A 111,356-nucleotide genomic window follows, 5' to 3' on the forward strand; every position below is an offset into this window, starting at 1 on the left:
TTAGTTCACACTTTGACTGGGCTTTGCATCACAGTAAGCATATTTAACATGTTATGACAGATAAGGTCATAACACCTAAAAAAGGCACTTCTAAGGATCTTGTTGGCTTTCATTGATTCAATTCCTAATGATACAACATCATAAGTAGAGGTAGATTATCCCTTTCAAAGGGGAAATTTCCAAAATAGAGCACATGAAAGAAGGACAGAACTAATCTGTAACCTTACCCTAAAACTCTTTTATTCGAAGAAAAGGCTGTCTATGAAATGATTCCTGCTTCTGATGCACTGAAAACTATATGTTAAAAAAAATACTTGGGAAGTATGCATCCAACTCTGTTGCCAGTGTGGTACTTAACCTGGTAACAGAAAAAAGAATCAAACATAAATAAACCCCTGGTAAATTCTACTACATTTTGGCAAACTACATGTAATAACGATGTGTTGTTTGATATCATGTATGACATACCGAAGAATTCATTGCATGAAAAAAATGTAGGCTTCAGCAAATATAAACTTTCATTGTGATATGTATATTTTATGCCTCCACCACGAAGTGTTGCCAGAGGCATTACATTTTCTTTTTTCTGAAATGAGAAACCCTAAGGTTATGAAAGGCTACATACATGTATGCTTGTAACACATCTGAATAGGCGAAGTCCAGGGTTCACACAGTATCAAATTGCTCTTTGTACATAGAGTTCACTGTCATTGTGTTTGAATATTGTGAACTCTATATCTTACCTGTTCTGTTTACAATGATTTTATTTTGAGACATTCGACACATTAAAAACAAACAGAGACAAACAAAATAAATGAAAACATGAAACTTTGCACCCCTTTTAAATGCAGTTCAGGGAAACATCTACTAGTATTCTATTATCCATCTGAAGATACAGAACATACACATTAGTGATTTTCAGCCTATGAATCCCCAACCAGCCCCTGGAAACGTACCTGGATACATGACGGTGACAGAGAATGAGACAAAGCTTTATACAAATATTTAGAAAATAAGAGGGAAACACAGAATATAAGGTACTGGCAGAGAACAATATATTGAAAAATGAAGAAACAGCAAAAGCTTGCTAACATTTGGAAATGTGTTTGTCCATTTGTCTGCTGTCCATTGACATTCTTTCCAGCAAATATTCAATGGTAAAATTCTCCAATTCTTCTTAATTTGACCACAGCCACATCTTATGGTCGTCTTAAGAAGACTGCAATAGTCCCAAACAGTTTCATATTGTTTTGTGACTATTTACCATATTTCACTCTTTGCTACAGCTTCAAGAAAACTCCACTTTGATCTTTTCTCTCAGTTTCTATGAGAAACGTGGTAGTCACACAGGGACCTGGAGGCGGTGAGAATACACTACAGATTGAATGCTTCTCTTCCACCTCAATGAATGGCAACTTTCTCCATCCATCCTCCAATTCTTACTGATTCTTTATCATCCCACACAAACTTAATAGAAAGAAAAAAAAAATACAGATCTTTTCCTTTAAGTCTTCTTCCAGATAAAATGCCCAATGGTATGCTAAAGTTCTAAAATCGATATGTTTTTCATACATGGGTGTATGCTTGGAGCAGGGAGGTCTTTCTTCCACCTCCCTGCTTGGAGAGAGCACAGGACAATAGACTCACTCATGGTGAAGTTTAATGACATCCAATTAAATGTGCTGAAAAAGAGAAAAGAACAATGATGTCATCTTTAAAGTACTGACTAACAAGACAAACTCTTACAACAACACAATTCTACTGATCAAAGGCCACTGATGGTAATTTTGGTCCATTTTAATGGAACTGTCAGAGTCTTTCAAAAGGCAAAACTTTCCTTGTTTCCGTGTGTGTGTGTGTGTATGTGTGTGCCTTCATCTGAAAGAATCATGAAGGTACTGCACTACCTACTTCATGTGTAATTGCAGCTACAAGTATCTTGCCCAAAATGTCTCTCAACAGAACCTACTGTGAACCTACACTGTTTTTCACTATACTAAATCTCCAGAAGATATGATGTAAACAAAAGTTGTCATAGTCTTGACAATGTCTATTAGACAGCACCAACTCTATCGACATCTCATTTGAATGTAAAGCTGTATATTAGTTTGTTTTTGTTTTTTGTTTTTTACATAATACTCCTTTTTCCAATGAGTGGGTATGATTCAAAATAATCAGGCTTCCAACTGCTACAACCATGAAACATCTTTGATTTGTCAAATGTTCTCATAGCTGTGAGAGTGAGCAGAGTGTAAGTGCAGACTATTGCAATTTGATATGTTTCTTTTCTTTGCTGGGGTGATGGTGGAGGTCATTTCATCTTAGAAAAGCTATAACTAAAAGTTCATATACTCCTTCAAGAAAATTGAATTGACACTTAAAACATTGGGTCAGTCTCAAACTGAAATCCACTTTTCTAGCATTATGAAAGAGCACTTGACTAACCTCTTTCAGAAAACAGGGGGAATAATTGCTACCCTTAACATATGTCAGTATCAAGTTGATGGAATGTGTAATTTTCATGAAAAATAAATTTTTGTGGAATTTTCTCTATACACATGTATTTTCTTTATATTGTTGCCCACACATAGTCATAACCTCTAGTAGTCTCCTCATCCAGCGGTTCCAACACCAAAACTTTAAAAATTCATAATTTTTGCATCGACTGTCCAATTTTCCTCAAACTTTCACTGATGTGTTCTACTAATGTTGCTGCTTTCATTCAATCCACATTGCCCTTGAATGTATACAGATTAGATTTGATACATTACTAAGTAAGGGTTCTCCTAAGAAGGTCTACTGCCCTCAAACTCATTTCAATTCATAGACTATGGTTGTCAACTTTATCAGGGGAAATCTCTGATTATCACAGTTTATCAATATATTCACAAAAAACCCTACCATATCTTGTTCTGACATTTATTACATCAATGGAGTTAATGTAGGACCTCTAACAGTATTCTATGATGTCTTCCATACAGTGGAAGAAAAGATAGCAAATATGTACATGTATTTCACTTAATGAGGGTCAGTAGGTCATCTAAGTTGCTGCTTGCATACATTACACTTTGTATAGCAGCATGTGAAACATGATAAAAATGATCCCCAAAACTGTCACATCAAGATTACCTTCAATATTACCCTTGTTTGGCAAATATTCTTCAATCATAGATAAAGTGACTCGATTTCTACCTCTTGTTAACACTTCCTTCCTCTAATGAAGAAGTAAATCTTGACACCTTTTACACATCAACACCTCCAAACTTTAACTACTTTTCATCCATTGCCTACCACCCTTTGTTTGGATTACAGCTTAGTATCTAGTATCACATGATCACTTCATATATATGGAAACGGGCCTGGAGTGTATGCGTCATTTGATGCAATAATACCACTGTCGATGACAAAACAGGTAAACACAATGCAAAGTTAGTATGTTCATTTGTACATTTGCGTAAATAGAAACCTTCTGTAGGAGAGACATGTATCCTATAATAGACTGATAACAACAGGATCTATCTTTCCCAAAGCATAACTTGACTAGTAGGCCACGAGGCATGGCACACAGCCTGGCTGTCAGGCACGGGACAACCCAAGGCTATGTCAGCCATTCTGGACTAATTGGTGGCAGAGAATAAAAGCTTGTTTATCAAGCCGCTCTCGGAGACAGGAAGCGACGACTCTTGGTGATGAACACTTGAGGAGAGAAGGCAAGTATTTCTGAAGGAAATTGGATGGATTCTACACCTGGTTGTTGTGGGGAATATGGGGCACAGACTGTAATAACCTCACATTTTTTTTCTTACTTTGGTTTCCATGTTTACATAGTGATCACACCGAAGTATAAATCATCCACTCTTTCCTTTTCTTTGTGTCCAAACAAATGCATAAATCAAGTGAGGTAAGACGTGGGCAGATTCCATATTTTGAATGTGTGAAAGAAAGGAGCCAAAGAAAGTTACAATCGTTTCCTGGAAACGAAAAAAAAAAAGTCTCCTTTACATCAAACCAATTACATAATTCCATCTCCGTAAGACGATTGGTGTAAAATGTTTTGTTTCACTAACGAAAGAGAACCTAGATGAGATTTTGGGATATATTATGCCAGAATCCTCTCAAGAGGATAAACTTACAAACTAACCATCAAATGTTATCGTAGACCTGGTTATATTCTTATAAAAAAGAATTAATTCTAGCAAATATTTAATATTATGATATCAATGTATATAAATCGACAGGTGATAAGTTTACTGTACAACTTCACATCAGTCCTACCTAGGGGTTTGGTTATCTCTGAAGAAATGAAATGACATGCTTCAAGAAACAATTTCTAAGTGGAATCCTCACAAGGCATCATGCTGAACCATCCCACTTCCAAGATGCTAGCCACACTTGGTGATAGAGCATTTTCATCTGCTGCTCTCAAACTGTGGAATATACTACCCCAAACTACACACAATCAGCAATCCTTCATCACCTTAAAAAAAAACATCTAAAAACTTACTTGTTTCATAGATAATTCCCTTGTAAAGCATATTTGACCACGTATATTGAAAATGTGCATTATTGGCACAAAAATTATTATTATTATTATTATTATTATTATTATTATTATTATTATTATTATTATCATTGCCATTATTATCCTGTGAAAGACAATCTGTGATATGATTGATAGAGATAATAGTAAAGATAGAGGGAGAGATGTAGAGATTATACTGAGAGAAAAAATAATGATAATGCTATGTTACCATCTACCTAAGATCAGAATACACTTTGTTTTTCACCTTCACTGCTCACTATTCACGGTTAAAGGATTTTTATCAAACTGAAGCAAGGGAAGTGTTATCTATCAAATGAAAACTCTGAATTGCATGCCAGATAAAATGACTTTACAGATTCTTATGTAACGTATAACATCCCAGGCATTTTAGGTTTTTTCATATATTGGGAAGATTTGATTCATGAGTAATACTGCAAGTTTGTAGAAAGTTTAGTATCCTAAGTATCATTGTATATCCACGTACTTCCTTTCATGCAACATAGAGTGTGAAAATGATTTATATTTTGAAAAATATAAAGTCTAGCAAAGTAACTAATAATAGTGCTCTTTGAATATAAAGACAAATAATGTATACAGTAAAAAGTGATTGAGATTCCACACACCAAACCAGGGAAAGAGTCTTTACAGGGCAGTAAAGAAAGTGGTATAAGGACAAATTTTATCCATTTGCATATCACATTATAAAAGCAATTTGACTTCAAATCAGGAAGAGAGAAAAAAAAAGCTTCATTTGAAGACCAAGACACACATACACACAAACATACACATCCACATAACACACGTAGACACCAGTACAGCATCCCAGACTGCCTCAATATAAACCACAGTGATAATGTACGGGATACACAGAAAAAAAAAAATCTTGTGTGTATGTCTCTCTCTTGCATTCATCCCGACCGAAGCATAAGGATCTATCACCGAGGTTCGCTGTCTAAATTATGTGATGGGCCTGATCTGCACAGCGGAAATAAGATGGGGCTATAAATAAAACCAGCCCCATGCAGCACGTCTGCTCCGCTTCCTCGTTTTATTTCATCGCTGACGAAGGTCTTGCTTGCACGGCTGCCTCAGGCATTGGTGGAGACGCACGAACGCATTATGCACGCTTCAACGACACAGCGCATTACAGCTGTCATGCACACTGGCTCTTTTTGTGCTTTCACATCTTTTATTTCTATTTTATTTTCTACCCATACAGGTATATTTCATCACACAAGACATGCACAGAGTAAAAGACTCATCAAAATATATGCCAGCCATTAAATGATGCTTTTCAATCATTACCACAGATGACCTGCTTCACATTTCATAACTCTACTCATCATCTACTCCTTGTTCAAAAAGCTTCTTACTGAAACAATCTTCATTTTTCTATTTTTGTATGCAGAAATTTATAGAGATAAACAAAAATGTACAGCAAATTGTCATCATTTGCATTTGTCATTCTTGGTAAAGCATTTTCTTGTTGGTTTTTTTCACAGAGAATGGATTTTTTTTTACACTGAATTGCTTTGTTATAAGACATTTATCTATCATAAGACTGCTATGATTATTGAACTGAAAAAATACTTTCCAAATTCTGTGGAATGTAATACATTTATGAAATGTCGTACATGTATGTAATGCCATCAACATCATGCAATGAAAATCAGCTTAGTTTCTTATATCTTGATGACTTAGAGTTGTACATACTGATGAGTGAATAACAATTGTTTCCTCTTTTCCAAGAAATTGAATTCCGTTAGGTCTTTATGCAAGAATAATGGAAATATATTAATTCCTAGTTCTTGACATCACTGCAGGAAAAAGATAGAAAGAAAATATGAAGAGAATTCAACATATTTTAATTTTCCTGGGATAATGACAAAGCACTTGACTTACCATTCACAGAAAGCAGTAGGAATGAAACTATCCAACACATGCCAGTAAAAATTTGAGGGAATGTGTAAGTTTCATCCAAAATTAAAATTTATGGAATTCTCCTTATATCTTTTTTTTTTCGGTCGTTGTCCTGTACTAATGTAATGAGCTGCTGTAGTCTTCTCATTTACAATAGCAGCAAAAAGACTTTAAAATGTTTAAAATTTTGAATAAACTGTCTCATTTTCCTCAAACTTCACTGGTGAGCTCTACTTGTATTCCCGCATTTATTCACTTCATGTATACTCTCGGCTATAATTCCCCTGTAAAGTGAAAAAGTGTTGTATATACGGTGAGGACAATTACATGTTCCTTTCTTTGTGTCTTGCCACATTGCCGTACAGCATGTGTTCACACCAATTGCCACATTTTCCTTATAGATAATGTGCTTTCACAGGTAATTAAACTCGCATATCCACAGTACAAATGGCAATGGCATGATTCTAATTCAATACCTCACCGTTGCATTATCAAAGCAATTGATATGCGTACGAATATTACTTCACCTATACATTTTTACAATATTAACTCTTTATGTGCCATGGTGGAAAACCCCCGTGTACCACATTATTCTGAGACACCAACGTCGTCATGCGTTGAGGAAACATTCTGTTTTTTCAAATCTATATAACTTTTATAGGATTAAAATTAATTGTAGACGAAGTGAGCAAAGTTGTTGAGAAAATATCAAGCTTTGCATTGATATAAATTCTATGACAAATCCATAATTGCTTTTCTTTCAAATGCCCAGCAGTAGCTACGTACTGTAAATGTATGACTTTTGCACACAAACCAGTGACAGAAACTTAGAATTTGCATGCAACTCCAGCATGAAACACTGCTTGTTAGTCAATCACCACATAAAATGCAAGGTATTGATGAGAGGAATGGAATCGCGAGAAACGCTTTCATTATACTGTAGCTTTTGGCGATTAATATATTGGTTTGGGTGGCTATGTGCGTTTGAGCAGAATAGACGAAGTTGGCACGCCGTCAACTGAGTCGGACGTGCGAACGTGGCACATAAAGAGTTAAGAGATTTTATGTATTAGTCAATTTTACTTCTATTCTTATGTCCAAATGCAAATGATGTGTGTAGACATATTGCTGCATCTTCTGTGGAAATGAATGATATTTTTTGTTGTTGTTGTATGCATTACATCATGTTTCATTATGCATAAACTGTTTGAAACACAAAAGCATCCAATTTCCAATGCAGATGTGTATATACACATTGCTGTACTTAACAAGTCCATATGTAAATGAGAAGCTCATGTATTTAGACCTGTTTTCAGGTGAGATGTGAACAATACCATTATGCTCAGTTTACAGATGCATAAAACCCATTGCTACTATCTTCATGAAAATTATGTCTTCACCATGTGTCTGTATGTTACAAGATGATGTGTTCATTCACATCTTTCCTCATGGCGGTGTTTACATTGTCTGTTCAGATAATTTGTTTATGTATATGTTACACACACACACACTTACACACACACACACACAGAAATGCCCACACAGTTCATTTCAGGCACTCCTGTAGGCCAGAAAGGCTGGAAAACAAGAGTCTGTGAATACATGCCATATCTTATCATTAGGACAGGGAAATTCACCTGTTTTAACATCCACGGCTGTATGAAACACAATGAGCACTTAACCCAACCCAACTGATAGGTGCTACAAGGTTTCCAGCTTGAGGACTGTATGTAAAGTGGTAATGATAGAATACTTGTTTTTATAACATGGTTCATCATATAACTCCATAAAGAATTGAGAGGACAGACAGACATTACTGAATCCAAATAACAAAACAATACAATAAGTACTGAAAATGCTCACCCCCCTCCATCTATTGAAATAAAAGGCATTAAATCTCAGAAATTGAGTCATAAACACAGATACTCTTGTAGAATGCATTCTTGAAATATATCAAGATGATATTTCTAATGCAGTGTTGTAAAAGTAAATACTTTTAATGCAGAATAATCATGGTACTGTTTAGAAAAACACATTCCTGCTTGATAGTGCTTGTTGGTGTGCATTCATTACACTTGTTTGAAACAAAAACGTTTAAATCACCAGAGCTACAGGATCAACTATTTACAAAGTGGATATAGTAAAGCATTTACTTTAATCAATGGCCCTTCAATTGCATCATATCCAAGGAATTCATATTCACGTATAATGTACTGTGTAGACAGTTTCAATAGATATCAACTGCTTATAAACGTGGTGGTGGGGGGGGGGGGTGGTGCGCTAACCTGCTGACTGGTTATTTTGTGAAATTAATCAATTGAATTGTCACAAAGCTCAGTCAATATCAAATTGACTCATTATCACAGAACAAGGCACCCCTCTCCTCGTAACTTGAGCTGTATATTGTAAAAGTGGTTAAACTGTAAAAGTAATTTTTCACACTCAGCTGGGTGATATGAATTTCGCATGTTTTTAATTCTGCAGAATCAAGACATTTATTAGTGGAACATACATGTATGACGTGCAAAAATATTAGTGTATTATTTATTTTTCTTTGCACAAAGATTTCCACTTAAAAAGTCATCCAGAGTGTCTGAGTGCCATCATAATCAATTATTAGCAACACTTCAGAGTGTTTTTCCTCACATGTATCATTGAATCAATGCATAGACTAAACCAGATATATTGCATTAACCCTTTATGAGTTTCATGCTATACTTCATCAGGATACACTTTGCTGTCTAAGTTAATATTCCTTTAACCCATTGAGGACAGGCTGATTTTGCTATAACACACATTTCCCATAGACACCTGTCCGAGTATACTCAGGACTTGTCCTCAACGGGTTAACAATTACACAACAGCAGGCCTACCTGAAGCGAAATGGCAATCTCATCAGAATGCTACCTTAAACTATCAGTTTGTATGTTGTAATCAGTTTGTATCTGGTCGATTTAAAACAAGTTGGCTGAGCCATTTCTGGAATTTCTCTCCCCCCTCCCCCTTTCTTTTTGCCGTAGCTCGCTCTGTGGCTGCCGAGAAAAACTATAATACTAATCAATGTCTTGGCAAATGTGAATACTTCCCTATGGCAGAGTTACCAAATACATTCACACACAAACAAACACATTTATACACATACACACACACACACACACACACACACACACACATATATGCACCTATTACATATTTCATTGGGCACTTCATTTTCAATGAAAGTTCAAACAACTTCATTTAGTCTTGAAATACTAGAGTATATCTATATTTGTGATTGTGTTTGAATCCTTCAAGACTATTTTTACAGTCAAATTACAAGTACATGGTTATCTCTTGTTTGTCACGTTTTTTGAGTGTGATTAAGAGTAGGCCTTGTATGTTTGTATTTTTTGGGGGTTGTTTTTTATACAGGAAGAGTGCATCCTGAGTACTGACACTTTTTTTCTTTTCTTTTTCTGGTAGAGGTCATTCACTCTCACTCACTTCCATTAGACAGTGGACATTACACTTTCATTCCTTTATTGTTATCATTATGCTTCCTCCTGTACACACACAGTTTGTGATAGGGTCCGGGGAGGGTCAATGTATGTCCAGTTGTAAGACCTTCTGCTGATAACAAAAAAAAAAAAAAGAGTTCTCCCCCAAAAGTCTGGTGATATAAACCATGTTGTCCCCTGATCTACATTGAGCAGACCAGCCAATCACAGGTAGGAGAAGTAGTTCATGACAAGACCAAGAAATACCGAGTCCCTCAGCTAAAGGAGCGAGTGAAAGCTGATTGTAGCAAATCTCTCCCCAAGAGAAAAGCCAAAAATGTGGGGCAAGACATGATGCTCAAGATTTGATCTCGACCCTCCCTGCAGCTGTGCGCAGACCTTGAGCAGCATGTCCCATGAACAAAGGCATGACCTTCACTGCTTCTATGGTCAAGGAAGCTGTAATAGCCTTATCGCCAGGCTGAGATCTCAGACACAAACTTTATCGGTAGCAAGCGAGTAGCACACATACAAGGCACTGAAAGGACATCCACTGAGAAAGCAGACTTATAGGCCAACATTTTCGATTCAATGTAAACTATCATTACTGACCAGAAAATTCTGTTTAGCTACATTTCATCCTAATGAAAGTTTACTTTTTCATACTGTTTGCTTTTGTGTATTTCTTACACATGTCCCATATTTGTCAGTGGATATAAACAAATGGAAACATAGTTTTATTGGCAATTATGTTGCTGCAACATAATCTCAAACATACAAATACCTACAATATAGAAGTAACATATAACAAATACTGTATCCCCTGAGTCTCAGTTATGGTAGTCCATTTCTATGAGATAGAATACCAAAAGTCTTTGGATAAGACTAAGTAAGCAACACTTTAACCACAGTAACCACCGCGTAAATATTCTAAAGGGAAAGGAAAACGCCACTAAACACAAAACAACAACAACACAGTGAAGTTCTTCTCAAAATGCTTATAATGGCTAGAAAGTTGAGTAACTTTCCTTGTATTTCATTCCTGACGAACAGGAGGGATGTGTGTGGCCTCAGTTTATATCCAGCAGTTTGTGAGGCCTTGATGTTATATCTGGGCACAAGGAAGTTGTTCCAAGGTAGAGGAGGAAGAAAGGAAGGAAGTGAAACAAACATTTGTCATGATCTACATTGATGATCCTCCGCAAACTGTATCTCTTCATGCAGAAGTATTTCAAGTATAAGGTTACATAAAAAGCAATCTTATTTCGTTTAGACAAATTGATAAGTGATGGACATCATGAGCTGCAAGCTTCTCTGTGAATCAAGGTGATGAAGATAACTTTGATTTTAAAGAAAAGTTAACATACATAAGTCACTCAGAGAGAATCACCTCCTTGCAATCTTTTATGTAAGACAAGATTAAGCAGGAAAGTATCTGATGTCACATGATGATCAATTGAATGTCTTTTGGGATTATGACATGGAAGCACAAACAATGACTTACTGATTAAAGATGCAAATGATCAAAACAAAACAAAAAAAAATCACAATTAAAGGACTAAATGTAACAGCTAGATTGGTAATAGGTTTTATGAAAAAACAACAAACCAAGTTTGAATAAAATACAGATCTTATAACACCCAGTCAACCACACGAAGCTCAGCACATTATGTTTGCATGACTATAGTGTCAAATCTAATTATTGAATCAGCAATGTCACTTAAGATATCATATTCTTATACAAATCCATGGAGCTGAAAGAAAAAGAATACAACTCTTGTAATTTCAAAATTGTAGGCAGGGATCTCAGTCCTGTGGTTGAGACTACAATCACAGTAACATCAATAGGGATGTCGATAAGGGTGAATAGACCAGTTGATGGAGATATTTAATCTAATTTGATTTAATTTCATTTATTTTCTCTTTCATTTCCAACAAAAAGAAATTATACAAAACTAGAAAAGCTCTCTGAGAGCACAGACCTCTGCCAAGCAGGTTTTTCCACCACTGATCTTCTTCTTCCATAGAAATCAGTGATTTCCACCCACGATTTCCAAATATCGAAGCCTTTTGTTATGTCATCACTTTCCAGCTGCACAGTGCACCTCGCCTTAGCAGTTTTAACTAGAAATTGCTCTTTAGCGTGCGTATGGAAACCTCAAAAATGCGCAGCTTGAACTCCGAAGTTCATTGACCCTACCTGCCAAAATATTGAAAATCCTTCATAAAATTCACACACACACACACACACACACACACACACACACACACACACAAATTGCTGGATCACTACCAAAACTTAATTATCTGTTACTTGTGTCATTCTCAACCTTTCCTTTAAGTTTCATCCAAATCCATTCATAACTTTTTGAGTTATTCTGCACACAGCAAATAAACCAACCAACAAACAAATGCCGAAGAAAACATAACCCCCTCCCTTGGCGGAGGTAATGATAAACACATGATTGTGAAAAATCAAACTATTCAAAATACTTGTTTGATGAGGTAGCAAGATTAAAGTTAAGTCATACAGACTTAATTAATGTTGTACATTTATTACACAATGGGCAATCGTTCATAGATACTATACTATAAAGGGCTTTCATGGCTCATCCTAATACTTGCACCACATTGTACTATATCTTACCTATATCATATGCAAGCTACTCCATCATTTCTATAGTTGTCTGAGTAGCGTCATTACATCTAGGGCAGTCCAATTTGAAAGGAACAGAAGCTTTGGAGCTTGATGACTGAAGATGGAGTATCTATCAAGAAAGCTTCTTATGGGAATCCATGAAAAAGAGTGATATCCGGCATTTCCTGTTGATTTTATCCCAGCCTCACTAGAGAGCTCAACAGTCTCAGCTCTTTCAGCTTACAGGCATTATCCCCCATCTGAGATGAACATATCAATCACCTGAGCTTTCAAAAAGCAATTAGATAAGGGAGGTGGATTCAGCACCTACATGAGCATGAAATGCATTTGTGATATACACCTAAACCTCATCAGGGTTTCTCTTAATGCCAACAGTACGTCCAGTGATATCGCTGAGTTACATCCTCTTCACAAGAGAGGGAGAGACAGAGAGAGAGAGAGAGAAAGAGGAAGCATTTTACACTAATAAGTTACATCCTATAATAAACAAAACATAACATTCATGGGACTAGGGCGTTATTGACTCGTGTGCTAGTGTATTTAAGATATCCTGCTCCATTGATTAATGTGGGGTCACTTGAGAGAGTCAAAACTGTCTACAGTATGGCAAATATGGGACATAATTAGAAATAATCTAGGAAATTCATTTTTTTTTAAAAACTTGAGTCATTTTACTTGGAAGAGTTTAATGATTCCATGACATAACAAAGAAGATCCTATTAATTTCATCTCATAAATTGATTAAATCACGCATGTAGATAGTTCAAAGAACGAGAAATCATTCAGAATCTGCACAAGATATTCCATGCAATTCTCATCTGATAGATTTTTTTGTTATGTCTACATCTTTCTATTGTTACCACTATAATGAAAGAACTGCATAAATAACAACAGGCACTTCTGAGTCTCACCTATAAATCTTTAATCTTCCCTTAGAAATCAATACAACAAAGAAATCACTTGTAAGGTATTGCATTTTTTTATTTACATACAGCAGAAAAGAATATCATTCTGCACTGTTATGTACTGCCATAGAAAAGTATATGTCAGGCTTAAAAGATTTGACTTTATGGAGGTGGAATTAGACACATGCTGTTTTCCCAGCCTAGTCATCCTACCCCTACCTTTTGCTCTTCCATGCATTCATTTTTGATGCCCTTTTTTTCTCTCACCAATTTTCAGTGATGAGCTTTGCTGGTTAACAAAGCATGATGATTAATATATGCTGACAAGTTCCTTCCGGCATCGCCGTAGCGACAGCGGATGCCAGGTTAGCAACCGTCTCCCGGGATTCACATGCATCACTAATTAAAGCCGCTCGCTCTGCCGCTACCATGGTTCTTTTTTTTTTTTTTTATATATCTCTCATTATTATTAATGCTGAACTGCCATGGGGTCTAGTTTGTCAATTTACAAAACAGGCATTTCTCTGCATGTCCTGTAGGGTTGTGTGCATAGCTGACAGTAAATGGGGCTTCCCCTTACATCACCCTAACCACAAGCTATGAAAGAAATACACATTTGAGAGAGTTTATACTGTTTTGATGGTACACAAGAGGATGAGAAAATCCCTGAAATGGAAGCGTATGTCATTCTCATGAATTTCAAGTTTGCAATGAAAACAAATGGTGCGGTAATCCACTTTATGCATCATTAAAGGTAATCACATGAAATAATGTATCTCTTTCCTCCATCCATCTGTCAAATCTAACTCAATATTCAAACCTGTGGGTGAATTCATTTCATCTCCTTTCTTAGAATACTCCTCTTCCTTTTTCATTTTCATTTTGGTGGACTCATTTGAGGAACATGATTTCCATCTATGAACATCTAGAAACTGACAGTACTAGTACAACGGACATGGACCTATCCTTGATAACTTACCTTGTTCTACTCTGCAAATTCCTGCTACATGCAGGTGAAAGCCAGGTCTGAGCATAGCGAGAAGCTCTCTTCACTAATTGGACACTCATGGACATGGATGAGGGAGTCACATGACTTGTTAACCCGTTGGCTTAATGGCCTCCGCCTTTGGCCATCAAACCTACTCGTCACATGACCTACTTGCTCATAAGCTCCCCATCCATGAAAGTCAGTTTTCTGCCCTTAAGTAAGGATACCAAGGATGACCATCTCGATTCGCTAACTCCCATTCCTCTACCCCCTCCTCCCTCACAGTCGGTTACCATGGAGACTGTGACTGCATCAGCAGACCAGGTGGAGAAGGAGGAAGAGAGATTTATAGAGAAATGAATAAGACTGATATTTTCTGCATTGAATAATATGCTCCTGGTGGAAGGCATGTTATTCTCTCTTCTCTTAAGAGAATGCACAATAGAAACTAGGAACACATGCAACAACTGAATGAAAAGCATACATGATCATAGCTTTGAAAGAAAATTGCCTTTCATAATCTATATAAATCCTGGATTCAAGATCAACAGATATGAATGTGGATAGATATCAGTGTTATACCAGTTACGCATGAATATGGAATGATGAAGGTAACCTACAATATCATGGACTGATAGTTACATGTATATTAAATGTCAGAAAGAATATCTGGGGTGGATTAGGGTTTTAATTTATCATATAATATTTCCATACCTTTTCTGCAACTCTAGTGAAATAAATCATGTCTCTTTATTAGAAATTTATATTTCTGAGTTTGATGCAAAAGGGTTCACCTTTACAGCTTCATTTAAAAAAAAAAATCAAATCAGTGATGTCAATAGCCATGTATATTCTTGACTAAATGGGTTTTGACTAGATGATATTTCACTACATCCCATTCTTTGAGGAACAGATTTGAATTCCAATAAAATGCTGGCCCATTACTAACTGAACTATTACTGTTGATTTTCATTGGCCTTCACTAATTCTAATCTTTTTCTCATTCAATGATATTTTACCACAGCTAGCTCCAGTGCATTTTTCTTATCTTGACTGAGCTGTGACATACATCATTCTCCAGCTGACCAACTTCTCAGTGATTTCAGAATGTAATGGTGTAACGATCACACAGGTTTCTTGGGCTTCCTTGTAGATGAATGAGTTATGTTAAAGCTGTTGTCTTTTTTCCCCTTTGATGTCAATGGCCCTTAACACTCTCTTCATAGTCCCAACCCACGTGCCACATACAGGAAGAGATCTCCCAGCTTTGTGACGTGTGTCCACAAGGTCAACAAGATGCTGTGAATGGAAGACCAGAGGAAATAAGAAAACAACAGGAGCTAACCTTCATCTAGTCTTGTGGCCTCCATGCGCTTGTTTCTTTATAGTCCCATTCATTCAGCTTGCTGCTGTGACATCCGCTTCAAAGTGTCTAATCTTTACGTCAGCATGCATGCATTTCCACCATCCGAGTGCCCTTCTCCAAATCAGCCCACCGCTGCAGTCTGTCCTTCGGTCCTGATTGACAAATGCACAACAAAGAGAGAGAGGGAGAGAGAGAGGGAGAGAGGGAGAGAGGGCAGCGGGTTATCTCCAAACGTGAGGATGCTGTCACGGAGCTACCACCTACAACCTGTACCATTTGGGTATCAGGCACATGGAGTGGTGAAATGGTGAGGGAGAACACAACTCAAATTGATGTGTGAGAAAATAAACATGGCTCCTGTATCTTTTATAACTGTGAATTCATAGTTTTAAGTTGGGCAAAAGTCTAAAAATGAACAGTTATAAATATGTCTAGCAACATAAATGTTACCCTGTAACAACCGTATCATTATTAATATTGATATATGGACAGTGAAATGCAACATTCTCCACATTTTTTTTTTTTTTTCTTGCATGGGGTTGTGGGGAAGGGGAGCAGGTAAATCTCATTTGATGCTGTATTAAACAATTCTGAGAAATCATGTATAATAGCCTAGTCATACTTGTTTAAAGTGATGGTATTGGTGGAGATGAGGATTGGGCTTTTAACTTTTTTTTTGCGAGATATCAAGAAACCACTTATGAAAAAGTACAGAGCATACCACTTTTAAAAAAAGAGAAATTCAGAGTTCATTTGATGAAGATCAGTTTTGGAATGGCCAAGACATCAAAAACAGAGTAAAACAAAGCAATCGTAATAAAAGATGGGTTCCACTTTTTATTTGGATTGCTCTGCTTTGGATATCTCAGCCATTTTGAAACCAATTTTCATCAAACAAATGTTGAATTCCTTTTAGAATTACGTACACTCTTTCATATTTCATTAGACGCTTCTCATTATCTCAACAAAAAATGTTAGAAACCTGAAGTTAGATCTCAGCCAAAACTATATGAGCCCTTTAATCTACACAAAATTGTTAAATATTTCACATATAATATCAGCATAACTTTTACAAATTCAAGCAAAGGATCAGAAGATCTCTCTTACCCTCAAACAAAATTTATGTATAGTGGATTTAAAAGTCAATAACACATTCATAATGACATAAATAACACACATATTCACACCAACAACTTACACTTTTGCTTGGTGTTGCAAATTTTGTTACCTTTCAGGCTGACTAATGTGTTGATGATCAATGCTTCTACTTATGAATAATCACAATGTAAACTACCGTACTATCATTACTGCTATTACACAAGTGTTGCTGTGCTTGCACCATTACAACTTATCTGATAATATTTATATGTACAAACTGTAGGCCCTACTACAAATGAGGTTTTACTTCTACAACATACCATTACACCTATGGGTACTGCAGCTGCAACCACTAAACTCAAGCTTTTGCATCATGTAACATAATCACAACTACATGTATAATCATTGAGTAACTCAGAATTTGTTTTATTACTTTTGTCATGAAAAGTGACACAATTGGACTGATAAATAGTACAAAAGTCAATGTTTTCATCATGTTACTGCTGATTGTTATTTGTTGCAATCAACATTATTGTTACTGGTATACTCGCTGTGATCAGTGTCATTCTCACTGCTGCAAAAATTTTCAACTGTCACTGTGAAGTTGAGTTGGAAGTTAGAGATTTACACAGATGCACATTGTACTGACTGCCATAAGCTCGGGTGGTGAGTAGCTAAACATGCATGCTTGACCATGTTTGAGGCTACGTCATTGAGGTTTATGGAGGGGCTTTAGCACACCAAGTCACATGCCCGACAGCAGTACTCACATCCAGCACAATGGGCACTTAAGGAGAGAGAGGAGTGGCTATGATCAGGGCAAAGTGACATGCCTTAGGAATGAGATCACTGCTGTAATGATCAGTGGATGAAGGCTAATGTGATGCTAGAATTAAAGCAGCGGATGCCTGACATCATAGCTGTCTAGGTTACACATAAATCCCTCATTATCATCATTTTCTTAGTATCACAGTCAATGCAACTACTGCCTGAAAATAGCTCATTCACAATAAGCTTCAGCACATTATATCATCATCCATTTATCTCTGACATACATAAGTCCGGGTAAATATTATAATAAGCTTTTCATTTCCCACCTATTCTTGTTATCATTTCTACAGCTCAATATCTGTTTTACATACTGTATTCAGTGGTGGATCCAGAGGGGGCACATCAGGCGCACCACCTTTATTTTTTGTTAAAACAGAAAATAAGAACAAGAAAAAGAAAAAAATGAAATGAAACCCAGAAGCAGCACCAGAAATATTGTTTGCGCCCCCTCTTTATGGAATTCCTGGATCAACCCCTGATATTTGCTTGATATTGTCCAGAGTAAAAAGAATGAAAGAAAAAATCTGCAATTGCCATGGATACCACTTTATGAGCATGAATTAGCAAGTGTGCAGAAATTGTGAATGCATTACTATACTGGTTTATTTATCATGTTAGCTTTCACATATCCTCAACTAAATTCACTTCTTATTAAAATTTTATGTCTATTTCCATCAGCACAGGTTTTTAATGAGGACCCAAGTAATACCTCTGGTTTTGCAATGTTTTGCATGATCTAGCAATTTACTAGAATAAATGCATGCCAGAATTTCACCTGTAGAAATGGAATGACAAAAAGGACGTGACATCAGCAGCCTTTAACCAGGCAATTGAAGTGGAGATATCCATGGATGTTAGCATCATTGTGGGACTGGCTTATTCTGTGAGCTTAAAGGTCAAAATTTCTCCTAGCTCAACACACTCACACAACAGGAAATATGTTGAACTTTTTTTTTTTTTCATTTTTGCTTGGGATAGAATTCAGGATCCAAGTGACAATGGTATGACATCACTATCAAACTGCTGACAGCTGAAGCTGTAGATGGCACAAAAAAACATGCCAATGCTGCAATCGTGATGGAGTCGCTGTGATAAATGTCAGCGGATGTTTTTCTCCAAACCCTCTCAGCCAGCATGGAAGGATCTGAACAAAGACCAATAAGAGTCATTTCCTCTCCAGGGTTTGACAAGAAAAAAAGGACAAGGTCAAAGAATTTGCTGAAGCTATCATTTCAACCAAAACCTACATATTTTATAGTGTAGCTGATCTGACTTTAATAGATTTAGATTTTCTTTTTGACAAAAATCAATACATATTATGATCAGACAGAGAAATGATGGCAGTAGCATAACATGAAAAAAAAAAGAGGGATTACCGCATTTCCTTTTACAGTGTTGGCTAAGATGTCTTCATATGCTGGACTTTATTCAATGAGTTGGCTTTGTTTGCACCAAATTTGAAATAGAGAGAGAGAGAGAGAGAGAGAGAAGGGGGGGGGGGGGCTAGGGAGGGAAAATATTCATAAATGCCATTCCTGAAAAAGACTAATTTGTTGAGTCACCACCATTTAAGCACAATTTCATCAAGTTTTACATCAGTGGAAAAATGAGCAAAGAAAATGGGATTCCATCAGGATTAGAACCCGAGAAACCTCCAGATTGCTAGCGCGGTGCTCTACCGACTGAGCTATAGGAAGCCCTGGTACAGTGTTCGACCCAGAAACCCCTAATTCTCAATGCTCATACTTATAATCTTTAGGTGTAAAAGAGTCATCATTGCAAGGATATTGCAACAAGACAGGGAATGGATGTGAAAGATACAAGTTTGTCTATCTGCTTTCATGTCGAAGAGAACTTCGAGTGAAAGTTTGTGTACATGTCAATGGAATATGATGAGGCTGTATATATTATCACCTTATCTTATTGCACATTTTGGGTTTAATCATCCATTTCAAGACAACACATGAAGCTCTACAATTCAATAACTTTGATCATTTTGATGAAAGTTCTGCTATCAACAACTGTGTAAACTGACTTTATATTTCAATGCCACGTTGAGCATGGTGTTGAAATGCTCTATAACGTAGACCCTAATCACATCAGACCTGCAATTCACATCCTGGGTACAAATCTGTAATGAACATTTCTTTTTTTTTTAATGTCTGCCAAAAAGGAATGCTCTCTGTATCTCATTCTCGAGAACAAAACTAAGAATCTAGAATACTGTTCATCTTTATTTATTTCTCTTTTGCCTTAAAGGTCTTTTCTCCTGTCAAGGTAGCATGATGTTTATTATATTTCTTTTCGTTTCCATGTCAAGTCATCACCATTATCTGCAGCGAGCTCATTCCTGTTAGAAAACAAAAGAAGTTTTGAAGTACACTGCGCAAGTTTTAAATAACAATCAATACTGTTATGGAAGACGCACACGCACAAAAAAAAAAAAAAAAAAAATCAGTCACTGCCGTATGCTACTTCTAGTCCTATTAATGCATGTGATGTGATAAGACTGATACTAACAATATGAACAATATGTACATAAAGATATGATTATTATGTAATTACTGTATGTTGGATATTCACAGAGACTAAATTCTCTCAGGGTAGTTGCATTTCAAGCACAGCTGCAGTGTTAGCCTCTCAACTATAAAAAAAAAATGTATTTGAATTTTCAAAATACAATGTGTATTGTTGAATTGTTCATTAAATTGTTCATCAAAAAGACTAACTGTCTGTGTTATGTGCCATTTCACAAATTAGTCATCTAATTTTCTTTGTGAAGTTATATGAAAATGCTACAGAAACTACCAATTTAAAAGAAGCAAAGTGAGGGGACAATGCTTGCTGGAGTTACACAGGAGCTGTGATGCTTATGAGAATTGCTATCACACAGTAGCAAATTGCACAACATCACAGCACAAAACTATCAATGTGCAGCAAAAGCAATTACTCATACTGTAATGGTATAGTTTTTTTTTATGTTATTTTCCTATTGCTGTTTCATGCAATTTGTATTTGTTTGCACTGCTATGAGTGTTCTCTACCTCACATCCTTGTTGAAGAGCTGTTCCTACCTGACTGCAACTAATTTTACCATAATTAGGTATCAAAAGTCAGCCCAAATATCTATTTCTATCAACTGCTTCAGTCTAGACTTAAAGGCATAGTTTACCATGTGCAGATAAAACATAACCCAGCATTAGTGCTTTAAAATAGTTCAAAAATACGAGCTAGGGATAGAAACAACCAATGTAAAAATTTGAATCAGTAAAAGCTATGTAAAGTATTGCTAATTATACAAAATGTGAAAAAGTTATTATAAAAATGGAACAACAGTTATAATAAAAATGTTTCCAGACTAAAATGTCTATAGTTACAGTTTATTGAGAAATATACTGATATCTCCTTATATTTTAGGCTTTCTTGCAAAATTTTTATATGGTGGGATGTTTTGTGGTACAAACAACCAATGTATTTTATGCATCAAATGTGATAAGTTGAACATTTTTTAAATTACTGTTCACAAAGGTAAACAGGACCTTTAAGAACACTGGAAGTAATAGTATTGTCAACATTTTAATTCAGTATGACAGGGTCCATGAAGGAGAGCTCACTCAGACACATGTACATGAATTCACACAGCCTCTTCTCACAAGTTCTATCATAGCACATTATTCACTACTTTACTTGCCGAGGAACCAAAATGAATTCCACCCACAAATGGCTTTAAACAGCTGCATTATTTGGCTATGTAGGTTGGAGATAACATAGATTTCAACCACAGATAATTCGGATAAGCCATCGAACCAGAACTACAAACCTATCTTTAATAACGCTTTTTCAAGAAAGTTCCTACATTGTAAGCAGCATGTCACTGACAACCTGTTTCAAAATGTAATAGAATTACAACCATTTTAATGCCAGTATTATATTTTATATGATATTCTATGACCATTGGGTGGTAGAAGGCTTAACGGTGCACCACATATTCTTTCTAGGGTATGTGTGTGGCCCCGCAAAGGGCCTACCCACATATACATACCCAAGAACCCAAGAAAGAATATGTGGACACCATAAGCCTTCTACCACCCAACATTCTACCACCACAGAAGCCTTGAAACATTTCATTTTATGACCATCTGAAAGAGCCATTTATTATGTTTGTGCACACACTTACTATTAATTATCCATAATCATACTTATAATAATTATAATAGTAATTAACAAACATAAAATGTGACCAAGTCCTATGCATAGTTTTCCTTACTTACTTTCTACAGAGAAACAGAAAATGTGATTATATCGACATTCTTGAACAAAGAATACACTTATCAGATTGTTTTTTTTTTAATGCAGAATACACTGTTTTATAGCCAAAATTAATAAATAAGCAGTACTTCACAAGTGAAGTATAAGAAGGTCTGTTATGCTATTAGACTGCCTATCTTCACAATGATTGGTACGTATTCCTTCTGCCTTCTTGTTTGTCCAACTATATTTAATTTATTGGCATTCATAAAAATAACTGTCTCTTTTGACTGACACATGCCTGACTGTAAATCATGACTAGCAGTTGCTATTAGAGCAACTGCTAGTCTGCAGCATGTGGTTACATGTTCTCATAAACTCTCATACACATTAAATTATGTAAGAAGAATATTCTGTACCCCCAAGTATTAATAGTCATTCTCTTTTGTTTATCCTTTAGTTTGGTCTTTAGATGTACCCGTGCTCCTCATCCTGTTCTCCACACTAGGCTTCTGTTGGGACCTACACTCAACAAGCTTTGCTTTTTAGTAGGTTCCATCGTATTTCTCTTTGCATTCTTTGATTGAAAATGACACATCGACCGCTATGTGCTATGTTTGTATTTCTATTTCTTTTTGTATATATCCAAGCTGGACAATCTGTATTATTATATTTTGTTATATTTTATGTATTTTCCATTGAGAAATACAAAAATAAAATTGAAAATTGAAATTGAAAATCATTATATTTTTGAAAAGATGATAATAATGTAGAAATGAATGAATGAAATAATGATGCATCAGGGCCCCTACTTGGGGAAATATCCGAAAACTACTGTGTGCCTATTCCATAAAGCATTGTAAAAGGACAACACGGCCAGTGCAGGAGCTAATGCGTAATCACATCTGTATGGCATTTTAACACATGCCATAGCAACACACTCTTGGGCTCAGTGATATGTATCACGTAGCACGATGATACACCCTTTACGTGTGTGCACACACACACACACACACACACACACACACACACACACACACTCACACACACATACACTCACATAACCTAATACACTGCATGTTTGTACATCAGTTGGGCATAGATATAACCTCATTTTAATTAGACACTACACCTCTCGGATATACTCATGCACTACATACTATTGTGCACTTTAGATACACAATCACAAACACACAATACAACCATTTCTAACGAATGACAAATTTAATGTCGCTTGACATTACTGCAAGCATGCTGTAATACTTGTAACAGCTCTTGTCTGATTTGTATCAGTTAGCTGGGAATTCATGACCATTCAATACAATGCATTGGGCTCTCTTGCTATGGCATCGTTAACCATGCCGGCAGCAGTAATGGCAGAGAGCAGCTTTAACACGGCTCTCTTTGCTCCAATGCCTGAAGTCTGGACATGACAACTTTCATCCGGTGCTCCTCATTATGCCAGATTAGAGATTCATCCGGTTTCGGGGAAAAGCGGTGGAAGGCAATCAGGGAACACCGCGCCAGAGGAGAACCCTTCGAAGTGCTGCGTTGAAGTGAAGCAGTCTCCTTCTCTCTCTCTCTCTCTCTTCTCCAAGCCTTCAGGGCTGAAGTGGATAGTTCCTCATCTCAGAAAAATCACAACATTGCATGCTATTCACAGCAGCCTTCTTATCTATTGCAACAACTCACACTTCTATTTCTTTCTATTCTTGACAACACTCATCCCAAGCTTTCTCATTTCACTCTTGCTCTTTTCCTGAGGAGGAAATGTGCCCTTTTTGCCGGATGTCTTTCTGTGATAACACCTCTGTCTCAGCCACCTTTGTGCTCCTGTGGATATTTTGTTTCCCATGTGAAGGTGATTAATTCTGTTTTCAATAAAATTGTCACGTTTATAATGCATTGATCTGACATGCAAAGTACCTTTTTGAAGTCAATTCAGTATTCCATAATTAGCACCATGTTCTAGAAAAAAAAAAAAAGCCAAGCATTATATTCTCATATCTGAGATTGTCATTTTCCTCTTTTAATGTTTTATATTTTATGATATGTTAAAGTGTGCACAATCTTATCTCTTTCACATAAAGCAGGTAATATCTACAGAAAACATTGTTCCTGTGATCTAAAATTAGGTAGTCTGATCCGAGGGGTGGGGGGGGGGGAACCTAATGCAATCAAAAGCAAATATGTCGAGGTGCAAAACAGAAAAGAAAAAAATGTCTTAGATATTTCTTATCTAAAATTAAGTAAATTTGCATTTATTCATTTTTATAAGGAAAACTTTTCAAGAATTTCACCTTCCCATTTCAATGCTTAAACACGGCAGAATATCAAAACTATACTCACAGAAACTTTGGAAATCATCTGCTTCAATATTTGGCAGGGTAAAGTGAAACACCAAAGAATACTTTCCTCAGTGTACCAAATATCTTCAAGTGATTGTATGAAACCACAATAGATAGTGCATAATGTTGTAGGATGTCCCCAACTAATGATTCATCTACATGAGTCATCATTCAAGGCTAAAATGAGAAACATGTATCTAAATAGTTAAACTCACTTAGGCACAAGCCATTAAGATACCTGCAGGGGTATTGAGCTTGCCTAATGACAGATTTTGTTTGTTTTAAACTTGGAAAGGAAACAAGAATGCCACATTTAAAGTCATTAATTCCTAATTGCTTATTTGTAATTGTTTGAAGATATCTACTTTATTACTCATAAGCATACAGGAATGAGGATTACATTATCCTTAAAAATGATATAAACTTTACATACATGCAAATGGAGTGATTTTGCCTTGATCAGCAGTGTACTGGTAATATGAAAATTTACTGGAGCTGAAAATCCTCAAAGAAGTAAATAACAGAAAAGGTTAAACAAAATAATATTGATGTTCAAATTTATGAAGTTCTTGCGTCGAGATGTTTTCATTGCAACTGATTTACGTCGATGTAGGGCAATTTGTCAATCAGTTGCAATATTGATGTTGTTGAACATGGGGGAGTACATCTTTTCATCAAATAGAATAAAAGTTCTGAAGATTACCACAGAGTTTAACCCAATCCCCTCAAAAAAAGATTTCACTTTGATGTGTTCACATCTAAAGTAGCAAGCTCAGCACACAGAAAAAAAAAAACACACATAACATTTCTAAGTCAAAGTGCAATAACATAATGGAAATTGAAACATCAAGCAAAATATGATATCTCAGCTCATGGAAGAAAAAAAAATAAACACACAGTAAGGAAACAGACACATATGAATATTTTAATGCATTACATACATCATGCAGATATCTACTTACTTCAAATGTACATGATGGCAAAGCAGATTTTTGCTTTCAATCAATTTCCATAATTTGGTACCATTTATTGTCACAGCTATCAGAAACTTTACTATGATTTTGTTCTTGAGGGGGATATGACTTCCTGGAATAAATGGATGCCTTCGCTTTTAAGAAATCAAAACTGACGACGTGAGTGGGTTGCTTCACTCGAATGGCGGAACTCCTCTTGCTGCGTTTGCTGTCAAAATGCGCGCTGGCCACAGCAAGACAAGGAAGTCTCCAATTAGGTTTCAATGGCAGCACCAGCAATTTTGGCGTTCCCCACATGTGCTTGATAAAATTTGATGAGGAAAACGTGTGACGGATGCGGCAAGCATCACTTTCTTGAAGCATCTCCTCATAAGTCAGGGATGTAGAAACCATCAGACTTCTAATCAGTTTGAATGGCATACGCATACCCTTCAGCGACGTCCCCCCCCCCCCCCACCCCACCCACTAGCATCCGACCCAGTCAGTGTCAGCCAGCCACGGACAACATCTTCTGATAATGCCATCACAACTTGTTTCCGGCGCACTTATTGAATCAAGTAATCTTTCCTCCTTATCATCTCATTTCCGGTTTCCTTGAAAATATTTTCCCATGGCGTCCTCATATATGAAATGGGCCATCATTTCATAGTCAATTTTCTAGGAAAATTCAAGGTGAAGAGGAGTTGAAGAAGGGCAAATAAGGGCTGAAGACTCCCGAGGTATGACTTTTTTTTTTGCATTGCCCAGATTTGATCCACCTATTTATATTTTGCATAATTTGTAATTATAATAGACATCTCGGCCTAATATGTGTTAGATGCATAAATCGGAAAAGTTTTCTATAACTTGAGTCATACATCCTGTCTATAGACTTAGAACCTAAGGTTAAAAGAAACTCTCAAGGTGGTATGTTACATTGATTGAATGAAGATGTTTCAAAGGCTTGAAATGAACTTCAGAAATTAGATTCAAGAGATCATTAATATCTTGACAATCCTGGGTTTTATACTTTTAGAGGGCTAAATTTTTTTAGGCTTCTAACTTCAGCACAGCCACATATAGTCTACCCCCCACTAAAACAAAACAAAACAAAACAAAACAAAAACAAAAACAAAAACAAACCCAAAACAGAATCTAATGACGTAACGTTAAGTGATATGTATAATTTGATAATAAATTTACTTAGGGGCCTAGCATAGATGGCTTTATAATGTTAGGGTTTAATAGGGTTAGGGTTAGAATTAGGTCAGGGGCTGTGCTAATTTAGCCCCTTAAAACCTAGGATAGCCCATTTTCTTCTAAAATTAGATCATCATGTTGTACCAATGACCAACGTCGACGAGTTAACGCATCTTATCATTCCTCTCAACTCTTCAAACTGCAGACAAGTTGACGGGTGAGATCACAGAGCTCATGGGAAGTTTTAGCAATCCATCATAAAAATTCTCACCAAACTGCCACATGAACAGAAATACATTGCTATAACGTTAGAATGCATAGAGCCTAATTTAATGCTCGTTGGATACAGTGGACTCCCGGAGTCCCGTTGTAACGAAGTCCTCGGGATCGGCAGTTTTCTTTCATTAGAACCTATCGAAATTGCGTTATAACCGAACAAATAAACAAGATACATAAGAGTGGATAATGTTGCGGCCTGAATTTTTACTTTGTTGTAACTGGAATTTCGTTATAACTGTGTTCGTTATAGAGGGAGTGAAGAAGCACTGTACCATATCCATACATTGCAAAATGACCCGACATGTCGATGTCATCATCATGTCACTGTCAGGCCTACGGGGTGTACGAGGATTAGGCCTGCGTTATAGTTCATAGAGTTTGATGTTAGAACTTAGACTAGAAGAGTTGACCACCACGTTACGATGAAAATTTTGCCCTTTATTTAGTTTAAATATCTAACATGTTACTTTTCTTTTTCTTCAATACATTGCTTCAAATGCATCGGTTCTGCTTACCAATATCTTGTTGAATTTGAGTTGTTGAACACCTGAAAGATCTCACCACTACACCCCGTGAATTTTTCCTCTTCGTCGACTTGAAAGATGTAGACAGACAGTTACATGTGCAATAATTGCTGCTACACGTATATTGTACATTTTCATAAAAAAGAGGGCGCTAATCAGTAAATCATTGATGCCAGTCGCATACTAGTATAGTATGTAATTTGCATGAGATATGGGCTGATGCTATTCAAACTTACATTGGTATGATCAAAACATCTTTTACCAGAAAAGTACTCGTTTACAATATTAGTTAGGCACCTACATGCATTTAACCCTGAAACAAATCCATGTGGCCTATTTATATTTGCATTGAGGTTTTCAATCTGAGCAAGTGGGCCTGTAGAGCCCACATAATGTCAAAATTGAATGTAACTAATGTAAAAATTACCAAAAACATGTCATAAAAAAAAAAAAAATAGGATGAAACTTGGGGGGTAGATGAATGTTGATCCCAGAATTACCCGCAAATGTCATAACGCGTCAACCGCAACAATGTCAAAACTCATTGATTGCATTATGATAATGAACATGTACATTGTACACATATTATATTATGTGATTACACCAACATTTTCTGAGTTCGTTCGTCTCATCAAATAGGCATGTAGCTACTACTGACTTAATAACTTTTTTGGTAGCTCTTCTTTTTGTTTTGTCTCTTGGTTGACGTGTTGTTTTTGTGGTAATTTTGACATTAGTGGCCGATTTTGACATTTGTGGGCTCTACAAGCCCTATCTTGTGCAAAACAACAGAAATATATTCCATAGTGTCTAGTCAAATTCATATATATACAAAAGTAATACATGTCCTATAGGCCTACTATAAGCCTACAAAGGCGGTGTCACGGAGTGCATGATTGGTAAAGTTATATCTTAAAACCTGTAACTACCACAATAGTGCAGGGACCTCCACGCTATAATCTAAATTTGATAGATGCATTATAATAAAGGCTGCCACATGTAACCTACAGTTGCGTATATAATTGTCATCGTACTGTTCTTTTGTTTTCATTAAATCTGACTAAAAGTTGACATAGTAGGGGTGAGAGGCTTTTAATTATGCAATGACACATCTGCACTGTATCAAATATTACAACTCTAAGGGGCGAACAGTCGAGATAAAATTCACGATATATTTTACAGAAGGCCGAATACATTGAATCTCAGATGGTTCGTACAATATCTTAAAACCATAAACCATAATATCTTAAAAGCATAAAACCATTTTCATTGTGACACAATAGTGCAGTAGTCTCAATGTATTGAACAGAATTTGTATCATGCATTCTCGTGTACTTGTGTGTGTGTGTGTGTGTGTGTGTGTGTGTGTGTGTGTACAAGCTTCTGTGTGTAGTACCAACAGTCCTTGTTTTGTCATATCTCGTGTGAATATCATACGCCCCCCCCCAAAAAAAAAAAAGAAAAAAGAAAAAAGGGGGATTTACACAACACACACACACACACACACACACACACACACACACGTACGCAAACACTCACATAGGCCCAAAGAGGTTCTATAGAACCTCTTTGCATAGGCCTTGTTATTATACCAGCTCATACTTTTATCAATTTATACGTAGCCGAATCCTCAAACGGATATGGTTCGGATCACTGATGTACAGAAAAACAGACCTATAATATCCCATGCTTCGAGACCAAAGCCCATGATTAGATAGTGTTGCAGTATATCTGTGTTTGTGTTTGTGTGTGTGTGCGTGCACACGTGTGTGTGTGTGTGTGTGTGTGTGTGTGTGTGTGTGTATGTGCGTGCGTGTGCGTGTGTGTGTGTGTGTGTGTGTGAATGTGCAAAGGCAAGCATTCTCAGTATTTTTACCATCATGCAGTATATAGGTGCATATTGATTATGAACTATCACGATTAAATTAGAGTGAAATAGGACTATAGATCGGCGAAGATATGAATCAACGAGTTCATAGAGTGACGTATTAAACAATCGATGTGTTGCAAAAACCCGAGATGTCACTCAAAGAAAGATTGTAACAATATAACATCTGAACTATATCTGGTATTTAGAAATACTGTGTCTCATGTAATCGACTGGTTTTTGTAAGCTGATCAGCTAAGATCTCCGCCCTTCTCTCTCCCCCCCCCCCCCCCCCCTCTCTCTCTCTCTCTCTCTCTGCTTGCAATCTGTTTGTCTCTCCCTTTCATTCTTTTTTCTCTAGAACCTTACAATTCCATGTTTAGGTGAGTGTTCCACAGGTTTGCTGCCTGTAGTTATGGTAAGAAAGTTTAAGTTAAATAATAGTATTCATGATTATCATATTTGAAACTCCCGTCATTATCACCTTCCTTTTGGCCGAACAAAAATGTTCACATTATAAACGCTATTTTTTTTTTTTTTTGTAAAGGTCCAATGGTTTGAAATAGTTTACTGCTCGTTCTTTAAAATATCCCATTCCTTAATGGTTTCAAACGTGCATATGAAGATCATCCTATGAGTTTGTATTCTTGCCGCCACTGATTTGTTTGAATGTTACTTTTGTAACGTTATCTACTTTCTATGATTGTACAGTTGTGTGTGTGTGTTTTGTGTCCTTCTTAATATAATATTTTTTACTTCCGGGGTTAAAGGTAGGGAATCCCATTTGCATGCCTTAAATGAAGAGTTGTATAAATACAGTGGTATATTGAAGAGAGTATCATTTAGAAACTCCCATAAAGTATTGAAAGTGTTAGGTAACATTCAGTACATTTTTATTGACCATTAGATTTTTAATTCAATTTTGGTGTGGCTCACCGTAAATTCCAGTTCATTACTAGGCTACCTTTGCAGACCCATGCACTGCATGTGTGTCCATCATGTACATATTTTTTGTGAAGAAAGTTCATCAAAACTTACAAACATTTCTATATATATTCTTGCCACACAAAATGTTATTACATCAGCTCTTATACTTTTAGATTTGTGTTTATAGATAAAAAAATACAGAAGACTGCAACAAAAAGGCTTAAGTATGGCTGACACACAGAACTTCTGAGTAGTTAAGAGTTTTGTGCATTATTCAAATTGTAGATAACTGTTGACTTTCAAATTTCTAAGCAGTGGCCTGAACAAGTCCCCTGAGGTTCATATTTAATGTTTTGCTACATTTTGGGAGGTCTGTAAAAGGTATCCCCTACCTTTAACGTATCATAAGACTTTAAAGTTCTTTTTGTTGGTCCCCATTCACATAAAATATGTTCTTTAAGTTTGTAGTTGTATGTGTCTTTGTATTTTCATGTATTTTATGATGAATGAAAATAAACTGAACTGAACTGAACTGAACAATTCCCTTCATAATTTTTTTTTTCTCAGGAAGCTGGTAACCATTGTCGTGCCAGGGACTTTAGACAATGTGTACAATGTGGGGTTGTTGAGCCAATCGGCACTCAAAGCACACAAAAGGTGAAAGGTAAACTTAATGATGAGCATGATAATAAAAAAAACAACAACAAACAAACCACCAACGAATTTCACATAAACACCGAACACCAGAACATGGCATATAGCGCCCTCATTGTCAAGGCAATTCATGCAGCTTACAGCATGCAGCACCGAGGTAGGGCGAAATTTTATGTAACTTAGGTTCCGTCAGGTTCGATTCTATTTATATATTTGTTTATTCTTATCCAGGCACAGTATCAAATATACACAATATACGCAAATAAAGTAAAGATAAAAACAAACATAATATAGGGCCTAAATACGTGCAAGCTGGGACGTAGAGCTACTATTGATGTGGAATTACTTTGCCAATCGATACGTGAATGTACACTGTGACAACGTTATGTATCATGAAAAACCCTTGGATAGAAATGAAACTCTAAGGAAGACATTTGGGGATCATAACAGATGTAATGTAAGCATCAATTACAAAATACAAACAAAACCTTCACAAATTTTTATTGACTCCCCATTTTAAGCATAAGAATACATGTGAGAATCAGGCAACAGGAGTACCAACAAGACAGCATAAGAATAAACATATTTCAATAACTTGATCAGCTGCTGCTAAAGATATTAGTCGAGGAATGCACTAAAAATTCCATAACAAAAGAATGAAATTATAACCTTACCAATTAGTTGATGTTTTCAAGCAAGGGCGCCGGAAGCGGGGGGGCAGGGGTGGCACTTGCCCCCCCAAACAAAATGTTGGGGGGGCAAAACGAGTTTTTGCCCCCCCAAAGTGCCCCCTGTAACAAATAATTAATCACTGATTTAAAGACCAAAATGAACAATAAAGGCATATTTCTTGTCTAAATGTTGTAATTTCGTAACTGAAAATGTAAAAATTTTCGCCCCTAACGGAGCGAAAATTATAATACACTAACAACAAACATTATTGTATCTATACACTAATAGTAACTTATAAGTAAATTTAGTGTATAGCCTCGTGTCCTCGAGTGTGCCCGCTGAAACATACCTTTAGTACATTTTTCATTTTCTTCTTTGCTTTCTAGCAGTATAAGAATATTTTTTTTATTGTTCGAACGATGCGATCATGTTTAAGCTTTTAATGAGTACATTTCAGATAAATTGCAAAGTGAAAGTAGCTCGCTCGTTCTGCCCGTACTTATAGTAAAATGAAAAGTCTTCATAAGTTATTATCATAGTCCTTCGCAGTGATTTCTTTTACTGGGTTTAATGCCTCAGAAATTTAATTTAAAATGCTGTATAAAAGCGACTTTTATACTCTGTTTTTACAAAAAGTCCCTACCGTGGGAGGGGGTACACCCTCCCCCGCTCGGTCGCTTCGCTCCCTCGACGAGGATCTCACACCATCACATAATATACCCCCGTATTTTAAGATCATAGTCCTTCCAACTGTTTTTTTTTTTCAATATGTTAATTCCCTAGAAATTTGCTTTTAAATGTTCTATAAACGCGACTTTTATACTCTGTTTTTACAAAAAGTCCCTACCGTGGGAGGGGGTGTCCCCCCTCCCACACCCTCCCCCCGGGCCGCTCGGTCGCTTCGCTCCCTCGACGAGGATCTCGCACCATCACAGTATTAATGTACTCCCGTATGTTATGATCGTAGTCCTTCCAACTGATTTTTTCAATATGTTAATTCCCTAGAAATTTGCTTTAAATTCTCTGTAAACGCGACTTTTATGCTCTGTTTTTACAAAAAGTCCTTACCGTGGGATCCCCCCTCCCACACACTCCCCGCGCTCGGTCGCTTCGCTCCCTCGCCGAGGATCTCACACCATCACATTATTATGTACTCCCGTACGTAATAATCATAGCCCTTCGCACTGATTATTTTTCACTATGTTTAATTCCTTAGAAATTTGCTTTTAAATGGTCTATAAACGCGACTTTTATACCCTGTTTTACAAAACCTCCCTACAAGGGGGGGGGGGGGGGGGGAGGTATCCCCCTTTCCACCCCCCCCCCCCCCCCCCGCTCGCTTCGCTCCCGCGCCGAGGATCTCACATCGTCACATAATGTGCCCCCGTTGAGATTTTGCCCCCCCAAAACCAGAAGTGTTCCGGCGCGCTTGTTTTCAAGCAATCTTTGCACCAAATATTTTTACCTAAGAGGGGCCCACATTCTACAAGCTCTGTCTTATTAGTTGGTCCCTCCGTTGTTGTGTTTTTTTTTTCACACGATTCATATTGACAATTATTTCATTTTCGTTACATTATCAACCATTGTAATGCATCCTTACTGTAAGTTTTTAATTATTGTTTTCTTTGTATGAATTTACATGCATCATTTTTGTCACTGAAGAAAGTGAGATTTGCGCTTATATACTATTTCACTGGGGAAAAACAAAATAAATTTGAACTGAACTGAACTGAACTGAATTTTGCTATGCTGTGATTTTGATGTTGATGTTGATTGTGATGTTGATTTAAATTTACATAAGAATGAAAGCATCTGTTATGAGTCTCGAAGGATCTGATTGAGATTCTAAATAAAGGAAAATGAAATTACATGGCCAGCACTGAAAGTAAACATGAATACTCACGCGTGGTGTGGTTATTTTCAAGGGAATTTGGTGAAACCATTCAGCGCACAGCTAGCCGTGATGGCGCTATAGCACTCATATCAAGGTCTACGATTGGGTAGTCATCATGACACTGCCCTGCTGTCGCGTATAGCCGAGCTTGATGTATATCATGACATGTATTTTATTATTATATTTTTTTACATTCACCTAGCTGGAGAAAGACTCCTGTTTACTTTCATTTCATTTCTTCTTTATTCATCCCATAAAAAGAAACAATATACATGCTAAAACGATTCAAAAGCACAATTTCATTTCTAAAAATGTGCACAATATAACGAAAAAATTGTAGAAGCATAGATATAAATATAAAAAGTAAATATATCTATAACCATATAAAAATCCGAATGCTGTAAGTATGAAAATTACACGCTCTCAAAGGGCGTTTCTAGAGCACGGAGACACCATGGCCCCTGCAGACACCCACACGCTCCTCAACTCACGATCCCACCGGACACGAGAAGTGTCCTGTGATACTCTAAGTTATTTACGCAGGCAGCTGGCTTTCAAAATTTCGAGAATATTGCTACAACATTTGCCATTTTTGCGTTCTACTAGTATTTAATCATTTACATATCATTTTGCATGCGGCAAGACAATGAAATACAATTTCTTTTTTCTTTTACATACATTATGTGTGTTCCATTTTCAATAGAAAAATGTAGATACAAATTTTACAGGAAATCACTGCATTTATAAGATTACAATGAACAATAAACAAAATATATCAGTTATTAATTAGTTTGAATTTGAAAATGCTGGAAAATTGGGAGGAATGTAAAGAAAGCAAGACTTGTTGGGTTCATTCCACGAAAACCTGGGAGCATAAATTACAAAATTCAATACAACAGTGTGATATAGCATAACCTATTGTTTAGTAACATTCTTGGTAGAGTTTTGACGTATTCTAACCATCTCCATCGGAAGGTATGAACGATTGGTTCTTTAAACAAAAGCATCAAAATTAAGATATTTGGTATTTGAAACTCTATAATGTCTGTCTATATTTATACTTCCATACTAACATCATACATCTATACTAACATCTGTCTCACCATAAACAGAACGGGCAGGAGAATACGTGAACGCAACATATCAGTTATCTCAAGCCCTATGGTTTTCTAACGTCACATTGCATATCTATAGAAGCTTTGTATTTGTAATTCAAAAATGTGTTTCGGTTTATGTTCTTAATGCAAACTGAAACAAATGCCCATCTATGATGATAGGATATCCGATTGGTCATCACAAAGGCTTTTTTTTTTTTTTTTTTTTAATTGGCATCTATCCGGGTTGATTAGCTCGAGGGAATGATCAATTGTTAAAGTGGCGCCTCTTCATAAGGACCGATGTCATACGTGGGGTTCACAGTCGCACCCGAGTAAAGCTCTCCGCCAAGGTCGTGGGTTTGTGAAACCAGGGAAGTTGAGGTGATCTTTGAAGTGGTGGTAGCATCTTTGATCCATCCATCGTCACAGCAGGTGAGGCCCCAAAGTCTTCGGACACGAGCAACTCGCAAACAATAAAGAAGGAAAATGAAGAGACCTTGAAGAGAATTCACGATGATGAAGATGACTTCTACCACCTGCCGGGAATAAACGACAAAACCCAGCACTCGTCATGAGTCTGAATAATCTGTAATGGCATTTAATGACGAAAAATGAATCATTTCATATCTCATTTATTTCATTTCCAACAAAAATGCACCTGCAATAAATCATTAAGTTTATTGGACATGATTACACAAAATCAGTACAATTATTATAACTAAGGAAAATGCTGAACTGTAGTATGATAGATGATGTAACTTGATATGACAATACCAAATCAATACTTTTGGAAATGGAGGGGACTGCTAAAGAGCAAGGCGTATTGTCCACTTATAAAATGTCATACATGAGCAGGAGAATGACTCGTGCCGCTTATTATTAAAGATGAACAATTTAGTGAGCTCCATGTTGTGTTGATAAAAATATCTAAAAAAGTACAAAAGTGTAAGGCTACACGGTAGGCTCAGGTATACCAAAAATAACATATATAGAGGTCTGGGAGTGAAGAAGTTAAGTCTTAGAAAAAAAAATCTTGGTGAATTCAAAAGGGTTATGAACATTAAACAATTCAGCTAAGATAACGATCACAATCACCATAAATCTCAAAACTAAACATTTTATTACTATTAATATTATTATTATCATTATTATTACTATCATCATTATTACTATTATTATTAGGATTAGGATTAGCATTATTATTATTACGGCGACAGAAGTCTCCGCCACACTAATGTCCCTTCATTCAGAACAGGTGAGCTGCTTATTTCATCGCTGACAGGATCATCACGGCAAATAGAGAGTACGGTTCATCAAGAATGAAGGAACTCATCGTTCTAGGTGCACTCTTCCTGTTGCAGTGTTTGAAAGATCTATGAATGACAGTTTAGAAACACCGTTAATAGTGCATATGTACTTCTGCAGTGCTACAACCATGGAGCTACCAAGTAGCTCCATGCTACAACCTTCGTACGTTGTGCAGAATTGAACGTAAAATATACTAACATCTCCTCCTCTCTGCCTCAAAAGGAAGAATTTCAAGCTAAAAGTGACGAACCTGTCTGAGTCCATCAATCAGGAGAAGGTAGCCAGTTACCCAAGTTAGCCCAAGGAGAACCGAAACACAGATGGCGTTTTGCAGTCGAGAGATGGCGTCCTGCCTCTGCTTTCTGTAGCTCACTTTATTCTCAACGAAAGCCTTGGCGGAGGTGTGGAGTCGCCACATCACCATCAGGAAGATGACGATGTTGATGGTGAGGATGACAGCCATAGGTATGAGGAGGCCTCCAACTCGGGCCCAGTAACCAAGAAAACAGCTGTGTAGTGTCAACGAAAAACCATCACCACAGAGAAAAACTTAACATCACGTAGCAGAGATATCAATCATCCGAAGGAGACTTAGATCCTTCCGACCACATGATGGTTTGTAAACATATTCCAGATGACAGCTAGTGGTCACATGAAATCAGTCAAAGTCCATACCCATACAAGATTATCTTAGCAATCTCATCGTTACAAAAGTTCTGCTTTTAAGTGAAACTTTTATAATCATGCAAATTTAATATACGCACATACTATTTTATTTCTACAGTCATTCAGGGCCTGATATTACGAGACTATTGCAAACGGTGTCTTTTTTTTTTCAAAGGAAATATATTTCAAAGTAACATTTAGTAACGACATTACCACATGAAAACAAATGAGACTGACAATCTGTGGACTGTTACGCAACTTACACGTCACGAGTGGCGTAGTATTCCCGAGCGATGGCCCCAGTAACAATCACTATGACGGCGGGTAACCCTGTTTGCAATGGTTCCACGGTGCAGGAATGAGAGAAAGTTGAAAACTTCCATTTATAAAAAGCAATACATTTTATAAGTGAAAGCTATTTACGAAATTTGTACTTGTATTAATTTGTATATCACAGCAAAAACTAATGGGTGGTTAAAGTAATACAAAACAGGCACCTGTATTTGTGGTGAAATATACCAGGTACACGTGATATATATTTACAAAAATGCCTAATACGCGTGTGTACACCCACACGTTTAAACACACACACACACACACACACACACACATACACACAGTATATTTACGCACCCCACGCGACGAAAGCTGCTTTTATCATGAAGCCAGGAATGTAGGTTTGGAAGACTCGGACGATACCGAGATAGATGTTAAATCCTTCCACGCCCATCCACGTGATCGAGGACAAGATGAAGTAGTGGACGACCGCCGCCATCACTGCACACGGACCTATCGTGATCTCAGCTCGACCTGTGACTGTATCCAGAGACACCATGATGATGAATGATACATAGAGACACAGCAGCGTAGTGCACAGACAGATGAGGATTTTCTGGGTCTGGGTCTTTCTCAGCTCCCTGAAATAAAAACACACTGGCTTTTTAGAAACCTCTTCGGTTTTTAAAGACTGCAACTTATGTCAGCCATAAAGGGGGGGGGGGGAGGGTAGGCTTCCAAAATGAAAAGAAAAGATGATGTCATGAGTTATGCAATGAGTCAGGCGCATTGGTATAAGAATGCATAAATCAATTATTGTGAGACATATTGAAGCTCCCCCCCCCCTTTCATGGCATGGAGTAAACATTAGCATTTAAAAAAAAACCAGAAACAAAACCGAAAAGGTGTAAGACACAAAGGAGTAAGTGTACAAATATAAAATAATTGCCTGCGACGGCAGGTAGACAATGTTTTTCACTAGCGTAAACATTTTTTGTAGAGGCTTGAACAGGTGGAATACTTTTTAGGACGCCAAAGATTGATGTTTCACTCATCACCCGTGCATATCTGTTTTATAACAGTCACTTCCGTATAGGCCTACATAGAGAGCATGCAGATTTCTAATAAAAATATCAACCTTCATAGACGTCCTAGAAATGATGCAATAGATTGAGTACCACGATGTGTGTATATCTCTCCAGGCTGTTCATAATGCAGACCCGCGTCCATTGAATGAGTGTTTAACCCGAGACTAGAAAATTAGTGATTGCTAAAAACGGAGGTAAACATATTGGGCACATATAGCATTACTTTAGAGATGTAGAAAAGTTTGACTTACTTATTCCACAGGTATGTACACAACGTGATGAGAAGAGCTAGTACGGATATTCCACAACCAATATAGCTGAGGACTCTATACACCGGGTCCGTGCCACCACTGGTATCCTGCAAGAAGAAGCATGACAATTCGCTCATTTGTTATTAGAATGGACAGACAGACAGACAGACACACACACACACACACACACACTGACACACAAACACGACTGAACAAGTAACAAAGTAAATGACAAAAGTGATTAATTGGCTTTTACCATGTTGACCACTATCTTTAAAGTAACTTGTTCTAACTTTCCAGTGTGGATATACAATCTCCACTGCAAAACTAGTCCCCTTTACAGCCTTACTCGATACAGGTATGTAAAGTTACGATTTAATAGACACATAATCCTGACAGTCCAGAATCAAGATTTTAAGTAACAAGTACACAGTTAGACGATAGAAGGAAAAGTGTGTTACAGATACTCTACAGAGAAACAAAGAGAAAGGAAGAGAACTAAGAGAATTCTTACCATGAGCACGGCGAAGTGCGTCAAATGATCACATTCACACATGATCGTCTCCACGCCAGAGATTCCATCCCCTGATCCCTGACCAGAAGAGCTTTGCGAACTGGAGACCAGTGAGCATCCCTTTTGCGACCAGTCGTTTAAATCAATATCCCAGAAGGAGCACAGTGGATTCGCGTAGCCGGGCTGTTACAAAGGAGAAGGGGACTGAGTTTAAGCCAAGGTGTTATTAAACTGTTCGGTGAGATCTCCTTGCTCTCACGCTTACTGAAAAAAAAAATGTTCGTATAGGGCATGTTTTAATATGTAACGTCCAATGCGTAGCAGTCACTGGTCGCGGAAAGTTTTTAACAGTCTGTGTCGGTCTCGGAGGCAGCAATATCGTGCAGACCTCGAGTCGAGGACCACAAATTATCATACAGATAATGTCTTTTTAAAGGAGTAATATTGCACTAGACATCCCCGAGGGAGTTACATTTTCCCCCAAGAGATCATATTAGAGACACTAGGCAGTATTTTCATTCAGCCCTGCCCACTTCGGGAAAATATTGTCTCGAGGGGAAAATATAACTCTCAACAAATTATGGAGTGTCATATAACAACGATAGAAAAGGGGATATTTGTTATATTACATGGTCTACATGAACACACTTCATTTTATTCTAGCCCCGTCGGTAGCCTGTCAAATTCGGAGTTGTATTACCGACGTGACACCACTGCTCGAAATGTTACGATTTTGATCCTCGCTGCATTAGTCACGTGATTGCATTATAACCAATCACTGACCAGCATTATGGGAGACCAGGGTTCCCCATAATGTATATTTACATATAATGAACTGATAAAGTGATCACGATGCTTTAGTGCAGGTACATGTGTATAGTGATAGTCGTAGCAAAAAGATACATCAATACTTATATGGAATATCTTGGAAAAAAAAAAAACACGTTTGTAGCTCAAAAAATCATCCTGTTTATCAGAGTCAAGAGATGAAGGTGAAGAGTATTGTCAACACATGGCTGACGCAAACTCCTTAAGGGGAAGACAGATATTGTAGTTAGGATGAGAGTCAAAGAAGAAATATTTCAAATTCAGTACTCTTTTGAAAGTACAGCATATTCTTTCCATTGACCTGACAGAGGTTTCAAACAAAATCATCAGGAGGCAATTATTCGAATAATTGCTCTATTTGATTTTGATGTGCAAAGTGCGTTTTCATTGAAAGTGGTGTTTGTAGTGAATTTTTTTATCACTTTGATAGCCAGTTGAAAGGAGTACAAAGCGTATGAACTAAGGGGTGAAATTTAGGTCAATATTTATTCTATATTTGTGGATTTTATTGATCAGATCAAAAACATTGTCCTTTTCCATAAATCATCGTTATTAATTTTTGACATCACAAAACAAACATTTTAATAGCATTCAACAATAGTAGAATTACCAGGCGTCTGATCCTTTTTTGGACTATACTCTCTAACACAAATACACTCTAGAATTGTATACACAGAAAAAATTGCAAGTATACTTACCATGAGCGTAGAAAAGGTAAAATCAATTGGTACAGTGAGATTTGACACTCTGCCTTCCCCAATGGACAGGGCCAATACGGGTGAGTTGACCGTGCGATTGAAATCCTCATTTTGCTCATTAATGCTTTGAAGCTCCGTGGAGATGAACAGTGCAGGAGTCGAGAACACAACTAGGGTGACCCGGATATTATCAGGCAAAGCTGTGGATCCTGATCCAGATTCAGTCAGGGTGTTAATGATCTCTTGAGGAATGTCAACCCCAGCAATAAGCTCGGCATCGCCATTGTCGCCATTTTCTCCACTTGAGGATTCCGTGATGAAGTTAGTCATTGTTAGATCAGCTTCGGTGGAGCCAGACAGCGAGAGCTGTATGCCGTCTCCAAGTGTGTCAGAGGGGATGTTTTGAATCTGTGTGTGGATCACAAGTTTCGAACAGTTAGGATATAGGGTCATGCCAGGGCAAGAGTATGATATGAAATATGGTGAACACAAATAACCACAGAATCCGGGACATGGAGAGATCCTCTCTCCTCCCTGGTCGATTCGGGCAGCAACCCATTAGATCTCTTTTGGATGACGTTTCGTGATGCCATGGATGAGATAAATGGAGCAGTAAAAAAAAAAGGACATTAGTCGCCTCTTGAACAAAACAAAGACAAGCGTCTAATATTTTGTGGGCTTACTGCTTTCGTCTTCAAATTTGGTAGCAGTGTTTCATTACATGACGTCTGTTTAATGCGAAATATTCTGTTCAAAAACTGCGAAGTGACAGTGCTTGCATATAGATACTCATCTTGTATACCCTTGACACACACACACACACACACACACACACACACATACACACACACACTTAACACTATAGGCAATTTCTCGTTTGTCAAGAATTGCCTACTCTAATCTACTCGTTGTCTTGCAATAAGGATTGATTATGGTTGCATGCAGTTGATATCTAAAGATGATGTAGATGTGGAGTTATAGAGTACGAAAACTCATTGTAGCCTCACAGTTAAGTAAGTAAGACATGTTGCAAGTGAATAACATCTCTGAAATCAGTTTCTCCTTTTCGACTCACACGAGGAGGAAGTCTCACCTGCACCGCTACATTCGGCTGCGCAATGTTCAGGATTTCGCCCTCGGACAAGGGGACTTCCCGCAGCTGTTTTTGGAACGCCTCGACGACATCACTGACCGCTCCGTTTTCACTCTCTGCTGCCATCAACGCGGACGCCGAAACTCCTGCAAGGTTGCTGACAATTCTGGTAGCATGTTCCGTCACCTGAAAGACGTAACGTAACTTTTAATACTACTGCCTCTCATTTGGTATATAGGATAAACATATTAAGGTGGAAGATATTTAGACGATATCCATATTGGAAACCTACTTTTTATATAGCAAAAAAAAAAGAAAAAAAAAGAAAAGTGCTTGCCTTTCTATGTGGACTAAAAATTAATGATCATTGAGATTCTCTTTTCCCCTCGAGAAATATGAATGAATGTCACAATTGACAAGACATTTATTTCAAAAATTCTCCTCAGGTTTTCTCCAACCTGAGCAGAGAAGAGAAAGTTAGGTTTCTTACAATTTTTGAGCCTTCAATCTGACAAACATTGCTATCCGATGAAGATATCGAAGTTGCGGGAAAAAAAAAAAAACCAGAACAAGGTTCTTCAAAGTTTTGAAGATTTAGCAGTTTTAGATACCGCCCACAGAAAATTTCGAAGTATGAACACGTTTTGAAAGGCAAATGTTTTCGGTCTCATTATGAAGCAGGTTATCTTATTGTGTGTGGAAATCCCCTCTTTTGTGTTAAAGGGACATTCCAGACGATTTCCATTATTTCACATCACGTTGCGAATAAATGGAAAGCTCCATGTATGGATTTGTGAAATCATCGTGGACCTTGAGCAGAGAAACCAATACTCTGAAAATACACACAAATTACACTGAACAAGGATGATGACATAGGAATTTCACATATTTCAGATATGTAGCAATGTAATTCCATTCCAATAACAAGTTCACCTGTGTAGAATTTATGCATGCTTTCTTCTTTTGTTCTGCTTGCTTGAGCCCCTATATACTCATGCATTCTTGTGGTGAAGCTGCCATCATGTCATTATCCTTGTTCGTTGAAATTTGTTATAAATTTTGCAAATATTCTTATTCCTCATCCCAATCATTATGTAAATTCTGAAACTCTGTACCCAGTATGACAAATTAATAGTTGTTCAAATGTAGACGTCTGAAAATCATCCCGAGGTCTCCTGTATATGCATGCTCATTACGCACTCCTGATTGCATCTAAAGTCTGATTCTCCTTCCTTCAGGCTTTTGTGACCATAGCTCAATGTTGGTCAGTGTGACTTCAACAGCCATTTGATTTATTATCGGAATGGAGGCACAACAAAATATCAACACAGCTACTTTCCTTAAATACATCCTTACGAAGAACTACGATGAAAATGAGCTTGTACGTACGGCAGGGTCAGTGGTGTTCAGATCGGCAATTCTCGTGAAAAGTTCGGAAACGAGGATGACGTCATCTGCAGTGACACTCTGAGTGTTGGTTGTAATCTCTGCAACCTGCTCACTTACGTCACCAACCGATTCTTCAGTAATCTGTGTCTGTAAATTACAGGTTGATAAACATACAGGTCATGAAGGGAATGCTGTCGACTTAGCTACTGAAGCATTGCCAGGAAAAAAAAAAATGTTTATGTATGGGAAAAGAGTAGATATCACGAAAGACCGAAAGAGGCAACAACGTAGGAGGAAAGTAAAAAAAGGGGAAAAAATTATTGGTAATTTTTTTGACCGAATTAAATTGATGTGATTTATTGACTGAAAGCAGAAGCTCAGAGGCTGAAATGTATTTAGTTTACAAAAAGAACATTAAAAAAACTACAATACTTTACTTTACATACAAGAAATGATACAAACATCGGTCTAAAGAAACAATTTAGCATGTACAATTGAAAATAACAATTGGCGTTTGCGTATCTTATTACTGCTTAGGATAATAGATACCTTGCAAGTATAAGCGCAGACAGAAAAATTTTGCACAGAAAAAAAAAGATGGAGGAAGGAAAAATATTTCTGAGGAAATAAATAATAATATATTTAAAAGGAAATGTATTTCTGATGTATTTCATAAGCCTGAAAAGCGATGCGAAATATATATACATTTATGTAGTTTGGTCTGCTGTTGTTGTTTTTGTTTTAAAGGATTAAATAAGTAAACTGACTTGAGACAACTCCATGAGAAGTTCAGTCACGTTCCTGATTGGTCCACAATTGTCTTCGGGTTGCCATGTGCTCTGGGAAATGTAATCTCCAACGCACCTTGCGATCGCGATTGGTTGATGTGCTAAAAAGTGCAACATGAATGAAAGATATACGATGTAGACATCTTATGTGAGAACAACAGTCTTCTTTTGATCGCGATTGGTTGATGTGCTAAAAAGTGCAACATTAATGAAAGATATACGAAGTAGACATTATGTGAGAACAACAGTCTCCTTTTAGGAGCAATTAGCGAGCTTTAGATTCGTGGCGCAAACGCTTAGACGCTAATTGGGCCAAAAATGATGTTCTGCACGTGCGCGAGAAGCAGCGTCGTCTTAGCGTTCGCGTCGCAGATCTAAAGCTCACTATGGCTAAGAATTAGAGAAATTTGTTAACTGTCATGATTTCATGTTTGAATGGTAAAACGAACGTTGAAATGAAACGAATATATGCAAACAGGAATTTTCTACCTAGAATGAATCTCTGAGAACATACATTTAAGTGAAAATTATTACTGTATGTAGTAATTAGATGCTAAACTAGTCTATGTTATACGTGATGATTACCGTAATCCCAGAAGCTAATATTCACTCATCAAAATGATAGAATGTGGTATTGCTGTTAAAATAATGTGTCATATATTTTGTGCCTTCCAGTTATCGGTACCAAATTTGGGATAAGAGTTTACATAAAAATGATAAATGGAATCAATGTTTAAAAATAAGCTGAAAAAAAATCGAACTTTATAACGCAATATTAAAGAAATGATGATATACTTGGGACAATAATAATGCCTGTAGGGTAAAAAGTATCGGACAATCTATGGAAACTTACGGCGGGTGGAGTTGAAAGGACAGAGACCCGTGGAGTTGGCCCACGTATTGATTTCTCCCACTGGAAATACAACATCTCCGAATCGTGGAGAGCTCCACGTTGTATTCAGACAGATAGCTGTGTGTAAGCATTGGAATATTGTTCGACATAATAAGTACTTTGGTGTTTCGTCAGTTCAAATGATATCGATTGATTCACTCTGATCAACGCTGATGCTATTATTACTCTCTTCAAAATGCAATTTACACCACAAATGATATCAAAGCGACATTACCGCACCTTCATACACTTATACACATACACATGGACAAGCAGTAATTTGCACGGGCGGTCAAACACACACACATACAACAACTGAGACATTCACGACATTCAAAAGGCTGCCGAAATATATATTTTTTTTTGGTGCAATTGGTTATTTTTTTTTAATGTAAAGATATACAAGCAAGACATGCATACGCACCAACGCAAGAACGCATGGGACCACGCACAACGCACATACATGCACACACACACACACACACAAATACACATGCAATTTACAAAACAATACTCTTTTCTCGATTTTACTACTCCTTTTACATCCTCGTTTCATATTAGCAGCATTTCTTCTTCTTTTTTTGACCAACCCACACACAAACCTACTCACACACACATACACAACGATGACTACCAGCCCCTCACCCTTGTTCTGAACTCGAATCGTAGAGGCATCGAGATAGCCATTTGACATGTCGGCAAGGCTAGACATTGACTCTTGAATCTGACTCTCTAATGTCACAGCTGATGAGTCTGGATCTCCCTCAATGAAGATGTTCATATCGGCCACGACGCTCCCACTCGTCAGTCTGCTACAAACAACCGTAGGTGGCGTCTCGAAGTAGGCGTTGTTGGCCGACATCAAACCTGTTTCCACCTGTGTATAGGACAAGAAGGTCGCATGAATCTCTCTATCAATCTCCATCATTGATTCGAAATCACTCAAAAGTGTACGCTTTAACAAATCACATTATTTGCAATAGTGTGTACTACGACTGTCATGAATATAAGTTTCATTCTTTCTTGCATACATAGAATTAACATTTCTTCATAATTATCTATCAAAGCACGGTACAAATGTAGATATCATATACATAATCATAATTATGTACAATATACATCCGTATTCGATGTATTTATTCATTCAAGTTACCAATGTCTTCATTCATTTCATGTCTTTTAGAGGAAAGTTTGAACACAAACAAAACATGTTCAATTCGGGTGCTTGAACCTGGTTGTGGATAAAATGAATAAGTGGAGGAAATGATTTGTGATATGATAAATAAACACTCGTAGAAACACGTCATTGTTTCAATGCAGATAGATATGCATATGTACACAAAGCTATGGGATTAACAACTTGAATATTGTTATTCTGTCACCGATTCTGACGTCATACTCACAAAGCTGCTGATGTTATTGGCTGTTTCCCGAAAGCCTGTTGATGACGGGTCCCTCAGGTCTTCGGTAAAGGTGATGTCAAACCGTGCTCCGGTCACCTGGATATTCGCCACGTCTAAAACATAGAATAGAATATTCGATGTCATTGACCAGTTGACAAGAACGCCAGATAGCTCATACTCTATCTTACGTTGCAAGTTTATGAAAAGGAGAACATAAGTAAGGAAGTAACGAAAAAGAGACATAAACGGGAGTGAAAAGATTTAAGGTGTATACAAGGGAACAAACAGAGTCAGATAGTTGAAAAAGAGATGAATAGTATTATTGTTCGATTAGACTTGCGGACGTACTTTCAACGTACACCGAAGCGCTATTTGTCTGCACAATTTGATCATTCCAGCCGACTCCAAGACAGGAGTAGTATCCAATGTCTCTCGCAGTGACGGATGAGATTATCAACGTGTTCAAATTCTCGGTGTTTTCTATCATGACGTCATTTCTGTACCAGTCATGGCGCCTCGCGTGCTCAAACCGGCAGGTTAATTGGACCGTGGAGTTCATATTCACTGTCTGGCTAAGTGGGTGCTCCGACACTCTAGGGGGAACTGCCGACAATCAGATGGAGAAAGAATTGGATTACAACACTTTGTTGAAAGTTTTAGTTTCGTCTTTAACAGATACGTACAGAGTCTATTTAAGGCATCGAATAAACCGGCAGATGGCCATAATGCTGATATTAAAAGCTGCTCAAGGTCTAATCTATCTATTATTTATTGAATTTATATGAAAGGTCTGTGTGTTTGTTTGTTTTTGTTTTTTTAGGGGAATGTATACTTCAAGTTCTGCTTTTTAGCAGTCCCCTCCATTTCCAACAATTTGTTTCGGGGTTTACCATAAAGGTGAGGCATTTATTTGCATCTCTGTTAACAATTCACCTGTGTCTTTATTACATGTCATTATATTCATTATATTATTGTTGTACTGGTTATATTCATTACGTTGTTATATTGATTTCGTGACATCATTTATATATCCAAATAATTCATTGTATACTCAATTTGTTGAAGATGAAATAAAACAACTTGAACTTGAACTTGAGCCCGAAACGCTTACGTGTAAAAGCCTGACATTGGAAACTCACCTGATGTATCGATGATGATGACGTCACATCGCGCACCAGTGTAACCAGCCTCACATTGACAGCGGGATTGCCTTGAAATATCGTTGATACAAGTCCCGCGGACACACGGATTTTGTACTGAGCAAGAGGGCACTAGAAAAAACAGACTTCATAAGGTAATATATATGAATATATATTTAAATATATATATATATATATATATATATACATATATATACATGTATATATAAACATGTTGAGAATTCACGTATTGGCTCCACGAAGAAATGAAGAAATAAACTGGTAGTTTTAATGTATTTTTTTTTTACCAATAAAGAATGAGTTTATTCGACTCAAATTTTCAGCGACCTCCTCCTTCTTCAAGAGTCTTAACAATAAACTCATTCTTTATTGGCAAAAAGAAATGCATCACCACTTTATTTCTTCATTATATATATAAATATATATATATCTCGCATATTCTTATATTTATACACAACGCACTTGCAGTTATAATACATGCATAAGTTTACTTGTAAATATCTCTCAATGTTCCTTGTTACCTTTTTTGCAGAGTGGTATCATTCATCTACGTGAAAACCTTGCATCTTATAATATTCTGTAAATAAAGAAGCAATGAAGAAATATTGTGTACTGTATATGGGTTCCAATGTGCCTGAAGGCAATTTTCAAAGGACCGATCATTGTTAGTGTACAGCATTGTACAGTTGTACATCTGGGTTTATATGTTTGACGTATGGCGTTGCCAGGATGTATTGGTGTTCCTGTATATCTTAACTGATGACGAAGGAATTTCACCTAAGAAGCTCTATATAATTCAGTCATTCATTTATAGCGTATTGTAGTACAATAGTTTAAACCATATTTTGACCAGTGCAATTTGAGAAAGGCTTACAGAATCACAAATAATAGCGAATGTTCTTGCTAATTCTGTCTTTCGTGTGTCTTTGAAAGTTTCGAATTCTGTTTGTACTGTCCCTGCTGGAAATACCACAGTGTCCCACAGTGTGCTCTCATTGTGTTCACATACTATATTACACCATGTGAAAACGTTCGAATTTAACAGTGTGAAGATGACTTCATATTGTTGTGGGGTTTTTCACACAGTGTTCACGTAATAATGTTCTGTTTCACACTGTGAATTGATGATTGACAATATCTTGTGTTCACAATGCTAAATTGCTCGAATTAACAGTGTGGAGAGATTTATTGTGTTCACAATGTGTTCACACTGTGATTCACACGAGGTTTCACACTGTGGGACCCTGTGTTCTTTACAGCAGGGGTGAACAAACATGACCAAGCTGAGACCACCCACTACAACACCACGAAGAGTTCATCTAATAAGAAATTAAAGACATCAGTATTTTATCTGGGAAAATCATAGCTTTCAATGTAATTTCAATCACCTGAAATCTCTCTTATCAACTTCCTGTTCAGAATTCCAAGATCTTATTGTGCGAGGTCATTATGGATAAACCATATTTTTCGTTAATAGACATCTTTATTTTTCATGTCCAGATTAGGACTCATGCCTCATGCAACCTAGACCAGTCACGATTCTTAAAGCAACTCACTCGTAGTTCTATGGATCCCAGGTGTCGAGGATTCGGTTGTTACGTTCATCAGACCTTGGCTGGGTGTTACTGTGGTTGTGCTCTCTGTTTCTGTTTCCCAAATATCCATAAAAAGGCAAAGCATGCAAAATAGTAATCCGTCATCTCGTCCACATTACAATGACACTACTTACTTTTTCTCTTTTCATATAAAGTGTACAATGTGTGACGCATATTATGTATATATATAGATATATGTATATATATATGTATATATATATATATATATATATATATATATAACAGTATATAAAATGTCTTTTTTTTTATCTGTTCACCCACTCTGTAGGCTCGAGTAACAAAAGAAAGAAAAAGAAAACCATTGTAAGAAAAATCGTGATGCACATATGGAGTGATATTGCATCTTAAACTTCCTTATGGTAGGAAACCAGTCCGCAAAGAAAAAATAATAATAATTCATGTGCGTGTTGTTATGTCCAAAAGCAGTGCTAAACAAGTATGTTTGTCAATGTTTGTTTCTACTGGAATATACCTGTTGTAGTTTGATGTGTAGACATCTCAGTGGTAGTTGCCGTTGTAAGCTCCGACGCCGTAGATGTCATTTCTGTTTCTGTATGAAAAGAATTAACAGATTCGACAAGACAGGTTTATGGCATGAGTGAGTCTTTCCCATTCAGTGAGCATGGGTTTGTATCGAACAGAGTTCTTCAATTTAGATGATCTATAGAGTTATCATACTGCAGACTTTCTACAGATGATTATACTATATAGTAGTAGACACAAATTGTCATTGTCTCGATTCTGAAAGTCAAACCTTAACATGGAATAACATTGCACTTTAAACGAAATCACGATAGGACAACCTGACGATACAGAACGCACATACGTTCGTGACTGATGTCTAATGACAACTCTATGATTTCAGTTGTTCGAATTATCTCTATTACATCAAAATTGAGCATGGAGTGACATTTCTTTTTTAGACTGTCTTTTAAGGATTGACACATGTCCGTAGAGCGTTGCGTGTTGTTATAGCCTCCAAAAATGCTTTGCGAATATATCATGTTTCTACTGAAATATACCTGTCGTAGTTTGACGTGTAGACATTTCATTGGTAGTTACAAGATTTGCCGTGGTAAATTCTGACGCCATCGATGTCATTTTTAGTTCTGCGTGCACAAAATCAATGGATTCAATACAAAAGGTGTACAAAATGAGCGAGACTTTGTAAGGCATGTCAAGTAGTATGGGAAAACTGTTTGGTGAGATTTCTTTAATCAAATGATAAAGATATCGCGCATGAACTTTCTCTGAAGACAACAACTATTTACGTTTATGGTAGACACAAATATCTTTCAATCCTTTATCAGTAATTTGGCCAAAATGCAGAAGCAGAAAATGAACCAAAGGAAGAATAACCTAATGTGTATAAACGTAGTTTTCCTAAATCATAGTGCTAGCAACGTTATAACGTTCGTAATTGATGTCCAATGAAAACTACATGATTTCAGTTGTTTGAATTATCTCTATTACATCAAAATTGAACATGGAGCGACATTTCTTTTTTAGACTGTCTTTTAAGGATTGACACATGTCCGTAGAGCGTTGCGTGTTGTTATAGCCTCCAAAAATGCTTTGCGAATATATCATGTTTCTACTGAAATATACCTGTCGTAGTTTGACGTGTAGACATTTCAGTGGTAGTTACAAGATTTGCCGTGGTAAATTCTGACGCCATCGATGTCATTTTTAGTTCTGCGTGCACAAAATCAATGGATTCAATACAAAAGGTGTACAAAATGAGCGAGACTTTGTAAGGCATGTCAAGTAGTATGGGAGAACTGTTTGGTGAGATTTCTTTAATCAAATGATAAAGATATCGCGCATGAACTTTCTCTGAAGACAACAACTATTTACGTTTATGGTAGACACAAATATCTTTCAATCCTTTATCAGTAATTTGGCCAAAAAGCAAAAGCAGAAAATGAACCAAAGGAAGAATAACCTAATGTGTATAAACGTAGTTTTCTTAAATCATAGTGCTAGCACCGTTATAACGTTCGTAATTGATGTCCAATGAAAACTACATGATTTCAGTTGTTCAAATTATCTCTATTACATCAAACTTGAGCATGAAGTGACATTTCCTCTTTAGAATGTCTTAAGGATTGACAACCATGTCCGTATATAGAGCTTTACGTGATGTTATGGCCTCCAGAAATGCTTTGCGAATAATCGTGTTTCTAATGAAATGTACCTGTCGTAGCTTGACGTGGAGACATCTCGGTAGTAGTTGCAGGGTTTGCCGTTGTAAAATCCGTTGCTGTCGATGTCATTTTCGGCTCTGTATGCAAAGAATTAATAAATTGAACGCCACAGGTTTATAGAGTGAGCGAGACTTTCCAATGTAGTGAGTATGAGAGAAATGTTTGGTGAATATTTCTTCAATCACCGATAAAGATATCACGCATGAACTTTCTCTGAAGACAACAATTATTTACGTTTATGGCAGACACAAATATCTTTTAATCCTTTAGCAGTCATTTGGCCAAAGAGTGAAACCAGAAAATGAACCAAAGGAAGAATCAGGTAATGTGCATAAACGTAGTTTTCATAAAACATAATGATAGCAGCGTTATTCATGTAAATGTGGTGGTTCCATTGCTTCTACTATACTTAGACATGCATTTTATTGGAACCGATCTGTTGCAATCGTTTATACTTAGTTTTCATATGTTACAATGTACATACTACATTTCAAATGATTTATGAGGATCATGCAGAGGCAAATCACATTCTCATCCTAAACCACATTTTGAAGCATACTCAGATGAGGTTGTGATGTGTTCATTGATGTTAAACACAACTCTTCATGTAACTTTCAGTATCGGATGAGATCGATCGAAAATTGACTCTTCGCATGAATTATATGTTGTCATAACAGATAACAATAATACTTTGAATGGGGTAAAATTCTGTATCAACAATCTCCTGTCATGGATGTAAAGGGGTATAAAATGTCATATAGATATGTCAGCTCTCAATAAAAAAAAAGGAAATACGAATACTGTTACAGATTGCAGATAGAAGTGACTTACAAACGAGCAAGCAAACAAACAAAAAAAAAGCTTATGTCACGTACCTTCAATACATGTGAAGCATATTGCTGCAAGTGTGGCGTAACTGGCTGATAAACCTGGTGAATAGATGTAGACTGCGAAGTTGGTTGACGGCACACTGCTTTCTACAACGTGTCTCCCTGCTCCACTCAACTGTCCAGAGATAATCACTGAATCGAAAGAAGGCATCTCCAAAACTTCCCACGAGCTTGATGTGACTGTTTCTCCGTTGACTCTCAGTGTGGAAGTACTTCCGGCTGGCATCACCACCGTAGCAAACGCGTCATCGTACTCAATGGCATTGAACACTACAGGGCCTTGGGAATACTGGTTTTCTGCCAAGACTAGTGTCATAGATGGGCCACTTTCAAACGACGGAGGACCCTCGAAATGAGATTTCATGAACTGGACAACGAGCACAGGTTTTGTAGCCTCAACTCGAATTGGTTGAGAAGTTTCGATGTCCTCTTCGTAGAAGGCATTCTCTTCCAAAGTAAAAGAATATGTGCCGTTGATTACAATGATTGTGTTGTTGTATGGGGCTATGACCCTGAAGACGAACCCGTTTGGGATATTTGCAAATGGAGCAATAATATAGCGAGACCCAAGTTTATCGATCGGCGGTAGCTGTTCCACAAAGTAATCGTGATTGGCATTAGGGTGTTGGGGACTCACAACGTTACATGTGTTTCCCGAGGAAACGGAAATGGGCTTGTTGGCACTTACGCGAGTTCCCGTGAAATCGGACGAGCTCTGGAATTGAATCGATTCGTATTGAGAAAGAGTTAGAGTCAATGGCTGACTTGGTCTGTACGTCACGAAAGGGGTCTCAGACAGATGTTGAAATTCGTGATTAAAATGGATAGTTATGGACGTTGCGTCTTCAAGAACTGTCACGGAGAACTGAGATTTATCGAAGTCTTCGTTTGGAGAGGAGCTGGCGATGATGTAATCATATCCCACGGAATTTTCAGGTAGCACCAGGAATGCATCTGCCGAGGCCGCTAAAAGTTCGTGAATTCCCTCGGCATGTAGAGATATATTGTCGTCTGCCTCTACAACAATCGTCGACAAATGACTTTTGCCTGCAGTTCCCCCCGCGCAAAGACTCTGCGGTAGGGTATAGTTACCTCCATCGACTCCATCAACTATCAGTGTGAGTTGGTGGGAGTCTAGTGGGGCATTGATTGTGACGCTGACACTTTCTCCAGAAGCGCTCGCCATGAAGAGTCGACATATCGAGTTACTGTAGTACTGCTGAGGGAAGGTGAACACAAATCGCTGGCCTACGGATCCACTCGGGCTACCTGGAAACAGGAGTCATGTGAACCACTTAATTGAATACATGTATTGTTATCATCAAATTTAAAGAAAATGTATCATAAATTCAGTCTACAGGTTTCACCACATTTCTGACGCAACGAGCCAGTTGCAATCTATTTCCGTCCATCTAATTCATTATCATCTTATGGTCAGACATTAAGGTACCATTTTACAACAATGCACTCCGCATTAAAAACAAGACAACACAAATTGATATTGTATGATGATTTCCATGTGCATTTCTAAGTTTCTTAATCCAGCAAGAATGTTACACTATCACCTAAAATATAAAACTTTTTAATGGAAACACTTAACGAATTATCATACAACGACAGACAGCTGACAGAGGTTCTATACTAAGTTCCTTTGCATTTATTTTAATACCAAAACTGTTGTGACATAAATATTGTTGTGTAAACATGTCTGTTTTGAAGTATCTGTTACAGTGTGTCAGATAATAATTCAATAGGCCTATAACAATGGCGATAGCATATAAGAATGATAATTACGACTAAAGCCATGAATCACTATAGCGAATATCTGTCAAAGATGACACAAGTGGAGCACATAAAACAATTATTAATACACAAAGAAATCAGAATGAAATGAAGTCGACAAAACCCCTTGAAATGCGTATCATTGCCAGTAGACTGTCATTTGAGCAGCTTCATCTCACTGATACTAGTTTAAGTAAGATTCTAGCAGACAGAATGGTTTAAGATGAGGAACATTGATACTATTTAGGAGTTGCTGATACATCCTGGAAGTTATAGGACTTCTCACCTCCATTTGTACACTGTGACGGGTGAAACGCACACAGAACCAGAGCAACCAATACAGAGAACCAGGATTTCAACTCCATGGCGAGCATGTTGAGCGATTTGTGTGTAATCTCGTCAAAAGCTACACGCTGTGTGCTGTATAGAAACGCATTGAGCAGTTAAAATAACACGACTTTTATAACAAACTTTGATAATTTTTACTTACATAGAATTGTGATGTCGTAAGCTTGTACCTCTATGCTCAAAATCTGCTTGGCTAACCAAGCCTATAAATTGTGTATTGACCTTATGAAAAGAGCTTACTTTTATAGTTAGCTGGATTATTATAGTATGAGCAATACACATGATGACCACTTTTAGAATTGGCAGTTATTTTCTTCAATAAAAAATGACTCAAACTAAAATGTAGCTTCCCCGAAGCGTACTGTCAATGCAAATAAAAATGCCGAACCTCATTTCGGCAGTAACATTGTTTGCATTCACATAGTGTTTGGAACATTCTCATACTGCATGTAAAATGTTTATCATATTTCTGTAACTTGGATTCAAAATGTGCTGAAACAATCTGAACTTACGGTGGAAGATAATACGTGAGATTCAATGATAAATTGATACTCGATATATGCATACTTACTCTGATGCCGTCTACTCGCAGTGGTAAGCCTTTTTTTTTTGTTCATATCCTTGTTCCAAGTCATACAACAGTAGACTGAAGGGAGCTCTACCTTCAGGCGTGATTCCCTTTCCACCACGACTATTTGGAATGGAGAGAGAGAGAGAGAGGGGGGGGGGGAGAGGAAATAAACTAGTATGCGTATGCCACAATGATTGGGAACCCCTCATACATGATTCTTGTTCAGTGTTGCATGCGACATAGCCCTAACACATTTTTTTTTTTTTTTAAATTGGCATCGCGTGTCGCGACTGATTGAAATAAATCTTAATGCCACAAATAATAGCTATTTTCCACACCGAAATGATTCAGGGAGGTACCTTTACCAAGAACCACACACTGTATTATGTGGTCAGGAAGAGGCAACCAGTTCTAATCACTTGTAGAGCTTAACTCTTCTTTACAAAAACACTGCAGGAGTTTGCCTTTATAACGACAGTGTCACGGCACATAGTCATGTTTTTGGTGTGAGTTTGCTTGACGTCACCAATTCATACCTCTTTATAATGAGTTCTCTTTGTATAACTCACCTCTCATTCAAAAGTGCTTTGCTCGCTTGACTTGTTGGATTGCGGAAGTAGAAGTATGAAATTATTGTCTGGCAAGCCAGTAAATAGATCCAAATTCAGTTGAATAATACTTGCAGGGACTGGGAGACAGTGATCATATTGTTGCCCTGTATGATGTATGATGAAACTTTTGTAGTAGAGACAAGAACGTGCATGTCGTTCATGGGAGTGTTCCAAGAAGTTCACCTTATAAGGCATCATGCGGTGACAGCAGACAGACTAGTAGGGAACATGACGTTACTGAATAATCTACCACTACCGTAAAGTAACGTTTATCAACCATTCTTAATTGAATTATGTACTTTAGACGAAATAGGGAGAAATGTTCACCTCGTCTAATTTGAAGGTATCAGTTTTTCCGCTATCATATACCTCACCCAGGTATTCTTCATGTTCCTAGAATGGCAGTGATCACCGCATTCAAATCAAATGTGGTAGAACTGGGAAGACTAACCAGTACAACAGCACCTTATATAGATATATCAAAATATTCCGATACGGTGCAACGATGACAAAATCTAAAACCAAAAATACAGCATAGAAACTCACAAGGACTCTGCTAGTTTGATATGGCAGTGGCTGTTTGCGCGGAGCATCAGTCATCCGAGCAGTGGGTGCGCTGGGCTGTCGGGGACACCTTGCGCTTGGGTAGAAGCTTTGTATTAAGTAAGTCACTGTTACGACTGTGGCCCCATGGAAGTAGAAATGGCATTCAACTCCAAGCTAGACCTTTCAGAATTAAGAAAACACGCTGTTTGTGGGGAAAAAAGTCTTCCCCTGACCCGTGACGGTATCACAATGGAGATTTTTAATGCAGCTATTTTAATCCCATGACGTCATGCAGTGTTAATATGATTTTTCAGGTGTCTGTAACCCTGGTAATTTCATGTAGCGATGCTGAAAAAGAGAGAAACAGAACTTGATCATAAAATTGTTTATTTTGTTTTTATTTTTGTATTATACTTGTTCTGTATAATACTGTTTACTTTGTAAGATAGTGTTTGTCAAATCATCCGAAAAGAAACGTCTGTGTATTTCTCAGACAGGGTAATCTAACTGAAATCCTAATGTAAAGTTAGATTGAAATATTATGTGGCTGGGTATTTTAAGTGATGATTATGATATAAATTAATACAATGATGATACTGGGCGAATATAAGCAGTGTTGATTCATAGTTGGATGTTACAAAATGTGATCAGGGCCCCGTTTTATCAAAAGATATAATCGATTATAAATTTCCTTACCACACAGGCTGCCATAGACTTATGATAGAAATCAACTATATAATCAATCATAACTCTTCATTAAACAGGGCCCAGATCTGTTCACGTATAATCACGAAGACTCTAATACATCACCTGAACAACTGTGTTTGATTCGCTCCCGTGACTTTATGTCAGAATTGTTGAATACTTTTGGGTAGGAATCATAGATGGGAGTGTTGAGCATTGCAACTTATTCAAGGTTAAATCTCCATTTATTCGAACAACTATCAAAATATACAAAGTAAACATGATATAATTATGAACATGCAATTCTCTAAAAATAAAACTGGTTGCATGAACTGTGATTAACGCTGCAGTTTGGTAGCTTTCAAAAGAGGAAGTTTAACATGCGCAAAATAGTGTATAGATTTCTTCCCTTTTGTAGTTTGCATGCTGACCGGTTTTGGGGCGATATGAGCACGATGAGTGTGTTAAATATCACACAAATGACACTATGGAGTCTATAGTCATGATAGTGTGATGCTCCGGGGGACGAACAAGAGGTACATTGTGGGGTCTCCATCTTATGTTTTGCTTTATTTAGTCAGGCACTGTGGGGGTATAAATGACATTGTGGAAGCATTCTGTCTATAATGGGTGAAAGAAACTACACAAGGAAAGGAGAGGGACTATGAATATTGCTTATTGCGATAGTTGTTGCAAAGACTTAAGTATAGTTTAAGAATGTAGACATACTGTCAAAACGATTTATGAAATGCAATAAAAAGTTTGCAGTATGTTTCAACCATTTTCATTTTCAATTTTTAATGTGAATTCATAATATTGAACACACGCACATATATACTCATACAATGTTGATATCTGTTACTAAATACCTCATCCGGTTCAAAGATAATCTACAAATGCACAGATATATGCATGGCAACAGGTAATGCAGTATTCATTTCAACGAAATGATTTTACAAGTTTTTCATTGCCGATAACTAACAAGTACACATAGATCACAGAGTTTAAAATTGTATATAGTTCTGCAGGTTCCAATTTTTATTTGTTTTTATTCACCTGCTCCAATCACAATTTTCTGAGATACGACAAATGCTACACGACCAAATTTTACTAACTAAAACTAAAACTTATGGCAGTCGTGTCTCACATAGACGTAGTGGAGAAGCAAACGTATGTTAGTAGTCCCCTGATATAATTAGTATTTGCTTTTTTTGTAGTTTCAGTGCTAGATATATCCTCGGGATCATGAAATCACTCACTGTTATTTAATAATTGATATTGTGATGTCGAAACGATATCGATAGATCTTTATCTTCAGTTGCTCATAAAAGGCAAATGACAAAGGCGTCCAGAATGGCTGTTTCCATTGTCGTATCTGAGTCAAGCACAGTCACGTTTAATGTTATTGTCTCTCACATTCTCTTTCGACTGTGTCTATCAATCTTGTATGAACGTTATCACGTGATTATTGTCTATTATGTCGTCATTGCTGTAGCCTCAGTCACAGGTAGTTTCTTGCTGATATTCCTCGAACGCCTGTTGCCACTCAGTCATGTCTGTCTTCCAGCCATCGTAACTTTCCCGCCATTCTTGTTCCACAGGATCTAAAGTTTCTGTTTGGTTCAAGAAAAAAAGCTATAAGTCCATGATTCTAGAAACAAAATATTGTCCTTTTATTAGGACTGTATTTAAGAATGTACACTTATCAACTTGACAAAACTGTTCACGTACCCCACGGTTATCCCAATTTGAGATATAATCTTTATGTTGTTGTCGTTGTTGTTATTATTATTCACCAGTCCACACTCAAAATGTTAACAGGAAAAAGCTGCTCTCACACATATGGTTCAACAAAACTGGTGAACTTGTTAATGAATAGATTTTAATCTGTCAGTTTAGATTCCATTTCTTATTTTGATTTCAATCTTGTGTCATGTCGAGATAGAGAAGTGAATTTTCACGAGCGTTAAAGCTGATGAGAATATTTACCTGTAAAAGCTAGGAGACTAGGGAAGTACTCGTTCCAGAAGTGACACTGTCTGGCTCGGAGAGCCCTTCCCACGGAGAGGTCCAGGGCCAGCTCCTTGTGACTGAGTTCCGGGATGGTGAACGTAGGCCAGGAATCGTCACCTTGGCCTGGGTCAGAAGAAGGGCTGCGTTTGCTGGGATCACTGCATGAAACAAAAATAAACTTAAAAGGATGGCATAGTTTTGGTTCCGACCTGGCTTCAGGTTTCTGATTTTTCATATTGAGATAATGGAAATCCTGTTACGAAATATGAAAGGGCATGTAATTCCAAGAGGAATTCAACATTTCTTTGATGAAAATTGGTTTTGAAATGGTTGAGATATTCAAAACTAGCGATACTAATAAAATGTGGGTCCCACCTTTTATTGAAATCTCTCTGTTTTACTTTGTTTTTGGAAATCTCAGACATTTAAAAACCGATTTTCATCAAGTAGACTTTGAATTCCTTTTTTAGAGAACGATATGCTCTGTAACATTTCGTAAGTTGTTTCTCAGTATCTTGCAAAATGTTAAAAGCTCAATATTCTCATCCACACCAATACTATACCAGCCCTATAACCATTTCTGTGTCAGTAAGTCAAATATGGACAAGTTTCAGACACCTATGGAGAGGAAGTTACTGTGGCACATAGGGGCTTCTGGATAAATTTAATCGTAGAGGACATAGAGAAATTGAGGAAGGTTTAAAGACATGGACTGCCGATGCAAGACTCCTTTCTGAGTATAGTAATTGTTCCATGAGATATAAAACTCGTTCTTATTTAATATTTATTTGATTTTTTTTTCATCACAGCCGAATTGGTAATTTTCTTAAAACGGCTGACATAGCTGAAAGAAACTCCAGGGTGTTTTAAAAGGGTTAAACTACAGCATATAACATCTCCTCCTTCATGAGTGTAGGAACAAATTAGTTTCATTATTTTAGCGTGAGAAATGCCGATTTCTTACTCCAAGAAAAGATGTGACAAGATAATTTGTCTCTGCCATGTATTAACAACTAAGGAAAATAAGAAAATAGATGAGTGTCTTGGCAGGGATTCAGAGGGGTTATAGACGAAAAATTTCGTATAGGAAGATATCAGACTCGTTTCTCATTCTTTCTCTTATGCAGGGTCCTACTCGTAAGTCGTTACCTCACTGCATGACTTTGGGGTTACAGCTAGCTATAACATGTTTGTTATTCCAGAGGTTCACTAATCCCAAAATGAGATCGGGTTTGTCATTGCGAAAGTTTCTAAATTAGAAAATGAAATAGAGTTCGTTATTCCAAAGGTGCGTAATATTCCTAAAGTTCGTTTATACGTATAGATCTTTGTTTCATTTTCAGATGAATGAGCCTGATTCCCCCTTTTTTTTGGGGGGGGGGGATTAACGAACCTTCGAAATATCAAACATCATCCCTTTTTGGTTTCTTTCGGTGTCATCTTACTGCACGTATAATTACCCAGACTTGGCAAAGTTTGTCCAGAATTCCATGAACTTAACAGAGAGGGCGTTTTCATCTGCCGTCATGTTGTGGCCCTTTATGTGATAGAGTTCGTCGATGAAAGGCATTCCCCAGACAAAGAGCTGATCCTCGGCGTGACCAGCGCCAAGCCATGGAGTCGAGGGCACCAAGTCTCCTTTCTGAAAGAAGCTCCTAAAGGCAACGGCGTAAATCCATACTGAGGAGTGGGGGGGGGGGGGGATGATCGGCGATAGTCACCATTACCACGATTACAAGCCCATAACCGAACCGGCGCAGCCTTGAGGGGGACGGGGGTGAGAGAAACTTGGTAACCCCCCCCCCCCCCCACACACACACACACACACTTTACAGGGATCGGATGTCTCACTCTTTTGCATGAAATATAAAGTGGGAGGAGAGTGATATATTTCTGACAAACTGTTACAAGCGAGCTTGAAAATTTTGACATATTACAGTCCCCAAACTGCAGTTTGTGACTGTATTTTGTCCGCTTTGGAAATTAAGGGGGGGGGGGGCACCGGGTGAAACTGCCGGCAATTACTGACAGCAACATCAAGAGAATGGCATAACAATTAAATGCGAGCGAGCGAAGCGAGCGAGCTTGAAAATTTTGACATTTTACTGTAAAAAAAAAACTGCCGTTTTGGGCTGTATTTTTTCGCTTTGGAAATTAAGGGGGGCGCACAGGGCGCAACTGCTGGCAGTTCGTACTGGCAGCAACATCAGGAGAATGGCATAACGATTAAATGCGAGCGAGCGAAGCGAGTGAGCTTGAAAATTTTGACATTTTACAGTCCCAAAACTGCCGTTTGTAGCTTTATTTTTAGCTTTGGAAATTAAGGGGGAGCACCGGGCGAAAACTGGTGGCAATTACTGGCATCAACATCATGAGAATGGCATAATGATTAAATGCGAGTGTGCGAAGCGAGCGAGCTTGAAAATTTTGACATCTTACAGTCCCCAAAACTGCCATTTGTAGTTATATTTTTCGCTTTGGAAATTAAAGGGGACGCACCGGGCCCAACTGCTGTCAATCACTGGCAGCAACATCAGGAGAATGCCATAGCGATTAAATGCGAGCGAGCGAGCGGAGCAAGCGAGCCTTAAAATTTTGACATTTTGCAATCCCAGAAAATGTCGTTTGTAGCTGTATTTTTTCGCTTTGGAAATTAAGGGGAGGCACACCGGGCGAAAACTGCTGGCAATTACTGGCAGCAACATCAGGAGAATGGCATAATGATTGAGCGAGTGAGCGGAGCGAGCGAGCTTCAAAATTTTGACTTATTACAGTCCCAAAACTGCCGTTTGTAGCTTTATTTTTAGCTTTGGAAATTAAGGGGGGGGGGGGGGGGCCACCGGGTGAAACTGCTGGCAATTACTGACAGCAACATCGAGAGAATGGCATAACAATAAAATGCGAGCGAGCGAAGCGAGCGAGCTTAAAAATTGTGGCATTTTACAGTAAAAAAAAAATGCCGTTTTGGGCTGTATTTTTTCGCTTTGGAAATTAAAGGTCCAGTTTACCTTTGGGAGCAGTGTTTTCAAAAATGTTCCAAATATCATATTTGATGCATATGTGTAGGTCAGTGGTATCACATAACAGGGATACCATATAAAATTTTCGCCATTAATCCTAAAATATAAGGAGATATCAGTGTTTTTCTCAATAAACTGTAACTGTAGACGGTTTAGTCTGGAAACATTTTTATTATAACTATTGTTCACATTTGGTGTATTTAACAACACTTAACATCGATTATACGGATTCAAATTTTTGCAGTGGTTGTTTCTATCCCTAACTCACATTTTAGAACTATTTTAAAGCACTAATGCTGGGTTTTTGTTTCATCTGCAAATGGTAAATTATGTCTTTAAGGGGGCGCACAGGGCGCAACTGCTGGCAGTTCGTACTGGCAGCAACATCAGGAGAATGGCATAACGATTAAATGCGAGCGAGCGAAGCGAGTGAGCTTGAAAATTTTGACATTTTACAGTCCCCCAAACTGTCGTTTGTGGCTGTATTTTTTCGCTTTGGAAATTAAGGGGGAGCACCGGGCAAAAACTCCTGGCAATTACTGGCAGCAACATCAAGAGAATGGCATAATGATTAAATGCGAGCGAGCGAAGCGAGCGAGCTTCAAAATTTTGACTTATTACAGTCCCAAAACTGCCGTTTGTAGCTATATTTTTCGCCTTGGAAATTAAGGGGGGAGCACCGGGCGAAAACTGCTGGCAATAACTGGCAGTAACATCAGGAGAATGGCATAATGATTAAATGCGAGCGAGCGAAGCGAGCGAGCTTCAAAATTTTGACTTATTACAGTCCCAAAACTGCCGTTTGTAGCTATATTTTTCGCTTTGGAAATTAAGGGGGAGGGGGAAGCACCGGGCGAAAACTGCTGGCAATAACTGCCAGCAACATCAGGAGAATGGCATAATGATTAAATGCGAGTGAGTGAAGCGAGCTTCAAAATTTTGACATCTTACAGTCCCAAAACTGCCGTTTGTAGCTATGTTTTTCGCTGTGGAGATTAAGGGGGGAGCACCGGGCGAAAACTGCTGGCAATTACTGGCAGCAACATTATGAGTATGGCATAATGATTAAATGCGAGTGTGCGAAGCGAGCAAGCTTAAAAAATTTTGACATCTTACAGTCCCCAAAACTGCCATTTGTAGCTATATTTTTTTGCTTTGGAGATTAGGGGGGGGGGGGGGGCCGCACCGGGCGCAACTGCTGTCAATCACTGGTAGCAACATCAGGGGAATGGCTTAGCGCTTAAATGCGAGCGAGCGGAGCGAGAGAGCTTTAAAATTTTGACATTTTACACCCAAAAAACTGCCGTTTTTAGATATATTTTTGCGATTTGGTTTGTCCCACTTTTATGGGGGAACCATCCCCCCCCCCCCCCCATCGACGCCTCTGCATATGAGGGAGCTTTTGTTAAGTGAAAGATATGCTGCACACTCTTTGACAAATTAGGGAAATATACGTCAATCTCAACAGTGTACTTATCGAAAGGGATCCAGTATAGCGGAGCTTTTGCATGTTTATGATTGCAATTCAACGATTTGGTGCATAGTTCTGGCGGTATTTGAACAATAATTGCATTAAGAAAGTTCGAAATTTGTCCTCATCTCGGAAATTGCTTGGGGGATAAATGATTTGCCTGCCTAAACACTTTCGTAGGGGCGGGGCAAATGCCCTTTGCCCCCCCCCCCCCCCCCCCCGAGATATTTTCGACGCTCCTGATCTTCCCTGGGTATACCTATAGATGTATTTTGACTGAATTATCAGTCACTGTCGTTCCTCATGAATGATTCAGGAAATGGAGGGGGTTCAATTATGGCAATATAGTTTTGTTATTGTTTGTTTGTTTGTTTTCGTACATATTTTGCAGATGGTCCCAAGTTACTCTCGTCTTAGCATGTTTACATGTAGGCCTACACTATTTGACGTTGTCAACGTCTCAGCCATACCTTACAGTGTATGTCCATGTCCGCGAGCGAGCGAAGCGAGCGAGCGCTTGAGAAAATTATGCATTCGATTTCCTACAAGATAGAATACTGTTCAGCTCTGTTACCTGTCTGAAGGCCGGCGTACAAACGTCATGCAATATGCCAAAATTGATCCAATCACATTTCTGCTTCCTCCATTTTTTTTTCTTCAAAATTCAGGGGGGGGGGGGGATGATTGTACAGGCCATCCCCTCCCCTCCTCCATTTCAGGGGGGGGGGGGATATATCCCCCCATCCCCCCCCCCCCCGGGATTTACGCCCATGCCTAAAGGGCAAATGTTCAGAAGACAAAAGAAAGTATCGTAAGGGATCATTAATAGTCAGAAGTACAACTGGTATCACACATTTTGCTAACAATCAATACCATACGGTTCATCCTCTCATTCTGGTGTATGGTAGGCCCTACATGATGTCTGCAGTTATTAAATATCCCTTTCGCCTTGTCTTGTCCCTTGCTCCAGTCTTCACAAAGCTTTTCCCTGATAGCTAGGTGAGACGTTTATTTCGTCGGTGAAGTCGCCCACCTAAATGTATCAAAGATTGATCATCTCTGTACCCATACCTTTTAAAATTACATGCTCTTAAGATCTACTCATTACTAATGGCACTTTATTACCAGCGTTATTATCATAATATTCTCATTGTCATCATAGTTACTTTCAGAGCAACATGGCCAACTCACTTCGAAGGCTCGTGTGTCATGTAGTATAAGTAGACTGGATATCCAGCTTCTGCGTGCTTTCTGATCGCCATGTCGATCGGGCAGCCGAAATCCATGTCACCGGTGACGTCCTTATTGGACATGAAATAATCTGTCTCGGGGTCATCAGCCACCGTCCAGTCCACATACTCTTGGGTCACAGCATTGATGGCTATTTCATCGTCGATTCCGTCAGAAGCTAGCGTCGTCCTGAGCGTTTCATCGAACGTGGCACGATTGATAGGGGGTGGTGTGAGACTGCCGACGTACTCGGGGTTTGCAAAGTATATATTAAGAGTGCCTTCATCCTTGTTGAAGCCAGCTAGAATGGGTACGTGGGCAAAGTCTCCCGTCTGGTATAGTGTTTGTGGTGAGGCATCGAGGAAATCTCCGTCTCTGGTTACTGGGTATCCTGAATAGAACTGTCAATATTTTGGTCACACAACGCAATGTTAAAAATTTATTCTGCTTGAAAACTACAACGAATCGCTCGAGTTGAATTGCAGTGGGTTGGTAGTTCTATTAAGGAAAAACAGTCAAATACCTCACAGTCTTATCGTTATCGCAATCATAACTAGATGATGATATTCGTCAGTGTAAGTAGGAAAGATGTCTCCTACTGAATCATGTTCCTTCTAAGAGCATATCAAATTTTCATAATTGAAATTCACAGCGGAAAATAATGCATAAAATTATGGTAATTACGCCACTCTCATCAATAGACCTACAGAATTAAGTAGAAACCAAACGAAAGATGAGCCCTAATTAATCCTTTATGTGTCAATGAATCAACTGTGCACAAATTTCGCACACAAACCTGTGAACAGGTGTTTAATGTTGCACGCGGAGAGTTAAGATGAGGAGAAACGAAGGTGGTGTAGACTTACACGGTCAGCAGTCTCCCGCAAGTCGTCAGCATCCTTGGTTCTAAGGCATGACACCAATAGTTCTGAGGTGGACGTGTCACACCCCATTGCCTCACCCAGTTCTCTGGCTAACTGTCTCTCCAACTCGGGGTCGTCTCTAAAGGCCCAGTTTGCAAGAGAACTTGCACTCTGGACGGAAGAACAAGACAGTAGTCCAGTTTGTGCAAAGAAATTTGCTCAGGCTATCAATGTTAGTTTTTTTTTTAATAGTCTATAAGCGCTTTTGCATATTATGACAGTCATTGTTTTTATGACTCAAGGCACTACATCAATATAAGATTTTCAGATTGAAACATAATAAACGTTACACAATGATTGACAGTTCAATTATTATTTTGCCTACAAAACGCGATGTACAGCAGAACAATTTATATAAATTTTATTTGGGAGAAAAAACATACATCCATTCATTCATTATGTAAAGAATAATGATTTTGTCAGAATGGCTCAATCAGTATGCATAGGCTGTTTCTCGACAAGGTCCTGAAGTACTACAAGTCAAGTACAATAACATAAATCATTCAATGGATTAAACAAATCGTCTGCCAGTAAGAGTGATAGTACCATGCAATCTTAGTAACTCGTGAAAAGAGAAGAGTGAAAAGTAGGTCTTGTCACTAGCACTGAAATACACAGTGTTGAAATAGTTCCAATATTAATATCGCACTACTCTCATTCTTCTGGCAGAGGTATAGTACATTCTCAGTCAAGAGCGCCCCCATACAACACTTGCAAAGGCGCACTGGTACATCCACACGCACGTTTATGTGTGAAGAAACACTGCAATGCATACATTGAATATGCGTTGCAATCAATTACTACCACAGTGTTTCAACAGCATTTCACAGGTGAAGAAACACCTGCTCATCAGGGTTATAAGGTTGTAACGCCTAAAGACTTTGAAACATAGAAAGAATGTTTTAATTAATCAGCTAAATGAAAAAAGACACTAACGCCTGGTTGTAACTCTATACCTGCATGATGGCTTGATTGAAATGAGGTCTGCTCAAGTCGGAGAGAAGATGAAAGCTTACACACGCCGATCCTACACTCCCACCAAAGATCGTAATCCTGTCCTTGTCCCCTCCGAAAGCTAACAGACATCGAAACGTAAAAGACATAAAGAAATCATACATTTTGTTTCAAACAACGTTTCCATCTTCAGTTAGTTTTCCCTTTTGTTTGATTTGATTTGATTTGATTTGATTCCAATAGTAAAAGCAATCCTCCTGTCTCAATCGATTCACATTTCTTGTTGTTTTTTGCTATTACTCAAATGTTTATCAGAGGGTTAAAGACTAAAAGACTCAAATTTCCATAAAACGGAGTAGGCATAAGAAAACGGACAGCAACCAAGTATATGCAAAGACTGTCTTATTAATTTTTTTCCAAGGCAACAATGGAAGTAATGACCCTTACCTGTGTTCAGTACATGTCTTCTTGTAATCTGTATTCCGAACGCTGGCTGTACATCCTAGAATTTATTATAGACATTTGTATTTTGGGAAATAAAAATCCAGTATCTTAGTCAAACAAAATTATAGTTATCTTACCTTCTATGTTGTTGTGCACCCACTCTATCGCGGCCACCTGATCCAACATACCATAATTTCCTGATGATACCCCATCACCTGGTAGGAGATAACAGGACAGAAACATTACCCATCATTTTATTTAGGAGTAGTTGAATTAGTTTCGTTTGCATTTGGTCAAGAGTAGTTATTTTATATGGAATATAAAGACATGCTTGACAGATACCAATCTAGAAAGGAACTGATTGGTTCAAGTTGGAACAATGTGGTATGGCAGATAAAGGTTTAGACTCTTAAAAAGGAATCATAGGTTCGAATCCTGCCTGGTGTGTGTTTTCCCCACTCTATCCCTTGAACCTCTTTAGAATGGGCACTTGATAAATATGATATAAGTAGACACTTTTAGAAAAGTAGTATCTACGCCGAAAGGTCTACCATTTTGCCGTGTTAATACAGTGTACTGCTGTTAACAGGGAGGTGAGCCTCACCTCCATGCTGTTAATGAACTAACAAGTGTCTACGTCATCCTGCCCCTTTAAGCTTGAAAATTAATCCTGTATTATTTGTTGTTCTTTAAATCCAGTGTGTGATAAATATAGGTTTAGATATCGATCTTATCACAAGGTTTCTTTATTGCTGTATCAAGGCTAGATGTTCCTCTACATCACCCTACTCAACGATCGAACAGTGAACTCTGACCTGTGAACACCACGCTTTCAATCACACAACCACACTCACAATTGTAACTTTCAATATAACGTGTTACTTTGTCAACCACCTCCATGCAACAGAAGTGTACAACTATCATTCACTCACACAACAGAATGCATTCAGATCTTACCTGTTGTAAAGTGTGCAAAGATTGACAGTCGGTAGTTTATGGTTACGATTATGACGTCACCCACAACAACCAATGGCAATCCGTAGAATTGGTACGACATCGCTGTTCCCGTCCGAAATCCGCCTCCGTGAATCCACACCATCACCGGAATATTCGATGACTGCGACATTTATGGATGAGGAGAGTGAGAGAGAGAGAGAGAGAGAGAGAGGGGGGGGGGGGGGGCAAAGAAAGAATCATACAAGGCTGACAATCTTTTACTGAGAATGAAAAAGATGATAAGGAAACAGTGGTACCAGGGGATGTGGAGTGCCTTCCACCTTCCTCCTACCTGGTGCTACATTTTACATTGTACTTGTGAAATTCACTCCTCTCCCACCTTGTAATTCTCAGCACCCGATATCACAAAATTTGAGCAATGTTGAGATGAAATTACGACACAGGTGTTTTAAATTTCAAAGGGAAATTCCGGTGGAGATGAAGTTAGTCTGAAAAGAAGGAGTAAAATTTGCTTACAACATTGAAAATTTAATCAGAATCAGATGAAAAGTAAGGAAGTTATGACATTTGAAGTTTCACTAATTTTCAGGAAACAGTTTTTGAACACGAGTCAATATGAATATGCAAATAGTGAAGTGATGATGTCATCCCATCACAACTTGCCATATAATTTGTACAATTTCATTTTGACACTTCTTCTTTTTTTTTTTCATTCAAACGCAATGATGCCCCAATCTCAAATCCTGATATATCTGACTGGTTATTATCATGAAGTTATTTATCCAGGAATAACATCATGTTTTACACTTCAGCAACAAAAACAGTGAATTTTGTTCATTTTTTTGTGTGTGTGTACAAGGTCAATGGAAAACCAATGAAAACTGATGACATCATCAGCTGCTCACTTATTTGCATATTCATATCAACTGCACCAGAACTGTTCTGCAGAAATTAGCGGAACTTCACAATTTCATGACTTCCCTAATTTCTATTCTGATCAATCAATTTTAACTGTTGTACTCGTAAGATTTTAGTCAATCTTACCAGACTGACTTATGAAGGACTAGATTTTCTCTTTAAAAGGATGGTATAGTATTTGTAGAGATGAGGATGGGGATTTTAACTTTTAGCAAGATACAAAGAAACCACTTATGAAATAGTACAGAGCATACCATTCTAAGAGGGATTCAAAGTGAATATGATGAAAACTTGCTCTGGAATGGCTGGGACATCCAAAAAACAAAACAAAACAAAACAAAACAAAGTAAATCAAAGCGATCGTAATAAAAGCTGGGTCATAGCTTTAATTAGGATCGTTCTATTTTGAATATCTCAGCCATTTGAAAACCAATTTTTATCAAATAAATGTTCGATTCCTCTTGGAATTACATCCCCTCTCACATTTTGTAAGAGGTTTCTCATTATCTCACCAAAAATGTCAGAAACCTGAAGTTAGGTCTAAAGAAACCCCCTACAGATCCCTTTAAGGTAATTTCCCACTCACAGATGTGCTTGGAGTGTAGACGTTGAGATAGAGACAATCCTCCGATCTGTTTGGGTACAGAGGGTCAGGAATTTGTACGCAGGCTGGGGCAAACTCGGTGGCGTTTCTCTCGCCCGTCCATGGAGTCTTGCTTTCTGGCTTAGCGAAACGAGCAGGTGGATTGGCGTAGGGAACCCCCTGTTTATGGAGTGTAAGAAAACATAAGCATTGTAATAACAATATCTTTTGTCAATTTCCTTATAACATGTATACATGTATAACACATATACAAGGCATTGAGAGTGAAACTGCATGATGCATTAAAAGCACAAATGATATACAGAAAAGACTGTAAAAACAGATTTGCGAAAATGTACCACAATATTATACACAACGGATACACACTAAAGGCTAGTAACTGATCATGGGAATCAGTGGGAATGCTGGGGATGCTTGTTCCATTCCTTGTGGGATTCATTTAAGAGTACATTATATATCTATTGTTGTGTGAAATTCATTTGCTTCAGAATGGTCTCATATTCAAGTAATGTGCAGTTTAATGTTTTCAGGTTAGCATGCCTGTACAGTGGCGGGGCATTAAAGTGCACATTACTTGAATATGAGACCGTTCTGAAGCAAACAATTTTCACGCAACAATAGATATATAATGTACTCTTAAATGAATCCCACAAGGATTGGAACAATCATTCCCCAGCATTCCAACTGATTCCCACTATAATCAGTTACTAGCCATCCCCTTTAAACAATATGAATACATGTCATGGAAAGCTGTTTTGTGAGATTAGATTATACAGAGAGAGCACAGAATGTATAGGCCTACTTCTATTCTACCAATGTGTGTTTTTATTCACTGATCACTTCAGTTTCTCCAGGGAGCAGAAAAATCATTCCCAGTTATTGTGAGAAGGAAACATGAACGCTATTGAAGACAAGACCTATATGCTGATTAAACACTAAGAAGATACTGTCTGTAAAACACATGAAAGTCAACAACATATTACATCTGGTCATAGTGCTCACTAACTTATTGGAACTAGAAAGACCAATTTTCTGCATGGGAACGCGGAAAATGCACTTGGAAAACCCATTCGCAGCAGGAGCGAATTTGGAACTGAAGAATGTCAAATTGGCCTGTAAAATGACCGCCGAAATGAAGGCCGTGCACGTATGATAGAAGAAGCCTTTATATAATTGGTATGACGAAAAACGAACACTGTACTAATGTAGTTGAAACTAATGGCATTATCATTATTATTATCATTATCATCATCATCATCATCATCAACAACATCATCATCATCATCATCAATATAATCATCCGTAAAACTATATCCGATAGAGTGCATGTATCAACACATACCTTGGTATTGAAATAAAAAGAGATTACCGATAGGATTTTCTTCGGACAGCAACCCTTACCAGAAATACATCGACATCGACTGTTTTGTTGATGAAGGTGTCTTCGCTGAATCGCACCGTTTTCCCCACAATGATTCCCTCAGCGACATTCACTACCGGGCTGCTGGCCCGACTTACCCCGAGGAAGGCACCGACCACCAGAACAAAAAGTTGAAGTTTCATTTTCGCTATTGTCTAATGCGACTTGGCAGCACCAACAACATGCAGTAAACTGTTCTGAAGGAAATTCTTCAAACTAATTACAACTTAAAACCATACCCATCCCTCTTTGTTGTTTATCAAAGACTCGTATAATGTCATGTCATTGTTTGATATATTCTATTTATACCCTTTATCTGTTTGCTTTACCAAGCAAGATAAAGAAAGACTTATTCATGCCGTCAATCCCTCGGTTTGAGGCGAGACCTCAACTTCCACGAAGAAAGTGGGGTGCTATACAGCGTTAAAGATTTTTCGTTTGGGAGTTGGGAGTCGAAGTATTTGTCCATTGCAAATAAACTTTCTGCTCCGGCGTGACAAACCTGGAGGCCAAGCCAGGGTTTGATGACTCCAGCAGCTGTCGTATTACGTAAGAGCATGATAAAGATATCTGCCTGTGGCACACCATTCAAAGTGAACTCAATTTTCTCTATCCTTTCTAAAGTTTTCAATTTTATATTCTATTGAGAAATTCTATGGTCATCCATTTTACATTTCGAACGAAAAAAATTGACCCGTAAATAACGAAAATACAGGAATAAGAAGGAGAGCATTGCCAGTTTGCCGGTGCTGCTCACTGTTGGGGATAAAGTACAAGCCGTGGATGAGTTGGGGAGGTGGGCTGCAGTACAGGCATGTCTGCATACGCTGAATGTCTACACTCACACACACACACACACGTACACACACACGCACCATATGGAGCTACATAGCCCATGCCAAAACCAAAACAATCTCCTCCTCTCGCGGTGCCCCCCCCCCCCCCCCCCCCCTGTGGCGCAGTGGCGATGACTGATGCTTAGATTAGGCCAGGGTCAAGAAACAGGTGTTTTATATCTTTGGTTTTTAAGTCATTGATTGCCAAGATATACACTGGCATTATTTACGGGGGTGTACACTGCAAAAAGTCCGGTGTTAAATAGTGAACACCGAGCTGGTGTTAAATTTTCGGTGCTCATTTATGTTGTTAAATTAACACCTACGGGTGTCATTTCCAAATTTTAAACTGTTTTTTGAAGAGTTTCTTAGTAACTGCACTTCTTGTTGATTTTTAATTTAAACAAGACGATCAAGAATTTTACATTGAAATACTAGATTTTTGAAAAAATGTGAAAATAAATTTACACCAAAGTAACACCAGCTGGTGTGGTCCCTTATTGAAGCTGGACGGGTGTTAAACCATTGATATTAACACCAGCAAATATCAAATCAACACATGTGGTGTCATTTTTTAATTAACACCAGTACAGTGTCAAAATAACACCAGGTACAGTGTCAAATTAACACCACGAAGTATCAGGTGAACACTTTTCAACACCATCACAGTGCATTTTTAACACCTGTTTATGGGTGTGGTCCTTTATTGAAGTTTGATCGGTGTTAGATTTAACACCCGTGGTGTTAAATCTAACACCGATGTTTTTACAGTGTATCCTCTTCAAACGAGAGATTTGCGTCATGGACTGAATAATGCTTTTAAAGGAGATAAGCAACGTTCTAGATTCTGCCGAAGAGCCTCGATGTTTTTCATTCTCACGTTGTTGTCCTATACCAACCTAGGATCCTTAACCTTATTAAAAACAATGATTACCATTAACTCAAAATGTAAAACCAAATATAAACAATATGCGTTACCAGAAAATATGTTGGAAAGCAGTATTCTCGCTATGCCGCATGGAATTGACCCTTTCCCCCTTAGAAACTAGATACCATTCCGTCCAATCGAAGTGACCTTTAATCAAGTACTGATAAGACTTATCATGTTCATTCTCCAACCCCGCATTCACATTGGTCCCCGCGACGCGGGGACAGCCACAAGAGATCTTATCTTTTTTACGACTGACCGTTCACATTGGTATCTCATCTGTCCCCGAGCTGTGGGGGCATTTTGGGGCTTGGAGCGAGCTCTGCCACTTGAATCCAGGCATAGTGCATGCGCACATTTGATGACCACAGCTGGACGCTATCAATTGCGCCCCAAGGTCACTCTCCCCTCCAAATCTTGTCCCCGTACCCGACTTGCTTCGCGGGGACGAGGGGACAAGTCCCAGCGAGCGTTCACATTATGGTTTTTGAGGAGAAAGTCCCACAGCTCGGGACTTTCCCCGCGTCGCGGGGACCAATGTGAACGCGGGGTAAGATAATACGCATGCACAACGGATAAGAGTCACATTCCTTCGTTTTTTGAGATCTGTATCACGATTGAGATTGTTTGTGCCAACGATGATGGCAAGAATGAGTTAATTTAGAGTTTCCATGAACATCACCCACCTATTAGGATTGTATGTTATTGAAATTGTTTCGCTGATCTCGATATCTTACATAAACGCCCAAAAGGGGGGGGGGGGGAGAAACATAACGATTAAAATCATCTCTGATTTTGAGTTGGAGGGCTTAAATTCTAGTGAATTTTTAATTGTATTGTGTTATTCAACTAAAGACGTAAGTGTAAATAAAAGTTTATATGTACATATAAATGCATAATCTATATATGATATATATAGCCTGACATAGTTTCTGTGGTGGAAACAGATGGAAATAACTTTGGCTCTACGCGGGAACCATGTTCATGCCTTCTTCTGTTATTTTTCCATTCATTGTATAATACATTGTTTGCTCAGGGTATCAACCCTGCTTGCCTGATTTCTTTATGTAAAAAGATTTCGGTTTAACCCAATTTATATAGGCAACTGGGAGAAACTGTTTTGATTACGTAAGAGCAATGACTCACTGCACTTGTACGTGCAGTGGCAACAGCGTACCATTATCATTATCCTGTAGTCGTGATTTTCATAAGAATGTGAATAGTTGACCGCATTTAAAACGTTATCCAACCAGACTGCATTTTCCCCATTATACATTTAACGAATAATAATGCATGCCGAAGTCTGTTTAGACAAGGGTTTGACTTACTCCAGCATCCCAGTATAAAGTCCTTCATGATAGAAATTTTGGCGAGGATCTCAAGTCACCGTGGTCACATGCAATGTTCCTTTTAGTTTTTGTATTGGTTTCACCATGATTTCGTGCCATTGTGTTGACGGTCTCGGGCTGCCCGAAGCTCACTAAAATTGGTTTTTATCACGTTGTCAAGTCTCGCCATGGTGTCACTCAACGTCACTCTGAATTAGGTGATCCGAGTATCCTCTCGGATCACCTTCTGTATCTGTACTGATTCTTTATTCTTCTTTCTTTATTTCTTTATTTCTCCGCAAAAGTTGTGCAAGAGTTAGCTCAGAAAGTGCATTGCCTATCAATGTCAAACTTATACCATATATGTATCATGTCGCAAAGACGACAGCGCAAGTAAAATCATAGTGATCAGTCGACCGTGACGTCACTATGACGTCATTATATGAAAACACATTTTCATGCATATCTCATAAATGCAATGGAATTTTTTAATGTAAATTACGTCACATATATTTCAAGTCAAGCGGGTTCTACTCATTTTCTCAAAAATTCATATTTATCTTAAAACGCGCGCGTACGCGCGCGTTAAAATATTTGTATGCTCAAATCGAGCTCAAAATTTTTTTGCACACGTTTCAGATCATTTGGAGCATTTTTTGAAAAATTGAAAAAATTGGACGGACGCGTACGCGCGCGCACATATTCGCACGCACAGCTAGTATGCAATAGAAATTTTCAGTTTTTTTACACGGATGGGATGTCCAAAATGTCAAGGAATATTTCTACCAAGTTTCAAGTCGATCCGACTCAATATGACGTCATACGGGCCCGTCAAACTCAAAATTCCGCGCGTGCGTCAATGGGGATACACAGTGCAACTATGCCAAACAACCGCCAATTTTAAATCGGATTTTACTCGTCAGGATGGACGGTGACCCCCCATTTTCTTGACATATTCTGAAAGCTGATGAGTTGTACATGTTATTTCATGGGTTGGCTATGCTTACAAAATGATTAAAAGATATCAAATTTCTTAATAAAGTCAAAAAAGTAAATTTTCAAAATGACGTCATCAAATTCCAAGTTTACTCGAGCGTATCTCACTTATCCTTTGCCATTTTTCACCCAAATTTCAATATGTTGTAGCTTATGAAATGTTCTTTCATAAATGTAAAAACACAATTTTGATTCAATGACGGCATCACCTCGTAAAAATGGATTGAAAGTAACCTTGTCAAATTTGACCAGTTTACGTGTAATCTCTATGGCAGTGCAGTTTTTCTGGAAATGAAAATTGACATTACTATCTTTATCGAGCACTAGCTCACTTATGCTTCGGTGAATTTCTACAAGATTTTGATATGTTGTAGCTGAGACTTTAGGCTACCGTAAGTGTGTCCTTCGTTTTTTCATACGATGTCGGGATCACGTCAAAAAACTTGGTTGAAATTAAAGTTTATCTTCGATGTATTGAAATATTTCTTTCTTTTTGCAACTTTGTATGCAATAACTCAAGAAAAACATACCCTATCACCACCATATTTTGCACATGTTTAGTTCATGTCACGAACATTATTTCATAAAATAACAACTACTTGATCAGACGCCATCTTGGGTATGTAAATTAGGGTCAAAGGTCATAAATGTTTCATCCTGTATCTTGGTGAATACATGTCCTATCTTTCCCATATTTTGCACACGTAAAGACCATGTTACAAGGATAATTTCACAAAATAACTACTTCTTGCTCAGATGCCATCTTGTCTATGCAAAGTTGGGTCAAAGGTCATATGTACTTCTTTCTTTATCTTCGTTATGACGTGGTATCTCTATGGGAGGGAATTCTTTTAAATGTGAAAATTGACATGATTGTCTTTATCGAGCACTAGCTCACTTACCCTTCGGTGAATTTCTCCTCGATTTTAATATGTTGTAGCTGAGACTGTGCGCTATCGAATGTGTGCCTTCCTTTCTTCATACAATGTCGGAATCATGTTAAAAAACTTGGTTGAAATTAAAGCTTATCTTCGATGTATTGAGATATTTCTATGTTTCTGCAACTTTCTTTGCAATAACTCAAGAAAAACAGCCCCTATCACTCCAATATTTTGCACATGTTTAGTTCATGTCACGTTCATTATTTCATAAAATAACAACTACTTGATCGGACAACATCTTGGGTATGTAAATTAGGGTCAAAGGTCACAAATGTTTCATCCTGTATCTTGGTGAATACATGTCTTATCTTTCCCATATTTTGCACACGCAAAGATCATGTTACAAGAATCATTTCACAAAATAACCACTTTTTGCTGAGATGCCATCTAGGTTGTGCAAAGTGGGGTCAAAGGTCATATGTACTTGTTGTTGTATCTTCGTTATAGTGTATACAGATTTGGTACCAAAGATAGCAGATATGACTCCCTTTTCTAAATGAGAATCCAAACATCACACGGCCAATGTCTCTGACCACAGATGAAACCTGCATGGTCATGCCTATTGCGATCAGGACTTGAATCATTGATTAAAAAAAAAAGATCGGATCACCTTAATTTGTCAGTGATGACAAATTACAATCTCTAGTTTTATTTTGTTCTGTTTTGTTTTGATAGATAAACCTTTGCGGTAGTTTGATGCCCTCAACCTCAGTATAAAGATCCGCAATATTTGTTTTGCATAGGATTTTTTCCCTTCAATATTGCATCAAACTTTGTCAGTTTTCACAAGAATAATATAGCATCCCTTTTATAATCTAATACTGTGTAATAATGTATATTTCATTCATAATCTTAAGCTTCCTATTGGTTGCAGCATGATTAATGTCAGCATTTTCTTTAGATTGCTCTTTTTAGTGCTGCTATATTTTCATCGTTCACTTCCGTCATTCTGATTATCTTATATTTCCTCACATACTTTTTGTCAAGACATAACGTAGGGAGCTTCTACTGTTTTTTCTACTGTTTTTTTTTTCTCTCTGCTCATATGCCCTGTACTGATTCTGCTGAATTCCTTTTGCAGACCTTGTTATTTAGTGTGTACGCTTTCTACTTGTGTTGTTTATGTCTTCTGTGTTCTTTGATTGTGTCGCTTGAATTCTATGTTAATATGTTTTTGCCTACACGCTGTACTATCCCCAAACTGGGAATTGTTTGTGCTTCATTTACGTCCACATATATCATTCTTTTGCAACCTTGCCAATTGACATGCCTTCATATACTTTATGTTCTGCGTTATGGCTAATCGACTCAACGCAGCATTTGACTCCCTTGATGACGATGAACTCTTTGATTTGTTAAGACGCTCGCCTACAGAATCAAGAAGTCAGATCAATTCACGTTCTTCCGCACTTTTTGAAAACCTCGTTGCCAATAATGTTAATTTTTCTTCTAATGATTTGTTTAATGGATTTGACTTTGAACATGATTCCACTTTAATCTCCTCCAAATATGTTACGGTTGATTAATTTAAAGATTTTGTGAAAGATTTTTCAGAAAGTATATTTTCTATAGTACATTTGAATATTAGGAGTATGAATAAGCATTTTGATGAATTACAGGTATTGTTAGATAATCAAAATAAACAACAAATATCTGTAATAGGTTTAAAGGGGAAGGCTAGTAACTGATCAGTGGGAATCAGTGGAAATGCTGGGAGATGATTGTTCCAATCCTTATGGGATTCATTCAAGAGTTCACTGTATATCTATTGTTGTGTGAAAATGATTTGCTTCAGAACAGTCTCATATTCAAGTAATGTGCAGATTAATGCTCCGTCACTGACCAGGGACGCTAACCTGGAAGCATTAAACTGCACATTACTTGAATATGAGACCATTCTGAAGCAAACCATTTTCACACAAAAATAGACATACAGTGAACTCTTGAATGAATCCCACAAGGATTGGAACAATCATCTCCCAGCATTTCCACTGATTCCCACTGATCAGTTACTAGCCTTCCCCTTTAACAGAAACATGGTTATCATCTGATATTAATTTACCGTATGCATTGAATGGTTATGATTTGATTGTAAATAATAGAGTGAATAGGACTGGCGGCGGGGTTGCGATTTATTTATCTAATGAATTTGATTTTGATACTTGTGATGATTTAAATATAATAAATGATATAATAGAGTCTTTGTTTGTTGAAATTTCCATCCCTCAAAGTAAAAATATTATAGTTGGTGTTGTTTATAGACCCCCAAATTCCAGTTCTAAAGATTTCTTAGGTAGTATTACAAATTTATTAAAAAGCCCTCGTTTTGTTAATAAATGCATTTATATAATGGGTGACTTTAATATTGATTTGATTAAGGGTGATGATAATACGTCACAAGAATTTCTTGAATTATTTTTGTCATCCTCTTTTTTGCCATTAATTTCCAAACCTACACGTGTTACAAATCATTCTGCCACCCTCCTTGATAATATTTTTTTTTACTAATTCTTTACAAGTTTTGAGTTCTTCTTTAATTTTGTCCGATATGACCGATCACTTTCCAATTGTAACATGCTGTGATCTTAAACATTCGGTTAATAAGTCTTATTTTCCTTCATTTAGACGTAGAGCCACACCAGAAAATTTAGCTAGTCTTGATGCTTGTTTAGATAGGGTTGATTGGTCAAGTGTTTGTGATACTGATGATGTTAATGTATCATTTGATAATTTTATGGAGATAATCAATAAGCATTTAGATGATTATATTCCTAACTTAAAAGATAAGTCAGTAAATTATAAAACAACACCTAAACTTCCATGGATTTCGAAATCTCTCCTCCGTTCAATTAACAGGAAAAATAGGTTGTATTATAGATTCAAAATGAAAAAAACTGAGGAGTCAAAAAATAAATATACATCATATAAGAATATTTTGATTAAGGTCATACGATCTGAAAAGCGGAAATATTATACCATTCAGATAGAAAAATATAAACATGACGTGAAGAATACATGGAAGATATTAAAGCAGGCCATGAATATATCAAAAAAGAAATATAATATTACAAAAATAAGATTTGATAATAAAATTTTTGAAGATCCTGGTGATATAGCAAATACTTTTCATTCTTATTTTTCAATGATTGGAGAGAATCTGGCAAAAGAAGTACCGCAGTCCGATACGCATTTTACAAAAGTTTTAGGTCAATCCAATCCCAGTTCTATTTTCTTAGCTCCAACTACGAAATATGAAATAATAGACATTGTTACTGCAATGAATGATAAACGAAGTGCCGGTTATGATGATATAAGTAATTTTATCATAAAGGGAATCATATTTTCTATTGCTGATCCACTTTCTCATATTTTTAATAAATCCATAATACATGGTGTTTTTCCTGATTGTATGAAAATTGCTAAGGTGTGTCCTTTATTCAAAAAAGGAGACAGTTTTGATATAAGTAATTATAGACCTATTTCTCTACTTTCATCCCTATCTAAGGTTTTGGAAAAATTGATATTTACAAGATCCATTAAATTTCTTAATTATTATAATGTTTTTACGAATCCTCAATTTGGGTTTCGTCAAAAACATAGCACCATTCATGCTCTTTTGAAGTTTATTGATAACGCCGCACATACTATAGATGACCATTCCCATCTTGTTGGTATCTTCCTGGACTTCTCCAAGGCCTTCTATACAATTAATCACGAAATTTTACTTCATAAATTGTCTCATTATGGTATACGAGGGAAGGCCTTGGAGTGGTTCAGGAGTTACCTGCAAAACCGAAAACAATATGTATCTTTGAACGAGCACAGCTCTAGTCTTGAAGTTATTAAATGTGGCGTCCCTCAGGGTAGTATATTAGGACCTTTACTTTTCATCATTTACATAAATGATTTTTGTAGATCATCTGATATACTTTCTTTTATACTTTTTGCCGATGATTCAAATATTTTTTTCTCCCACCAAAATCCAATTACTCTTGTCGATACTGTTAATTCTGAATTAAAAAAAAAGTGACTCAATGGATAAGAGCCAATAAGTTATCACTGAATCTTCAGAAAACTAACTATATGTTATTCAGTAAGTCTATAGAAGTTTTACGCACAGATATCATCTTTGATGACGTTCACTTAGAGCGTGTATCTCATACAAAGTTTCTCGGTATTACAGTGGACGATAAACTTTCGTGGAAGCCTCATATTATTAATATTAGTAAAATAATTTCGCGTAATATTGGTATTATTAATAGACTTAAATCTCATATCCCGTTGTCTTCTTTGCTGACGTTGTATTTTTCATTAATATTACCTTATTTAAATTATGGAATCTTAGCATGGGGTAGTGCCCATCAAACTTTATTAGATAGATTATTGTTATTACAAAAAAAAGGCACTTCGTATCATTTGTGGCGTTTCTCCATGTTCCCATGCAGATCAATTATTTGTTAGATATAAGATACTAAAAATCAAAGATTTGTTTTTCTTTCAGCTGGGTCAGTTTATGTTTAATTATAACACAAATGCACTTCCCAGCATTTTTGATTCAATGTTTCCACGAAATCAATCTTTTCATAATTATCCCACCAGGCGATCAAATGAGTTTCATTTACCCCTTCTGAGAACGTTATTGGCTCAAAATACATTTATATACACTGGCCCTAGATTTTGGAATTCTTTAAGTTGTGATATAAAAAATTCTTTATCTTTGAATTCGTTTAAGCGTAAGTTAAATTTTTTTTTTTGTTGAACTCATATTAAGATATATACGATTCATTACTTAGCTGGTCTTTACAGCCTAAGGGTTCATCGTCAATCATTGATTTCATCATTGTGTATTTTTACATTATCTTATTTGTATAAACATTGCTCGGCTGATCGAGCTGAAACACCTCAATTCCCTCTTCTGATCCCGATGTTCAGCACCTCAATTCCCTCTTCTGATCCCGATGTTCAGCGTGTTGGCTTTTCCTTTCATTTCCTTTTTCTTTCTCTCCTTTCTTTCCATTATTCTTTTGTGTTTTATTACTGTCATGGTATACCCTACTGTAAAGTCATGTAATGTCCTTGTGTTTCCACTGTCTTGTTCTCTCCTGTCTTTGTTAAAAAAAAAAGAAGTTTAATGTATTCACAAGAATCCTTTGAGTGGTTCACAATTTACAAGCATGCTTTTCAGTGAACCTCTCAGTTCTTTCTCTTTTTTTTTCCTCCAAACATAACTTTGTATTTTGCCGGTATGCATGTATGATTTCGTATTTGTTAACCATTATCTACCATGTAAAGTCGAATACATGCCTATGTTATATCTTCTGATACATTTCGTGTTATGTTTGACGAAAAAGAAAGAAGGAATGAAATAAATGAAATGAAATGAAATGAAATGAAATCATATTTACACGTTCATATATACAAATGCGTGTGTATGTGTGTGTGTGTGTGTGTGTAATATTAACTTGCTATCCCAAATATCGATCACATAAAGCAACGACCCCGATTTGTGGCGTAATTCTATGGAGAGAGAAAGAGGAAGTGACAAAAAAAAATCTGTTTTATTTTGCTGCAGAAATACAAACAACTTCTTCCTATTTATCATGTATAGGTTTAGCTGAACATGTTAATCGCAAAATTTAATGCACAAAATAGGGAGATAAAATTCATCATGATCAGGCTTTCTACCACAAAATTGATTAACAAGTCATTTTCATCACTTTGATTTGATTTGATATGGTTTATTTATTCTCTGTATGACATCATTTACAATTCTTTTTAAAGCAATATTATATATATATATATATATATATATATATATATATATATATATATTACGGAGAAACTGAATACCTAATTTCAACCTATCTGGTTTTGAAAGTGTTGTTTATACTCTGAAAGTTTCATTTTCGTTGAAATTTTATTTCTAACATTTTAGGTAATTTTATGCAAGACGTTTTAAGAAAACGATGCCAACCTAACTATCATGAGATGATGCTCTAGTGAGACTAACGGCAGACTTAACTTTAAGAGAATCTTTATACATCTGCTGATGGCGGCAAAGTTCCTTGTAAAATTCACCTATTCACTGAAACATCACTGCTCAGGCTGATTGGAAAGCAAGCAGCAGCAACACAGTAAGGCTGCCGGAGATGCAAACAGTATTCCCCAACTATATTATTCAAATGTTAAAAATATGGTAAAAGTTATTATAGTCATGTCTTGACAGCAGCAGTACGTTATTAGCATCATTGATTGTGGCTATGTCTCAAAATGTAATTATCTCTTTTCCAGGTGAAAATCAAAATTGAAGAACAGATGCCGTTGAAAAATCATATGTTTAGAGTTGAAGCGTTCGGGAATCGTTTTGCTCCGAGTTCACTTGAAATATGGAATAAGCTAGGTTCTAACTTAAAATAATTAAAGTGATATTGGTCCTAAACTATTCTGACGGAGTCATGATGAAGAACCGTTTCAGTTGTCATTTTTCAGTCAGTTACAGGTAGACCCTTGCTTGTACTCCTCGAATTCTTGTTGCCATCCAGTCAGTCCCGTTTTCCAGATACTAAAACTGTCTTGCCAATCCTTCTCTAGTTCGTCGATGTCTCCTGATAAAGATAACGGAGAGGAATGACATGATTTATCACATTTCATGTGCTCCTAATTCTTTTCAAATTCTACACTTTGCTTCCGAATATTTGAAGATACCTCAAAGGGTTGCACTGCTACGTAATGTAATGTGAGCAATGATGTTGAGCAGCGTTCCATCAACATGTTATCCGATCATTCACATCATTTTTAAAGTCTGAACTTTTCTAACGTGGCTGTCAAGGAAGCAGTGAATGCTTGTAAGTAAGCAACCACTCGACTGACGGTTTTAAGTCCCCTATCCGAAAGACAAGGCAATGAGGGACAAGTGCCAAGGAACACATCTGCCGCATCCAGGAGTATTCGAACCAAAAACCTTGGATCGACACTCCATTGTCTTTTCCACTGAGACACAGCATCCAACCTTCGAGACAAGATATTACTTTAGACTTAGCTCTGACTTCCTCGTCTCCTCAAAACATGACCCTTTAAAATCGACAACACCGACTCACTTCCCAGCTCAGATTGGTTGTAGTAGACAGTATAACAGTTGAAATAATTTCCTTCCCAAAGCCATTTGTAACTTTCAATGGATTTTCAGCTATGTGGTAGAATACTGATAAATTCTCGTTTGAACTTTCAAAGTTTATAATCTCTTTCCTGTTTATAACAATAACTGTCAACCGTTGAAAGTATTCCTTCTCCTCTTGATATACCACTAATCCAAATCCAGCTTGGGACATCAAAGACATAATTATGGAATTATACAAGTACATGTACCTTCAAACAACGGTTTTACCAATGCTTCTCGTTGCTAGTGTTGCTCAAGAAAGCCTATAATTATTTGTAATGACATAAGTAAAGCTAATTCAATCTTCGAGATTCAATTTTCAAGATTTAATCTGACGATACTGGTATACCGCATGTTAAAGTGAGTTTTGGACCGTGTATTCAATAAGTAATATCAAACATTATATAGTCTGACCATAGAATCAGATGTGAAATGTTTCTTTGAAATGACGGAAACTGACGTCTAGACTTACTGGCATGAGTGAGAAGAGTGGGCATGTAGGAGTTCCAGAAGTGGCACTGCCTGGCTCGAACAGCTCTACCGACTGCAAGGCCAGGAGCCAGCTCCTTGTAGTTGAGTTCAGGGATGGAGTAACTAGGCCAGAGATCCTCCCCGAGTCCAGGTTCAGCATCAACGCTTGGCTTGCTTGGATCACTGAATGCATATCATTTCACAACTGAGATTTTGGACTGGTAGAGGATGGTGAAAATGATGGTGATGATGGTGATAATGATAATGATAATGATGAGCAGCCTTTACATAGTGCTATATGTCTGTCGTATAAAGAACATTAAAGGGCACCTGGCTCCCACTTTATATGTCACGTATTATTCACAAAGTTGCTGGATGAAACTTTACAATATAATATGTAGAATGCATATCGCGTATTTCACAGCGTTTTACTACAGTGATAATTAGCATGGCTCTACTCTAGTCCATATTTAGTCAAGAATGTAGAACTTGCCATCCGCAAAGCACACGCCTTTTTTCCAGTTATTTCAACGTTTTTTTTTTTTTTGTTTTTTTTTTTTTGCCATATCGATATTGGCAAGAAAATTTTGAAATAAAGTAAACTGCTCAGTGACATAGTGATAGTTCTATTTTGGCTGTGACCCCCTCTGTTATGTTCATGAGGTTACATGTACATCACGTTAGAAATGATTTCAAGTGATCCTCAACTCCTTCCACAATGTTCGTCATGTTCTCTTCTGTACGTACTCGTACATCATCTACGATAAATCTTACATATGTAATGGAATATCTACCATGTGGTATCAGTACAGATTTCTATATGGGTTCCATGTTTTCTTATTCTATCATAGTTTAAAGTAACAAACAAAACCAAATCAAAGCTGTCATTGTGCTTACCCAGATTTTGCGAAGTTTGTCCAGAACTCCATAAATTTAACGGAGAGGGTGTTTTCCTCGTCAGTCATGTTATGTCCTTTGATGTGGTAGAGCTCATCTATGAAGGGGATTCCCCAGACAAAGGTGATGTCCTCAGCGTGTCCCGCTCCAAGCCAGGGGGTTGTGGGGGTCAAACCCTGGTATTCAAAATAGCTCCTGTACATCATAGTCGATAAAATGCACAGAAAAAACAACAACAAAGGTTTTAAAGCAATTTACGCTGGTTTATAAGACCAAAGGGATGTCACGGACAATTTCCTGAGAATGACTCAATTAATAGCCGCAATGTAAAGTTAATGGTATTTTCTCGTACAGATTATAATGTCAGTTTTAATTCTCTTTGCTGTGTTGTTCACCCATCATTGCTTTTAATAGTGCTAGATTTACGATTACTATTAGTATTAGTACCAGACATTGACTCTGAGGTATTCATTCAAACTTTGATAGGGCTGATAGGATGTATACGCATCTATTGGTATTCCAGAATCTATATCCAAACCAAATTATAGAGGGTTTTTGGAGTTTTTGGCACACATATCATGTTCCGCCGGGCACCACATAATATGTTTAGTCATCCGGCTGTTTATCTGTCTCGACCGATTAGACTAACAATGGAAGAGTTATACACGTTGGTTTTCCCTATATCACTGCCATTGCGTCTCTATGCTGTATTGCTATAATGCTAAATATATGTATGTTATCGAGAAGTGTCATAATGTAAGGTGAAATAAAATTAAAATGACTTCGTGCGCTGTGATAGGGTGATATAGTTGTGCCAGTACAAATGTTTAAGTACATGTGCGTATTTTTTTTAATCTCTCGTCAATTTTCATTTGTTCCTTTTTCTATGTTTCTCTTTAGTCAGTGCAGGAGCATCATGCATCATCTCCAATAACAAGGAATTTGGAAAATTCCATTATCTTATCGTCTTCAGAATGAAGCAAACTTGCTGACAAATAGCCAAAGATAAAGTAAAGATGCTCGTAAATGCTCAAATCATGAGAGAAGGATACAACCAAGTTGTGTTCACTAAACTTCAACACGCGATCACAATCCACGTTTCAATGAAAAAAATGTGTTAATGCAATGCATTTCTATATACAATCCCAATCCATGTTTTAATCTAATAAGTTGGTTAACATTTTGGTCTCATAGGTGTTGTTGGAAGATCGAGTCTGGCATGAGTTACGCAGCTTGGGCTTGGCTAACCTTGTTGGTGCGTAAGGCATGTAGTATTTGTACACGGTCCCTCCTGCTTGATAGTGCGCCCTCACGAGTGCATCAGTTGGACAGTTGAAAGCGAAATCGCCGAAAAATGCAACCAGGGCATCAAAATACGAGGCGTTGGTGTTATCGTAAGTCGCCCAGTGTGTGTACTCCTGATCCACAGAATTGAGTACTATTTCATCCGGAAGCACGTATGAAGTGAGATAAGTATGCATGCTGGCAAGGTATACTTCTCGGCTGACAGGGGGCGGTGTTGGGCTTCCAATATATTCCGCGGCTGCCTGGTAAAGAAGAAGCGTCCCCTCGTCCTTGTTAAAACCGGTAAGAATGGGTATTTTCGCAAAGTCTCCCTTCCAGTAGAGATTTAGAGGAGAATCCTCGAGAAAGACGCCATCCAGGGTGACAGGGTAAACTGAATAATGGTCCGAGTAAATCTTCAAAAGAAATGATAATGTTCGAGGATATGAGTCATTCATTAATTTTATATGTACATGTAGTTATATGCGTATAGCAGTTATCTTATCAAAATGCTTGCCGGGAAAAGACGATTATCTAAGCTTTTAACATTGAGTTTTGACTTGCTCGAGTTCGACAACATTCGTTATAAAACTATTGTCACGACGATAGTCAGCGTCAAAGACATCTTTAAAAGATTGCAGTGCGACACGCCTTCAACTTTCCTTTGGGTTGGAACCTCTTACAAATCGAGCCTGAACTAAACTTTTGTTGTTGCTGTTTTGTTGCTGACCTTACAAATTATAACGAAAGTAAATGTAAAACAATGATGATGACAATATATATCATATATATTGGGTGTAAATGTGCGCAATGTAGAGTGGTGTGAATACAAATTAACAGTGAAGTCATTCAGACTCCAGCCAAGTACCGTTAGTACCCAGTTATTAAACCTAACAATAATCATGTTAATACTCTATATAATGCATTAAGACGACATCCATGTGCTTTTTATCCGTTATTTGAAAAAAAAAAATCTTTTACGAGGCAAGGAAGGCTTGGTTCACAAGTCATATATGAATTCATTCATGAACTTCATGAACTTCGGGAACTTGTATCCTTTGACAGTTAAGTAATATACTATGTATTGTTTAATCTACCTACACAGCGGGAGTTCTGCTTGAAAAGACCACAGTACGAGGGAGTCAAACAAATTGTTTATATACTTATAAAATTCATAAAGCAATGCAGCCTGGGTAGGTGCTAGCTGATGAACTTGTGTTTAATACCTGGTCAGCTGTGTTACTCAGGTTTCGGGCGTCTATTCCCCTCAGACACTCGACAAGGATAGATGATGTAGACACATCACAGCCCAGTGCTAGGCCCAGGTCTCGGGATAGCCGTCGTTCTCTGTCTGGGTCATCATCGAAGGCCCAACTACTGAACACATTCCCACTCTACACTCAACGATAGTGTCATGTGGTAAAATAAAATTGGATCGATTACGTCAGTAGAATTATGTGTGTGTGTGTGTGTGTGTGTGTTTGTGTGTGTGTTTGTGTGAATGACACAGACACTGTGACATCTTTTTCTATAGGTTTAATAGAAAACAGAAATTAATGCAATCAAAAATAGTATGTATCTACGATGCCCCGGAATAGGGATTAAACACGGCAATCTTATTAATTTATCTAGGACAGCAAATCATAAATGAGTTCAAGTTATGGTCGATTAGAATCAACTTGTGAGGAACTGTTTGATATATAGGTTAAAAACAAGAGTTGATCCCGGGATGTCAAACAAATTTTGAGTTTTTAATAATTATATGATGATTACGCATGTGATAATTATGAGAGCATAATATTGAAAAAGCAATATCTGATCATTAGGTAACCATGGTTACGTATGCATGCATGACACAGGTTTTTGCCTCATGAAATTTACAGACAAGTATTGTTTTACAATGACTGTTTTGGAAGCATTGCCACCGTAGCTATCATGCTATGACTGGATTTTACCCATTACCGTCGTATCTCGTTTTGAAGAGCAAGAAAATTTGAATAGTTCGTACCGAACATTTCATCAGTGCTTTTCTTAATCATATCTACTTGCTGAACACTTACAATAATGTGTGTGTATGCGCGTGTGTGTGTGTGTGTGTGTGTGTGTTTGTTTTTGTGCAAAGTTTGTCTGACATACCTGCATGATGGCTTGGCTGAAGTAAGGCCGACTTAGTTTGGACACTAGGTGGAAACTGACGCTGGCCGAACCTGCACTCTCACCAAAGATTGTTATTCTGTCTTTGTCTCCTCCAAAAGCTGTAGAAGTTGCAGGTAAAAAGCAACATTAAGCTCATTACAAGTTAAAACAAGTTTATTCAAGTGATTTCCAACATTTTGACTGAACAATAGTTAAAACACTATCATAACCCTTTGTGAAATAACTTGAAATTGTAGAGCACAGAGTATAAATGGACATTAAGTACTATCTTTATATAGATAAGCATGCATGATATTATAATTAAGGCTTTATGTATAATCCGTTGTCCTTTTTTTGTTTCATACCTTCAATGTTTTCATAGATCCATTTAAGGGCTGCTGCTTGGTCAAGCATACCAACATTTCCCCGAGCTGAGTCATCCTCTGGAAATGAAATTGCATTTTATTGTTTGTTACTATCAAATTATAACAAACAAACAAACAAACAAACAAACAAACAAACAAAAGAGAACAAACAAGCAAAACAACAACAACAAAACAAAACAGCAAACAAACTACCACATTGCCTCACTCAGTTGTCTTCAATTCCCTTTAGTCTCGTACAGTTTTAATACATTAGAACGAGAAGTGAAAATCATATGTCTGTAATTACAGAATTCTAAAGTTTGCCTATCGCTTGGGAAGAACAAATGGCAACTTCAGAAACAATATGAACAATGTCCCTACGAACTCATCGTCATCTGATACAAGTTACTGAATACGAAACAAGCTACCGAACAACGAATAGTGGGAAAAATTTTCAGGGAGTGACAAATTGTATAGACGTCAGAAAAAGACATATTATCGAGTATTAAAGTCATCGGTTTCCTATAGAGGTAGCAGTTGATCTTACTGAAACTGGCGTTACTAGATTCTAGCTCCATTCAATTGGCATATACATACTAACCGGTGGAAAATTGTCCAAAGATTGCCAATCTGTAGTTGATTGCCACAACGATGACGTCACCCACAACAGCCAATGGGACGCCGTAATAGTCATAGATCATTGCCGAGCCAGAGTTGAACGACCCCCCGTGAATCCACACCATAACTGCCATGCCTGAAGTCTTGAGTAAAACAAGCAATAATATGAATACCATCACAAAACAGAAAACCACTGTATACTTCACATACTGTATTTTTTTTTCAAGACATGCGTTTTTATACTTATGCATCAACTTATTTTCTATTGACATTCAGTACCCGAGGGGCCCACGTTCTACAAGCTTTGTCTTTGTAGTGGGTCCCTCCATTATTCGAAGTTTGCGTATTGCTATTTTATTTTCATCACTTTGATTTTTATGGCAACGTATAAGTATTGGTTCCACAATTATTTCATACTCTCCTCAGTTTACTTTGTTTTGCTTATGAAACCTGATTCTCTGTTATCAAGAAAGGGAAATGTCTATGTTCTTTTCGAAAAATGAAATATAGCTTGAATTGAATTGAATTGAATTGAATTGAATTGAATTGAATTGAATTGAATTGAATTAAAAAGAAATGCTTACATAATAATAATTCTATATCATTATTAGCATTGATTGTTCTTTCTTCTCTACATACCCTTGATGTAGGCGCGTAGACGTTCAGATAGAGGCAATCCTCGGAGGTAAAAAAGTCAAAAGTGTTGGTCTGCTCACAAGCAGGAGAAAACTCCGTAGCATTCCTTTCCCCTGACCATGACGTCATATTGGTGGGCGGGGCAAATCGTATGGGCGGAGCCGCGTAAGGCACACCCTGTAAGCATGATTAACATCTTTCAGTCAGGAACATTAAAAACACACATAATCAATATTAGATATTTACAAACAATAATCCTCTGAAATTCGATATGCTAGCAACGACCAATTTTCCCGTTAAATACAGGTTGTACATGCACTATCCGTGTCATAAATCATCGGTGCTAACAATTTTGATGTACAGCAGTCGGTCGAAGGCAACATAGGTAAGATGTTCACTGTGCTAGGATTAAGTTGTGGTTTAAAGTTTAATCAAATGGATTGTAAAAGAGTCCGCCAATACGCCATCAAGGCTGGCACCGAAGGAAACAAGTGTATAGATAATTGGCCTATCGATGTGGATTGTGCTGTTTTAGCTCATGCACTCTATTTCTCGGAAACATAACAAATTTGTCATTACCATGGATGTTCCTGAAGTTTGCCAGTAAACCAGTTTGCTCAATTAACCAGAACTTATGACATGATCATGAAGAAAAAAAAATGTCTCATGACTTGACCTTAAAACATTTACGCGGTGATATTATGCCCTCTGGTATGGAAATGTCCATTGATTCATATTTTCTCGCGAGATAGATTTTCTTCATGCATAATGCTTATCGAGCATTACTGACAGGATAAAGGATGAAGTCAGTCATGTCAATCCTCAAATCCAAATGAAAGTAAAACTTGATTTGGTCTACTACTTGGGAAAAACAATAGGGATTTCGATGTGATAATCACATCACCAAAAGGAAACGGCGAATTCAAGTTGCCATAATTGGCACTATGCGACAGCCAAGCTGTGTCAACTGCATAATCATTTCTTAAAGTGAAAATTTTTTGTTTATGTCCTCAACATTATGCATTTTACAGAAACGAAATCGACGAGATGATGTCGAAGCCGTGAATTCTAGGACTCAATCCTGTGACAGAGTGATTTTCTGTCTCTAGATATATCACAGTCTGTAACTTTACAAAAAGTTCCACGAGAGAAGTTATAATTGTTTCTTTTTTTTTTTGTCAAACAAATGATTCGCGCCTTGCTCGAGGAAAGAGAAACCCGAACATAAGTCCTTACCAGAAACAAGTCGACATCTCGGGTCTTGTTGATGAACCTGTTTTCACTGAAAGTGATCGTCTTTCCTACCAGAATTCCTTCCTTAACTGTGACTCGGGGACTTTCAGCACTTGCAAAGCCCACTGTGATAATCATAACCAGCACAATTTGATGAAGCGCCATTTTCCCGAATGACTGAAACTTGATTAAGATCCGCTCCTCGCTTGATGCTATGTATTTCACTATACTTGTGCTCACAATTATGGTTTTCTCAAGAGCGCGAGTGCTTGTGTGTTTCATTTTAACCTAAATTCAATATATTTGTTCTTGAGGAGAGGCGCAATACTTGGTTGAACTTTGTCCAGCGTTTTGTTGTCATATTAAAAAAAAAAGTGTCTGTTGTTCCATAATTGAACATTTATGGTGGGTCAGGTGAAATATCAACCTACAATGGCCTATGTTTTCAGAAGCGAATCCATGTTTACACAGTTATTTCACGGTAATTGTAGTACATCTGCGAGTTATTTGCACGTCTTTCGTACACACTCTATAAACCCTATGTGTTTTGCTTCACGCAAGTAATGCTCAAAACATTATTGCCCTCTACATATTGAGGAAAAGAATATTCGAATATATAGAACTCTATATACATATATACATACATATATTTATATAACATACATATATATATATACACACACACACGCACGCACACACACATACATGTATTATATATATATATTATACATATCATATATGAGTGTGTGTGTTTCTTTTTCCCCATAGATATTTAATGTTTAGTTGTTGTTTTTTTATAACACTCAAAGAAACACTATCATATGTCAAGTCAAGCAGGGTTTTGAAATTACACGAGGTCATTGCGCAATGGATGTCATTTTCCAATCAAAGAAAAAACAAACACAAAATATTTCTTTCGCATTTCTAGCTCAGACTCTTTCCCAGCATGAAGCAGGACAACAGTCTCGATATGATCTCTTTATACGGGTTTCAGGCAAGCATAAATAAGTCTAGTTGACATTGTCAGATTGTGGTTCTTTACCTATGATGTTGACAGGATGAAGCCAAATATTGAAACTGGGTAAAAGTTCAGATTTTTCTCTTTTCTTTGACGCACTTATTGTAGCAGAATAAATATCCAAGTCCAAAAGAGTCCAAGGGAAGCTCGCGTTTAGTGTGTTGCGTTTTCCTATATTTGAAACGTTCTCTTCAAACGTTGCAGTTCTGAAGATGCTTCACACAGATATTAGTTTACATTAGCACAAGCTTTCCTTTATTTGGGGGAATTTCTGTATTGGATTAGATAAAGGATGAAAGAAATAAAAGTTATAGAAAAGAATGACTGAATGATGGTCGTCCCTGGTCTGTGATGAATTTTGATCTGATTTTGGCTGTAACTTGTGCTGTGAAATCATACCAGACGGATTTACTCTTATAGTCTAGAGATACACAAAAACAGCGCACATTCGACTCTAAACTGAACACCATGAAAACAATACATATAGCCTATGATATCAAGGGTCTCATCCATACATAAATATAAAAAAGAGTCTAATCCTTGTAATAAATTGACAAACTCTGCTTGTTCTTGGTATTCGAGGCAAAATGACCTCAATTACAAAGAATATGATATATAGATTATGTCTATTCAAACATTTGCATTAATGCTTGCATGCGTATATCGTTTGCATATGTACTGTAAATATCAGAAGTATATGGATATTGCAGCATACATTGCGTTTATCTTTAGATACCCGATTTTCATTCCCCTCTCTCTCTTCCATGTATTATTGCAAACGATTATTGATAAACACGTCTTGATATCTTTGTTCGTATTTAGCCACTTAACCAAACAGACATGATTGTATTTTCGTTGTCGTTAATATGTTGTAAAGGAAGATATTCACATCAATGGCTAAGAAATCATGACAGTCAAAAGTAGAAGGAGTCTTTAAAAATAATACACAAAGACAAGATCAAGGAATATCCCTTTTGATATTCGTTCAAATTAGGTCACTGCTAAATTGTGCAACTAAAACTGTTTGACAGAGAAATACTGCATACTTAAAAGAGATAAGAACAAAAGTAGGTAGAGAAAATATCATGTGAAAAATTGAAGGATAGTGAGTCTTTACACCCGATATACATACATTGGTGGCTGTGATCATGTGTAGACTTTTGTCACAACGCAGATCTTCAATTACTGAAACCTTTACCATGTGTTTACAACTCTACTTTTATATTCGCACTGTGTTACCACCATCACCTAAATCAAACTTAAACGATAGGATAAACTGCAACTAGCCTTGTAATTTTGAACTGTATCAGGAAAATAACATTATTGTATGATGTGTTAATTAGTGTTAGGTATATCTAGAGGTGTACCCAAAATGGAAAACCAAATTACATCCTAAACTGCTACAAACTGTCATGACAATACTCTCAAGGACATGAAGCTGTAAAGGGATTACAATACTGTAATGTATACAGTACAACAGTGTCGATGTACTTGTGACAGCTTCATAATGAATTAAACAAACAAAAAGGGAAAACAAGACGACGAAAAACTAAAGTACGCATAATAATAAGCCATGCTAGAGTTATCACGTGATATTTCCCTTTTGACAGGTTTGATCACGTGACATTCTCTTTTGACAAGTTTGATCACATGACATTCTCTTTGCACAGGTTTGAGAATCGTAACAAAGAAGGTTATTTGCAGGTAGATTCATTTGTGTATTCCTCAAACGCCTGCTGCCATGCTGTCATCTCCGTCTTCCAGTCACCATAACTTTCCCGCCATTCCTTCTCCAATTCGCTCATATCGTCTGGATAAAATGAATATAAATCCAAGGTAATATGAATATTTTCTTGTGAACAACAATTTGTCAGTCCTCTGTATGTTAATTCCTGTCCGGTCATTGAAGAACTGATTATAGTGGTAAAACATTATATCATATATATATATATATATATACATATGCCTAATATGCTCTGCTTTACAGCATTGAGCACTTTTCAATCCTCAACAAACTACATATTCCCGACGGATATATACCAAACGGATATATATATATATATATATATATATATATATATATATATATATCATGTGCATTTCGAGTAAGTTTGTTATAATCAATGATTTGACTGAGTGTAATGCTAACACTCTTACAACATACACAAACAAAAGGAAGATCCTAGCGGTATCGATTTATTTGTTGATAAACGAAGTGGTCAACGTTATACAAGTAGGCCCTAAAATAAATAGTTAAAAATAAAAGTAGGGAGGGAATGTTCATTACGTCAGAAGACCAAATTTGAGATGAAGTGAGCGTCTCCTCCTGACAGTATGTCATATTAAGTATATCATCATTGCAAACATACAATCCTTGTTATTGTGGTGTTTAATATCTATTCCTCCATGTAAATATAACATTAGATATGTCTAGATCAGTGTATTACTCCTTATAATAGAATAGACGGATATATCATGATCTATCACCATTAAAATGAAACTGCAAAAGAAAGCCTGACCCTTAATGCATGTACTTTGAGATCGAGCTAAACGCAAAGAAGTGGCATGAATCGTACCTGTGAAGTCAGCGAGGGAAGGAATGTACTGGTTCCAGAAATGGCACTGTCTGGCTCTAATAGCCCTCCCTATGAGTAGTCCTACAGTCATCTCCCTGTATGTGAGTTCAGGGATCGTATACTCTGGCCAGGCGTATTGTCCTTCCCACGAGTCTGAATCCATGCTCGGCTTACTGGGATTTCTTTGTAGAAGGAAACAAAAGGGGAAAATCACTTTTGCTTCTGTTCGTAATGAAGTCGTTGAAAACCGAGCCAAAAATAATGTACCGTTAGTTCACAACAGCAGAAATCAAAAGATTTTCAGTAGAACAGTTCTGAATTTGAAAGAAGTTCCAACTTACACGGAATATCTTGAACCAAGCTGGCTATTCATTGCCTTTTTGGGTGACATTCAACAGTAAATAATCTTATTTTAATCTAAATAAGGCCTACATAGGACGAAGAGCAAGGTTACCTTACCCCGACTTGGCAAAGTTCGTCCAAAATTCCATGAACTTAACAGAGAGGGCGTTTTCATTTGCCGTCATGTTGTGGCCCTTGATGTGATAAAGTTCGTCAATAAATGGAATACCCCAGACGAACGTCAGATCCTCCGAATGGGTTGCCCCAAGCCATGGAGTCGAAGGAACAATGTATCCATACTGGAAATAGCTCCTTAAACAAAGAAAACAGAAAAAGAAAGAAAGAAGTGCATACTATGCAGTAGATGAAACTTGTCATAAACTGAATGGATAACTGTGGATCAAAAGTTATTTGGAAATAAAAGTTATAAAAGAATGATAATTTATTCTTGAATTCATCAGGAAATATGGAAACGTCTAATACGGCTTCCAATTCCAAGCGACTACTGATATTTGATAAACAAGCTCGGGCTCATTTGTTTTCCATATCCATAAAATCGGTTACAGCTCGTTATTCCGAAGGCTCTTTAGTCCGAAGATTCGTTATTCCGAAGATTTGTTTTTCCGAATTTCATTTTCGGATTAACGAATCTACGGAATAACGAACCTTCGGAATAACGCCACAAATGTTCTGATTAACGAACCCTTTTTCATTTTCGGATTAACGAACGTCTAGGTATAAGGAATTTGTGTGTTTCGGATTAACGACCCTTCGGAATAACAAACCTTCGGAATAGCGAACCCTCGGAATAATGAGCAGCACCCATAAAATCAACGAAATGTACAAGATGATGATTATGATGATAATAATGATGAAACAGCATTTAGATAGAGCGGTATCGAGGTTTTTACAATTACAAAGTGGGATTGGTAGAGTTCAACAGACGTGGTGCAACAAAAGAGAAGGCTCTATCCCAATATGTTTTAGGCGAGTCGGTCCAAGGTACATAAAACAACAGCAACAAACAATTACAAAACAGAGTCGTAGGTAATTCAATACCGTCAAACCTGGGCAAATGAATAAGGAAACTAAAGTAAATGCTCACTTGGTTGGTTGATGAGTCATGAAATATCGGAAGACTGGATAGCTGGCCTCGGCGTGCTCCCTAACCACCAAATCGGTCGGGCACCCGAAGTCCATGTCTCCGGACACGTCCACTCTGGATCGGAAGTAGTCGGCCGAGGGGTCATCAGCCATAGTCCAGTCTACGTACTCATGTGTCGTGGCATCAACAATGATGGCGTCATCCATCTCGACTGATGCGAGTGTGTTTTGAAGTATCTCATCAAACACAGTTCGATTGAGGTGCGGATGTTCCTCAGCTCCTGCGTAGGAGGGATAGGCGAAGTACACAAACAAGGCGGCTTCGTCTCTGTTGAATCCAGCGAGGATTGGAACATCGGGAAAATCTCCCTTGTTGTACATAGAGCGAGGGCTCTCCTGCAGGAACACCCCGTCTAGAATCACGGGGTATCTGTCTGAATGAATATGGAAATGAAATGCCAAACGTTACAATTAGAAATTCATCTCGGGCTTTGGACAGTATATCTTTCAAGTGTAAGCAAACCTCCCACCTAAATAGCGTGTGCTGTAGGAGGAGAAAGAGATAAGTAAGACAGCAAACACAAACATTTTCTCCCCATCATTTACTCTTTTTTTTGGGGGGGGGGGGGTAATGCAAGAGTTCTAATTCGCAGTCAAAAAAAAAAAGCGGATTATAATAATTCAAAGCGAAAAAGGCTATTTCTAGATTACAGTTTGCCGTATAACTTCCTGAAGTATTGGTCCAGGGCTCAGCAGTCAAATGCGATGATATCAGTGAAAATGTTCTTGTTCACTCTGTCTGTGAGACGTCCAATTGACTTTGCTTCAGAATCGCAACATTTTCACATCAAGCAACTATGACCTAAACGCCATTATGCAGTTGCATAAAAAAAAACAACAACACCGGTCTGTTTTTCAAGGGTTTCATGATCAGAAGTGCTGAATTTGGATCATATCTACCGCAGTCAGATGGAAAGATGAGTAAATAAACGTAAGCAATTAGGTATTCGTGACTTTGATCTCATTTTCTGTCTTACTCGATCTCCAACTTCGCATAGTTGAAGGGGATCCTTGGTTCTAAGGCACGACACCAATAGTTCTGAGGTGGACGTGTCACACCCCATCGCCTCACCCAGTTCTCTGGCTAACTGTCTCTCCAACTCGGGGTCATCTCTAAAGGCCCAGTTAGTCAGGGAAGTCCCACTCTGCGCACAGAGACAAGAAAGACGAAAACTCCATGATAATGTTTTTATTTTGAAAACTCCATCCATACTCACACAGTCTCTGATGTGTAAATATCAAGCTACGAAAAAAAAAATAATAAGCCTGGATATAAACGCTAAATAATTCCAAAAGTGGACATCTGTGAGTGACAGAATCCATCATATCCAATACTCAGTACTTCCCATATAATAGACAGCAGTGTGCAAATAAACCATTAGCATGGATTCATCAGCATGGTGATATGTTTTAAAGACCTCCTAATATTGGCAGCATAATTCTCAAACTGTTTGCATTTTGGAGTGGTGCTTTTTTTTTCTTCTTCTTCGCGCATTCGAGCATTACCTAGTATCAAATTTTACAATGTCTTGCAATGGGCTATCACTTGGATGCATAAAACAAATGTTTCATTCGATATAATGATGAATAAAGCAAGGCATGCGATAAGTACACAGAAAAGACACTAATTAGCAAGTAGACGTGAATCAGAAGAAACGGAAATAGAAAAGAACATTTTGAAGAGGGTAGGAAAAAGCAACTTGGGAAGACGCGATGGTTACAGAGACAACATCTCAAATAGAACAATTTCAAGTCATAGAATAGGTGCCCCATGTACTCTATATACCTGCATGATGATTTTGCTGATACAAGGCCTACTCAGCTTGGAGAGGAGGAGGAGATTGACACAAGCTGCACCCGCACTCTGACCGAAGAGAGTTATCTGGTCCTTGTCTCCTCCAAAGGCTGACAGCAGGCATGGAAAAAAAATCATCATTTTTTTAACCATTTGATACAAGATCTTAGTTTTTGCATTGATATCAATTTCGACAGAAGAAACGTTTCAACAAAACAAAAAGAACTAGAATAACATAAACTGGCTTTCTTTGTTTTGTAGCCGTATACAAGCGCGCCGGAACACTTTTGTTTTTGTTTGTTTGTTTGGTTTTTTTTGGGCGGGGGGGGGGGGGCAAAATCTCAACGGGGCACATTTATGCGACGATGTGAGATCCTCGTCGCGGGAGCGAAGCGAGCGGGGGGGGGGGTGGAAAGGGGGATTCCCCCCCCCCCCCCCACTGTAGGGAGCTTTTGTAAAACAGGGTACAAAAGTCGCGTTTATAGACCATTTAAAAGTAAATTTCTAAGGAATTAAACATAGTGAAAAATAATCAGTGCAAAGGGCTATGATTATTTCATATACGGGAGTACACATAATAATGTGATGGTGTGAGATCCTCGGCGAGGGAGCGAAGCGACCGAGCGGGGGGATGGTGTGGGAGGGGGGATATCCCCTCTCACCGTAGGGACTTTTTGTAAAAACAGAGTATAAAAGTCGCGTTTATAGAACATTTAAAAACAAATTTCTAGGTAATTAATATATTGAAAAAAAAAAAATCAGTTGGAAGGACTATTATGATCTTAACATACGGGGGTATATCATGTGATGGTGTGAGATCCTCGTCGAGGGAGCGAAGCGACCGAGCGGGGGAGGGTGTGGGAGGGGGATACCCCCTCCCACGGCAGGGACTTTTTGTAAAAACAGAGTATAAAAGTCGCTTTTATAGAGCATTTTAGATTAGATTTCTGAGGAAATAAACACAGTAAAAGAAATCACGGCGAAGGACTATGATAATAACTTATGAAGACTTTTCATTTTACTATAAGTACGGGCAGAACGAGCGAGCCACTTTCACTTTGCAATTTATCTGAAATGTACTCATTAAAAACTTAAACAGGATCGCATCGTTCGAACAATAAAAAATATTCTTATACTGCTAGAAAGCAGAGAAGAAAATGAAAAATGTAAGGTTTACTAAAGGTATGTTTCAGCGGGCACACTCGAGGACACGAGGCTACCATCTATATACTAAATTTACTCATAAGTTATTATTAGTGTATATAGATACAATAATGTACGTTGTTAGTGTATTATAATTTTCGCAATTATACACAAGAAATATGCCTTTATTGTTCATTTTGGTCTTTAAATCAGTGATTAATTATTTGTTACAGGGGGCACTTTGGGGGGGGGGGGGGGGGCAAGTGCCACCCCTGCCCCCCCCCCCGCTTCCGGCGCCCTTGGCCGTATAAGATATATATATATATATATATATATATATATATATACATAATTATATGATAATAATAATGTCACAACAGAGAAATGCATTAAATGCCAATTTTGATTTTAATGAATAATCCGAATTTTCGAGGATCCTTCCTCTTCATCAGGGATGACAGCTTATTGCTATTTCTAGTACTGCCAATACGCGAAGCAACTACAATATATATATATATATATATATATATATATATATATATATATATATGTATATATGATATTACTAACATATAGACATATATATATATATATATATATATATATACTATAAGCATCATGAGCACTTCAGATGTAAGGACGAATATTTCGTTGTGATATCGTCATCTGCTCTGTCACGTCTGTGATAAGCATAGCATTCTCAGAAAGCAATAATTATGCACGAGAATATCTATTTCTTTTTTCAGAATTACTTTGGAAATTCCTCAATATGACGACAGCCTGCGTTGCACTGAATTATGTGAGTTGAATCAAAACAGTACCTAAATATCTCTTCAAACGTGCATACGAACCAAAGCAATAATTTATAGAGTCGTTACAATAAACTGAACTGAACTGAACAATAGATTACAACATGCAAGACCGTTTCCAAGGAATTATTACCTTCGATATTATTGTAGACCCACTCTAGCGCTGCCACCTGATCCAACATGGCGAAGTTTCCTGGTGCAACATCATCCACTGAAGACGGATGTAATAGATTCAATAGGGTTATGAAAGTGAATTACTGCGCAATATCACCATCACTACATCAGCAGCGAAGGAAACTTTTAAATAAATTTGAGGTAATCCATTCATCAATACAAAGAGATAGAGGATATCAGTGTTTTCTCATTAAACCGTAACTGTGGACAGTTTAGTCTGAATACATTTTTATTATGAATATTGTATTTAAGTTTAATACTTAACAACGATAATACGGATTCAAATTTTACAGTGGTTGTTTCTATCCCTTACTCACACTTAAGAACCATTTCAAAGCACTAATGCTGGGTTTTTGTTTCTTCTGCAAATGGTAAATTATGCCTTTAACAACATCATTTCGTAAGACTCATTGGCCCGAATTCACGAAGGTGGTACAAATGAAACCATGGTTTAAACCATGGACAAAAACCATGGGGCGCCAAGTGTCACATGGAATATTTCGTTACAAAATTGGTCATTTCGTCGAAAAAAATGACGGTTTCGTTTACAAAACTATCATTTCGTGAACAAAATGTTCATTTAGATAAAAAATGTTGTCATTTCGTTACAAAATGATAATTTCATCGACGAAATTACTGATTTTGTAACGAAATATTCCATGCGACACTTGGCGCTCCATGGTTTTTGTCCATGGTTTAGGGCTCACACCCATAAATATTTCCCCATAGGGATGTGTGTTAAAAATCAAATTTCAAAAAATTCTGTAAAATAGCTGGGAGAAATGAGGTGTTTCAGCTTCACTAACCTGGATAAGTGAGATATACCCTTTCATCCATCAAATTTTCAGGGTGGATTCTTCAGTCCAAATTCTGTCCAGGGGTCCGCAAAACCAGACTCAAAAAATCACCCATTTTCCGTACACGTACCCAATGAAATATAGTCCCGTCAAATTCCACCAGAAAAGCTTTCATCTTCCAACCGAAAATGCAATTTGTAGAAGAATTCATACTCAATATCTACAGCTATTCAGATTTTTGCCAAACTACATCATTGATTTTTAATAAAATTTTTTCTTCATTTATTTTAGTATCTTTGGTACGAATTTGTGAAGGGGTCTGGGACATTCCATTGTATTTACGGGTGTGAGCCCTTTAAACCATGGTTTCATTTGTACCACCTTCGTGAATTCGGGCCATTGTGTTTTTTGACGTCGTCTTGCATTTCTTCAGTCGATACTGATATAGTAATTGTGACTGTTACAAGAACTGTAATCGTACGAGAGTCTTACTTGTAGTAAATTGTCCAAAGATCGATAATCGGTAGTTAACAGTCACGATAATGACGTCACCGACAGCAGCCAATGGAACGCCGTAAAAGTCATACGTCATAGCGGTTCCTGTTCTGATTCCTCCTCCATGAATCCACACCATCACTGGAACAGCAGATGACTGCAACATAATGTACACGGAAAGAGAGAGAGGGAGATATTGAGGAAGAAAACAATATTTAGGCCTATATTTTACAGCTTCGGGGAAGTGCATGCTCTTACCAGGGAGGTGGAAGAGAGATATTTTCCACCTCGCTGCTCTCACACAGTTTTTACAAGGCTTACCTTTAATTTTTTACATGAGAAGCATCACTCGCAGGTTGACAATGGTAAAACACGTGACAAATGTTGTTTGGACGTCTACGAAACTGCCTTTTCTACTATTTTTTTCTTTCGTAGGATCACGTATATATGAAAATGGTCGGAGTAACCAATTAATTGCTCGTGCATTGTATACTGTGGGAATTTTATCAATAAGTCACAAAGCCCACGAGCTCGACACTAAGTCAACAAGGCCCACAGGTCCGATGCTCATTACATTATTGGGCTTAAGCAATGTCGGTCTCGTGGGCCTTGAATTGTTTGCCTATAGTGTCAGACTCATGGTCCTTTTTTGTCTAGTGTCGGACACGTGGGCCTTGGTTGTCTACTGTCTGACTCATGGGCCCTATTTGCCTTGTGTCAAGCTCATGGACCATTTTTCATTGTCGAGTTCGTGGGCCGTAATGACTCGTGGGTATCGGGCTCGTGGGATGACTCCAAATCAAAGCCTAGATTTTCCTAAAATATCGAGGCGTCATATCCGTAAAATGTAGAGAAAGTGGAATTAGACAATCCAGCCAGAGACATCTCGTGAGAGGGACAGATATTACTCACCTTGTTACTCGGGGAGTACACGTTCAGATAGAGACAGTCCTCTGACATGTAGGGGATTTCAGTGTTGTTAACCTGCAGGCAGGCTGGGGCAAACTCGGTGGCGTTTCTCTCGCCCGTCCATGGAGTCTTGCTCACTGGCTTAGCGAAACGCTCCGGTGGATCTGCGTAGGGAACTCCCTACAGGCACCAACAGAAATTGTCGTCAATAATTTTAGCTCATGTATCATGCTCACTGATAGAATTAACAGCAAGATTTCAAATGATATACATATCAACAGCATTGATATTAACATCACGAAGTGTCATTGAATGCAATTGTTATATTAACATATCTCGTAATTAAACAAGGGCCGAAAACAGATCAAATAAAATATTAAGTAGAGAAGTGCGGAGGTGTGCACCTTCTCGAGCGCGTCTCTTTAATGAATGTATGATACATCTACTCAAAAGTTCTTTTGTTTCGTCTTTAATCTATAATGTTTACCCATTGAAACGTGTGATTTTAATGTTTTTATTCCATCAGCTGTCCATACTGACATATTTTTTCAAGCACTTTAAAGGGGATGTACAGTACTGGCTGAGGTGGGGATTCATGTTTTTTACATTTCTAAGTGAGATAATGAGAAACCTCATATGAAATATGAAAGAGCATGACATTTTAAGAAGGATTCAACGTTTATTTGATGAAAGTTGGTTTTCAAATGGCTGAGATATCCAAAAAAAAAGTGATAATAATAAAAGACTACAAGTATACAGGCCACGCATTTTATTAGGATCTCTTTGTTTCACCTTGCTTTTGGTATCTCAACCATTTCAAAACCAATTTTCGTCAAAAAAAACTTTTGATGCCCCTTAGAATTGCATGCTCGTTGACATCTCATAGAGTGGTTTCTGAATATCTCGCAAAATGTAAAAGCTAAATCCTCGCCTCGACCAGAACTGTACACACCCTTTAAAACTATCTCCAAGTTGTTAAATGGGAGTCATTACAAGCAGCTTATTAGTATTTTATATTTGGCCTAAAGGATAAGAGAACCAAACATTACTTGTAAAAGAATGCGTTAAGATATAACCCATTGGACTCACCAGAAATACATCGACATCGACCGTCTTGTTGATGTAAGTGCTTTCGCTGAACCTCACTGTTTTCCCTATAGTAGGCTTGCTAAGGGCGAAAAAAGGGGTGATCGCTGCATTTTATAGTACAAATGTCCTATTTGGCACACATGTTCCTCTGTACAATTGGAATTTTTTCATCTAAAGAGACAATCTGTATTTATGCAAATAAGCCTTAATTTGCATAATTTATGCAAAAATACATATAAAATTATTTAAAAATATATGTACATCTAGTGGAAATACCTAATTTGGTAGAAGTCTTCTATAGAGGATGAGTGGAAACAATTCCTGCAAAAATTGATTTCATACCTATGTAAATAAACATAAAATTTGCATAATTACGCAAGTTATTGTGCAAAAATCTGCATTTTTGAATGAATATCTAAACTATTAAGCACTGGATCTTGTAGTACAAAGTTTGGACCTGGGATGGATGTTCCTTGGGTCAAAAGTAAATGATTCATCTGAAGAGACAAACTGTCTCTATGCATGCAGACAACCTGTTATTTGCATAATATGCATATCAATACCTACACATCTAATAGATAATCAGAACAAACAAAAAGCCTTAATGAAGCCATAATGAAACTCCTCTTAAATCTCATCCTAGATAGATATAACCCGTTAGAAAGACTTTATGAAACAAAATGAGAAAAGAATTTGAATAATTGAACCATCGTTACCAGCTAATTTGCATAATTAATAAAGAAAGTAAAGTCACATATTATTGTTAAAGTTTTTCTTACAGTCTAAGAACTGCATTTTATGATGAAAACTATGGAAGTAGTATGCATTTCCTTTAGTCAAAAAGAAATGGTTTGTAATATCAAAACACTATTTGTCTATGCAAATACCACCCAATTAGCATATTGTGCATATTAATACCCGAATGTACCAGAAGCCAATGGTCAAGGTCGACTTAGGAAATTGTATCAGTTTACGCGATAACTCAAGACTGGATTATGCAAATTTCACCAAACCTGGTCCAAAGGTGACGTATGATGGGGCAAGTGATTAAGCAGTTTTTAAGTGAAATCGGCAAGAGGTCAAAGGTCAAAAAGTTCAAGGTCAATGCTAAAATTTCATTATTTTCCCCATATCTATGCAATGCCTGAAGGTACTTTCTTCAAACTTAGTGACTGAATACAATGTACTATCAAAATAAGATTCTCCAGAGAGTTTCAGGTCAAGAGGTCAAAGGTCAAAGTTCAGGTGAAAATGTTAAAATTTCACTTTTTTTCTCTGTATCTCGCAAGTGGTTCAAGGTGTCTTCATGGAACTTGGTGCTGACAAGGATTTTGTAGGGAATTTAGGAGTCATTTGTCAAAGGTCAGGGGTCAAAGATCAAGGTAAATTGGGCCCTCAAAATTTCACTATTTCCCTCATGTTTTTGCAATGCTTGTAGGATTTTTGAAACTTAATATATACATGTATTACCTAATGGATATTCTCTGGGAAATTTCCTGCCAAAATGTCAAAGCGCTGATGAAAGTGCTGTATTTCACTTTTTCTTTCATATCTTGAATGTGAATCAAGGTATCATGAAACTTAGTAAGTACACATTTGCGATGTTCTCCCTGACAGTGATACCTTTGTTGATTATCGAAAAAATGTTAAGCCCTCCCCTCTCAAGTGTTTTTGTTTCTTCTTGATATTTAGTAGGAAAGGACATGGAATTCAGTGACATAGTATAGTCATCACCATCATTAACTGTTTAATGTATGGGTCGCATGAAAGTTAATTTTGATGCACACATGTAACCTCTGACATTCTTACCTTTGACATTTTTACCTGTGTATTTCTTTTAATTTAACCTCTGACATTTTTACACTAAACCTGTTAACATAATTATTTTTTTGAAAAAGCTTCAAGATCATGTAGGTCATGATCATCTATACAGGTATTCAAGGGCGCCGGAAGCGGGGGGGGGGGGGGGCAGTGGTGGCACTTGCCCCCCCCCCCCCCAAAAAAAAAACAAAAAAAACAACAACAACAAAATGTTGGGGGGGGGGGGGCAAAACGAGTTTTTGACACCCCAAAGTGCCCCCTGTAACAAATAATTAATCACTGATTTAAAGACCAGAATGAACAATAAAGGCATATATTTCTTGTCTAAATGTTGTAATTTCATAACTGAAAATGCAAAAATGCGAAAATAATACACTAACAACATACATTATTGTATTGATATATCTATACACTAATAGTAACTTATGAGTAAATTTAGTGTATAGATGGTAGCCTCGTGTCCTCGAGTGTGCCCCTGAAACATACCTTTATAGTAAACCTTACATTTTTCATTTTCTTCTTTGCTTTCTAGTAGTATAAGAATATTTTTTATTGTTCGAACGATGCGATCACGTTTAAGCTTTTAATGAGTACATTTCAGATAAATTGAAAAGTGAAAGTGGCTCGCTCTATAAAAGCGACTTTTTAGTTATACTCTGTTTTTACAAAAAGTCCCTACCGTGGGAGGGGGTATCCCCCTCCCACACCCTCCCCCGCTCGGTCGCTTCGCTCCCTCGACGAGGATCTCACACCATCACATAATATACCCCCGTATGTTAAGATCATGGTCCTTCCACTCGGAACTGATTTTTTTCAATATGTTAATTCCCTAGAAATTTGCTTTTAAATGTTCTATAAAGGCGACTTTTATACTCTGTTTTTACAAGAAGTCCCTACCGTGGGAGGGGGTATTCCCCCTCCCACACCCTCCCCCCGCTCGGTCGCTTCGCTCCCTCGCCGAGGATCTCGCACCATCACATTATTAATGTACTCCCGTATGTTATGATCATAGTCCTTCCAACTGATTTTTTCAATATGTTAATTCCCTAGAAATTTGCTTTAAATTCTCTATAAACGCGACTTTTATACTCTGTTTTTACAAAAAGTCCCCACCGTGGGAGGGGGTATCCCCCTCCCACACCCTTCCCTCGCCGAGGATCTCACACCATCACATTATTATGTACTCCCGTATGTAATGATCACAGTCCTTCGCACTGATTATTTTCACTATGTTTAATTCCTTAGAAATTTGGTCTATAAACGCGACTTTTGTACCCTGTTTTACAAAAGCTCCCTACAGTGGGGGGGGGGGGGGTGGGTAATCCCCCTTTCCACCCCCCCCCCTCACTCGCTTCGCTCACGCGCCGAGGATCTCACATCGTCACAATGTGCCCCCGCTGAGATTTTGCTCCCCCCCCCCCAAAAAAAAAAAAACAAAAACAAAAACAAAAACAAAAAAAAAAAAACAAAAAAAAAAACAGAAGTGTTCCGGCGCGCTTGCAGGTATTAGCTGATATGTGGTGGAATATAACATTCTTTGGACCGCCAGGGAGTTACATTATTTCGAGGGAAAACAATCACAACCAGGGAGAATATGACATTTACGATTCTCGTAAACAGTAGCCTGTGACGATCTGTTGACAAATCACATCCTAGTAATTGTAAAAGCCATCGAATATACTCTTTTATGGCTATGAATAATATTATGTTATTTCTGCTTTGATTTATGGTGGAAATTGACTGATTTTAAGACAGAGACTGAGATTATTTGACTTAAAGTATAACATCTCCTATATATTGTTCAGATGACAATTTTTGCATATTATTGCCTTATCAAAATGTTATTGTGTATAAATTTCCTAACATAGTTTCCATGCCATAGCAGCTCAAAGTATACTGAGTTAACATTTTTTTTTTCCAGAAACAGACTTTGCTTCTAACTCAAACTTGTAAGTTCTTAATGTGTGCAGATACCCTTGCATCCACATAATTTGCACAAGTTTATAATCAGTTTGATGTAAAAAGCCTCTTATTCGCTTGATTGCCTACAAAATACAATGGAAATCAGAATTCACACTTTCACTATAGTAGTATATTTTGTAATGATTTTCTAACCATGACCTCAGTTGTGTACTGTTTGCAAGGGAAAAACAGTCCTTTTGTAAGCAATATTGTTTCGATTTGCATCTGTTCATAATTATGTAGGCCCTACTCTTAGATTTGCATAATCATAATTATTTAAAGAGTGTCACTATCGATTGCTATTTTTCCCACCCTGCAAAGCATTTATGCAATGAGGGAAAATTGATAGCAAAAATTATTTCAAAGATCAATATGTTTCGAAATTTCACGTCTGGTGTACTTATTTACATAATTTATGCATAAAATGCCTAAGTTAATTAAATAATATGGAAACAATTTAAGCAACTGAAAAGTGTTGTTGTGAGAATATTGTCTTATTCTATTAGCTTTTGGATGTTAAGTTCAAAGCGATTTAAGACATGTCACATTAAGGCTTTTTGTTTGTTCTGATTATCTATAGATGTGTAGGTATTGATATGCATATTATGCAAATAACAGGTTGTTTGCGTAGAGACAGTTTGTCTCTTCAGATGAATCATTTACTTTTGACCCAAGGAACATCCATCCCAGGTTCAAACTTTGTACTACAAGATCCAGTGCTTAATAGTTTAGAAATTCTCTCAAAAATGCAGATTTTTGCGCAATAACTTGCATATTTATGTAAATTTTATGTTTATTTACATAGGTATGAAATCAATTTTTGCAGGAATTGTTTTCACTTACTCTATAGAATAATTCTAACAAATTAGGTATTTCTGCTGGATGCACATATATTTTTAAATAATTTTTAATGTATTTTTGCATAAATTATGCAAATTAAGGCTTATTTGCATAGATACAGATTGTCTCTTTAGATGAAAATTTTTCAATTGCCCTAGGGAACATCTGTACCAAGTAGGACATTTGTACTATAAAATGCAGCGTTTACCCCCTTAGCAAGTCTACTACTAGCAGGATTCCCTCAGCAACATTGTAAGGAGTTGATTTAAATCTAATTTAGATACCCTCCAGTCTGGGAGGAAGTGAATTTGCATATGAATTTAGTCGGGTTGGAGGCATCCCACATGCAGGTGTTTGACAGCTATTGTTCCACAGCATAGCTAAGTTTGCAGCAGCCAGCGTATGTATAGGCAGGCTCACAAGAAGTGAAGCTGCCACAACCTGTCTTGCCACCAGACAGACCAGACGCTGCAGAGCCTTGTCTAGCAGTGATGCCACAACTGGGGTGTCCAAGGCCCAACTGTAAGTTTCCGTTTGTCTTATTTATAAATTTTGTAGTATGGATAATGGTTTGAGTTTGCTCAGATAGTAATTGGTACTGTATAGTTATATTTCTGGCGGTAAGCCGTATTCTATAATTATTGATACCCGGACAGTTTAGAAGCCCCTCCTTATTGTCTGCAGTTGTGATATGAATACAGTTTAAGTTAATTTAAGAAAGTTGATATAGGGTTTTTTGTTTGTATTCAAGTTTGATATGAGGAGGACTGAAGATAATAAAATAAGGTAAAAGAGTAATTTTGATAACGGAAGTTTGAAGTATAGTGCGGAATTGTGTCCCCGCGTAGTGAATTGTAATGATGATGATGTAGATTTAATTGTCGGCTGTATATTTTGAGATTAGGGTACATTTGAGAGGCCCTTGTGATATTTCCGTATTTGTTATATAAATGGCTAAAATAGGCTGTTTGAATGTATAATATATAATGCTTTTATTATGTTTTGAGTTGGTGATAGTAACAAGATGAACTTAAGGTGTTATAGAAGTTGATATTGTAAGACAGTTGTCCCGTGAGATGTTGTTTGTAATGTTTTCCAGACGGCTGTTAAGGGTATAGTGGAGCTTCGTCCACATAAGCTCACACAATCACCGGGTCGAGACTCCACAGGTGTCTCCTGTTCAGCCGCTGCCTGATCCGTTTGCCCGGATTTCCCTCGCCGAGTTCGAGACACACCCCCTCCACAGTAACGCTGGTTACACGGGGCTGGATCCGTCGCCTTCGCTGAACCGCGGTCGACCGGTCGAAGGACGTCGTTGTCGCCCCGACACATTCTCCAAGCGCTTCGCGTTCGCCGTCTCCAAGGACGCAAGGCTGTCGTCGCATATGGAGAACGCCGATTCGCGAAGCAAAGTCAGTATGACAACATTTCCCAATAAATGATAAACCGGAACCATAAGTTTGTATTGAACTGAACCCTGAACGCTGACCGACATTATGGTCAGGGATATCTTTTGTTGTGGCAAGCCACATGCCCACGCCGTCTCATAATTATGTCAATATTGTGAGGAGTGTGATAGTACTGGGTTACTGAGTTAGTTTATAAGTCAAAAGATACATATGGAGAGTTATTAGTTTTGGAGTTAGAAGGTTGTTAGTATTTGATATATGGGATGACAGTCATTTAATCTGCGAGATATGTTTAAGCTCTGAGCTCAGAAGATTATTATATTGTACGACCGGATGTATGATTTGAAGACTTGATTACATTTTAATAAATGCACACATAATTTCAACGGTACTTTATCTCTTCTTATATTTCATTTCGGGTGATCAAACTGCCTCATCTAGACCAATAAGCTAGGTCACTTGTAACACACTGTGACAAACATTCACTTTGGGATCAGCGGACTCACCCTTCCCAATGAGGGCAATACTTATCAGCACCACAAAGCCCAATTTCATTTTCCCCTCGTGGTGTTATATCGACTGTAACAGTTCAAAATATGGCGTGTAAGTCCCTGGAAACTATCAAAGAAATCTGTCGGGAAAAGGAGCAAGCATTGAAATTCGTAACAACTGACAGATTTCCCCTCTTTGAAGCCATGCACTATCGACTGAATGTCAATGTTTGTCCTCCTTTCCTTTTCCCGCGCTGTCTCAGAAAAAAAAAAATCACCATTATTGACATACAAGGCTGGATAGCAAGATATGCAAGTCATGCAATGTTTTGTTGACAGTATTCATCACGGGACTCTTGAAAGAAATATCATCGGAGTCTTCGAGGTTATCAGAGCTACTTAAAACTCCATAAACCTTTATTAAATTGAAATTATAACCGTCAACAGGGTCGTTGCGTATGGCAAAGCGGGAAGGTGTGGTATGGCAGAGATAGGTATTAATCAATTTTACACCATTATTTTCTGTGTGATATGCTTTTTGTCATAATAAACAAGAATGTTGAATTAATTTCTAGTCGCACTTTATTGCCTTGATGACTCAATGAGCAACGCGGATTTGTTTGGTGTTTAAATAAAAATTGATGTTGAATGTAGATTTTATATGCTTACCTCACCTTTCTTTAAAGGCAACAGTCATGACAGTAATCTGGTTTAGATATGGAGAGGAGTTGACCAACCTAAGTCAAGAGCAGGGATGAGACTGCAAGACATCATGCGAAACACAATTTACTCTAATTTCATTCATTATCACTCAATGTTTATTTCAATTGTTTGTCAAATTGCGACTAATTTCATTGATGAAAATATGAAAGGTGCAAACTTTGCAAGTAATCAAAGATTCCCAACGAGTCCGATCCCTGACCACTCTGCCTTCTCGCATATTTGAACTCGACATCATGAACTCGGGGCCATGACAGTGTCAGCGTGTACCACTGTGTGCATAGCGTGTCGTGTTTTGTGTATAATGAATACCGTGAACCAGCGCGTGACGTTCATCGCCGAAAAACGATTGTCAACATTCAGAATAAAGGTTATAAGAAATGCGTCCTCCTCCATGTTACAGACGAAGATATTTGCCACTTTAGAAGAACGTGTACTGAAGAATGTTTTGTAACTTGGCCTATTGAATTCAAGCTTTGTTTGATGCTGAACCCCTTTACCTTTCCCCAAGTCAATATGGTATAATGTATAATGTCTTGCTAAGCACACCTTGTGTAACATTTTGTGAATAACAATGTTATGAAAAAGACGATTCACCCCTTCTTTTTTTATGTTTGAAGGTCAGTATAATGTGATTCTTTGTGGCTGAATCTTGCTGACAGAGATTGCTAGATTGGAGTCAATAAAATCCTAGGAACTAGATCTCAAAATATCCAAAAATCTTGTGGCATCAAGTTATGGGATAATGCATATATATATATAGTTATCTTGGAACTTTCCACGTGTTGGACTTCGAATGTTGTAATTATTAGAAGGAAGAGTCTCAAGTACGCTGTGGATCCAACGATTACAAATTTTTTTATTACAAAATTTTCGGTCTGCCTCAGACCTTCGTCAGTGCAAAGACAATGATGGACAATGTTTATCATTAAGTCCCTCGACTTCGTCTCGGGACTTATAACCTTCCTCAATAGCATGTCAAACCCTTCGGGTGGAACATTCGGTATGTTCCCTCCCCCGCCAGTCATCATCTATTATACTGTTTTTATCACCACACGGTCGAAAGAGATATATACTTCATCTGCGTTGACTGGTAAAGCAAACCACTCTCTGTGCAACGTTCAGTTCTATGTATCATCGTATATGAGAGGTGATCAGTTTGGTATATAATATCCTGCATTTCATTGTTTCAGTCTTAAAGAATTAGTACAGTTATTAATTCTATGACATAATGGGGAAATATGTTATATAAAAAAAAGTTTAATTCAATGGGTTTATTAAGGTTCATTGTCTCTTGAAGGTGAAACGTTTGGTACGTTTTAACCATTCTTTCGACTATTTAATGATTTAAGCAAACTTATGATACTTACACACTACAATGCAAATTGGACATACTATGTTGGATTACACAATGAAGAATGACGGGAAAAAATAAAATAAAACAGAACTCTCAAAGACAACTGATAGATGACAAGCAAGCGGAATGTATGTGCAAATGTCGTGGAGCAAACACTTCAGAGTGTTTATATTGACAATTCCTTTGGAATATCACCGTTGTAGAAAGATATGTCCTTTAGGATACTCCTGGTCAGATTTAGATTGTTCGTCAGTCACTTGACATGTCGATCATTTTTCCACTAGTCCTACAATACTTCACGGCAGAATTCGCTTACTCAGGTCTTCGCTTAAGATTTTAATCTAAGAAAACTGCTGTTGTACTTTTATTTACAAGTAAAACCAGAATGACCACATGACTGCCACGTATCCAATGGTATCCGTGTTGTTGGTATCAGAAGGGCTCACATTTGATTCTTTAAAGACAACTTTTGAAAACTCACAAAGAATTTGAATAACGATCAAGAATTAAAACAACTTTGTCAATCAGATGATGGGCACTGTCAGAGATAATTATAATCAATGTAGACCTATCCAGACGCTAATTTAAACATAACAGGTACATGATAA

At 37.5% G+C, this 111,356-nt stretch overlaps 4 protein-coding genes across 4 annotated transcripts; all 4 read right to left on the bottom strand.

The window, feature by feature from the left end:
* Positions 1-34,721: 34,721 nt before the first annotated feature.
* LOC140238345 (uncharacterized) lies at positions 34,722-53,672 on the bottom strand. The gene is made up of 16 exons (XM_072318278.1): positions 53,585-53,672; positions 51,502-52,785; positions 45,992-46,246; positions 45,644-45,756; positions 44,886-45,117; positions 44,202-44,318; positions 43,328-43,449; positions 42,561-42,707; positions 41,172-41,357; positions 40,079-40,486; positions 38,553-38,735; positions 38,039-38,145; positions 37,057-37,340; positions 36,687-36,753; positions 36,008-36,266; positions 34,722-34,985 (listed from the first exon to the last, which is right to left on the bottom strand). Exons 1-16 carry the CDS (start codon positions 53,670-53,672, stop codon positions 34,722-34,724), a joined length of 4,116 nt encoding a protein of 1,371 aa, XP_072174379.1.
* A 3,867-nt stretch (positions 53,673-57,539) lies between these two features.
* Positions 57,540-70,155, bottom strand: LOC140237680 (cholinesterase-like). Its single transcript, XM_072317608.1, has 10 exons — positions 69,994-70,155; positions 68,575-68,751; positions 67,071-67,230; positions 66,251-66,328; positions 65,672-65,790; positions 64,640-64,826; positions 63,754-64,183; positions 59,532-59,726; positions 58,048-58,229; positions 57,540-57,671 (listed from the first exon to the last, which is right to left on the bottom strand). The coding sequence occupies exons 1-10, from the start codon at positions 70,153-70,155 to the stop codon at positions 57,556-57,558; spliced, it is 1,806 nt and encodes a 601-aa protein (XP_072173709.1). The 3' UTR covers positions 57,540-57,555.
* An 11,375-nt stretch (positions 70,156-81,530) lies between these two features.
* Positions 81,531-90,002, bottom strand: LOC140237499 (cholinesterase-like). The gene is made up of 10 exons (XM_072317426.1): positions 89,841-90,002; positions 88,608-88,781; positions 87,952-88,111; positions 87,351-87,428; positions 86,986-87,104; positions 86,076-86,243; positions 84,814-85,265; positions 83,566-83,760; positions 82,670-82,851; positions 81,531-81,646 (listed from the first exon to the last, which is right to left on the bottom strand). Exons 1-10 carry the CDS (start codon positions 90,000-90,002, stop codon positions 81,531-81,533), a joined length of 1,806 nt encoding a protein of 601 aa, XP_072173527.1.
* Positions 90,003-92,549: 2,547 nt separating this feature from the next.
* LOC140238346 (acetylcholinesterase-like) lies at positions 92,550-103,966 on the bottom strand. The gene is made up of 13 exons (XM_072318279.1): positions 103,958-103,966; positions 103,157-103,161; positions 102,149-102,227; positions 101,063-101,239; positions 100,148-100,307; positions 98,818-98,895; positions 96,724-96,842; positions 95,915-96,082; positions 95,589-95,602; positions 94,879-95,307; positions 93,891-94,085; positions 93,432-93,613; positions 92,550-92,665 (listed from the first exon to the last, which is right to left on the bottom strand). The coding sequence occupies exons 1-13, from the start codon at positions 103,964-103,966 to the stop codon at positions 92,550-92,552; spliced, it is 1,731 nt and encodes a 576-aa protein (XP_072174380.1).
* Positions 103,967-111,356: the final 7,390 nt, after the last annotated feature.

The sequence above is a fragment of the Diadema setosum genome, chromosome 14 (genome assembly GCF_964275005.1).
Source record: "Diadema setosum chromosome 14, eeDiaSeto1, whole genome shotgun sequence".
NCBI classification, from domain to species: Eukaryota; Metazoa; Echinodermata; class Echinoidea; order Diadematoida; family Diadematidae; genus Diadema; species Diadema setosum.

Bases quoted from the DNA above. Each gene is read 5' to 3' on its own strand.
- LOC140238345 (XM_072318278.1), bottom strand. From the start codon at position 53,672: ATGCTCGCCATGGAGTTGAAATCCTGGTTCTCTGTATTGGTTGCTCTG. The intron at 43,450-44,201 runs GTAAGTTTCCAT...TGCACTTTTTAG, and splicing joins TCCTTTCAACTCCACCCGCC to CACATCAACCAATCGCGATC. The intron at 40,487-41,171 runs GTGAGACTTCCT...ATCCACACACAG, and splicing joins AGCCGAATGTAGCGGTGCAG to ATTCAAAACATCCCCTCTGA.
- LOC140237499 (XM_072317426.1), bottom strand. From the start codon at position 90,002: ATGGCGCTTCATCAAATTGTGCTGGTTATGATTATCACAGTGGGCTTT. The intron at 88,112-88,607 runs GTATGTAGAGAA...GTTTTACTCAAG, and splicing joins TCTACGCGCCTACATCAAGG to ACTTCAGGCATGGCAGTTAT. The intron at 82,852-83,565 runs GTAAGCACAATG...ATATGCATTCAG, and splicing joins ACAAACTTCGCAAAATCTGG to TGATCCAAGCAAGCCAAGCG.
- LOC140237680 (XM_072317608.1), bottom strand. From the start codon at position 70,155: ATGAAACTTCAACTTTTTGTTCTGGTGGTCGGTGCCTTCCTCGGGGTA. The intron at 64,184-64,639 runs GTTTCTCCTCAT...AGTTCTATTCAG, and splicing joins TGTAAGTCTACACCACCTTC to GATACCCAGTAACCAGAGAC. The intron at 59,727-63,753 runs GTGAGTTGGCCA...CGTTGCCTTTAG, and splicing joins ATGACACACGAGCCTTCGAA to GAGCTTCTTTCAGAAAGGAG.
- LOC140238346 (XM_072318279.1), bottom strand. The intron at 96,843-98,817 runs GTAATAATTCCT...GCCTGCTGTCAG, and splicing joins GGTCTACAATAATATCGAAG to CCTTTGGAGGAGACAAGGAC. The intron at 96,083-96,723 runs GTATATAGAGTA...CTCTGTGCGCAG, and splicing joins TCAGCAAAATCATCATGCAG to AGTGGGACTTCCCTGACTAA.